This window comes from Centroberyx gerrardi, chromosome 19, assembly GCF_048128805.1.
Source record: "Centroberyx gerrardi isolate f3 chromosome 19, fCenGer3.hap1.cur.20231027, whole genome shotgun sequence".
NCBI classification, from domain to species: Eukaryota; Metazoa; Chordata; class Actinopteri; order Beryciformes; family Berycidae; genus Centroberyx; species Centroberyx gerrardi.
Genome location: NC_136015.1, coordinates 10105895 through 10247792, shown reverse-complemented (window position 1 = coordinate 10247792; position 141898 = coordinate 10105895). Strand labels below are relative to the sequence as shown.

The 141898-nt window shown below is 43.8% G+C and overlaps 10 protein-coding genes across 17 annotated transcripts; 6 read left to right on the top strand and 4 right to left on the bottom strand.

The window, feature by feature from the left end:
* Positions 1–869: 869 nt before the first annotated feature.
* LOC144542953 (uncharacterized) lies at positions 870–16103 on the top strand. The gene is made up of 19 exons (XM_078290608.1): positions 870–884; positions 1387–1582; positions 1693–1885; positions 3193–3361; positions 4677–4767; positions 4944–4964; positions 6595–6621; positions 6986–7123; positions 7421–7447; positions 7828–7848; positions 7964–8005; positions 9191–9217; positions 9409–9429; positions 9600–9644; positions 10586–10669; positions 13302–13429; positions 13581–13746; positions 13840–13910; positions 15375–16103. The coding sequence occupies exons 2-19, from the start codon at positions 1387–1389 to the stop codon at positions 15591–15593; spliced, it is 1686 nt and encodes a 561-aa protein (XP_078146734.1). The 5' UTR covers positions 870–884; the 3' UTR covers positions 15594–16103.
* A 6853-nt stretch (positions 16104–22956) lies between these two features.
* On the top strand, positions 22957–25625 carry LOC144542951 (uncharacterized). 2 transcript variants are annotated; one of them, XM_078290590.1, is made up of 2 exons: positions 22957–23320; positions 24025–25625. In XM_078290590.1, the coding sequence occupies exon 2, from the start codon at positions 24049–24051 to the stop codon at positions 24451–24453; it is 405 nt and encodes a 134-aa protein (XP_078146716.1). In that variant the 5' UTR covers positions 22957–23320; positions 24025–24048; the 3' UTR covers positions 24454–25625. The 2 variants fall into 2 exon arrangements, with proteins under 2 accessions (XP_078146716.1, XP_078146715.1); XM_078290589.1 differs by having other exon boundaries at positions 22957–23326.
* Positions 25626–26659: 1034 nt separating this feature from the next.
* On the top strand, positions 26660–35085 carry LOC139927206 (uncharacterized). Its single transcript, XM_071919261.2, is given in 10 exon segments — positions 26660–27031; positions 29057–29151; positions 30641–30776; positions 31527–31688; positions 31818–32077; positions 32126–32173; positions 32175–32574; positions 32863–32997; positions 33520–33621; positions 33709–35085. Coding segments are annotated over 9 exon segments (1362 nt in total). The 5' UTR covers positions 26660–27031; positions 29057–29073; the 3' UTR covers positions 33750–35085.
* Positions 35086–35092: 7 nt separating this feature from the next.
* On the bottom strand, positions 35093–38830 carry LOC139927205 (peptidyl-prolyl cis-trans isomerase FKBP14-like). 2 transcript variants are annotated; one of them, XM_071919259.2, is made up of 4 exons: positions 38550–38830; positions 37655–37806; positions 36975–37102; positions 35093–36439 (listed from the first exon to the last, which is right to left on the bottom strand). In XM_071919259.2, the coding sequence occupies exons 1-4, from the start codon at positions 38741–38743 to the stop codon at positions 36281–36283; spliced, it is 633 nt and encodes a 210-aa protein (XP_071775360.1). In that variant the 5' UTR covers positions 38744–38830; the 3' UTR covers positions 35093–36280. The 2 variants fall into 2 exon arrangements, with proteins under 2 accessions (XP_071775360.1, XP_071775361.2); XM_071919260.2 differs by having other exon boundaries at positions 36396–36507.
* A 1011-nt stretch (positions 38831–39841) lies between these two features.
* LOC139927202 (uncharacterized) lies at positions 39842–47153 on the bottom strand. The gene is made up of 18 exons (XM_071919255.2): positions 46037–47153; positions 45833–46000; positions 45545–45654; positions 45227–45346; positions 44911–44955; positions 44718–44744; positions 43352–43423; positions 43174–43236; positions 43028–43054; positions 42891–42935; positions 42565–42600; positions 42407–42487; positions 41705–41801; positions 41444–41583; positions 41190–41309; positions 40901–41030; positions 40076–40178; positions 39842–39959 (listed from the first exon to the last, which is right to left on the bottom strand). Exons 2-18 carry the CDS (start codon positions 45933–45935, stop codon positions 39890–39892), a joined length of 1389 nt encoding a protein of 462 aa, XP_071775356.1. The 5' UTR covers positions 45936–46000; positions 46037–47153; the 3' UTR covers positions 39842–39889.
* Positions 47154–48012: 859 nt separating this feature from the next.
* Positions 48013–51062, bottom strand: LOC139927210 (cytochrome c). Of its 4 annotated transcripts, none has more exons than XM_078290309.1 (4): positions 50864–51062; positions 50298–50339; positions 49693–49870; positions 48013–48563 (listed from the first exon to the last, which is right to left on the bottom strand). In XM_078290309.1, exons 3-4 carry the CDS (start codon positions 49859–49861, stop codon positions 48418–48420), a joined length of 315 nt encoding a protein of 104 aa, XP_078146435.1. In that variant the 5' UTR covers positions 49862–49870; positions 50298–50339; positions 50864–51062; the 3' UTR covers positions 48013–48417. The 4 variants fall into 4 exon arrangements, with proteins under 4 accessions (XP_078146435.1, XP_078146436.1, XP_071775366.1 ...); XM_078290310.1 differs by having other exon boundaries at positions 50902–51040; XM_071919265.2 differs by lacking the exon at positions 50298–50339.
* A 6778-nt stretch (positions 51063–57840) lies between these two features.
* Positions 57841–69073, bottom strand: npvf (neuropeptide VF precursor). The gene is made up of 4 exons (XM_078290557.1): positions 69051–69073; positions 59496–59664; positions 58274–58650; positions 57841–57976 (listed from the first exon to the last, which is right to left on the bottom strand). The coding sequence occupies exons 1-4, from the start codon at positions 69071–69073 to the stop codon at positions 57916–57918; spliced, it is 630 nt and encodes a 209-aa protein (XP_078146683.1). The 3' UTR covers positions 57841–57915.
* A 35089-nt stretch (positions 69074–104162) lies between these two features.
* Positions 104163–111059, top strand: nfe2l3 (nfe2 like bZIP transcription factor 3). The gene is made up of 5 exons (XM_071919258.2): positions 104163–105034; positions 107059–107136; positions 107581–107694; positions 108073–108550; positions 108679–111059. Exons 1-5 carry the CDS (start codon positions 104513–104515, stop codon positions 109449–109451), a joined length of 1965 nt encoding a protein of 654 aa, XP_071775359.1. The 5' UTR covers positions 104163–104512; the 3' UTR covers positions 109452–111059.
* Positions 111060–111484: 425 nt separating this feature from the next.
* Positions 111485–119736, top strand: cbx3a (chromobox homolog 3a (HP1 gamma homolog, Drosophila)). Of its 3 annotated transcripts, none has more exons than XM_071919253.2 (6): positions 111498–111607; positions 112136–112203; positions 117691–117830; positions 118067–118223; positions 118613–118707; positions 119030–119736. In XM_071919253.2, the coding sequence occupies exons 2-6, from the start codon at positions 112162–112164 to the stop codon at positions 119154–119156; spliced, it is 561 nt and encodes a 186-aa protein (XP_071775354.1). In that variant the 5' UTR covers positions 111498–111607; positions 112136–112161; the 3' UTR covers positions 119157–119736. The 3 variants fall into 3 exon arrangements, with proteins under 3 accessions (XP_071775355.1, XP_071775354.1, XP_071775353.1); XM_071919252.2 differs by having other exon boundaries at positions 117688–117830; XM_071919254.2 differs by lacking the exon at positions 112136–112203 and having other exon boundaries at positions 111485–111607; positions 117688–117830.
* Positions 119737–126197: 6461 nt separating this feature from the next.
* On the top strand, positions 126198–128096 carry snx10a (sorting nexin 10a). Its single transcript, XM_071919289.2, has 6 exons — positions 126198–126230; positions 126433–126519; positions 126814–126914; positions 127242–127340; positions 127653–127859; positions 127952–128096. The coding sequence occupies exons 1-6, from the start codon at positions 126198–126200 to the stop codon at positions 128094–128096; spliced, it is 672 nt and encodes a 223-aa protein (XP_071775390.1).
* Positions 128097–141898: the final 13802 nt, after the last annotated feature.

Sequence of the window (141898 nt, the reverse complement as noted above, 5' to 3'; positions counted from 1 at the left end):
TCGCAACAACATTGACAGGTCTCTGGTACAGCTTATGTTGGCCTGTGATGGACAGAAATATAAAAGTCACATTTTCACAGTAGAATGAGTAAGCTAGCTATAGAGCAGAGATCCAACCGAAACGTCCCATGAAGAGGTTTTATCATGATGCAGAATAAGATTGCTTTGTCACTTACTTGTTCGGCTTGAGAACAAACTGTGTTGTGATGCCAACAGCACCTGGCAAAAATAATTGCTGAATCACCAACAACTTTATCAGCACCCCTGCAGATATATAATGGTCCTTTGTTCTGTGGGGGCAGTAAAAAATCTTTTCTCATTTGATCTGTGATACCCCCCCCATTCCCTTCCTCCACACCCACCTACGCACACACTCTCACACACACAAAACAAACACACTTTTAAGGGGCGGTTCTGTTTATCCTACTAAAATCCTACTACTATAAATGAGGAAATCTCTGTCCGTCTGTCTGTCTGCATCCATTTTGCTCCTCAACGGGTTGGCCGATCAATCTGAAACTGCACATGGCCATTGATCATTGGCATAGGCAGGGACTGACGGAGCTCATTTTTCCATTTTCACAAATTTACGCTGTTTATGCGCCTTTTTGGCAAGTCTGCGCGGAGTTGTGGCGCGCGCATCCCCGGAAGTCTGCACGTAGTTGTGGCGCGCGCATCCCCGCGCGCGCATCCCCGGGTAGGGACCAAGGACCAAGTTCTAGTAGAATTAGATTTAGGGACAGTTGTGCAGCTCTAACAGTTCATGTACAGACAAAAAAGTGGTGCATGCCAGAACACACACACTGGATATACTGGATATTAACACATCTTCGACTGCAAGCTTTTCATTTTAAAACTTTGGTTTGACTTCAACATTCAACAAGGTGAGGCATGATACCCATACTATAACTCTATGCTTTAGATAATCTAAATATCACAATGGTATTTTATCTTTGTGATACAATGCATTTGAATTAATGATATGCAGACATAAAGGCATGTTTGTAATAACAATGTCTGTAGACAGTTTGAGGACACTGACTTTAAATTAAGACAACTTCCAACAATCCAACTTTTTGCCTATAACTTTTCTTTGATGCTGGCATAATCTGTGCATCATCTCCACATAAGAGGAGTTTCCGTATCAGTAGAGTTTAGTAACAGTCAAGAGAGAAATCATGATATGAAAAGTTGATGAATTAATTTAATAGGATCAAGGGCAGGTTAGAATAGAGCCATGTTGGTCTACAGCCATGTACACATGCAACTGTTAAACATGTATCTGTAAACATTGTGAAATCATGCTAAATGGGCTGTGTGTGTGTGGCAAGAGGGAAAGGTATCGGTGTGTTTCACTCTCTTTGAATTGTGTTTTGTCACCTGGAGATGTTTGCTAAAGCAACAAGGAAGTTGGTGAATCAAGTGGACCCAAATCTTATCAGTGTTAAAAGTGTAATCGACAGCACGACACTGGCGCCCCTGACACTGGTCATAAAAAAGGAAAATAATTTTTTTTCCACTAAATACACGGTCATGGACTACACCCTTCTTGACCTCCTGGATATCCCAATCCTCCCTGAAGGTACTCAGACACACACACACACACACACACACACACTACACACACATAATGCAAACTGTGTATAAAAATGTAACCTCCACCCCTCTCTCTTCCCTTTTCTCTCTGCCCAGATGTCAAATGTGGCCCAGTAATAATGGATTATAGTCAAACTTCACTGACAGAGCTGGGTGCTGGTACAGCAGTAAACATTGCTGCCGGGTCAGTAGGCAGCAAGGCAGAGGGAACAGTGACAAAAAGACAATCGTTCACACTGAAGATAGACACGGTAGACATCAAAAATGTGATGAAACGCTGTAGTGACAGGTATCTATTTATCTATCTATCTATCTGACTCCAGACATTGTAACATCCATACATTTTCTGTACCCGCTTATTCAGGATCACGGGAGGCTGGAGCCTATCCCAGCATGCATTGAGCAAATGACAGGGCAACACCCTGGACAGATTGCCAGTCCATCAAAGGGCTACACTGTAACATAGTTGAGAATATTTGTTTGAAGTGAGTAACCCTGTCATAATTTGAGGAAGCTAAATTCTGGGGCCACACTTTAAAGGGTCTCAATTAATCTAGAATAGTAACAGTAATAGAGTAGAACACAACAGAGTTAGGTGTTTGGTCTCTATTATACTAAATACTAAACAGGGAAAAACACATAATGGTGCTTACAAAATGATCACAGATTTTATTATAACTACATTTAAATGTCATCTCTTGCCCTTCCCCTGCTCAGGCTGAAACTGATTATAGAAATCAAACTCATGATGCTCTTACCAAGTTTTTATCCTATTAAAACCATATTGCATTGAAAAGTCCTAGATATTTAGTTTTCTTTAAGATATTAAATTGATTCTGGACATTTAGACTTGAGCCTTGACATTAATGACATGGACTTGACTTGGACTTGACTTGGTAATCTACATTTAGACTTGGGACTTGACTTGAGACTTACTAAAGAATATTAGAGAGGCGGGCTCTGTAAGCATTTTCAAACGACTGCTAAAAACGTATCTTTTCAGCTTAGCTTTTAAATAGCCTTCATTTTAACTGTTTCTGTTCAGGATCCCAACAGAGCTGACACGGGCAAGTACGAATTTCCATTCGTCTTGTCCGGGTAATGCTTGACGGGATCCAAAAGAACTTGCACATGAGTGAACACTATATGTGGGGGGGACAGAGCTTTACCCTATATGATTCTCATCTGTGGATGGTGAGGTTTTTGACCAAGAGGAGAATCTATGATTCTGGTCTGCCTGAGGCAGTGAGATCTGACGTAAATATCAGATCAAGAGTAGAATCAGGAAGGACAGGGGAAAAGAAAATTAAAGAAAAACATATGGGTTCACTCACAATGTGCATCTAAAAGTGGGAGTATTTGTTGTGTTCTTTTATCTTTCTATTTTACTTGATTTGATTCTTTTAATGCAATGCATTTTGCTTGTTCTCTTATATGAATTTTATCATTTTATCTGTCTTTTAGCTGCCTTCTAATGATGTAAAGCACTTTGAGCTGCATGTTGTGTATGAAAAGTGCTATACAAATAAAGGTTATTATTACTTGGGACTCGAGCAAAGTTGACTTGGTCACACCTCTGGTGCTTTCTCTTCCCAGGAAGAAAAACGATATAAACGAGATGTTACTGCCCAAACTGGAAGAGGGGGAGGTGCTGGCTGCTGTCAATAAAATCATCTACACTTCCAGCCCTGTCACGCTTTCAGGATCCACAGAGATGGAAGGCAGCTTAGGGGGAACACTGAAGAAAATTGTAGGAGTTTTCCTGGTAAGTGTTTGTGTGTGGGTCAGAGAGAGATAACCTACTGTACATAAAGAGAGAGTGAAATACATAGATAGAGAGAAATAGAGGAGAACTTTTCAATAGAAATATATTTTTGAGAGGACTGGGGGTGAGCGAGCACAGGCATGTTGGGATTATCCCATCACAGATGTTTCATTGAATTAGGTGCACAACACCTGCAGCAGGCTCAACTGCAAGATATGGCATCACAAAACTGTTCCTCTCCAGATTCACTGTCAGCACTGATCAGACCTGCCTTTGCACTAAATAAACTGCAACTACAACACCGCCATGACACATCTTAAAGGTGCTATGTGTCATATTTTAACATCAACAAATCATTGCCACATTCATTTTGAGACATTAGTATAATCACCGTAAATGACGTTGACGTTGAATCTATTACTAAGCATATCTGAAATTGTAACAACTTTATATATCATTTCCATGAAACATGGTCCTCATCCACAACAATACCAAACAGTCGTCTCCCATAGACGACTGTGGCGTGACCTCTCCGCTGCTGATCAGCCTGTGGAGAAGTTGGCGCAGATGTCATGTACAAACGGTTTCTAGCCTCCGCTTCACAGTTAAGCGCTCGCCCTCTCATAGGAGTGGCGGAGCCGATGTGTTTTAACAGAATGGATGTACTGAACGCTTCGACTGGGTTATGTACTCCAGTTTGGTTGTGTTCCACCTCCACTCAACAGAATGAGAGAGTCGTTCATGACCTCGCAAGAGAGCATAACCGCTCTTTCACAGGTAATTACAGAAAGAGGCTATAGTTCGTCCTGAGGACAGAGACAGAGGTCTATATTCCAGTTATTTCTTTGTACCCAAGAAAACAGAAGATATGTGACTATTGCACATGCTTACACTAAAAAAAAAGAAAAAAAAAAAACCTTTTGGAATCAGCCTGGTGACTGGTTCACCACGATAAGATGCTTATCGTCCCAGTGGAAACAGGAAATTCCTGCTTTGCTTTTCAAGTGAGGGTCTACGAATAGGATTCCGTTTGGCTATCCCCCCCCGCTTTTCCAAAGTGTGCGGACACAGCTCTTGCTTGACCCGCTGTGTCATCGGGCAATTCGGGTCTTTTTCTATTTAGATGACCTGACTAAGTAGCACATTGCCTCATAATATCATTATGTTGTTAGCCATGCTTAGTATCCTCAGAGAAAGAGAGAGAGAGAGTAACAGGGATAAAGAAGAGAGAGAGAAAGATAGAAGGGTTAAACATAACAGGTTGGGCACAATGATGGTTTGGTTATGCTGTTCATTTCCATTATATTTGTTTCAGAAAGGCAAAATTAAGAAAGACGAGTCCTGTACGGTCCCAGAAAGAGCTGTTGTTGCTTACAGCCTCACGAATGTAGCAGTTGAAGAGACAAGTAAGGGGAGAAAAGTTTATGCGTGTGTGTGTGTGTGTGTGTGTGCATGTACTGGTGCCTGTGTTTGATCAGAGCTGTATGTACAATCTAACACTTGTAGCTCTTGTTGGTTGGGGTTACATCATTCATTTCATTGACTCCTTCTCTTCTTCTTGTGTGTGTGTGTGTGTGTTCAGGAATCATCATATCACCTCGGCGTAAGTCATTCTTTACACATATTAGGCAAATGATAAGTATGTCTCAAGTGTGTACTGAAAGCTGGAAAACTCCATGCCACTTTATACTGCCTGCATTGTGTTTATAGTTACCTGGACAGGGGTTATGTTTTCGGCCCGTTCCGTCTGTCTGTCTGTTTGCCTGCAGGATAACTCCAAAAGCTATGAATGAATTTGCATGAAACTTTGTGGAAAGTTTGGTCATGGGGCAAGGCAAAACTGATGAACTTTTCACACTGATTGGTCAAAGGGAGGCGTGACGGTGGGCATGGCTTCTCATTAAAAGGCATATAAGTTCCGAACGGATTCACGCAGGAAGAAATTATTAACTTTTGGTGAAAATCTGACATGTGGAACTGGCATATATTGACAAATGCATAGCGTTGGCGGAGGTATGTGCTCTACTGAGTGTCTAGTTTGTCTGCTGAGATCATCGCCCTCCATCAAAAGCTGTTGTTGTTGTCTTCATCAGAATATATTAGAAACTTGAAGGAGAGCCTAAACCACCACCAATGCTGAACAATTTGAAGTCAAACAACAACCTGCAACACTTACACTGAGTTCACACTGCCATCAGCGTGGTTGATGGGTTGACCAGTTTTGATACATTGTGCGTGGTGCTCGAGTTCCCGACTTTGGTCTGTGCAGCAACAAACTTTTGATTAGGATAACATCCCACAGAGAAATATAATTATTATTAATTCTATATAGTCTCATGAAAATGTAATTCATAAGTGTATTTTGTTTTGCTATCAAAGAATAACTTGTGCATCTTGATGTTAGCTCACAGACTGTAATGTTATATAATCACATAGTAAAATGTCATATTTCAGCTCTAATTACATTTTTCCCTCCTAAAGTTAGCACACAAAAACTTACCACACCAACAATGGAGCCCACTGATCTCCACGCATTGTTTTAAGTGTTTTATTCCTGTAGCCTACTCTTTTACTGTAAGTAATGATTATATAGTGCAGGAAAACTCCGGATCACGGTGATCAACTTCTCATCATCCATTTTTTCTTATGAGGCGGAAGGTTTATTTATGAAATTGTCGTCATGTTGGTAGGAAAGAGTAGGCACAGAAATCTGATTGGCTGTAGATGGTCAATAACCATCGAAAGTTCAGCTTTGATCAGGTTTTCCCAGCCGACCAGACGGTTGACGGCTGGAATGGAATGTTGGCCGAGTCTGTCAGGTTGATTGGCTGAATGGACTTCCGGTGAGTTGTTGATCGAGTTGACGGCGGTCTGAACGCACTCTTAGTCTCCATCACTATTAGTTTCATTTCAATTGTGTCATGGCGGAAATGCCAGATCTGGATCACCACAAAAATCTAATCTTGTCCCAAGGCCTATCTACCAAATTTCATGGAAATCCTTTCAAAAGTTTATCCTGCTGACAGACAGACAAAATAACAGGAGCGAAAGCATAACCTCCTTGGCAAAGGTAATAAATTCACAATTTCAATTTTGTTGTTTGTTGTTTGACTTCATTAAAACTGATCAATTAACAAGTGAGATTAGCAATTAATTCACAATTTCAATGTTATCTTCTCTCTCTCTCTCTCTCTCTCTCTCTCTCTCTCTCTCTCTCTGCGTGTGTGTAATAGCATCCAGCAGGTCTTTGGTAGAAACAAGTAAGTACAGCATCTATAATCAACAAAATTGTGTGTGTGTGTGTGTGTGAGGAGGAGGGGGAGGGGCAGAAAGTGGGACAGAAAAGGTATACAAAAACAGGTATACAATAAAAACAGGGAGGGTGTGGGACACAGGCAACAAAAGGATGATGAAGAAAGAAGAAAGCAGAGAGGGAGAGAGTGTGTGTGAGTGAGAAAGAAAGAGAGAGAGAGATGAATCACACAATCACATGATAGAGAAGAAAAGAGCGCTTGAAAGAGGAAGAGATGTGTGGACAACCCCCTATCAGAGCGGCCCCTGCATGCGTCTCCAGTTATGTATGCTTTATGTTGTTTTTTTTACACTCTGCACTGTGAGAAACAGAGGAGTGGTACAGCATGAGGTATGATGAAACCTCCGGCCAGGCCCTGGGGAGAAGCTCTCCTCCATCTAGCACCACCCCACATCCCACCTATGGAGCGGGCGAGCGAGCCGCGTCACATCCCATTCTCCACCGGCAGCGTAAGCAGTAAAGGCATCATAAATTTAAAGTGTGTGTGTGTGTGTGTGTGCGCGCGGCTGCGTGCATGCATGTGTGTGGAGGGAGGGGAGTGGGGGGGTTGTGTGAGTATGAATACTATGAATAGAAATACAAATCTCCATTCTCCGTCTTCCATTGTTGTTTGACTTCATTAAAACTGGTCAATTAACAAGTGAGATTAGCAATTAATTCACAATTTCAATGTTATCTTCTCTCTCTCTCTCTCTCTCTCTCTCTCTCTCTCTGTGTCTCTCTCTCTCTGTCTCTCTGTGTAACAGTGCACAAAGGCTACATGCTAATGGAAAGTAAGTACAGAGAAACAGCAGAACACAACACACAAACTATTCAACATCTGTAAGTAAATATTTATAAAACACTGAGAATTCCTTGGGAAGTGTGTGTGTGTGTGTGTGTGTGAGTGAGAGAGAGAGAGAGAGAGAGAGAGAGAGGATGAGTGTGTTTAAAGCTTGGTATACTGCCAGGCATTTTCGCTTAATTTGTGACAGACTATAAATAGAAATACAAATCTCCCTTTCCATCAAGTCTTCCATTGTTGTTTGACTTCATAAAACTGATTGATATGAAATTCACAATTGCAATGTTATCCTCTCTCTCTCTCTCTCTCTCTCTCTCTCTCTCTCTCTCTCTCTCTCTCTCTCTCTCTCTCTCTATCTCTGTGTAACAGTGTGTGGTATGCCAATGACAAGTAAGTACAGTGGAACACAGCAGAACACATAACACACACTAAGTATTCAACATCTATAAGTAAATACCTTAAAACATTGAGAAATCTTAGAAATTGTGTGTGTGTGTGTGTATAGCAGAACAGGTGCTACATCCATCTGGTGTTCCTCACAAGATAAGTATGTACTCAGTCACTGATGTTTTTTTTTTTATGCATACAGTAAAACATCTATTTTATCACAAGATTAAAAGATAATTCCAGTTATTTCAACCTGGGCCTTATTTTCCTAGTTTTTATCATCATGATGATTGATTTCATCATTTACTTCACTATAGAGAGTTCATACTGGTCACTGGGAGCGCGATTATCCATTATGTGAAACTTGCATATGTTGCAGTAGCCTATTAGGCATGTTATTTTAACTAGTGAGCTCATTGGCAAGTAGACCGTTGATGCTGCCTTCATCGGATGTTCAGTAAATAGGAAGTATCAACTGAAAAAGACATCACATCAACCTTCTAGTGTTAATTACAAGTAGGATAAGTGGTCATTTTGGTAGGCTCTGATATCTCCCACCTGGCATCACAAATTGTGTAAGTGTGTCAACACAAGTGGTAAAAAATAGCAGCAAATCCACTGATGTTGGAAAAATGACAAAAAAACACAAAGTTGTATTCACATTAATGGAATCAATCACACTCACAAAAAGTGAGAAATATCTGCTGTAGTTCATTAATGTCTGATTTTTAAATTCATAAATACAAATGATTTTGGAAGTGGGCGTTCCAACAAGTAAAATGCGTAAAGAATGCTTCCAAACTGAAGCAACAAAATCCTGTTCTTCCGCTTCTTCCAACATGACTTGAACACAGCAGAAAACTGGCAGCAAGCGATCTGGAGGTATGAAATCTCTACAGTGAAGTAAGTGGTGAAATTTTGAACACAATCAATCATCATGATGGCAAAAATGAGGAAAATAAGGCCCAGATTGAAAATAACCACAATTATCCTTTAATAATCACCAGTACATGTTGTTGTTGACTGATTCATCATTAACAAATCCAGTTTATGTTTTCTTTTCTGTGTGCGTGTGTGTGTGCGTGTGTGTGTGTGTGTGTGTGTGTGTCTATGTGTGTGTATATTTAAAGCTTGGTGCCCTGCCAGGGTTAGACAGATTCAAAGCTAAATCTTCCTTTCCATCAAGTCTTCCATTCTTGCTTGACTTCATTACAACTGATAAGGAGTAAGATTAGCCATTAATTCACAATTTCCACTTTACCATCTCCCTCCCTCTCTCTCTCTCTTTCGCTCTCTCTCTCTCTCTCTCTCTCTCTCTCTCTCTCTCTGTCTCTCTGTGTAACAGTGCACAAAGGCTACATGCTAATGGAAAGTAAGTACAGAGAAACACAACAACACACAAATAAAATTCTCCCTTTTTATCAAGTCATTGTTGTTTGACTTCATTAAAACTGATTGATAACAAGTGAGATTAGCAATTAAACCCTAACCCTAACCCTAACTTACATTATCTTCTTTCACAATTTCAATGTTATCCTCTCTCTCTCTGTGTGTGTGTAACAGTGTGTGGTATGCCAATGACAAGTAAGTAGAGTGGAACACAGCAGAACACATAACACACACTAAGTATTCAACATCTATAGGTAAATATCTTAAAACATTGAGAAATCCTGGAAATTGTGTGTGTGTGTGTGTGTGTGTGTGTGCATGTGTGCATGTGTGCGTGCGTGCGTGTTCTGTATATGTTATTGTAGTGGAGCTGGAGCTACAGCCAGACATTACTGAGGATAGAGAGATAAGTATGGATTCAGTTACTGCTTTTGATTTTTTGTGTGGAATGCATGCAGTAAAATCTAATTAATCAGTAATATCTATTTTATCATCACTAAAAGAGATTCATCATTCATCATTTGTGCTTGTTGTACTGCCATGTTTTTTTTTTCTGGTTATTTGTGACACATTAAAGTCTAGATATACAAATCTATTCAAACCTTTCCATCAAGTCTTCCATTCTTGTTTGACATTAAAATTCATATATAACCCGTAATTCCAGTAATTATCTAGTTTTCTTCTCCTAAACACAAACAATGGTAATCATAGTCTGTAGGCCAGAGTGTATTGGTGCACATACAGGCAGGATCCTGACCTTGGGGGATGTTTTCTTCATTTTTGACTCAGTGGTTTGTAGGGCTGCCCCCGACCAAAGATTTTCCTCGTCGACTAGTAGTCGTTAGTTCAAGCCATTAGTCGACTAGTCGTTGCACGTTTATTATATTAATTTAATTATTTAAATATATATTTTTTTTAAAAACACACCCAAGTGGCGGCTACTTGCGGTCAGAAACACCGGTGAAATACACCCGCCAAGTGTGAAGTAGATCGGACGAACGGTTGTCGAGATATGTGAAGGACACGCAAACACACACACACACACACACACACACACACCTACACACACACACACACACACACACACACACACATACATACATACAGACAGACAGAGATTCCTTGCTTTGTAGTTTGATGGCATCAAAATCTCACTCCAGCCAGGTACCCAAAGTTGGCAACCCTGGAGTTTGAGGTTGTTTTTTGTTTTTTTTTCCTGTGACTAACTGACCAATGAAAACTTGGTCGACTAAGACTCTTCTCATCGACTAATGTTTAGTCGACTATTAGGGGGCAGCCCTAGTGGTTTGTTAGTTTTCAGTCGTTTGCTCAAGTTCTTCTCCTCTTATAGGAACACTGACGTTGAAAATTGAACCAGAAATATTGGACAACACATCCCAGAATTCCTTAAAAACTCTGCGTCAAGTGCAAGATGGTGAGTGTGTGTGTGTGTGTGGGTGCGTGCGCACGCGGGCACACATTTAGACGGACAGGGGCTCAAGCAATACGGGTACCCTTTCCATCCGTTTTGCCCTGACCTCCTAAACTACATCCTTCTGAAATGATGAAAATCGTTTTTTACCATGACATGCAGGGAGGGAATCACTATGCTTCTTCCAATCCACATCCTTGTACATGCAGCTTCACTGCATTTACAAGCTTCACTTTTGATACAATTGATCATACCATCTTGATTGACTGGCTTTGGGACTGGATTGGCAAATCTGGGTCTGCTCTTATTTGATTTTCATCATGTCTAACTAATAGAAAATTTCTTGTTTCTATTGGTGAGTTTGTGTCATCGTCAGCCTCTCTAACATGTGGGGTGCCCCAGGGGTCGATTCTTGGTCCAAACTCTGAAAAATTCTGAAAAAAACAGAAGTTCTTGATATAGGCCCAGACCAGTAACATCTGTCAGTCTATTGGGCTAAAAAGGTCAAATCCACTTCCAAGAATCATGGTGCTATCTTTGACCAATACATGAATTTTGATCAATATGTGAGCAAACTTAGGAATATCGCTAGAATTAGACCAGTCCTGTCAGACACTGTGAATGAGAAAATGATCCACACCTTTGTGTCGTCACGCCTGGACTACTGCGACGCCCTGTTCTCATGCCTCAGTCAAGCCGCTGACTGCAGCTGGTGCAGAATGCTGCGGCTAGACTTCTGACAAAGTCTTGTTGCAGGTAGTGATGAAAGGTTCGGCTCTTTTACAAGAGTCAGATCTTTATGAGTGACTCAGTGAAAAGATTTGTTCAACTGAGTCTTTCGATCATTTGATTCAGTTGGCCATTATGCGTAGGTGAGAGGGAAGACTGAACAATGACCGAGGGTCACAAGAGTGGGTTGGCTCCACATGATTCTCATTCATTAATGATGTAGTGTCTATCCAGTACCGCTAGAGGGCAGCCTATTCATAAAAGTGGAAACACAGAGTGTCTTTGAATCAATGAGAAATGTGTTGATTCAATCAATAAAACCGTGTGGAATAGAAGAAACAAATTCCCTTATTGCTTCAGCTCTACTGGCAAACAGACATTTTAGCATTTGAATGGTAAGGCTGTCTGACTGTAGCCTACTCAAAAGCAGTAAAACACAATAAGTAAAAGAAATAAAAGTGTTTATTTTCAAAACTATGCAAACAAAATAGATTATGATAATTGATAATGGCACAGAGATGATTAGGATACACACAGTAGTTTAGTTTAGGATGTAGCCAAAATGACTGGACTGAATTTTCTCTAACATGACTGAGTTTGTGAAAAACGAATGCAAAGTGAATTAGTCAGTCAGTCAATTAGTTAGTAAAATTACATATATAATTTCTCTGACTGCTTATTTGGTTGTAGTGTAAACCTCATTCTCAAAACTCGTTCACAAATCACAACTGAGCTGCACTGCACACTACAGGGTTAGCCCGGACCTGCCATGCCACCACTCACTCATTCAGTAGTTCATCGTTCACGACTCGCGAGTTGAGAGGAAGAGCCTGTTTGCCTCTGCTGCTTAATGCTTTTGGCGCATGCGTGACTCGCAGCTGAATTTCTCCAACCAGCTCTCACTCACACAGCTCTCGTTCGCGACTCGTGAACCCACTGGTGTATTTGCTACAGTCAGAAGCTACTACTGTCTGTTCTACTGCAGGTTTGCCTTACCTCCTGGAGTCATGGCGGCCATTGTAATTAATTAAAAACACTTGCAGAGACATACTTCTGCACTGACTGTATTAACACAATCCAGCATTTTAAATTAGATGGGTATTGTAATTTTTCCTAATATGGCTTTACCACGCAGCTAATTATGCATTCACTGGGACTGTCTTCTCTTTTTCCATTACTGTGCACTGTTACTTCTCTCTGGTGGCAGTGAAGAGGCAAAACGAAACACAAAACTTAAGGCAGAGTGGGAGAGTCTATCTGGAGACGTGCAGTGATCTCTTCACATTCAATTCTGGAAGAATGGAACTACTTTTGACAGGATTGCAACTGCGATGATTGTGGTGTTATAAAGTTTTTATTGTTGAGGTCACATTGTGAGGAAGACAATGGAACAGCACCGTAAACTATATATCCATATATCCAAAAGTGAAGCACAAATAATATTTCTTTGAACACATGTAGACCAATTCAAAGGTGACATAAGCCTTGCATGTACACTATATTCACTTACTTATTGACTCAAACTTCATGACAGACACAGACACACAGAATTGAGATGTTAAATCTGTCAAAGAATCCTTGAAACGAACAAAAAATAAAATTCTCTATCAATGCTATGGGCAACCATTGGCAACGTTTGCTTGTGTGATAGTTTCTGCTGCTTTCTCAGTTGAGTTTCTTCAGCTGATGGTGGAGTGCGCTCTGAGGGCACTGTGCTTTCTGAGAGGGTGAAAAGGTAAAGTGACGTCGTTTCACTACTCTCCAGATGAAAACTGACCAGGCAGACACAACAAGCAACCAAAGCAGATCCATTGAAGCCCCCTTTGGACCCTGCCTATACATATGCTTTCATACCAAATTCATACTCAGTACTAAAAAGGTGGCTACATCTCTCTGCCACCTTTAGAGTTACAGAAGAAAGAGGAAATCCTCCAACCTCTGGCTGAGCTGCCACAGTCAAGCCGGTCTGCTTTGGTTCAGGCACTCTGTGAGCTTCTGGACAACCGAGATGATCTAACAGACCTAGAGAACACAGTAAGAATGAAATTCACCTAGAATAGCTCTCTATCATGTATACGACTGTGGTGAAGGATATAAATCTTGGGCTAATGGTCTTTGTGTTTTCTCTCTGTTCTCCAAACTCCCAATCCTTCCTCCCTGCAACCCCCTCATCACTGTCTCTCAGCTGGAGAAGTGGTGTAATGGTGACACTTCTGACTACCCAAAGGCACAGTTGGCCTGTGATATAGTAAAACTGCTCAGGCCTGTCACACCCAATCAGACTGAGGCGAGCTCAACCGACCCGCCCTCTCTCCTGAAAGCTGCTCACCTACTGGTCAGCGCAATGGACAGTGAGTCAACTCCAATATGTGTATATGTGTGTCTGTGTCTTTTTGAGCAAATCAATTGCAAATGTACAAAACAACTTGTGTTTTCTTGTGCAGCACTGCCAGACCTAATCCCATCAGAGCTGACCAAGTGCAGTCCTGACATCCTGAGAAGCCTCAACACACTGGTTTGTCTATTCTCTTACCAACATCAGTATTCTCTTTGTTGATTTGATTTGCGAAATAGAAAAATACATGAAAAAAATTAATGGAAGTGTTACTTCACAATCAAAAGATCATTTGATATACACAGTGCAGGTTAAACTGTCTTAACACTGGCTTCTGCTCAGTTTGTTCCAAAGTAATGTTCTCAGGTCCTTTTTAAACATAGCCTTGGTAGGACAGTTCTTGATTTGTAGGGAGAGGCAGTTCCACAAATTGATGGCTACCAGAGAAGCAAAATGAGCTTTGAGCTGAAGAGGCTTTTCACATTGGAGATTATGCAGGACTTAAAGGAAAAATCCACCCCAAAACACTTTAACCCCTTGTACCCTGACTTTAGCTGATTTTACCCTTAAATTTCCCCTTAAGTAGCTTCAAAGTTAGAAAAATGTCCTAACTGTACAACAATGTCACATCCATATTCTGTATCTGCTGTTCCAACACTTTCTTGAAGCTCTAGCTGCTTATATTGAATGAAATATTCAAATACAAGACGCCATGTTTTTATGGCTGCACCATTACATCAAATGGAAAAAATCTAGATGTTTGTACATCATTATACACACATTTCCCTGTATGTAGCATGACATATTTGGTGTCTTTGGAAAACTTGTTATCTTGACTAGAATTTAAAATAAAGTTCTGTGGGTTTGAACAAAGCTTGGCCGTGCAACCTGCATTTGTGCGGGGCCGGCAGGGAAGAACAGGTTAACACTGTTGAAACAACAGCTATTGGCGATGTACCTTGCATTTCTGGGTGCATTTTGTTGTTCGGCGGTGTATTTTTCTTATTTCCGTGGATAACTGGCAAACGTGGATGACGTGAGGTAACTTCAAGATATTTCCAGCGCAGCTACAGTGGAGTTTAATAGAAAATTTGAATCAAGAGTAAACGTCAGGTGTCAGTCCCTCAGAATCAAAGAGTAAGGGCTTCTTTCTAGACTCGCCATTTTGCACCGACATTCAACAATCATACAGGGAGAAATCCATCGTAGAAGAGGCAAAGATAGCAATTTCTCCACTGACAGTAGCCTCAATAGACCATAATGCAATGCAGCCGATATGTTGGGATTTGAGTAAGGGGTGTGGCAACATTCTGGGAAACTTAGGAAATCACTAACTGAAGCAGAAGAAGATGAGGCATGTTTAGGAAAAGTGGATACAACAAAAAAGTAAATTACACTTCATCACAAAATAAGGTGTAGAATGCATTCAACATCATCAATTCAACTGTGTCAGAGTGTCCAAGGGTGGATTGTTCCTTTAAAGTTTGCACAGGTATTGTTGACTATTAACCATAGTAATATGACATTTGAGATATCCAGGGACAGTGCCATTCATGACTTTATACATATGAGTAAGTAAATACTTGCTTCTTACACTGTATTGCACTGGACAATAACTGCATTATTTTCTCTCTTGTCTATCAGGTGAGCAACCTGAAGGAGAACGGTCAGTCTCCTCCTGGCTCACTGCCCCTCTCCCTTCAAGATGGCGGAGAGTTCAGCTGGGCGGCTGAGATCCTCTGCTCAGCCAGTGAGACGCTGGAAGAGCTGACTGAGCTGTGGGTGGAAACAGGAGTCGAACCAGGATCGTTCCTGCTGGCTCTGTGCATCACTGTGCAAGGCCTCAGCATGCTGCATGCGTAACTGTGGAGGGTGACATTCACCTGAAACCACCTTTTAGCTATAATAATCACATAGGGCTGCAAAGAAAGGTTACATAGATTTTATGAACTCTCTACCACTATGATTTTGATGCTGATATTATACTTTCATATACTTCTTTCAAAAGCTTATGTTGAATTTTTTAATTCATTTTGGTGTTTTTCAAATTAGCTTGCTGTACAACATTTGCCAGTAATCACTCTCACAATGTAAAAGGTACAGACTCTTACACACTGCTCACAGAAAGGACTGCAGTTTGTTTGATTCACTGATATTTTATTCATTGTAATCTACAGTTTTGCTGATAAAAATGTAACAACACAAATCTGTTGACATTGGTGGATGTGAAAACATTATGATAGATGAGTGGTGGCTGACTTGTGTAAAAGACAGAAAGAAATGAATGAAATCTTCTGTTTTAAGAATAATCAATGGTATACTTCATACACACATTGCTTTTGAGATAAAAATCAAATAAAGGTGAAATTGTAATGATTTTTACACTTGTATTTTCTTGGTGTATTAGACAACTTGTAATATATACAGTATAAATATTCTATATTATATATATATATATATATATATATATATATATATATATATATCAAATGAAAGAGGAACGCAATATTACTCTATTTAGAGAACTTACTGTAAACCTGGAAGTGTTATAAAATTAGAACACTTATTTATAGTCACATTTCTAATGATGCAACCCAAAGTGCTTTGCAAACATGATTTAAAAAACATCAGAAGGCGACATAAAGTTGAACGCAGTTGAACACCTTCATCTAGTTTCAGCATTTCTGCCTCTCCTGCCATGTTGGGTTAGGGTTAGAATGGTTGAATGACCAGAACCAGATGGTCTAACACCTCTATTTGGCTCATATGGAACAAGCATATCAGACAAATAGATTACATATTACTGTCCATCCAGAGAAGTCCATTTCATATATCTTACATATATTTTGTATCTTAACACATTTATCCACTTGGGAAATCGCTGATCCTGCTTCTTTGCTCTGCCTTGCTGCCTCTGAGCTGTGTTGGCATGAAATAACTAATCATTTGGCATCAGTCCAGACATGACTTCAACACAAAGGATTTCTACCATGCAGGATCCTGTTGCTTGTTTGCAGATAGAGGTTTATGCATGAACTACCTTAACCAAAAGACTACTCCAATATGACTTGACTTCTTTGGTCAGGTTGCTCAGTATGGAGAATAACATGAATAACTTTCATCTCTCAACTTGACTATTTGCAGCTACGTGGTGAAGTTTAGGACCTTAGATGCACTCATCCATCTTGGTGATCAGTTTCTGGGATAGAAGTGGTAGTTCCTTATCCATATAGCATGATGACTGTGGTATAATACTGAATCAAACCCTTCCTAAGATACACCACAAAGTAGCACAAACTGGTTCTCAAAGTACATTCTAGACATTTACCCAAGGTTATTAAAAATCAAAGCAGCAGTGTGTGTGTGACAAACACAATAAAATCTTGAAACTAAAATCATAAGTCATGTTACCATAACTCACAACACATTTCTGTGGAGAGAAGACAGCTCTAGTCAAAGCTCACTGAGAAAAGTTGCGCTGTAGGCAATTATTTTCTCTTATGATGACAGAGGGAGAGACTGAGAAGATAGTGGATGATGCCAAAGGTTAACAAAAGAAGAAAAGGAGCGCTGCTTGGGTGTCTCTAGTACCTTCCACTGGTGCTCTTTGGTAACAGGGATCAGAGTCTTCAATGGTAAAAAAGGAGGTCCAAGGCACTCAAGTGGATTTGGTTATTAAAAAAGCCTTTATTAAGTTGGGCTAAAGCATTAAAATAGCTTGTGACCTGCGCGCTGCAGCTGCAAAGGTCTTCATCAGGATGTCACACCCAGCAAACAAACAGGTCTACTTAAGTTAAGTGATAACCATCTGTCTAAACCTAATTGGCTGAAGAGACAATCACAGGTATAATAGGAGGGTCCAAAATACTAAACCTATTAAACATGGTAGATGTCATTGTTATAGAAGTAATGCAATTAAAAACAAATAGATGATCACAAACCAATACACTAAACATTAAAATTCACCTAACTAATTACAAAAAGAAACTTCAAGAATATATTGTATACTCTATAGTTATGAAGTAATAACAGGCATGGAAAATGTATCATATTTAGAATCCCATCAGGTATATTTTTATACAAATAAAATAACAGTTCAAGTATCTCACTTAGTTTCATAGATCCCAGATCTGGATTACCAAAATCTAATCAGTTGATCCTTGGTGCAAGGCATATCTGTCCACCAAATTCCATGAAAATCTGTCCATATTTCTTTAAGATATCCTGCTGACAGACAGACAGACAGACAGACAGACAGACAGACAGACAGACAGGGATTAAACATCCTTGGCAGAGGTAAATAACAGGAGATACCGTCCAAGAAATTAGTATATATACCGGTATAGTATATATTTGGCTCCATCTAGTGGTCATGAGTTGAATTACGGGAGGACATGATCACTTTCAGTGGTAACAAGACCTCTGCCACAGTTCATTTGCTTCGTGTCTACGACTGATATAGGACTAAATAACGAATACAGCCTCTGCTGTTTTTCCCAAGACGCTGCCTGAAGCCAATACTACTTCCACCAGAGAGTAGAAAAAACAAAGAGCTCTCACTCCCACAAATGTTATCTCAACACGGCAGGTCAGAGTCTGCGCTCAGTGTGCAGGTGTTAATGGAAAAGCAGCAAGATCTACTGGTGCAGATACTGTATGTTCCATTAAAAACATGTAAGGTTTATTTTGACCAAATTATGAACAAGCCAAAAGTATTATCTAGCACTAGAGCTTGTACATTTTATAATTTTGTGCTTGTGCATTTTGTAATGAGTAGGCCTAGTTTTGAGAAGACACAAACATAATCAGAAACAATCTATTAGCCTACCAGTCACATCATCGCTCCCATGTGTTTGTTTGCTTGTTTTCACAGCAAACATTCCAGAAAGTTTGTTAAAATTCAGGGTCTTTTTTGCTTCCGTCAAAGCTGGCTTTGGTGTGAATAATTTGGTTTACTTTGATTTGTTCATGAATTTAAGATGTCACTCACAAAATGAAAACAGTCAGGCCTCTCTATTATCACCAACACAAAGGCAGTGTCAAAAACAACAGCAACAGCGCCCCCAAGTGGTTTGTTTTGGACTAGTGCTTCCAATATTGCCCAGCATTGAGATGTGTTAATGTATGGGGTGTCCATAAATATGGTCAGAGAGAAGCACTCGGTTGGAGGCTGGACTTCTATCCTCAAATGTTCATTTAATATTCTCTACAAAGACTTTGTTTAGGGTTAAGACTTGGGTTTATGGTTAAGGTTAGGGTTAGGATTACGATTACGATTGGCCTAGGTTAGTGTTGTGAGGGTTAAGATTAAGGTTAGGGCTATGTAGTCAATGGAAGGTCCTCATAAGTATAATAAACCAAATGTGTGTGTCTGTGTGTATGCATGGCTGCATCTTTTTTTCTGTGTTGTTAAGTCTATTTGTCTCTGTTTTAAAATGATCACTCAAAAGACACGGAAGACAAAAGGAAGAAAACGGTGAGTTTCTTTTGGATTCCTCTCCACGTCATCTCTGCATTCCAGAGTATTTCAGCTCGAGAGTCTGCAGCGTTGATAGAAAATCACACTGAGTTTCACCTGAAGGGCCTTGCTGTGCTCGCTGTTTAATAACCGCGCAAGCGCACAGGAAAACCAGCCAAACAATACAGTCCTCAAATCAAACACGACTGCACAATGCCACACATCGAAACTCATTCCATTCACAAGAGCAGAACTATAGGCCTGCTCCACCCAAACGCACTGCAGGACACTACAGTTTATTTGTTGTTTTTTAATATAATCCCTTGTTCTTCTATTTTTTTCTGACCCATAAAAACCTCAATAGTGAGCTAAAGGGCACATGTTTGTTTGTCTGTGAGGGCCCAAGTGTTCGGGGGCCTGAAAGGCTTGTGTTGTCTGAGAAGGACCGAAAACCGTGCGTGTGTGTGTGTCTGTGTGTGTGTCGTCATTGTCCTTAGATACAGTAGCCCGCTGACTTCCTCTGAGAAGCTTTTGCTAGCTGACTCTACCAGTCCAACTGGCTGCCTCCCTGCTCTCTTTCCCATGGCTAGCACACCTTGGTTCAACCTGTTGTTCAATGCTGTAGAAAGACAAAGAGAGCTTTTCAGGTTTATCATTTCACAATGACTTACTGGGCTCATACGCACATGGCACATGCGTGATGCCAACACGTTTCCATCATCACACACCAAAACACAAGCGTGGACACACTAACATATACAGGCGTTTTGAACTGCATGCATGTCAGTCACCATCAACATTTATGCATAGTTGAATGAGTCACTTTGTGGTTGCTCAGTTTGTGTCTGCTTGCAATTTTGTCTCAACCTGTGACATAGTAGAGTTGGCAATATATTACATTTAACAAGATTGGTGACAAGGCCTTGTTTGATTGAGGTTTGAAGGGAAAAAAGCAATTTGATTATGAGATTATAGACACCAAAAGCATTCTATATGTTTTTACACAACTGATAGTGATAGTATATGCTGATAGTAATGGCATTCAAATTACAGACAGTACATTTTAAATTGATTTACTTAATCTTAAATGTATTTTGGATGAAAAGGAATCACAAGGTAATTGACACTAATCAGATTAATCAGACTAATCAGAGTTTGACAGTCCAATATTTTGTTATTGATTACAACAATTCAGAGCAGGTAATCAGTATTTTAATGTAACTGATCACGGGTTGAGTAACTCTCCATCTCTGCACATGGCTGATGTCCATCCCTTATGATTGTGTGTGGTTGTTAGGATACAGTGTTTAGTCATGTGGTTTGTAATGGCATAATGTCAACCAGTGCCAAGACAGAAACAGATAGAGGTGGAGGGGCATATATGCAACTCCAGTCACTGTTTCAGTATCTCTCTGCAATATTCCTTAGCTTTCTACACACATTCTCCACATAACTCTCTGGCTCAACAGTTTAGATTTCACCTGGGGAAACCCTTCAGTCAAAACTGGAACATGCTTCAATGGAAGACGTGCTCAAGGGTGGAGGGACTAACATGAATGTTTATAGCATGACTATCTGCAAATCTCAGATTTCTGATTCTTTTTTTCTAGTCTGGTTAATGATCAACTCTCAGTGAGACTGCCTGAGACTATCTGTGGTTTATAGAGTGGAAAGCAGATTGGGAAATATAGGACAGGGAGAAGGAGAGGCAGAGGGAGGCTCAGAGGTGACACAGAATAGGATAATAGGATAATATCCCATAAATATGAGAAGCGTGATACCGTTTAGACCAGAAAGGGTCGCATCCAATCATTCCTAAGTGATTATGAAAGGAGAGAAAAGAGGTGAGGAATGGTCAGGCAGAGAAGAGGAGGGTCAACTGTAAAGAATGATGTGAGTGCATCTGTTTATGCATTTGTGTGCGTACAAGTGTATCCACATGCGTTCATGCTTATATGTGTGTGTGTGTGTGTGTGTGTGTGTGTGTGTGTGTGTGTGTGTGTGTGTGTGTGTTCGGAGATGACACAATAAAGGACACCATGCTGTGCTGTGTGTGGCGGAGTGAGGAGTTGACTCTACGGAGTTTCGACTGGGGTGGGAGCTGGGAGGAGAGGGAGTCCCCCAGGTATGCAGACCGCTGACTGGAGCAGAGAGAGAGAGCGAGAGAGAGAGAGATGGAGAGAGATAGAGAAATGGCACACATTCCTGCTGCCACGCGAACTCTCACTCTACCCCTGGAGGAGGGAAACCACTCAGGCATTCCCTGAATCCACCCTCCTTCTCCTTTCCCTCCTCTATCTCTCTCTCTCTCTCTCTCTTTCTCTTTCTGTGTCTTTCTGTCTTTCCTGCCCTCTCTCTCTCTGTTTCGGAATGGATCTTCCTTGTTGGCACCGACACACACAGAAACCATTTGGGCAGGCATTCCCAAGGCTTACCGAGAGAAACCCCTTTTTTTCTTAGCCTAACGTCATGTCTGTGAGATTTGATTACCCTATCACAAGGATCCAATAACACGTTCGACCTGGCTGTTATAGAAGATAAAGGACATTAAAAAAAAGGAAAAGATTGTCCCATTTGTGATTAATTTTAATTCATTCATTCAATTTTACTCTTCTATGAATAACATACATGTATATAGGGATAGCAAACCAGCCCCTTATAACTCCTCTCTGTCTAAATCATTCACCATGACACATTCACTAATTCACTCACTCAAACTCAAACACTCATTTACACAATATACCTCAAAGCTACTCACCGTAACATCACTTGTAATATAAAGTCTATGTCTTGCTGTTTTGAAGGGCATGCATTCTCTAATTGTGTCCAAATGTCATCTACCACGTTCATATAATCACTTATAGACTAGTGTCCATTAAATAAGTCCAAAAGGATGCCATCCATGTGGCAATATACTGGAGGACTTGCTTGCAGATGCTGTAGCATGCATTGAACCACGATTCATCTGGGCCACGGACAAGTGAATCTGTGCTGGTTTTGTGCGTGCGTGCGTGCGTGCGTGCGTGCGTGCGTGCGTGCGTGCGTGCGTGTGTGGATGTCATTCTGAAAGACAGGCAGGCAGGCAGGCAGACAGACAGACAAACTAAAATAAACTGATACTATGGCCCTTAGGTGCACTTGAATGTACAGTATGTGGGCAAGCAGAAGCATCCGGAAGGAACACATCTGACAAGCACCCCAGCAGGTGAAACTGGCGCCAGGCCGGACTGCTTCCCCCCAGTTATGTGAACTTGCAACAACTCCAACTGCACACCTAAGCATTTCAGAAGACTCATGAATTCTTCCTCTCAAATGATTAGTAATTTCAGCACTGGGTCTAATTGCAAACCATGTAGGCTAGACCTACCTGCATGCTGCTGGGCACAACCTGTTTTTGGTAGAATGTGACAGTAAAACCAAGTCAGTGTGGTTATTATTGTCATTAACATAGCTGAATAAACATCTCACGATTCCATTCCATTCCTTTGCATGACAATGTCCAATTCCCAGTAGCCTAACCTATTGGGCCTGAACATAATTTGATCCTTGGGTTGGGTTGGGTTGGGTTCTACAATGATACAATGGGCTCTTTTTTTTTTTTTTTTTTTAATCTGTCGGTGAAGAAGTGCACGCTCCCATGGGGTATGTTGCCAAGCAACCACAAGCCCCACCCACCTTTGTAGTAGATTTACCTGAGCGATGCTCACGTGAGAGACTCGGAGATTTCATCCAATCAGAAGCGCGGACAGGTGCTTCGAGATGAGAGTTTCGGAGGCGGAAACCTGCAGGTTGAGTAGACGAAAGACGCTCCTTATAAATGTGTCAATTCATTCGTACATTTCTCAAAGAATTACTGAAGCAGAGTAAAGATATTCGACAACAGCAACAGAAACGAAATTAAACTGATTGAAAGTAGGAGATGCGAGGCGACTGAGCCGCCTGTCTGTGCGTAAAATGGATACTATTCAGACCTTCTGAGGGATTGCAGTCACAGTTGTTCCAAGGGCTCCACCACTGAAGAAGACACTAAACAGGCCTATGGATATATACCTCAGCACAATCTACAGTGTGATATTTACACGTTGCTTTGGGCCGTTTTAAGTGTCTTTGCACCCCAGTGCTGATAACACAGGTAAGTGTTCCGGTGATGAGTGGGGCTTTTGCGCATTGTTCACCCGTGAATCACGGCTTGGGTTTGCTCTTCTATTCTCACGACTCATTAAACCAGTTTTACAGAGGAGTTAAACATGGTTACACTGGTTATTCATAGGATTAGTGGGAAAGAAGTTGCCTTACCAGTGGATAATAGTTATCAAAATGGTGAATCTCAATCTGAATAGGCTTATTGACATATTACCTTTTTAACAGGCCTAAATGTATATTATTCAAACATAAAGTTGGCTGATGATTATGACGATGATGATGAGGATGAGGATAAGGATGAAGATGTGAAGGATGATGAGTGCTAGGAGGATGAATGAAAATGATCATGCATGTTCCAGGGTAGTATTTACAACCAAGATGTAGCAGTAGTGCACAAATAGATTTCAGAGGAGTAATTGTATGCTGTTTTGCTTGACCATACATTAGAGAGAGAGAGTGACAGGAAAGACAGGAGAAAGCGGATGAGATGAGATACAAATCAGGAGCCAGATCAGATCAGAGCACGTGGCAGATGCCCCTGGCCACTGAGCTACCAGGATGCTCCGCCAGGAGATAAAAAGTTTTGACTGAATTACAGGCCTCACAGAGGAAATGACACCAGTAACAGTGATATTGATGACGAGAACATCTTAACCACAGCTGAATTAATGATGACCTTTGTTGTTGTTTTAGCTCCAGTTCCCTCCCCAGTGAAAGATGGCGGAGAGGACCCCATGGTGGAGGGCATTTCTGGGGAAGAGGAAGAGCGGAGGTTCCAAGGACACTGGCGTGTCCCAGACTCTTGACCCTGACTTTGACCCTTTTGCACCACAGCCCGAAAAGCCAAAAGACCCCGTCGCCGCCTCCAAGACTCCCAGCGACCAGTCCCTGTCTCAGACCCAACCGGGACAGTCCGAGTCCAGCAAGAACACCAGTCTCGTCAGCGACGACACCTACGATGACTCCCACCTGGAGTCGGTCTTCAATGAGCAGACATGTCGCAGAAACATGAGGGTGTCACGCTCAGGTCGCTTCAAGGAGAAGCGCAGGGTGCGCTCTAGCCTTCCTATAGAGGAGAAAGAGACAGACAAGGTGACATCCGGGAAAGAGGACCTACGGTGACGGGGAGGAGGAGGACGAGGAGGTGATGGAAGATGATGATGAAGATCAAAGACTGCTTTATGATAATGCTTGAAGAGTGAGAGTTTAATATATGAAGACTGCTTCATACAGCCTAGGCATACACAAAGGTCTATGTTGGTTATGATGGTGATGATGAAGACAGCAAACACCATTCTAACTTAATAGCCTAAAATTGTATGAAGAAGGTCATCTGACAGATGATTAAATAACACAAGAAGTATCTTTAGGACATTTGGACACCCATATGCAGCTGTTTTGCACGTTGCATGGACTTGTGCAAGAGGGCCACAGTAACAAATTTGAAGTGACTTGATAATGAATTAGATTTTTGTTCTACATGATGGTAATGGTTACTGAACCATTGGGCAAACAATATCCCATAATTAAAGCTCAGAACTAGAGATAGGAATGCAGTCAGCACCTCAGAGCCCAACATGTAGTTTATGTCCCACAGTGCCTCTGTTTCGGTCATGGACAGTGTCATCATCATTGGACAACTGATTTACTGACCTAACAGCCTTCTCATGAGAGAACAACTATCAACTAATCCTAGGATGCCATTTTCTGTCAGTTCACAAGACAAAGTGAGCTACACTTCAGGAAGTTATTGTTCATAAGATGTTTACATTATTTGTGTAATGACATTAATATATGTTTAATAATGAAGGATGAGTATATAATGTTTATTTTACAATACTTTTACAAAAAAATGTTGATTATAAAGGGTTAGAAGGATGCTTATGAAGGTGTAAATGATTTCATTATTGTGTGTAGAAAAATCAGTCAGTGGGGGAAATTACAGAAAGCTTTGAGCTTTTAGTCACATGCACACGTTTACTAAGGATGAGAAGGAGTGAATTCTTGCTAGCTAAATGCCTACATGGCACCATATATGCCATTAATGAAGGATGATATACAGGCATGTATTACAACGTGACCTCCTAAACAAAGCTACTGACATTGAACTGAATGTTGTAATATTCAACTGGACATTGAGTCAAGAGAGATGTGGCCAAGTAGCTAAGGAAGTATGGATCCAGCCACTGATGTGGTTTGCTTTGTAGTACATGACACTGCTATATTTTGGATCATCTGTGAATACTTTAATGAAGGCAAAACATGATAGATAAATAAATACTACAAATGCCACATTTGAGTGTTTGTGTGTGTATGTGCATGTGTAGCCTTGTCTAATCTAATGTTTCTTCCAGTGCAATAACATGGAGGCCCCAACCTGGACTGGGCAAGGAGAAACACATAGGCCTAGTGCATGATTGTCACATTGTTTGAGAAAAGCAATTACAACAAATTAGTGCCATTTATACAACCTCTGCACTGTCAAACCCAGGCCTGAGTTATGCTGTTCTGACTGTCATTTAAAGGGAGGAGCATCCCTGTGTCACTGCATTCCTTTGTCGCTGTTGAGGTTTGATGGGTGTGTGTGTGTGTGCGTATGTGTGTGTGTGTGTGTGTGTGTGTGTGTGTGTGTGTGTGTGTGTGTGTGTGTGTGTTCACTGTATTTGCTCTTTATGTAACAGGTTAATGACTGATGCAAACATTATAATTGCAAGAAATTCATTTACAACAGCTCTTAAAACTTCAAATCAAATGTGATGCAGCAAGTATAGTGTATTAAGATTAGTCATGCAATGAAACACATACACACTAGACTACGTGTTGCGCAGAGGCTGATGACCTGTAGATGTTTTATTCTTTTATATTGAACTCACACATTTGGGTGAGAGGAGGACTTGTAATGGCATATTTTCAACACAGGGGGGCGAAGATGCGCTTACCATACTGGTGAAGAATAGAATAGAATAGAATAGAATAGAATAGAATAGAATAGAATAGAATAGACAACTTCCACTGAGTAAGACCTTCAGGTGCTGGGCACAGTTATAGAGAAGCCACCTGTGCTGGCTTGCAAAAAATAGCTCTGCACCTGCCCAAACCAGTTCTCATGCATGCATAATGCTTATTTTATTCCGCAGGTGTAACTTAAGTTTAGGGAAAGTTCCTTGGCAACTGCAAAACGAAGGAAGCCGATAAAACCGAGCAAGTGCACTGCCTCTCCATCTCCATTGGTCAGGGTCAGAGTGTGGAGCGGTAAGGTGTGGCCTTGCGCTGTCCGCCTCCTGCAGTGCGCTCGCAGGAGGGCAGCGCGTAAACAACAAGGACCCGAACACACATGAAAGAGAGCATTGTGCCAGACCAGTTTTGCATGTTTTAGGGTTTCCTATTTGGATTTGCAACTATTAAGCGAAATGAAAACTTTCTAACAACTTTCTGGAACTTCACAAGGGCTTTGGAATATTTTTTTCCTGGGCGAGGTTTACTGTTGAAGACGCTCCTGCGGGTTTAATTATTGACAAACCAAATGCCAACATTGCTGTAGGATAACTGTAACGGCGTCCTCGTTTGACTAAAAATAACTTGTGGAACTTTGCCGCTGCCCACTCTCCGGTCCGAGGAGCGCACTATGAGGCCAGTCCGCTGCGCTCCAGCTCACTGACGCTTTCGTTGCATACAGGTGGATTTCTGCTATTATCTGAAGGTAAGCCAGACTGAACTGTAGGCTATATAGTCCTTTACGTGTTGTTGACTTAAATGTACATTTGACGGGTGGTTAGCCTCCTTTCTTACGCCTGTAATTTGTCCAGATCTGGCCCTGAAATGTTTGGAAATAACGGACAGACAGATAGAGAGTTCAACGACAACCGCTTGGCAACAGCTGATTTGTTGTTTCTGTCCGAGCAACAGGGCACCTTGTCTCTTGTCTATTCATTAGGCATCAAATGCACCTGGCTCTTGTTTCACGGCGCTTTTCTCTTACAGTTGACAAAGGGATCCAGGATGCAGTTTTGTCCTACCTGTTCTACTTTTTTCACTATTTGCTCTTACAGGTAAAACATTGAACAGAAAGAGTAGGCTGTGCATTGACAGTTGTAAATTCCGCTCTCATAATTGGAGTTTCAGTTGAAGCTGGTGCAAGCAAAAGCAGAGGAAATATGCGTCCTCTGCTCTGGATCGGATCAGCGGTTCCCAAAGTTGGGTCCTGGGAGGAATGAGGAATGAATACATTTCACTATTATTTCACTCTGTAGAAGTTTGCACAATGATAGAATATAAGGATGATTGTTTGGATCATAGGTTGCTCTCTCCCCAGTGTTACCTCCTCACTTACAATAGGACATTCATTCAATTCTGTACCAAATCATAAGTAACAACAACAATCCTGTCAGGTGGGGTTCCTTGGGACACAGTCTTATCAAATTGGGGTCTAATGTGTCTAATCTATTTGGGGGTTCTTGACATGAAAAAGCTTGGGAACCCCTGGTCTAGGCTATAGCAGTTGGCGGTGTCAGCTGCTGGGCTGTGTCACATCAGGGCTTCTTCGCTTTAGGAAGAGAACAAGGACTATTACAGGTCAAAGGGCAACACGGGAACTGTTGTGAGGGTCAAATTTACTCACGGTCCCCCACCTGTTCCGCTAGAGCTCAGCCAACTGTTGGCCAGCACTGCCCTCTTTCAAGATCAACATTGGCTGTGCCACAGAAGCTGCCTGACACAGATATGAAGATAGAAATAGCAACGGAGGATAGCCTGCCAGTTGCATACAGGACAAGCACAGCACATGTACACACAGAAAGAAGAGCGGCAGATATAGAGATCCACATCAGTTAACACAAGAGCAAGACCTCAGGCCAGGGACACTGAAAACAAAAACAGGTTCTGTTCTGCATTTCATTAAATTGCTAAGGAGTCTGGCATCGGCAAATTCCACAGAGTATATTGAATGTGAACAGACCTTGGACTCTTTTCACTCCTTCACTCCCATGGAAGACAGCTCCGCAAGAATTTATGATGTCATGAACTTGGGTGGAGGGTTTGAAGATTGTCAGTATCATGGCTCAAGGGCTTAGCCGAGTTGCTAGAAACGTATTGATGCTGTGATAAGCATGAACTACTTTCACCTTGTTTTTATAGGACATTGGACTTTGAGTTATACATGCTTATCACTTTGTATCAACCTTTTAATTACCTAATCTCTTGCCACTGATGATGTTTATATCCACAAGACATCCTCTACAAAGTTACATCACCAAGCAATGCGCCTGCACTCTGTAGCATGTTCCTGAAGAGTTTCCTCAATGTGTTTTCCACTCAGTTATCACAAAACTGCAGTGAAGGCATTTGGCTGGTGAGGGACTGAAGGTTAGGGGTCCATTACTTTCCACACAACACGCACCATTGTTCCTCTCCTCAGCCCCGCCACCGGGCATTGTGGGAAGAAGAGGAGGGGGGGGGTCTCAGATTTCCCCAGAGAGGAAGAAGCACTCGCTGTTTCCTGTTTTGCGCCGCCGGGTGGTGAAAGCTCTTCCTGTTCAGGGAAGAGGGGAAGAGGTCACCGAATTTGCACCTCTTCACAGTAGCGGCTTCTGTCGCGTAAAAAAAACAGAATTCCTCAGTCGCAGACGTTGCTGTTCCTGGTCAATGGCTGCGGTGCATGAATGGGATGGGGACTGTGTTTGTCTCCAGTTGCCATGGGTATTTATAGGGTGTGCATTGTCCTCCGCAGGTATCTGAGGCCTAGGCATGCCTGCGCCCCCTCCTCCCCCTCCGCCTCCCCCCGCACCCCCTCCACCACCCCCGCCAAGTGCTGCCCTGCCACAGGTAAGATTGTGTTCACACAGGGTTCACATACACTTTGAAAATAATTCTTTTGATGCAGTAAAACCCCACCTGTCTGGTACGCCAAGTGGCTTATGACAAAAGATGAAAATAATTTGCAAATACATCTGTCTCAAGTCTGACATGGTTACACACACAGTTACATCACTGCCCTACAATGGAAAAAAAGGGAATAACTTGGTAGAAAATTAGATTTTGTCAGTTTTGTATGTTGGCGTTAGATAAGAGGAGGAGCTGAGGAGTAGCAACTTCCTCAGTCAACAAGTCCGCCCATTTTCAAAGATCCTCTTACAAGTCATTTGTTTGGACAGAAATAAAACTTTAAAGCCAAGATTTTTCAGTTTCACTCTGAGCAGTTGCTGCCTTTTGCCTTTGTAGGGCAGATAAATACTACCTCTCTCTCTCTCTCTCTCTCTCTCTCTCTGTCTCTCTCTCTCCCTCTCCCTCTCCCTCTCTCTAACTCTTTCCCTAACTCTCTCTCCCTCTCTCACACACACACATACCCACTCTCTCTCATGCCATTGTAAACACTCACTCATGTCCTTCTCACTGACCGTCAACCAAACACCTGGAGGTTATTTGCATTATTGATTAGAGGTACAGTTACACACACACACAGAGTGGGGCAGACAGCAGACACTCAGTAGCAGCCTGGTGTTGTGTTTCCATCGCTGGCTCACAGTGTCCTCATGTTAAATGAGTTGCCTCGGCTGGCAAACGCAGCACGTGTCAGAGGGCCACACTGCTGAGACAGGGCTGAGTGGCTTCTGGACACACCAACAGTCTGAAGTCTGGTAATGCAATGGTTCTAAAAGCGGGGTCTTGGGACCTCCAGAGGTCTTTGAGAGGGTCCTAGGGAGTCCCCGGCAAAATGAGGGATAATTTAATTTCAGTATAATTTAATTCACTAGAAATTGTGGTGATAGGAAGTGCAAAGCATATGATGTACAGGGGTATGGGGGCAGAACATGAAAAAAGAGAGAGAGATTTCACCTCAAAACCAGTGTTGTTAAGTCAGAAAATTACTGACTCAGATTCAGGAAACATTTAAGATTAAGTCGACTTTACCACCATGTGAAAAATAAATATGATCAAAACACAATTGATAACTTAAGTGACGTTACAGCAGAGTTGTCGCTGGGAGATAAATTTCTATTTGACTGGTAATACAAATCTGTTTCCACAGCTCCAGCCAAGCGATTTCCCCTTGTTACACTTAACGTTATTCATCATCTTGACTTGTTTTAGAGTCTAGACTGAAGTGCTGAGGTGAATTTGAGGAGATGATGCCTGTGTTTACCATGCCACTGTATCTCACCTGCCTCTTTGCTGAAGGAGACCATTTAGAGAAAAAATGTAATTACTTCGCAACTATTTTTAGCATGGTGGGTTATGATTTTGCCACGGTGGTCCGAAACACTGGTCCCACTTTTAGCTATAACAGCTCTCTTTTTCTCTCTCTGTGTGACAGCCTCGGTTGGATCCTCCTAAACTACAGTCCAGTGGAGGAGGAGGTGGCAGGAATGCCCTGCTGGCCGACATCCAGTTGGGAGCCAAGCTCAAGAAAGTCACGCAGGTCAACGACCGCAGTGCCCCCATCGTCGACAGTAAGAGCAACTCACTTACACACTCGCACACATAGATACACACACAGTCTCAGTTTAGATACTAAATGATACTCACATGCGGCTAGTGTCACTGACTGTGAGTCATTCTCACATGGGACAAGGAGGGAGGGGAAGGGAGACAGAGTATAATAGTGTGTGTTTGTATGTTGAGATGCAAAAAAAACTGGTGTGTCAGGAGATGCAGTGGAAGTAAAGATAAAGGATAAGAGATGAAGAGAGAGAGAAAGTGAGGAAAGAAGGACAGAAGGAGAATAAACAGGAGGGGAGAAGATAGTTTTCAGTTGTGTAGATAAGTTCATAGGGAGCTGGGCTGTATTTGAGCTCAAGGTTGCTCTGGGTGACACACAAACACCCACATCCACACACACAAAACCAAGTGCACACTTCAGGAAGGAATGCCCAATAGCAGATAAGAATGTAGGCAGAGTAGGAAACTGTAAACGGTGGCAAAGACAATAGACAGGCCGTACATCACCACTACACCATATGCTGGTTATCGTAGTTGATGAAAATGTTCCAGTTTTTCAGGATGAAAAACTCCCTTATTTTCCAGATCAACAACATGGTGTGTTTTGAAAATTACATCTACCAAACCTATGAAACCTACCATGTATAAAAAATGAAAAAAAGTTTTGTGGTTTTGACATGACAGCATGGCACAAGCTCATAATCTTATTTCAGTCAGCATTATTAATATTAACTTGTAATGTACGTGTGTTGTTTTCCCAGAGCCCAAGCCTAGTGCTGGAGATCTATCCAGCAGTATTGGGTCTTCTCAGGGCTCATCAGGAGGGGTGGCACCCATGGGACCCTCTCTAGGAGGGCTCTTCGCTGGGGGGTTTCCTACCCTCAGGCCCATAGGACAGAGAGATGCAGCGGGCAAGACCCCAGGTTGGTAGAATATTTTTTTCCCAGTCTTGCTATGCCTCTACATTTTCTGTCTGTGTTTTGTCGTCCCACTGACCCTTCTGTTTTATTGGTGTGTGTGTGTGTGTGTGTGTGTGTGTGTGTGTGCTGCAGTCTCTCGCTCGAGCTCATCGGCAGCACTCAAGCCCCTGTGGAACCCGCCCGCCTCAGCAGACACCGGCGGCGTCCCGGAGCCCCACAGGCCGGCGGAGAGAGGAAGCGCCGCCCACCGTCCCGTCGCCCCCTCGTCCTCTGCCCCTCCCTCCCCCTCTCACAGCAGCAAGCACCTCCCTCCTGCCCCGGCCTCCTCTCCCCCTCCGCCTCCCCCCGCCCCTTCCTCCGCTCCCCCTCCGCCCCCCCCCGCCCCTACCTCCGCTCCTCCACCTCCTCCACCTCCTCCTCCCCCGCCTCCGGCCTTCCAGGACCGGCCGGCCAGCAGGCCTCCGCCTCTCCCCACCTGCCCTCCCCCTCCCCCCCCCCTCCCAGATCACCAAGCCCACCTGGCTCCCCATCCAGCACTCCCACCTCGCCGCCGCCGTGTCCCAGCCCTCCACGCCTCCTCCTCCTCCCCCTCCCCTGCCCTCCGTACTTTCCTCCTCCGTCCCGGACCGCTCCCCGGGGTACTTCTACCCTCCGCCCCCCTCCCCCGTGCTCTCCGAACCCTCCAGGTTCCCCATCCTGCGGGACAGTCCGCTGGGGCCGCCTCCGCCTCCTCCCCTCCCCGCTTCCTTCACCCCCAGCTGTCCATCCACCCTGCCCCCTCCCCCGCCCAAGGTGTCCCCCGTGCCGTCCCCGGCCATGCGCTCCCTGCCGCCCTCGTACCCCTGCACCGCTCCCACCCGACGGCCGCCCGCTGTGCCCAGAAGTGCAGGTGGGTGGGCAGCAGGACGAGGAAAGGAATCACAAATATATTCATTTCTCAGATGTATTTACTTAGGCTGTGTTCACACTTCTCCCCTTCTTTCAAAGTGCCAGCAACTGATGCATTGCTTTTTCTCACGAAAAAAAAAGGAATAGTGTGAACACGCCTTTACTGTAGATGATTTCCTTTTGTCAGTTAGCATGCCAGAGCAGCATATTGAATTATGTTCTTTAATGTAGAACCTTACTGATGATGCCTGACACTCCTCTGATGTGGTCTTGTCCCCCACGGTGACAGGTGTGGGTCGGCTGGCTCCTCCTCCCGCTCCACCGGCCCGCTCCCCCTCCACTGAGCTGTCCAGCCGCATTCCTCCCCCTCCACCCCCTCCCCTGCCCCCGTCCAGCCTCAGGAATGGACACCTGCACAGCCTGGGTGAGACTGTGTGTGTGTGTGTGTCTCATTAACTTACAATGGTAACACAGAATACGTTTTCCATTGCATTTACATTTTAGGCATTTAGTGGATGCTCTTATCCGGAGTGACTTAAAATAAGAGCAACAGTAGAATGAGCTTCAATTCCTACATCAACATTACAAGCAACCAAAACTAAGTAGTGCAAAAGTCAGGGCGTTAGTGCCATTACAACATTCCTGTGACCACAGAACAATCATGATCACAATCACAAAGTGCTAGGAAGCAAATGGAATAAGAGCTAAGGAGAGAGATAGAAGGGAATAGAGAGGGTGTGTCATTCAATGGGAAGAAGGTGACATGAGGCATTTCTTAAAGAGATGAGTTTTCAGCCTACGATGGAAGATTGCTGTCCTGACTGGAGTGGGAAGGTCGTTCCACCATTGTGGGACCAAGAGGGAATAGTAGTCTCTTGTGTTTGTCTGAAAATGAGTGTAAGACAAAATGGCGACCTCTAATTGCATCTACGCTCTACGCCTGTAGATGACTTTGAGTCCAAGTTCCAGTTCCACCCTGTAGAGGATTTACCCCCTCCCGATGAGTTCAAGTCCTTCCCTCGGATCTACCCCAGCAAAGAAAACAGAGGTAGCAGCACAGTATTCTCACCACTACTTACATTTTGCCTCCCACCAGAGTCATCTATTGAGTTGCCTTTTTCTTCTTCTCTTACAGTGAACCCCAAACCACCTGGGATTAGGACACACCTCCGATGAGTCACGGCCTCACCCTGTTCCTCATCCCCCACACACAGCAAGCAGCTAGACTCAAACCTCCTCTACTCCTCCACTCTGGGCATGAAGATGGGAAGCTAATGAGAAAAACACTGAAGAGCAAGGCCATGGGCTTTGTTTGGTTTGGATGCAGGCTCTGTGCCTATTGTGTGTGCTGAGCGTACCACAAATTGGGCCACTTACAGAGCGTGTTTGTGTGTGTGTGTGTGTGTGTGTGTTTGTGTGTGTGTATATTTGTGTATGTGAGTGTCAAACTGGGTCCCGCCTTATACTGACTATGTGACCTCTAACCTTTTCCAGTGTGGAATGTTTTGAATGTGTGTGAGAGGAGGGCTCTCCCTACAGTGCTCTCTCTCGTTAACTCACACGCATAGGCTACACACTCACACACACACACACACACTCACACACACACATGCACACACACACACACACTATCCAAGGACAGTGTCTTCCAGTAGCTAAATGTAACTTGACTCTAGAAACAGAATTTAGAGATACATTTTTAGGCATTGAAATATATCATGATATTATGAGACTTTTGTCATGATGCACTGCTCTGTCCTGCGATATTGTAGCACTTCTGTTGTCCAGACCAGACACACTCTTACACATGCAGTTTGAAGCTAGTAAATCTCCTTCCCAGAGGGACATGTGTAATTGTGGTCCCTCAGCTTCTACAGTGTTTAGCCATAAGATGCTCATTAAGTGGCAAACAGAAATGTTTGACAACATGCTCAAACAAGCGTCCACAAGATGCAATGCTTTCCCAAAACCTCACAGTGTCTTTAAATGGATCCTCCACTCCTCCAGCAAGACAATCCTCTTGAGAAGTTATTAATTTGCTGTGGGAATTCACTGATCTACTGCATGTGGCCAATAGCAGTAGACTATGAACCTGCTCAGTTCAACACTTGTGTGAAAATCAAATTGCAAGTGAACACTTTGTAACTATTCACTTGTTCAGCAGGTTTTGCTAACCTCAAGGGTTCATTAATAATTGTACATATAGTGGTGCTCTACATGTGTTTGTCTGACCTTTTTTTTATAAGCAACAAATGAGTCCATAAAAGTGTAAAAGAAAATGTAACATGTTACGACTAGTGACATTTTGAGGACTCTGACAGTATATTTGTATTATGTCATATTGAAGAATTACCTTTTGTCTGTTAATTGAGTGAGGTTTACTCGCGGTTTCGTTTCCCTCAATGTATTAACAAACACTAACACTTGTTAAGACAGTGCCACCTGCTGGTTCAATGTGCAAAGTATTATAAGGTGCAGCCACAAAATAAACCACTGTATTTTGTGTTTGTTTAAAAAGTTTTATTGATTGCAAAATTCATATTAAATCCATGCATTCAAAGATGGACACCTGATATGACAACCTGCCCTAACACAGAACATTCATATGCTAATCCTATGGCCTTGGAGAGTTTAGTCTTGATTAGTTCACATGAATTAAGTCCGCTCCAAAGCTACAAACAAGAGAGCCAAGACTTTAGTCAGTGTTGCTCCGCTGAAAATAGGAGACTGACTACCCAAGATCATTTTCAAAGGGAATGGTTCCATTTTCTGGTTTAAGACTAATCTGTGTAAACTCTCAAAAAGCCTCCATTACATTGTTGCAGCTACAGATAATGACTCTGGGTAACATCAGTCTTGCTTCTATCTCGCAGAGGCAATTATTCGTGATCACAAATAATTTAACTGTCCAAGATGTAGGAATACCAAATTTTAAATTCAATTTTGGGGTGTTTGTTTTCCCTTTAAGTGTGTTTGAGAAATTGGAATGAAGGCGCACTCAACTCTGCAAAATAAACTAAACTTAATGAATCATGTGTGCAATTTACAGAGTGCAAGCTCATTTTGTTCTCTCCAAACACCACATAACCACACAAACATTCTCTCATGCATTTTAAATGATATTTCACTTAAGGGGATTTTCACTTCCAGTTCAGTCAAGTCAACGTCCAACATTAGCTGCCTAGGGGATCTACTGCCACCACAAGCATCCGGGACTTTTTGTTCCCTGCAGCCTCAGAAATTTAGTGATGTTGACAATTGCAAACAGTCAAAAACTGCTTCTTGAAAAGTTAGGACAGAGAATTAAATAATAATAACTGGATCTAATTTTCTTTCTTCTTTCTTTGTAAACGTTTTTAAAATGTAAATAAGAAAATGGAGCTGACCGTGGTCCCAAGAGGAGCAAATATTGGTGGCTTACCATTCATGAGCTCCTATAGAGGTAAGCAACACAAAAATGCAATGATCTACCAAACTGAAATATCACTGAAAGCACTACATTAATGAATTCATGGCCTTAAAGAATTCCACCACACACAGCTTCACACAGGAGGAGGTTTCACACACCACACAAATACAATGCTTGTATAAAACTTTCATGTAACCTGAGGACATCCTGGCAATTAAACATTTGTTACTCTGCACCACGAATGAATGAAAACTGGAGAAGGACGCTGAGTGAGTGAGCTGTGGGACAGGGAGAGACTTTAAAGTTCATCGTGTTTGTAAGTGAACTCCCTGGAGGATATGAAGCCATCTTTGTTCTCATCCTCTTTGGCAAAGATATCCTCCACCATGCTCTCGTGGTGAGTGTCGTTGGGAGGGTAGCCGTGACGCTCAAACTCCTTCCTCAGGTATTCTTTCACCTGGCAGATGGCGGGAGAGAGCAGGACACAAGGGAGTGAGACAGGCTGTTTGAGAGGGAACAGACAGACTGAAGCAACAGAAATATGAAGAGAAATATAACAAAAAAGAGAAAATGTGGACTGTGTCCAGACTAACAGAGACAGAAAGAGAAAAATCCATCCCTAGTTTCATTCCTACAATACAGGATAACATGATGTTATGACAACTTTATACAAAGAGAAAGGGTAAAATGAGATACCCAGCAAGCATTTGACAGAAGTTCAACATCAACCCAAACAAGCACAACATTTACATAGTATTCTATAATGGCTCAGGGGAAAAAAATCGCATGAAAACATTTTTAGAAACCGTTTTGAACTGTTATCAGAAATATATGTACGTCCTGATTTCACAAAATGATGCAAACAGCCGCTATAGACGACTATAGAATTGCCTCATCTTTCATTTTGGCACTATAATTACACAGATTTGGTGCAGGCTGATGTATCAACATGCTGGGACAAAAGATAAAAACACAATCCCTCTTGTCCTCACCTCTTGCTTGGAGAGCTTCCAGTCGTCGTTGAGGTCCATCTCCTGGAAGGACTCATGCGACCTGGGCCCATTTCTGATCTCCATCACCTCGATGATGAAGGTCAAGGTGCTCTCAGGTGGGATCTTACCTGACAGACCACACCACAGGGCAGAGGTCAAGTAAAACAGAGTGGATATTACCTGAGGCATGGCTCAGTACTGAAATACATTTTGTTTGGTTAGTGCTGCACAAATCCCATTCACTGTGAGTGGAGGTGACAAGACATTCTGAATCAAATATACTGGAGAGCAGAAAAGCTAGAACAATAAGTTGTAAGTGCTAAAGAGAAGCAAACCTGCACTGTATTGTTGGTTATTCAGGTTTTCGTTGTTATGGCAAAGGTTAGTTCTGCATACAAGGGGTAGATGTTAGAGGTTAGGGTGGTGTGTGCTTACCAGGGCAAAGCATAGCATTGGTCACATGCTCCATGCTGAGAGAAGATGGACTGATATTAGTGTTTGAAACCTTCATTCAGCATGGCAGTCCTAGAATGCCATTCAAAACAAGGCAGTGTTTGAACAGTTTTATTAGAGGTATACAATCATGCGTAATGTGGATAATATTACACATTTTAGGCAGTGCAATTTATGTTCATAACAACACGCTGCTGGGAAACTTGTGTGCATATGGATGAAGCTACCTCTCCCTTCCTTCCCATAGGCCAGGGCTGGAGGTACGACCAGTGTCCTCTTCTCTCCGGCGCACATGTCCTGCAGGCCTTTATCCCAGCCCTTGATCACTTCCCTGATGCCCAGTGTAAACCACACTGGCTGCTTGTCACCATCAGTACGACTGTGTGGACCACAGACAGACAGACAGACATAGACATGGGGGGAGTAGGGGTCACATTTTTGCAAAAGTCTTGCAGCAAAAAGTCAAAAGTCATTTAAAGGACAATACCTGTGCCATTTAGAGTTACAGCCCATTTACTACTGTTTACATCTGGCTTACATTCCACCTCCTCATTTTGCAATGCATGCCACATGTGAAAATTGATCAAATCTAACTTGAAATTAACGGCTATCCCGCCTTACAAAGACGCCCTGTAAATCCCTAATTAAAAAGACAAGGATGTGGCAGTAAAGTTTGTAAGGCGACATGTTTTTGGGGGACTATTTCCTGGCGGGGACTTCATTTTTTCTTGTGGGTGATTGAGGTGAATTCAGGTGATTGACAGTAACGTATAATGCGCGCACTGATATGAAAACATTCAACGTTGCACAATTAAATAACACAGAAACTTTGACAAAACCAAACTGAGGCTTCATCATGTTTACCGTGATGTATTATCTAGCGTGGGCAATTTTCAAGTCTGTGGAAGTTGTTTTTCATACTGTACAAGAGTGAGTGGCATCGAACAGCTTCTTCTGAAGGTAGGAAAACGAAGAACGAGCCCTGACATGCTGACTGTACAGTCACCACCAGGAATAATGGGAAGTAGTGGGACAACTTAGACAACTGGCACAAACTTAAAAATAAAGCACCAGTATTATCCTTCCAGCCTTACAGTAGCTGTCATTCACCTACCAACTCACCTGGAGTGGAACATTGTACCGTTCTGGAAATACCCCTCATGATGCACGAGCAGAATGTCTCCATACTTGGATTTTCGATGACAGAGGAAAGGTCTGTGCAGAACTTCTATTTTCACCTCAGCCTCAGGCAGTTTCCCCCCGCAGACGAACACCAGGAGAGAGGAGCACAGCCAGCTCAGCACGGCCAGCAGCATTCTGCAAAAGGAAACTTTATGGATAAATAGACACAAAGTTGCAAACAAATAATGCAGCTTTTAGGAACAAGCAGGCGTGCAGTCGGCCCTCCTCTACGTGGCAGTGACGTTTCATCATCAAGTTGTTGCAGGAAGTGTTCACATGATTGGCTGTTTTCCCCCTGTAAGCCCCGCCCCCAACCGCCCCCCCCCCCTTCTCAAATCCCCTTCGGCATCCACTGAATGAAGACAAGAAAGGGATTCTGTAATCTTTATTAGTTGATCAGTCAGCTGACAATGTTTTATGTAATTTACGGACATACAGATTGTCACCTAATCAATTCTATAGAGTCAGTTTTGATGTCCTTTTGATGGAAGGAAATACAACAGTTTCTTCATGCTGCTGCAACAATCACAGGTATTATTCTCTTTTTTTGCTATTGTTATCAATACAACATTCATTTTCATCCTGTCGGGTATTGCGGATATGACATTCACTTCAACAGGTCCACACTTTTGGTAAGTACAATTACAGCATTAGTTAAAGGCAAAACCTACAGCATACAATTGAAAGCAATCTGCTGTGCACCGAAACACATTCACATGCAATAACACAGCATTGCAGTCACTTCATAAATATATTATATGTTTTATAATACATCACACAGAAATATAAACATTTACACACCCCTGATTTGCATACTATGTATATACTATAATTGCTTATATCATTGCCTCTTTGGAAATGCCACCTTTTATAAGTCCCTCTCACTACAAAATAAGTTTTTAAGAACACAGCTTATTTCTGCATTAACAGTCAGCAAGTCATTGACATTACAACTACATTATATGGTACAATCATAGTTAAAATGTATTGCCCACGGCCACCAGTGCCCATAACAGTGCTGCAGCCGATGGTGTGACACAGTAGCGTGGAGCCATTTCCTGAGGCCAATAAAGGAATTAAAACTCCACAGGGGTCAATCAATTTTGACTCCCGTGACTTTTCATGGCTCAGAACACAAGAGCTTCCCCTTCGTACTCTTTCAGTCCGCCAGCTATCTTCAGTACAAAATCTGAAGTATGATCCCCAAAAGCAGAAAGAGGAATTGGAAACGCAGCCGGTATAGCTGCCTTTTTTCTTTCTTTTTTTTTGGTGGGGGGGGTTCAGGTGAAGTACTTGCAGCCGGTGGAGTCAATGAGGCAAGAGTCGGTGCATCTGAGCTGCCCAAAGGATCTGCAGAAGACACACAGTGATTTATAACATATGTCCTAGCTAGGTGTACCTAATAAAGTGGATACTGAGTGTATGTGTGTGGATTCACTCTGAATAGATGTTGTCAGTGAACGTACCCAGGAAGATAGGATTTGCAGGTCTGGTAACCGAAGTCCTTTCCGTCACACTCTTCCATGCCTTCGTGTCGGTAGCCGTCTCCGCAGAACGCCCACTTACAGTCTGAAGGGATGAAGGGAAGGAGATAAAGAGAGCGGAGAGATGGGAGTAAGAGAAAGCAAGGGAGGGAAGGAACAGAGGGGAGAAAGAGAAAGAGAGAGAGAGGAGAAAAGACATTACTAATTGCTTTGGCACTCCTGTGTGTTGCAGTGATGCCAATACAGCATTTTTCTGCTAATTTAATTGAACCGAGAAGTAGAGAGTAAGACAGGTTGACAGAAAGAGAGAGGGTGAGATTAATGAAGCTCCAGTAAGGGCTTTACTATGCTTACTCCTTTTACCCTCTGCCATGTGGCATCAGACTCTAAATGGATATTCTGTAGTTATGCTCTGCAGGGCATCTTGTGTGTGTGTGTGTGTGTGTGAAGGGATGTAGTGGAGGGTAAACTCACCTAAACTCAGTTAATCCACCTCTTTATTTGCAGAATAGAGTTTACCCACCTTTTTAGGCTGACATGAGATGAATTCATACTGTACATCATAGAAAGTAGTATCAAACTGATGCAAGTTATATGATAATAGGGTCTTTTAAGGGGAAAAAGCATAAATTAAATTTTCTGAAAATCTAATTTAATTTTGTTCATAATGATAGTTGTTTGCATTATGAAGATCACTGACTGGAGGTTATAATTTACCCACCTTTTTATTTACCACTACATCACTAAGTGTGTGTGTGTGTGTGTGTGTGTGTGTGTGTGAGTGAGCAAGAGCGACGTGTAACTCACTGAGACAAGCGTCAGTGACGATCTTGTTGCCATCATCACACTCCTCTCCGTGCTGCGCCTGCACCTTCCCGTCCCCACAAGCACCGACTCTCTCCGGCACTTTCTCTGTGGACTGGAACGGCTGGAAGGGCTAGATAAGTTACAAGTAAACAAGCATCGACTCCGCACTTCAGGCACTGAGAAATATCATAGCTTGATAAATTACAGCCTTCAGCACTGGGGTTGTTTGAAAAGCTACAGTGTTACACAGCAAACAGGCTCTGTATTTCACTACTACTGGTTCCAGTACCTGTATGGGCTTCCATCCATCTTTATCTTTGAAGTAGAGGGACCTCTGATCCTTCCTGAATGCTATGGCGTTGTCCATTTGTAGCCGGCTCAGCTCCTCCTCATTGTTTACCACAAATATCTACAAACACACACATACACACACACACACAAAGGTGAAAGTTGATGACTAACGTTTAACAGGTGATCCAGCATTGCCATGCCATGCGGATCAAATATTCAGAGTGAAGCAGTCTTGTGTGAATGCGGTCTTACTGCAGGGACTTTGTTGTAGCTGCCCCGTTGTGTGTAGCTTCCGAAAGGGGTGCTACTTGCCCCTAGAGGGGGATCACACTCACAGTGACCTGGCGGCCCCGGGAGACCCTTCTCTCCCTTCTCCCCTACTAGATAGAGACCTGCAAGACACACACATCAACACACACACGTCTGTATGATGCCTTTATATTACATTATAATAGTATCAGGCTGTGTGTATGTATGTGTGTGTGTGTGTGTGTGTGTGTGTGTGTGTGTTACCTGAAGCAGGTAGACCAGGGGGTCCCGGGTGGCCGTTAGGACCTGGAGGTCCACTGGGGCCCATGACTCCTGGGGATCCACTATGGCCCTTCGTACCCTGCACAAACAAAACAGCATCACAATATTAGAAAATACACACACACACACACACACACACACACACAGACACTGAAGGTGACCTAGATGGCATTGCCACTTGTGCATAGCTGGGATAATCTAGTCCATGGGAAGTGTGTGTGTGTGTGTGTGTGTGTGTGTGTATGTGTGCACGCGCGTTCAAGCATGCATGTGTATATATATATGTGTAGACTCAGAAGATCTAAGACGCCAAAGACCCCTCCGCCCCTACGGAAGTCTATACTTAGAGCTGGAAGTGAGGCTGAGTGACTGAATTAGCCAGAGAGAGGACATAGCTGTCAGTTGTCAGAATGAGGAGCAGCCGAGTGTCAGCGCTCCCCACCGGGGTCAAGTGATGTTGGTGTGTAAAAGTGGGCCGTGCCAGGATGTGTGTGTGAAACGTGTGGAAAATCTGCTGCCAACTGGCTGACCCCTCCTCCACACAGACCCAGGCCTACTACAAGTCAAACACACACACACACACACACATACAATATACTATAAATGCATCCAAACACCCTGTGCACTTGTGCATCCCTCTTCTGTTTCTCTCTTCAACACCTCCTTCAATCCCCCTCTCCTCACCTGTTTGCCCCTCTTCCCCGGTCGTCCGGTGGGTCCTCTCTTCCCTGAGACTCCTGGCTCTCCCTTGGGTCCCAGCTCGCCCTGGGAGAGGAGCAGCGTTGAGAAATACTCAATTTAACGCTAATTTTAGACTTTACTCAGTATTTAATTCTGCTTACCTTCTGTCCGAGCATCCCGGGCAAACCGATGGACCCCTAAATAGAGACAAAATGAGAACAGAAAGTCATTACCTCTATAGAGCAGGGGTTCAGGAGACTCAAATTGGGTAAATTTAATCTCGCTCTAAAGCCAAGCGCTTGTTAAAACATAATAGAAATCTTGCCATGTTGGGTGTGAAAGAAACTTGCTTGTGAACCATTTTGGGTCCCAACCAATAGTTCAACAAACACCAAACATAACTAGGCTGTTAGGGGTTAAATAATACAATGCTTTCCAAAAGAGTTTCTGCAATTGCATCAGTAGAAAAATACATTTCTCTACTAACCTTATCTCCCTTCGGTCCTGTTACTCCGGGGTCGCCACGAGCCCCCTTCCAAGAAAGAGGAGAGAAAGAGCAAATAAAGGATGAAGAAGGTGATTACTGACATACAAGTATGATGGAACATATAAGTCTGGGCTTACCTTCTCTCCTTTGTAGCCGGGCAAACCCTGAGGAGAGGAGTACAAAAGCAGATAAGACAGGAGGAAATCCAATAATCTACATAATAATAATCTAATTAGTACAAAGTAAATGACTGTGTGTATAATGTTGTTAATGTGTGTCCAACCTTTGTCCCTGGTGGTCCCCTCAGTCCTGGTAACCCCATGAGTCCTGGATCCCCTTTCTCGCCCTGAATAAAAACAAATCATATCAAATAAGTCAGTGTTTCCCAACCTTTATGGTGCTGAGGGAGACCAAACTGTTGATTACTTAGACATGTCTAGAGGGAATAGCATGAGACTCACCATGGGTCCCTCAGGACCAGGCCATCCTTGTAGTCCTTGTTTCCCTGGGAGGCCTGGGGCTCCGGTACGACCCTACGGCGACATAACAGTCAGACAGAAGCCAGAGTGCCAGTACTCAGTAAACAATTAGTCAAAAGTGCCTTTGTGTATTTTCTGCTCCCTCTTCATGGAACTCACTGCAAAATGATTTAAAGCTGAAAGAGCCGGTCCCTCACTGAGTTTAAACTGATAATGAAGGATCATGCTGACTCAGTAAGGAGTCGTCTTTGCTTTGTTTAGTCCAGATTTAAGAAGCTGACTCCATGAACCAGCTGGTTTGATATTAGACTAATGTTTTTTGGGGTGCTTATACAGAAAATTGTATCTTGTTTTCTCTTATATGCAATTTTGATTGTATTTTGATCTTATACATTTTGTTTTACTTTGCTCTGTCTTTTATTTGAGTTTGGCTGTATTCTGACTTCATACATTCTTATTGGTTGTTGGTCTGCAACCAATGAGATCCTTAATCTCACTGGGACTAACATGGTTAAATCAAGATTAAATACAAATACATAAAACAATGTCTAATCAATATCAATATCACCTCTTGTGATTTCCTAATCTGACATGGCCGAGGACAAAATTTAGGGTGCAGAGCTTAGAGAATGCCACCGAGAATTTGTTAATTAGAGGACGGGAATAAAACCTCAATTGATCTTGCTCTATCGCCAATTCCCTCCTAGCAGAAGAGCCAAATACATTACGCAATAACCTCACATCTCGGCGACACCTGCACGAGTATCCCGGAGCTGCCTCTCTAGCAGTGTGCTCTCATTTAGCCGCCTGCCATTAAAACTGCAGCCTGTAGAGACGCGGTGGACCTGCTGCTGTGTGGAGTGATTTATCATAGAGAGCGCAGGCACTTAGGGAGATTAGAGTGCAGAAGCGCAGCGCTGGATAGCCTGGATCAGCAGGACCGGACTCCAGTACAAGGGCTAATGGAGCTAGGCCAAGGAAAGGGGGAGAGAGAGGAGGGAGAGGCAGAGGAGAAGGAAAGAAGAGGGGGATGATAGAGAGGAGAGGAGCGGGAGGATGACGGGAGACAGCCGAGGAGGTGATCAGGCTTTGCTATGTGGTTAGAGTGGCTGGTGGGACTAATGTAGCATGACCCATTTAGCGGCTACAGAGGATATTCTGAGCACATCAATAGACAAACCACATCACAGAGATTGAGGATGCGTAGAGGAGACAACAGAGGGAGAGACGGAGAGAGAGAGAGAGAGAGTCCAGATCCCATTATTCCAAGGACGTGCTATATGAAGCAGGGGAACGGGAGAGGGACGAGCGAGGGAACGAGACAGGCAGGAGGGGAGGAGCGGCTCACCTTTGACCCTGGACGTCCAATTTCTCCCTGGAGGAGGACAAATGAGGGGAGAGGAGACGTGGCGCTCATTAGACCGGAGACACACAAGGACACATGCACAAATACTTCTAATAGCAAATGACATTAGAGGTACAGTTCAAGACAGTAGCCTACAAAACAAAACACACACACAAACACACACACAAGCACAAACCTTCTCCCCTTTTGGTCCTCGAATGCCAGGCAATCCACCATGACCCTGAAAAATGAGACCACATTTATATACAGCTCACATAACCCCACTGAGCGCAGGACATTTCTAGAAAGATCAATACTAAAACAGTAATTTTGTTTCATTTCCACGCTTGCTTAACAATATTCCCATCTATTGTCTTAAAATGGTTACAGCAGGCTGACTACACTATCTGATACATGTATGATTTAATCAGACTGGAGAGCAGTGCAGCCACTGTCTTCCTGTCTGAGGCTTCCATCACTGTGTAGCATTTCACTTTTGAACCGGGCCTTACCTCTGGACCGGGGGGTCCTGCAGGTCCTGGAGGTCCAGGGGCGCACCCCGGTACCCCCTCTTTATGTGTTTTCTGCTCCTCTCCTCCATCAACACTTGGCTCTAACATGCCAATGTCACCCTTCAAACACACACACACACACCAAATCCAAGACTTGAGTGTCTTCACAAGAGAGAGTAGGCTTCCAACAAGTGGCCCACTGTGGGCATATACTGTATGTGCTTAATCATATGTGTTTGTGCATTTGTGTATGCACATGTGTATGTGTGTATGTGTGTATGTGTGTGTGTGTGTGTGTGTGTGTGTGTGAACACCTACAGGGCTCCCACGCTTCCACAGCTGAGGCGGCGGAGGGAACAGCGGTGGTGGAGGCGGTGACATGAGACAACAGGGGTCAAACCTCACCGGCTCACCCAGCAACCTGAGAGCTGACAGGCGGACAGATAGTAGTGTGCATCATTGACAATCTATCATGATAAATCACAGTGGTGAAAGGTGTGTGTGCATACAACATGTGCTAGTCCTGATGATCGTTTACACAAAACCAACACACACACCCACACACCCACACACACACACACACACACACACAGCTGCATAACGTACCTGAGCGGGCTGAGAGGATGCTGTCCATGTAAGTGTGATGGGACAGGGCCCATGCAGAACACAGAAGGATGTGGAGGGACACTGCAGTCTTGACCGGGTCCATTCTGCCGGATCACTTTCCCTAAAACACACAACACAAGCTGACACTCATCCACTCACTCCCTGTTGCTGCCTGCTCTCCCTGTGGTTACTGGTAGCTGTCACTTTTCTTTATTCCCTCTTGAGGGTGTCACTATTAATCTCTCCCTCTCCTCTATTCCCCTAAAGCGTCTCTCTCTCTCTCTCTCTCTCTCTCTCTCTCTCTCTCTCTCTCTCTGTCAGCATAAACAGCATAAAACTTGTTGGCGCTCCACACTGCAGCAGATGCAGCCACCGCTGTAATTCCAGCCGTGCACCAACACCCCTCAGCCCCGTGCCAGAATTAGACTGGAGGCCTTTGACTGGCAGGAGTCATAACAACATAGTAAAGCTGTAACAGGTTCATTCACACAGCCATTTACTGATATATTCGCACGCGCAAATGTAGTCTAATGAATCACGATGTATGGTCAGAGACAGTGAATATTTGTGTTTGCAAGAATCATCATGGAATGGAATGGGACCCGAAATACACAGTTTGCATACCCTGAAAAATGAAACACACCAGTCCCGTGTTAAACCACGTGTATTTTTGCAGAAAGCTGCGGCACCGGTTCAGACTGCTACATTCACAGATATGATTTAATATGTCTCCTTGCTCCCGGTCCTCTCACTGTCCAATGAAATATGCCAGCCTTAATTTCATTCCCTACAGATTTAGCAGTGCGCGTCAAGTGGAAACGCAATGTCCACGCACAAGATCTCCCTTACCTTCCACTTGAAATTGTCCCGCACTTCTAGACGCGCTGTCTGGCGCTCCTCTGACCTAAATGAAATGCGTGGCGTGTAGTCCTTCCAACTGTGGCTCCTCTGCCATTTGGCGTGCTCTATCTGGACCGCTAATCAATCTGATCCACTTATCGACCCGTTTCTTTCCTCACTGGTCAATAACAACACAATTGTGGAGGGAGGACCTTTTTCTCCCGGCGCTCCAACGGTGCCCAACAGAAGCCGCTGAGCGGAGCCGACACAGCAGGAGCAGCTTTCCCGGGGCTTGTCTGGATCAATAGGCTATATTTGTTATGTAATCTCTGTGCGGGACGTTTTAAATAAAGCTGATTGAACAACTGGGATGACATTGATACTGTATATCTAGGCTCGTTTGGCACGTTTTTTCTTTCATACCGGTGTTTATGCTCTCTTCTGCAGTGTAATGGCGCCCTCTGCTGGATCTTTCGGTCCATGCACAAGATCATTTGATCATTGCGTCGCATACAGTTAGTGGTGAATAAAAAGGATGGTAAACTAGGATTATCATTATTAGGCCAGGCCAATATAAACAAAAATAAATTACAACATCAATATCAATAAAAATAATAATTTATAATAGGCTATACAATATCCTCATATCACTTTGATAGGCCTACTTACTATTTTGTGTCAGGCTACAAAGTTGAGATTTTTTTTCACAAATAAAACGGTGAGTAAACTGACTTCAGGTGAGTTTACCCTCCACTACATCTCTGATACAATGTCTTGATTTCTGGTGTGCAACATAATTTTGTGCCCCTTCATATTATTTACAAGAAACAAATGAAGAAAGAACAGCGAATACAATATCCAATGAATGTGTCATTTCACAGTTTGAAGTAAAAAAACAACAACAGTCAAGCAGAAGAATAGGTCCACTGAAATATTTTACTCAAGTCAAGGTAAGAGTAGCCTAATTGTCTGACTGGGTCCCTAAGGTCATTTGACAGGTCACTTTCAGTCCAGGGTGTGGGGATGGCTGCTTTTAGCTCACATCAACTCAGGATTGACCGTTTTACTGTAAATGGCAGATCTCACTGTCCTCACTATTATATCTAAAAATAAAAAGTAAAAGTATGGGTAAACATTAAAAACATACTCAAGCTGATGTAAAAGTACAGCCATTTAAAACTATTCAGAAAAGTAACAGTATAAAAAATCTGTCATTGTAACACTCAGTGGTTAAAACAGTGCCAGACTATCCATGCAGCACCAATTAACTCAAACACTTTTTCAATGTCTACCCAACTATAGACTTCATAAAAAAAAACTCAACAAGTAAACACATAGACAGTAGCTTAGCAAGCAGTAGACATGCAATGTAGAAAAATGCACTTTAAAAAGCATATAAAAATGATCAATAGTCATTCCCACAGTAAGAATCAAAGTGGTGAAAATAAGTGCATATAGTTGTGTGCAAGCTGGAAGAAAAGTAGTTTGTTTTTAGATAAAACCCTGAGAAGGCTGCAGCATTTTAAGAGGCCTTGACTGAGAAGTCTCCAGAAAATCCACAAGTTGCAGTAAGGCTGTGACTCATACCATAATTAAAAGCAGTCTCCTACTCACAAAAACATGGCAGCCATGTGGCAGCAATGCAACTATACATGTATAAATCAGACAAAATAAATACAAGACAGCCACCCTCTGTGTTTTCTTTTCTAAATGTATGATGCTTCTGTGTTGTGTGTGTATTCCCACTAGGAGGTAGCGTCCTTTAAATAGGCTATGATATCCTGTCTCTCCCTTTTCTTTCTGATCCCAGCAAAGATCATCTTGGTACCCGGGATGTACTTCTTAGGGTTTTGCAGGTAGATCATCAGAGTATCTTCTCCCCACACTATACCTGGAAAACACACACATGATTTTAAGAATAAAACATCTTATTTTGTGGTGGCAGTGCAATTCATTTGCCTTCTTATGCATCTGCTAACTGTGTTTAGGTGAATGTGGGCCATTTAGGTTTGATCAGCCCATGTTACAGCCAAGCTCAGACTCAGAGAAGGAATTTTGTCAGCGTTATCCTGCCTGTCCAGACCTGCTGCTGTGACTGTTAGACATAAAGATATACAAGTACCAAGCACTCTTCCCAGTTCTATAGCAATGGCCATACATTTATTGCACACACACCTACACAATGCCTCAAAACTGCATTTAGATGAAGGGATGCTAAAACTCTCCATTACATTGTTTATGGTGGTTTACCAGCTAATTTAGAAAGGGTGTCCAACCCCACCCATTCAGTGGTAAGGGAAACTCTCTCTGTCTCTCATTCTCTCTCTCTCTCTCTCTCAGCACTAGTTTATCTTAAATGCATAAACTGCATCTCCTCCTCCACCTCCATCTCCATGCTCTCTTTCTTCTAATTTGCATCAAATTTTTATTGTTGCTTCTCAACCAGTTAGCTATTTTGCGTAGGGCCTATACAAACAAAAACAATCAAGAAATTACAACAAATCAAAAAGCAGAATCAACATAAACCAAGAGTGGACTCTGTTCAGTTTGGACTCCCTGTGGAATAGAGAGCCATACTATTCAGCAATCCTCCACCTACTCCCATGGCGTGGATCTACCCATTCTCACCTGAGCTCACTCCTTATGATTGCCTACCCACCCATTTCCTTTGTTCTGGCTGGCAGCAACAATAACACTCTGTACCTGTGCTTCAGATACACACCTATGATTGTGCGTGATTAAAATTAAACCCATAACCGTCCCACGCCTCATCATCTTCCATTGCTCTACATGTGTGCATGGTGGCAACAAATGGCTTAAACAGATACGGCAGTTGTCCTCCTTACATTCTTACCGATGTACCCATGGTGATGCTCAAACCCCTGTGAACTAATCCCAGAGACTCTACACTCCCAGAGTCATTGGCCGAGAGCCGACCCCAACCTGCAAGCTTGTTGGAGTGAAGGAATCAACTCTTTTGGGGTTGAACCTCCACCACTAGCCTCTGCAGTGATGCATACCCTTGTCGATGTTGGCCTGTGTGTAGGAGTAGCCGGGGGACTGGCCCGTCTTCCTGCCAAACAGGCCCCACAGGTTGGGTCCCACCTTGTGGCGCCCCCCCTCGTCCACTGTGTGACACTGGGAACATTTCTGGACAAACGACTTCTTCCCTTTCTTGATGTCCCCCATGACCAGCAGCTAGGAGGGAAGAGGAAGAAATAACAGTCGGTACAAATGTATTACAGTTACAGAACACACAACATTCATTCATGTACTACAGAACTGATAGAAAGACTGCCTACTAGACAGACATGGGAGTGGCGTAGGCCTAAGTTTGAAACTCTTTTAGGCAGCCTTGCCAATGAGCAATAACTATGTAGCCCATTACTCAGTCAGGGCAACAGATATATACGATAATGTTATTCACTCACAGGAAGAAAAGGTGAATTTAGCAAGTTGCTGTAGGGAAATGTAGTCTACAATGAAACACTTAAAAAATGCCGGTAGGCTACATAAGATAATGCACTTCCGGATTGATTTGAAATAAGTCATGATACATAGGCTATAGTTTGATTGCCTTCTTATGTCCAGAGCTTAAAAGAAAAACACATAGTCCTAAACTTGCCTGCTAGGAAGAAGTAGCCGAACCGGCCAGTGTTTACAGTAGCTACAGCAGAAAGGAAAGAAGACGTTGTTTGTTTACTAGTTCTGGCGCCCGTAGTTTTCCTATAGGCTACATTTTGGAAACACAGCAAAACTAGAAGGGCACTCAGAGAGCGCAGACCTCCGCCAAGGTTCGTGCTATTATTGCCTGTTCGTGAGTCGGATCCGGATCCGCTCCAAAAATTTAATGGGTTCTTCCTTGGCCCATGCTACACCCTTCCACGAAGTTTCATGAAAATCGGGCCAGTAGTTTTTCCATAATCCTGCTAACAGACAAACAAACAAACGGCACCGAAAACATAACCTCCTTGGCGGAGGTAACTAGTGGCTACAGGAATGTTACGGTGATACCACAGGAGTTACAAAATAGCATAAAGTAGCCTAAGATAAGGTCTCTATAACTTTTACCACAGATCAACAAACTACTTTTCCACAGCAATATTAAAGTGACTTTTCGTTTAGGCTTTTGGAATTAGGCTACAACAACCAATAGTAGCCTACTCATAACTCACAACATTAAAAGCTTACCTGAGTCAGGATAGTAGTTCAGGTAGAAATTAACTTACTTCTGTGGTTGTAAATTAGTAGTTTGAAAAGAGTAAATTATTGCACCGACGTTTCAAGAACAAGAACACTACCGGACTCGACCCACAAGAAAAACTTCTCAGATTTCAGAAGAGAAATAGGCGGCGATTAACTGTGTGTGTGTGGGGAAAAAGCAACATAATAGTGCGTGAATTACGCAACACAGTGAAGAAGATGCCAGCTATGCAGGTCACACCCAGTTTGTTTCCAAAGGTAGGAAAAGCATGTTTGAAATCACCAGGAAGTATAACAGGGATGCAGCTGGAGGGAAACAAGCAGATGTTTTATTTCAAAGCAAATTAAAACATGCCAGCTTTTGCTTCTTGCACTTTCCGATGCGTTTTTTTTTTTTTTTTGCCATGGATCATAAAGAGGTGCGCCTGCGTGTCCGTGACTCAGTGAAAGTACTGGTGGTTGAGGCTGTAGAACAAGTGTTTCCTCCCGGTTTGCTTACTGTCACGGAGATCTGGCACCCCGCCTTTCACAGCGTCGCGGAATTGCTTGTGGGTGTCACTCAAGGTGAAGGAGTCCTGGAGGCCCCGTAGAGCTGACCGGGCCCTCCTGTACCCTGGAGCCCCCAACCCACCTCCTGTCTGACGCCCCTCCATGCAGTCAGGCTGAGAGCGGATGTAGGGAAACTTCAGCTGGCTCCCTCCATCTCCATAATAACCCAACTGGACCTCCATACCGTCTGGTTCTGGTGGGCGGGATGGGTCAGTTCTCAGATTTTGGCATTCACATGTTCCTTCTTCAGAATTGCAGGTGGCACACCAGAGCTGAGCAGAGTGGTTGCTGTCAGGATGTGACAGGTTGCCAGGTTGGTGGGAGTTAAGATGGTATTTGCTCTCCAGGGGCCTTTGTCCCTGCAGGAGCCTCGCATTACGTCCATGTGTTGGGTGTGCAGGGACCAGGACGGGATGGGAGCGAACCCTCTGAAAGATCACAGCAAGAACACACACTGGTTGGGTGTTTGAGGGCGAAGCGAGCCCAGAAAAAAATTCATGTGGAGAAGAATGTCTGCCAAGGTGAATAAATGTTCAGTATCATACCAGATAGGGACTGGGCTTTCCAAGAGCTGCTTCAGTTAGTCTCTCATGCAGGTCATCCAGTTGTACAGGGTTAGCAGGCCCATTACCTACCATACACACACATACACACCAAGACAAGAGGTATATTACATGTGTGTGTTTGTCAGTGAGTGTGTAGGGGCCAGGTGGCTACAGTACAGGTGTATGTGTGCGTATGTGAACTATAGTTTGGCGAACACCAATACAAATATTTTTGGATTGAATATTGGATATTTAAACTTGGAGAGGTGGAAAATCCTGTAAAGCAGCTTTTAGACCATGGGACACTAAAACTGTCCACTGAAACCCAGAATAATAACAATAAGAGAGTAAAACCTTATACATACTTGATACTTGTGTGGAATCTGATCAAAATGTCGTATTAGAATCATAAATTATGTTAAGAGCTTCCAGTGAATTGATCAATTCTACAATAAATATGTAATCAAACTGCATCATATCCATCATATCAGACACACAGATATATCAGTGTAACCCCAGTATGAACATGGGTGTTGTCCTTGTACCTGTGTAGTGGAGCTGGTAGGAGCTGAGCATGTGTGTCCTCTCCAGGTTGTGGAGCATGTTAGCTGTGCGGTGGCTCAACGTTAAGTCCCAGTCTCTCCGAGTTGGGTTGGGGAACATCGTTTTAGGTGGAGACGGGTAGAACACCTCCCTCTCTTTGCTCACACACTTTGGGAACTACAGAAGATTTTGATCATGAAGAAAATGTAAGACCCAGAACATTGCAGTCACACTGGTAAAACAATTAGATGACAGTGAGGGGTATTTGGGGGTATTTGGACACCTGAGGAAAAGAAGTCCTCCTTAAAACAAACACTTAGCTACTGTGGAGGAATACTGTCAGTTATCTGTCTCTTTATGTTCTATGCTCAATCATCAACTGGACTGGATATGAAGAGTTTTATTCAAAAATGAGATATCCACCATTTGAAACCAGTGAAATGCATTACAAAATGATTCATAGCACAAAATTGAAACTTAAGACTGTTGTGTACAAACAGACATAGGAAGAGTTGTGTTTTTCATACAAAGTGGAACTAAAATGCCACTGTACATTTGTTACTCCCCCGTGCCCCACCACATTGTCGATGCCAATATCCAATGTCCCATGGTTATTCATCATAGCTCCCCACATCTCCTCTCACCTCATAGAAACCATGCTGACCTGGCCAGCACACTGCCTGCTTCTTAGTTTGCATCGTCCGATCGATCACCTCATGACGGAAAGGCTTCTCACCTGCTGATCAACAAGGTACCTTTGTAGTGATTTAGAAACTTACTCAGCCATTTTCCCCCTTTTCACCATCTGTGTATGTTTGTCTACTTGTCTCTCTATCTGCTTTTTTGTCCCTCTCCCCGTGTGTATGTTCACATGCCCACAATAATCTAATTATTCACCTTCCTTTGATTAAAAGCATAATTTGATTTGGCTGTTTGCACGCAAAGATTCCTACGGCGTCCAATCTTGCATCCTGCAATTACTGATGGAATGGATCGTTGTATACTATTGGCAACAGGCAACATCAATCAAGTCCTTCCTGTCATTAACTGCAGTTGAATTGCTCTCTTGGTATTTCTGTTGGTGCCACATTACCCAGTGCTGAGAATCAAGTGTTGGATGTAAACAAAGACAGTAGCTGTAAAAGGTAACAGCTTGAATGTGCAGGCAAGTGTTGCAACGTATGAAAACACCTTCATACAGGCTTTTCTATGAGGTTTACATGTCCAAACAACTCTCCAGTAATATGAGTAATATCACTAGGCCTACTCCCCATGTCTTAATCACAGTATTCATACTTTGTGTGTGACTGTTAACTGCTAGATAATAGGATCTCAACGTTGGTGTGTATGTAAAAGTAGCCTGTCAGTCTGCTGTTGGTCTTTTTGTGAACAATATCTTTCATGTTTCAACGTGTCTCCCTCACCCCCACCCCCTCTTCATACACACCTTTCCCTTTGGACAGGACGATGATGTGGTCAGTGCCAGGTGGTTTCTTTCTTGCCTTCAGTCCAGACTCGGGCTCATCTGGACAGCAGAAAGACGGGAACATGGCACAGCGGGAGATGTGGGACTGATAGGGGTGTTCCCTGGGCACTGGCACCTTTATCTGCCTCTCACTGGGAGAAAGGTATGCAGTTAGATACACAGAGAGATGTGTAGGGAGCTAAATACTTGGTACTTTATTGATCACATTCAAGGGAAATTTTATTGTTGCAGCAGCAACGCACACTTGAGAAATAAGATAAGATAAGATATCACTTTATTAATCCCCTTGGGGAAATTTGGGAATAGTACACAACATAACAAAGCGCTGTAAGTAACAGAAAGCAATACATAAGAAACAATAGGAATTTTACTCAACAACATTTTCCATAAAATATTATCCTAAAATCTAAAATTCAATTCCACTAAATCCTAAAAAAATAATTAAAAAAATAAAAAAATAAAACATTCTAATAAACAGTATTCTGTGCTCTGCCTTTCATTCATCATCATCATTTGTATTGCCATGAAATGAAAAAAAAAACAAACACTATAAAATGTACTGAGTCCTCCTGATTTGTACCCCCTCTGCTCTGAAAACAAGTGGCAGCTCACCTGAGGTTGACCTCTGATGGTTTGGGAACTCTGTGAAAGGAAAGGAAAATGCCTCAGTGAAGACTTAGACTTGGTTTCTGTCTCCATCTAGTGGTCAGTTACTGTACTGAATGGCTCAATCAAATCCTAATGTCAGCTGGATCTGCTGTATTTGGTGCACTGCTACTTACAATTGGTCATTGATGCGGACACGGCTTTTCCTCAAGGTGGTTATGTCATAGAGCTGTGGTAGCACTACATCCCTTTGAGAACGCATGCACACACACACACACGTACACACACACACACACACACACACACACACACACACGCATACACAGGCACACATAGCACACACAGGATTTTGATCAGATTTTCTTCTTTGTGCGTGATTGTACCTTCTGATGTTTGTTAATTGATTTTGAAGGATGTAATGGTTATCATTAGAAAGGTAATAAGAGGATTCTCTTAGTACTCAGGTAAAGTGCTTCCTCTGTAGTCATGGTGTTGATGTCCTTTTATCATGGCTGGTTGCTTCTCTGTGTTTCTGTACTGGCTGCTTCTCTGTGTTTGAGTACTGTTCCTTGTAGGGAGAGAGAGCCTAGAGACAACACACTGCATTATACACTTCTGTTGTTATGAAGGAGAGAGAGAGAAAGACAGAGAGAAAGTGAGAGAGATGACTATGTGTGTTTGACTTAGTATGTTTGGTTAGTGAATCCTAGTTTGATAGTTTAATAGTCAATCAATTAAAGGAACATTAAGTAATCTATGACTTTTATCGACCTCTATCTGCGACTAACAACACTGGCTTACAGTGGCCTGTACTGGACACAAATATAAAAGTCACATTTTCACAATAGAACAAGTTAGTCTGCTAATTAGAGCAGAGATCCAACAAAGATGTCTAGTGAAGAGGTTGTTTATTGTGTTCTTTGTGTTATTTATTGTGTGGTCAGAAAGTGAGGTTTGAAAGCCAGAAATCTCAGCATTTTGGCAAAGTAATTGTTGAATAATTGGTATTGATCAACAACCATATCGAACCCCTGCAGATATATTATGGTTATTTTGTGCTATGGGACAGTGAAAATCTTCCTTAATGCATCCTCAATCAATCAATCATTCATTCAATCAATCAATCAATCAATCAATCAACCAGCCAATCAATCAATCAATCAATCAATCAATCAATCAATCAATCAATCAGTTAAAATAACATTTGCTCATTCGGTGGTCTTATGGAAACTGTCTTCCTGATACCTGGGCAGTGCTGTGTGCAGGTCCAGGTGGCTCTCTGTGGTGGTCAGGCAGGTCAGAGTCACAGCAGCTGTCCCATGTGGAGAGGAGGAGGATCTGGGAGCCGGGGCAGACCCTACCTGTAGGAAGGGCATGTAGTCATCCTCAGATAAGTTCCCAGTGAAGGGGAGGTGGTAGGGAGCTGGACTTAAAGGAGCTGGATGAAAGGTGGAAGCTTCCTTGTGCTTCAGGCTGGTAACGGTGTCCTGGGTCGTTGTGCAGGCCATGGCAATGGTCCTTCAAGGAAAACATCAGTTTTGTTCACTTTTTAGCTTATTTTCTTCATTGCATTTCTATTTTATATTATCTGTGGGCCATTTACAATCGCATGGGTATGTTGCTATAATTTGGGGCAAAGTCACTTTATTTCACATAATGTAGAAAGGCATTTCTTGTGTAGGACAAGGTTCGTAACAACAAAGGTAAGCTCTGACTTGTGTTACAGAGTTTGGTTGATATCTAACAGCTATCAACAAGTTTACACCTCTCATTTCCAACACTATCTATATTATCTCTATTTGATTCCAATGCTACTTGACCTGAAACTCACTGGAAGTGGTCAAAGTAATTGCCTGAAAGGAACAATGAAGCTATTTCTACAACTAATGTAGCATTTCAGATCACACTGATGTATTTGAGCCTCAAGTAGACAAAGATGTGTCAGCATTAAATTTGAGGGAGGTTCAGACAAAGTGGATTCTTATTAGCGGTGGAAGGTAATGTTCGCAACACAGGCATACAGTGTGCATTGAACAATCAAGGTGGGTTAATAAGAAACTGATAGAGATGAGTGAAAACCTCAATAACACCAGTATGATTCCTTTAAACGGCATTTCACTGATAATTCACATTAATGCTTTATTTTGCCCTTACCCTGGGTGTAATCTATTCCTCCACACAGATTTACACCCTATAAACTACTGTATATTAAGCTTTAACTAACTTTAAAAGTGTATTTTCTCTTTTTAGTCATGCTCGTTCTTCATCTACATCTTCATCTTGCTTGATGGACACTGTCACGCTCAAAAATCTCAGAAACGATTAAACCAAACAAAGTCATCCAAGACTAGATCATTTTATAGAATGTAGAATATCAACACATATATCAACTTTACAGAAAAAAGCAGCTTTGTTTTTTGGTGAAGTGTCCTTTTAAAAGTAAATGAAAAACATCTTAGTTTTAAGTCTCTCTTATTTAGACATTTGACATTATCAAAGCAATTAGCTGAGGAATACTTGTTTCACTCCAGATGGCTAGGAAATGTCAAGAAGATGTTTATTCTGCATTCAATTTATCCGCTGGAATTAGATCCTGGTCTTATGACAAGACACCCACAAACAGGATAAGGATTCTTTTGTCAGATTCACAGGAAAATAAAATAGATTCAGTTTCACTCACACACTCACTCACATAGATAAGGACAGGCATACATATAATTGGACTGAGACTACCTGCTGCTTTCCTGCGTCAGCACCGGATGGAAAGACAATCTGTGGTCGATGGTGGTTCAACTAAATTCTACTATTTAGTGAAACCCTCAAAACCTCATTTGTTGCTTCCACTACCAGCCCCGTGCACCCTGGGAGCTTGGTCTCCGGTCTCTGCCGCTCTGATGAACTCACAATAAAGACAAGACTCTTAGAATTAGAACGGATTCTCAGTTTCAGTTCTGTGGGAGATGTGATGCATTTGAAGTCCCATGATGTGCTCAGGCCACAGGCGGATCTGGGTGTAGTCCGGTCCTGAGCGGAGCCACAAAGGGCGCCACATGCACCCATATGGGGCCCAAGTAGGAGTGGGGAAAAAGTTGATTCATGTAAAAAAAAAAGGGATTTCATGGTAGGAATCAGTAGAAATCAAGAACAGTGCAAAATAAACACAAACCACTCACCACTCACAAACTCAATGTGTTTACTTTATTTATAGGGCCTCGTAAAAATCAAATCAGTCCATTCTCTAGGCTATTTTCATACATTTGTCTTTATAGTAGAAACACTGTACTAATATCAACCCATAGGCCCCGTCCCCTTCATCCTGTCAAAGGCAGGTCCTCTTCTTCTGAGCTGCTTGTAAAGTCAAACTCTCTCGGCCTGTGGAAAGGGAATATAAAGTCTAATGTATTGTTCATATATAACAAAACTTAACACATTAATTTCATAGATAAATGTTCAAACAGCACTTCTCTGGCTGTTACACTGAATCGATACTGGGATAGAACTGTATTTCAAAAGATGGATACCAATGTACTTTGACTTGTAGATGAAAACAGAATTGTATTGAGGCAGTGCTTCAATAAATGGCTGTTTTACCTGCAAGTTGAAGTGCTGTGGCATCCTTCTGTTGAAATACATATTAATGTCACTATCATTAGGTGAAGAAATGCCTACCAGTGCCAGTCAACATTCAGCGATCGTGTGCTGACCAGAGTCCAGAACAGGCTCCGGTACAGGCTGTTTCTCCCAAAACTCTGAGGCAGGGTGGAGCTGGGTGCTTCTCCCACATCGGGGCACTCGGCGCACATTCGAATCACCTCCCAAGACCTTCCAAACCTTTGTGGTAGGTTGGGGGTGGACTTTGGTGACCTGTCGTCGCCGGCGTCACTCTCTCTGCCAAAGCGCATGGGCAAGTTGGCGTGCAGGTGCAGAGGTTTGGCAGTGGGCGGGTAGAGCTTGATCATGGTCGGGAGGCTGATTTTGCTGCCGGTAGGAGTCACGTGTATGTTCAGGGTTTCCAAATCCAAACTCCTGCGTATGTTGTTGCTCGTCTGGAAACAGAAATGTTGTAAATTCAGGTCAGTATATTTTAGATTGTTGATGTGCTGTTACATTTAGTAGTATTACCCTCTAAATTCAGTCACATGATTTACTTTAAAGAAGAAGAACAGGAAGGAGCGACCTTTATCAATAAGGCTCTACCCAAGATTGGGTTCACCTTCAGTGGCTGCTGCTGTTTAAAAGCTCACAGACCTGCCTTTCAACAGACCACTCTTCCATATGTTTGTCTGTATTCAAAAAATCAAATTTCCTCTGCAGTTTAAGTTATAGTTCCATGTTTTGCTATCAATGCATGCCTAATTGCCTAATGCCTAATTGCATTAGCTTCTAAACCCCTTCAAGAAGACTTAATATGGTTTAATTTGACTATCTGCAGACACATACATATCTACTATAATTTGATGTGGCAGAAACTCCAAAGACTAGTGGAAAACTTGAAAAAACATAGTCAAATAGGTACGAAAAATGAGTAAATTTGATATCACTGGATGGCAAATTAGTTGTCATGTGTTGTGTGCTGTACTAACTTATTCTAACACAAACAGTGACAGAGATGCTGATGTTAAAATAACCGGGCAATTTGTGAGCAGTCGAACAGCCCCCCCCCCAGAGCCTCGTATGTGCACATGACTGGCCTTTACTATCTATTTCCCGGACAGGCTAATGCTCTTTCTAGTAAAAATAGATGTGGGGCATAATAACAATTTAACATGCTTTGATGTCCTTGACTTTCCTTGTCTGGCATTTACAGAACACAAGAAACACCTAAGAAGACAAATCACAGCCTGATAGAAGAAATAGCCCGGTCTGGCTCATCAAATATCTTTATTCTTACCTGTAGGTGCGGCTGTTTTCTGACAGTGTGTCTGCCATCCTCACTGCTCAGCAGAGTTTTCTCGTTACGGATGGGCTTCCCGTGGACCCGGAGGTCAGAAGCCGCTGCCTCTCCAAGACATCCCAGCGTCAAGAGTGCTAACAGTAACATTGTGGGTAACATGTCAGCTCTGCACAGCGCTGGGACACATGCCTTACCTCCTGTAGACCAGACTGTCCCCTGTTATTAAACACCACTGAAAACGTCACCTGTGGCGTGTGTTGGAGACACCCACCTATACACATGCACATGTGCACATCGATACACACCCCATAATGATCTGTCTTGACCCATCCTCAAGCCATGCACACACACACACACACACATGCACGCACACACACACACACACACACACACACACACACACACACACACACATATATATCTAAATGGACTTTGTTCCTGTGCCTTAGACTCATTCAAGTTTCACAAATTCCTGACTCAATAATCACCCGGCTCAGAAGAATATATTTGAAATATGTATGTCCTAATTGGATCACTAAATGAACCAGTTCCCAATCTCGTAGAAGCAGGAACTGAGAGCTGGTGCTCTATAGGAAACATGAATGGCAACAGCAGCGGAAACATCAAAGATGCATCAAAGGAAGCATGATTATTGATGAGCTTTTGTGTTAAGAGTCGATGAAAGGCGAAGGGTTAAAAGGGCTAATCAACAACACATACCGTTCCTAAAGAGCACCACATCGAATTCACAATAGTTAAGGGAGCAGCGTAGATCTCAGGATTCAGAGGCCTTTATAAGACCGTGATGTCACCATGTGACACTGAAGAAAAACTAAATTAAATATGTCAGGAATGACATATGACCTTCATCTTTTTTCTCTTTTTTTGTCTATGAAACACAACAACAAACATCTAATGGTGTAGATTGTAGATAGTGTAGATTTTTATTTCCCTTGGTGTCTACTGAGCCTTGTTTTCTCAGGATTGTTCAAGACAAACTGCACTCAGTTTTTGTAAAACACAAAAACATAATTAGAAATTCCAAAAGCATTCATCATTCAGGTTCTCTAAAATCTCTAAAATTTAGAGAATCCAGTCTGTATAATTGTTGTCATTTTGCAAAGAAAGGACTTGAATTACCCACTAAGCTTTAAAAAGTACAATAATTTGTGCAAAAGTTCTGCTGGTTCTGCTGTTAACATGTTTTTCATATCTATCTATCTATCTATCTATCTATCTATCTATCTATCTATCTATTTATTCTTGGACAGACAAAATGTCTCACTGGCGAACAAAATGGGAGCCGTTCGTTTTCTCTCTCCGTCTCTCATGACAACTGCTATTCATTTACCCAGAGTACTGTATCTAGCAACCGTTGCTGGTCTGGGTCATATCTAATACAGAAAATCCAACCTGGACAAGAATTTGCAACACTGGAGTGCGAATGACGTCGCGCGTCATTCTGGCTCTGAATGCATTGATATCAGATTTAAATGACTGAATGATTCACTGGTGCTGGATTTGCATCCGGAGCAGGCAGAATGTGAGGAATGCTTGATGCGAGACAGAGGGTTATAATGACAAGCCACAGGGAACTTTCATTTGATCCATGCATCATGGCCCTGACATTGTTGCCATTTGCCACTGTTGCCATGTCCAGTGCTATAGCTTTGAGCTTGGTAGCGTTTGAAGTATCTCACTGGAAAAGTATCTAAACAGCATCTGGTTTTGGTAAATGAAGTAACAACCTTAAGATGTTTTTTTTATTTTTTTTTATGGCTATGCTTTCTGTCTATCTTTCTGTATTATCATTTACCTCCCGCCTCTCCTCAACCCTCCTCTTTGTGCTCTCTCTCTCTCTGTCATTCTCTCTGGAGCTCGCTCGCCCGCTCGCTCCCTCTGACCCCGGCTGCAGCGTGCAGACTATGGGGTCGGGATTTACGATCCTGTCTCCAACACTTATCCAGAGACTTATCCGCAGAGGGCCTCCCTACCTCGAGCTCTCCCTTTGTTCTTTCACCCAGCTATCCGAGCACTCCCTCAAAGACCTTGCTCTCCGCCACTGTAATTCTCTCTTCTTAATGTTTTTAATGTGCATCCCTCTCAGCCCCGGCGGCCTTTTCATCTTTCCATTTTCTTGCTTTCACTTCCCTCTCCCTCCCCTCCTCTCTGCCTCTCCCTGTCTGTCCGCCTTGCTTGAAGACAGACAGCGCCTCCTGGTTGGATATACAGGCGAGATTTGATTTACACAGGCCTCGCCTCTCCCATACCTAATATCTTTTTTGACTAATCTTGCATCCTCCGTGCTGCATGTTAATCAATTGTAGATCACTTTTATGAGACCTGTCGGATTTCCTGAAATGTTATGCTGTAATATCTACGTCTAGTAATGTCTATTGTGTTGTACTGTCTATCCGTCTTGTGATGCCAGGCTTTGTTGTGGACCGCAGGAAGACTAGCAGGCCGCTGAGGCGTCAGCTAATGAAGAATAAAGAATAAAGAGAGGAGCTCACTGACAGAGAGGCAGAGATAGATAGAGATAGACTCAGAGACGCAGAGATAAGAGAAAGATGGAGAGACAGGAAGAGACAGAGACAGCGAGAGGAAGCGGAGCAGCAGAGGCCACGGAGAGAACGTTGATCCTCGCCTGTCTCCCTCCGTCTGGGATCTGGCAGCGTTCCCAGAATTCCGGCCCAGGACTGGGACACCCTCGGATTCCCGGGATGATTTGTGGGAATGCGCTGTTATCCCCCTGTTGAGCTGATTTATGCGGAGTTTTATCTTCCCCCTCACTTAGACATCAGCCGGGTCATCATCACAACACTCTACATGCCCGTACACTCAGCTAGGAGACACATTCATCAAGCGCCTCTGACGGGTTATAGTTTTATCAATGATCAAATCCATTTCTGTGTGATCACTGCATTATGATGTATGGGAAGTGGAGCTGACGCCGGGCAGACAGACACACAGGCTCGTACTACAGTGTGTGTGGCCGGTGTAGTTCTCTGTTGTGTTGTTGTGGTTGTGGTGGGTAATGATGATGCAGGATCCAAATCGCTCACGAACGACCGCATCCGTAACCTCCACTCAGGAGAAGTTAGAGTGCCAAAGTACAAACCGAGGCATACATACAGGAGGTTTCAGCTTTCTGTTAGTTTTCCTCAGGTAATAACACTATAAATTAAGTTTTTGTAGAATTATATATAAGTGTTTAATCTGTTACATATGGATAAACATGCACAGACACAGACCACACACACTCACTCACTTACACACACACACACACACACACACACACTTTAAATTTATGATGCCCTTAGTAGATTCCACATAATTAAGTCTGTGACTGTCTCACCATCCACATATAACTGAAAATATTATTTCTCTGTGACCTTGATTCCCTGGCTTAGTTATAAATTAATGTAAGTTTTGTACAATTTCTGTGCTTTGATCTCTGCCAGAATTGTGTAGTTTGATTGTAAAGCCAGTAGATGGCACACTAGGTTTAGATTAGCTAAACCAGAGCTTGCAGATCTCTTTGTATGTACCTCCTGGACCAATTCTACTTCTTTAACTGCTGATTGTAATGTTGCAGACATTCAGTGTTTTGGCCTTTGGGTGAGTAGATGAATTTTGTGTTGCGTTCTGTGCAGAGTAACGCTGGTCTCTAAATAACATGCTGTGTAATGTCAGAGGCGTAAACCACCAGGTGGCACTCTAACACACTTCTTCTCTCCAGTGTAAAGGAGGAGGAGCACCTACGAGGAGGCGGAGTGTCAGAGGAGAAGAAGAGGGAGTGTCCTGGTGAAAGGGGAGGCGCTTCGATGTCTGTCAAAGACGGGAGGAGCTATAAGCACCGGCCAATCAGAGGCTTGTAGAATTTCACCAATCAGAGACGGAGAGCGAAAGCCAGGGGAGGCGGGCAGGAAACTGAGCAAATGACCCTTGATGAGAGAGAGGAGGAGGAGGAGGAGGATGGGAAGGATGAGGGAAGGAAAAGGGGCCCTGGGAGAGGGGTGTGTGTAAGAAGTGTAGGGTTGGTTGAAAAATCTGCCAAAGCATGTGTTTTGGCGTATGTTTTTATAATAAGATATATTCCTTTTCCCAAACATAAATGTAAAAGGTCCGTTCAAGTGTGAAGAGATAAATATCATATGGATGGCGGAGAAGCTGAGCGATTGAGATGCAGCAATAAAGTACAGAGAGAGCCAAAAATACTGTGATGAGAGAAATAGAGAGGCAAGAAAGAGAATATATGTATAATATAAAGGGGAAGGAAATTGCATAGGAAAAAAAATAAAAATAAAAAAAGTGCTGGAGAGTGTGACAAAACTTTACAAACAATAAGGAGTCACTGAGTAGCAAGAGAGCAGACAAAAAAATGAAAGAGATAAATAGATTTTTAAAAAAAACAGAAAAAAAAAAAAAACATGCCCCGGCCTTTTTGGTGTTTTTCTTCCTCCTGCTTGATTTGAATGTTTACACCGTTATTTATGTGGTGAGTGAGTTTCATGATCCTTGGGCCCTGGACACCATTTAAAACCCCAGTGCATAATTTTCAGTGACATTGATGTCAGTAAGAAAATTAGCATTCTTTTCTTCATATTATTTTGCAGAATGAAGAGGTTAAATTTTGCAGATATAGCATTTGTGCAGCAACAGTGATGTGAGGATGAAGCGAGAAAGAGGGAGAGAACGACGGCACAAAGAAACGGTTTGGGGAGAGAGAGAGAGAGAGAGAGGCAGAGAAAGCAGTCTTTCCCTCAGTGTCTCTCCTGACCTCTGAGCCTTCACTCTGCTCCCAGTTGGACGGGCAGTTTGGCTGCTGGTCAGCGGGTCACCGGAGGTCAGAGGTCACCTTGACACCCACACGCAGAGCTACACTGTGACCTCCAACCCCCCCACACAGCTGAACCCTGCACAGCGCCTAAAGCAAAGACACACAAACAGGAAAGAGAAAGAGAGGGAAAGAGAGAAAGAGAGGGAGAGAGAGGGAGAAGGGAACTTTGTGTTTTTGAACACTCGAATATCACATTTATTTGACTCCAAAACACATATTTTTACACTCTTGCCCAAACCACTCATTGTTGCATTGCTATGTGGCACATGGACATGTAGGACTCAAATTCAATTCTTTGGATTTTCCTATCAATAATTTAAAAAAAAAAGTGTGTCTCCTCTCAAGCCATATTGATGGAGATGTGTGCCTCTTCAACATAATCACTAAGTAGAGGCATGAGACTTTGATTTAGCAAGTCACACTGGATATTCAGAGACGGGAAGCATGCTCTGCCTTGATTAGTTTACTGGTCGTTTTATGTTGCGTGTTGGAGGGGTGGGAGACATAGCGAAAGCATGAGGGGGAAAAATGTCAACAAGTTTTTGATTCCAAAGGAACATTACTTTTTTATGTGAATAGCTGTTTTGCTCATTTTTCAGCATGTCTTTCTGCTCTGTTTTTAGTCCATTTATCTGCAGAAATGCAGAGTGAGTTGTGGAGGTCAGACACATGAGGTCAAAGACCAAGACTCTGAGCTCTTTTGAGATGCTTGGTTGAAAATAACTAAACATGAGGAGCCTAATAAAATGCAGGGTAACACTTCACCATCGCCCAGTCTTTAGTATACTACTTTAATTCAGAGTAAGTGTTGTAAGTACACACTAATACTGTGTAAGTACATTATGCAAATCTCCCTCATACAAAGTGTGCTGACAAAGAACTAACTTTGTACTTACTAAGTACTTACAACAGTATTGTGTACTTTTTCTTGGTTTTCAAAAGGTTAATATACTGAAATAAGGTCATTGTTATGCAAAGTGTTTTCAAATGCAAAACCTGTGTGATTCACATTGTGCTACTTGCATTATACGTCTCTTTCTGTGTGTGTGTGTGTGTGTGTGTGTGTGTGTGTGTGTGTACTAGTGGTGAAAAGAGTACACAAATCCCTTAATTAAATCAAAGCAGATATAACACAATAGAATAGCGCTCTGGTAAAAGTCCATTCAAAAATCTACTTAAATACAAGAATTGAAGTGCTTGCTATTAAATGCACCTAAGTGCCTACAGTGCAGCTACACTATCGGCATAATGCACTCATGTTTCACTTCCAGGAAGCTTTCAACCTTCGATGTGTTAACCTCCATAAATTAAGTGTCTAGTTATGCTCATCTCCTCCTCTTTGCGCTGGCTTGTTTGGAGTTTAGAACATTTATATGAATTTATTTTCCTTAGTTTTCTTTGCAAAATTGTTTTCTTCAAAAATATTAAAATAGTTGTAAGAATGAAGGGATTCATTCCCAAATGCTATGAATCCATTTTGAGAAATTAATGTTAGCTGAAATTCATCACTTAATATTTGAAAATATAGATAATTTCATCTTCAGTAATGTTGCTATTTTGGAGGCAAAGGTCTTGGAATAGTTAATAAGTTAAATGGGTTTTTCCATCGTGATTTATTATTCATTATGTGATTTAGTTTGAGTAGTTGGCACTTGTTTTAATGAAACTCCTTTGGAATTAAACTCCTCGGATGTAGTTAAGGGAAAAGTCATTTATTTCCTTCGAAATAGAGGAGAAAAGGTGTTAAGTTCCACAAAACAGAAATACTTAAGTAAAGCACACGTACCTCAAAACTGCACTCAAGTACGATACTATCCGTATTGAGTTTCTTTCTATTCCTAGTGTATATGCACATACACAGTATCCGCTTGTGTGTGTGTGGCCAGTTACGTGTGAATAAAACGCTCTTATCCTCTGATGGTTTGTGATGGTTCTGCTGTAAAAGCATCCCCACTTTTCCCTCATTTCCCCTCCCTTTCCCACTCTCTCCCCGTGTCGTTCCCGGCAGCTAGCATTTGAGTGTGTTGGTGTGTGTGTGTGTATGTGTGTGTGTGTGTGTGTGTGCTCCTGTCTCGCAGTCTCTCTCGCATATACACAGAGGAACTTGATCCGGACCATAGCTTTCAGCACGGCCTGTGTGATCCCCCAGAGTTTTGAGGGGAGACAGAATTAAAGAGAGAGAGAGAGAGAGAGACTGAAAGGGAGAGAGGGAGAGAGTCCAATTTGACCTCAGTACAACTTCTCACAAACACACACACACACACCCACAGTGCAGCGCAGTACTGAGTGGTAGGGACAGCTGTGGGATAGTGACATCATCTTTAGTTGCCGGCTGGTGTATTTGATCTGGGCTGAGGAGGAAGATTGGGACTGAAACACCAGACTGCTCTCTGGACCCACATCCCCTGCCAGAAAAACCCTGTATATATATGTGTGTGTGTGTGTGTGTGTGTGCTTGTATCCATGTGTGTGTGTCTGTGTGTGTGAAGCTTTCAGAGGACCAATAAAACCACAAGATTGAACCAGATACTCCTCTCTCTCTCTCTCTCTCTCCGTCTCTCTTTGTCTCTCTCCCTCCATGCCTCCCTGCTGATTGATGCGTTGTATATATTCCTGGTGGTAATCAGATCCCTTTCTTCCAGCGGTTGCAGTAAATACAGACTGGTGAAGTGCCAGGCTGCCAGGCAGACAGGCCGACTGTCTCTGGGCTGGATTTAACCACGCTCTGAAGACTGGCACCGTGCTGTGGTGACGATCAGAGGCAGAACACATGATGTCCTGCCATGGCAAGATTAGTCCAATCTGATGATGATTTGTGTGTGTGTATGTGAGTCAGAGAGAGAGAGAGAGAGAGAGAGAGGGGTCACCCAGGGTCGGTGTTAGCATAGATGTGTAGATTCATTAGACGCCGGACTTGATTTCAGCAGTAAATTAGCTGCTGCATGGAAATGAGCGGAGCGGCGAGGTGGTGCAGGGATGTGACTTTTTGCGGTTCGGTGAATATGACACAGGAGGGAGTACAGCGCGCGCACACACACACACATACATGTGTCATAAGATTTGAATGGCATCTCTCTCTCTCTCCCTCTCCCTCTCTCTCTCTCGCTCAGTTAGCAGATACCTACACAGTGAGATCACCGCTCTAATCTCCCAGAGCCTTCACCACCTAAACCATCCGCTGTTACTCTCAGCATATCACAATACACAGCCAAACCAGTTAACAACAGATCAGTGTGTGTGTGTGTGTGTGTGTGTGTGTGTGTGTGTGTGTGTGTGTGAGAGAGAGAGAGTTTGTTTGTGTGTGTGTGTGCGTGTGTGGTTTTATACATTTAAGCCTGTTCTGTGGAAGAGAGAGCATGGGAAAAGTGCAGCTTTAAACAGAGAAGTAGCGAGCGCCACCACAAATACCAACTCCCACAAGACCCCCAAACAAAACAACATGTTTGGGTGGTCACGCACACACGCACACACACGCACACACACACACACACACACACACACACAAACAGGCTCAGACAGTGTGTGACTACGAGCCATCTGTTAATGTTTATTATATTACCTGGGCTTTGGAAACATATAGGTTTCTTTCCTGTTTCATAGGGAGGACAGCATTATAATTAATACAGTGGAACAGTTGAATAAAATTTAATTTAATTGTTATTGAATGTTTTACATTATCAGGGATGTAATGGAGGCTAAACCCACCTGAACTCGCAGTGTACCCACCTTTATAGGCTGACATAAACATTTATAACATACACGCATAGCTTACATGATGGAAAGTAGCATCAAACTCATGCAAGTCACATAGAGAAGGATTTTTAAGGAAAAAACAAAACAAATTAATAGATTTTTGTTTCTATTGGTTGTTGTTTGCCTTATGATGATGACCAACTGGACGTCATAGTTTACCCATCTTTTAATTTACCATCACTGTTCATTATATTATTGGTGATAACACTCATATTTATTGATTTGTATTTAGTTACTACTAGTCATCTGATAATGTTTATAATATTACCTGAGCTGATATACTATATTGCTTTGGCAACATAGTGTTTCTTTACTGTCATGCCAATAAAGCACGTTTGAATTGGACTGAATTGACAGAGTGAGAAACAAGAGAGAGCGAGAGACAAAGAGACAGAGAGAGAGAGGGGCTAATGAAAGAGAGCAGAGGGCTACCACCCACTGGAGCAGACAACACACAGTGTCTCACTCTGCAGAAAGTCAGCATAGACACAAAAGGTACAAAAGCCATCTGGGCTAGGCGGCTACGCTACATCCAGAGACAATAGGGGCTCATTCACGCCACCCGGCCCAGCCAGGGCCATCTGCTCTTGGTGAGAGTGAGTGGGAGAGGGGACCCCCGTACCTCCAGGACCCCCACAGCCACAGAAAATACAGTGGGAAGAAGTTAGCCTCCCATCTAAGATAACATTATGAATATTTCCAACAGGGTATGAAAAACTGAATGAAGATAAGCCACTTCACCACTTGAGCCAGCACAAAAGACTTAGTGACTGAATCGGGCGTGTGAGCCAGTGTAAGCCTCCTACATTGGGAACGTGAACACGTGTTGTATTTTTCTGACCAACAATGGTGAATGGTGAGCAACTGTTACAACAGCGGGGGAGAGGACGGCAGAAAGGGAGAGTGGATGCATGCAAACATCCATACATACAGCACGCAAGCACAGATGCACACACACTAGAATAGACCCATGCGACATAGCGACGGTAATTCATCACTCGGTGGATGAGGAAAAAAACACAAAGAGAGGCGTGAGAGAAAAATAAAGAGGCACTGAAGAGAGATATGCCCGCTTAGAGGGCCGGGGCGACTTTTGTTTCATCTTATGTGTAACTGCTTTGCAAACTTTATCAAACCTGGTATTCTTTGCCCATAATTAAACTCAGAGCATGTTGTAGTTTTATGGCGATAAAATTCTCTCTCTAATTGGCAAGAGAGAGAGAAAGCATGTCAGGAATTCGAGCATGGGACGTGCACCCAGAGCATGGGACCCACATGGAAACACACCCACACCAAACGGCACACATATGCATGCAAGCAAGCACACAGCACACACACACACACACACACACACACACACACACACACAGAAGCACGCAATAAAGCAATCTATACACACACACACAGGCCTACTCTCCATTTCTTGAATTCTCTTAGCATCAAACCGGGGGATTTTCCATGGGAGTCAATGAAAAGCGGACCACCCATTCATCTTATCTCCCACTTATTACTCAGTGGTTCTCTCTGAAAGAAAGCCACTGTGAGAGTTTACTGCCATGCTTATGAACACAGATGTTTAAGCCTACAGCTCAACATCACAGCAGGATGGGTATTCCCGTCACAAAGCGGTTTGCTGTTGAAAAACGTTCAGTGTTGATGCATGGGCACTCAAGTCACGCAAGTGCTTGATTTATCTACATTTCTCACACCATCCCCTGGTTGATCACTCTTATTACATTACCTAATTATGTTTATTACCTATCTCGCCTCTGTAATAGTCCCAAATAGTTATCATCACAGAAAAATGTGATAATTTTCTACATTCGTGTCTTTTTCACTCTCTATTTCCATACACTTCACCATCAAAGACAACAGATGCAGCAATCCAGCGCTAGTTAAACTCATAGACTTAGACATAGACAGCATTTCCCTGTCATCAGCAGCTATTGTTTAACCGGTGCAGGCACAATGGCAAGATGTCAGCAGTCACTCTTTACCGACTCTTTTTTTTTTGCAATGTCAGCACCATCGGCTCAAAGCTTTTGTGTGTTCACCCTTTGCTGTCATGGATTGTTTACACTTGGTGTGTTGTTGAGGTTTGCGGATTATTTAGACCCGAGTTCCAAGTGATTTAGTGTAGATCGTATACTTTCTCTGGTGTGTGTATGTGTGTGTGCACGATCGGGTACGTCTTTAATTCACGAGTGTGCAGTACAAACAGACGGGGATGCACCTGAGTTTGCGCGGCGCCAAAGTCGCTGATGAGAGATCCCACGTCAAAATGTATCCCTCCCGCTAATGAACGGTTTCGTTCCGAAACACAACCAACGACAGAACGTGTGGAAATCCCCACTAAGCTGCTGACAGACAGTTGTCAGGGCCCTCAGATTAATGAAGGAGCCTCTCAGTCAGCCGATTCCCGAGGCAGACGGAGTCTAAGAGCCCTCGCCCTCGGGGCTTCGGTGGCCTTTAAGTGGTTAGAGGTTATATGTGAACACAGGAACTGTTAAAGGGGGTAACAGCATCTAAGACATTACCTTGATTGGGCTGAGAAATACATGTATTGTTACCGCTAACCGCTAACCGCTTTTTGTCTAAGGTGTTCTTTGTGCAGTAAATTATTCTGCAAAGAGGGAATTTGTGACTATGTAGTATATTACATCTTGGGAGGATTGTTTGTTGTACTAATTATTTTAGGCATCATATTTTTACCTGTTTCAGCAGCGTGATGTGGTGAAGAGCAGCACAGCTCAGTGGAGACCAGAGAGAAGGAAGGATGAGTGTCTCATTTCATTTCATTTCATTTCATTGGAGGCATTATTTAGCTGACACCCCTATCTGGAGCGACTTACAATGAGGGCAATAGCATAGAGTAAGCTTATACTCCTAGCAAGTTAATGGAGAATTCAATAAGTCTTTTTTGATTTGTACATATGTGACTGGAAACCACACTGAGTTCGGATGGGATTGGTTTCTCCAGGGTAAGTAGTGTAATTATTACTTGTGCTATTCTTCAATTTCAATCCCATATCAGTGATTTCCCCCCTCAACCCCAGTATTAATTTAGGGCTCAAATACCTAGTATACTTAGGAGAGACACCTCTGTGTTTCAAATCATTTGGACATGGTGTGGGTGCCTGTTTGGCTTGACATGGAAGCATTTGAGGAGGCCTTTTCCAATTTAACCAGTGCAAACCCACCTACAGTATATCACACAGTCCTTCTTGGGAGCCAATGGGAGTCAAAGTCCATCAGGGGAGCTGTAGATCCTGCACGCTGCTACTGTTGGCCCTTGTAATGACAGCTATGGGTAAGTATTCAATCTGTGGGCTAACCAGGGTTTCATTTGTGGAGCCCATTTAATTTGTACTGGAATCAAGCATGTGCGCAGTGACGTTTGCATCTGGGAAGGTCTGACCATACCGCACACATCCGCCTGTAACTCAACATTGGCTAAAAACTGTCCGCAGCGATGAGTGAAATAACAGAGGAGCATGGCTAACGATTTATTACCCTTAATCCTGTCTGAAAAGAGCCTTTAGAATGTTTAAAAGTATATGGTATTTGTTAATCCTTTTTATATTTAAACAACTCTCTCTCTCATTCTCCTGTGTGTGTGTGTGTGTGTGTGTGTGTGTGTGTGTGTGTGTGTGTGTGTGTGTGTGTGTGTGTACCCGCAGGGCAGAAAGGAGTTTGTGACAGGCTTTGACAGGTCCGGCATGGTGGCGGGCCTCCCAGCTGTCAAACAAACAGACAAGCCAAGGAAACTAGAGATAAAGAGAGGAGAGGACAGTTACTGAGTCACTGCTTACCAGACTGGGATGTGTACAAATCAATGAGAGATAAAACATTAGAATTATGAATTATGTCCAGTCACTGCCCATATCCCTCTCTCTTTTACCTTTATGATTACTTTTCTCCATCCTAGCTCTCATTTCTTAACCTCCCTCCCTCGTATGTTTTCTGTCTCAATTACTGCAATGCTTAGCTCTCTCATCTCTCAACACCATGCCCCCATCTGGACGAACGGTAAAATTACACTACCCGGCTACTTCGCACAAGCAAATCCAAATCCAACTGAAGTGCCTGAGTGTTGCAAACTTGCCTGGGCATGAGGCAAGGTGAGCTGTGTGCGCAAGTACGAACCTGCAGTCAGAGGGAGATATATAGAGTCAGAGGCAGACAGAAAGAGAAGTTGGGAATGAACAATTTGAAAACAAGAAATGTGGAAAAGGAAGATAGAGAGAGAGAGATGTGAAGGAGGGGAAATGTAGGGAATAAGCGTGTGTATGTGTGTGTGTGTGTGTGTGTGTGTGTGTGTCCTCAGTGAAAGGCTGTTGACGGTTTACTTGGGAGTGTGAGGGAACGCAGTCAGGGCCCGTCACCGTGACAACCAGCCCTGTATTTCACTCACTTGCTAAAGAGAGAGCGAGAGAGGCCCCTAGCTTCTAACCCCCTGTCAAACTCAGGGACACACACACACTCTCTCTCTCTCTCTCTCTCTCTCTCACACACACACACACACACATTCTCACACACACACACACACACACACAGAGCAAATTCATCCTCCCTATTCATTTAACTGGCCCAGCTAGCAATTGAGCACTCTCATTTCACAGAAGTTACACAACCTGTTTACAAGTCAGACTGAAACCCTTGACTGTGTGTGAGTGTGTGTGAGGGGCGTTCAGGAATGGCTCACCTGGCACGTAAGGTGAAAACAACACCTATGTAAGGTCATGGGAACGAGTGTATTTGTGTGTGTACGCATCTGTGTGTGTTTGTGTGTGTGTGTGATGCTGTCTACACAGGTGTGTTTGGGCTTATCTGTGTGAATGCATGTGAGCGCGTTGCCGGCCGGAGCTCTTTTCTACTTCAGATCTGTCACCATAACTCAGAGGCGAGCAGATGAGATCACAGCGGCAGCCGCAACAGCGTCACCGCGCACAAAAGGCGGCACGGACAGATGAATGAATAAGGGATGGACTGAAAAATAGACGAGTGCATCGCTTGAAAGATAGATGGCCTAATGGACGGATGATTTAAGTGACAAGAGAAATGACAGACACCGGCGGATAAATGGACGGATTGACAGATGGATGGACGGGCAGACAGATGAATAGAGAGACAAAATGACCAAACAAAAAAAGGGAAGAAACGCGCGTGAAAAATGAAAGCAACAGACAGATTATCTCTCGGCCAATCGCAGACGCTGCTGAAAGAGGACATCGACGTGGCTTCCTCGCGGTTAGCCAATGAGTGACGAAAGCAGTGGCCAGCTAACCTGACAAATGGCTCGGAAAGTCATTTATTTTTACATCAGCTCATCAACTGCGGCCCAACCTGTAGCCAATGTTGACAGCTTCTCAATGTGAACTAGCGTCTAAAAACACCGCTAGTCCAGAACCCCGGTCTCTCAGTTGGAGAGTGGACTTCCGATTTCTTCCGCTTGACTGGATGGGCAGAAAGGAGGGATGGGGTGGAGGGGTGTGCAAGAGTGTGTGTGTGTGTGTGTGGGAGGGGGGTGGGGGGGTGGGGGGGTGGCTGGCTGGCATTCCCCTGCTTCCTCTCAATGGAGCCATCCGACGCTGAAAAGAGTGGATTCCCTCTCTCTCCCTGCCTCTCCCTGTCACATCCATCAACGCCGGGGCTGAAAGGCGGGATGAGAGAGCAAACGCAGAGCTCTCAGAGGCACACACACTTTTCATCAAACACACACACACGCACGCACACACACACAAACAGGAGAGGAGGGGTGGGGGCAGAGTGACTAATACATCTGTACTTGATAATTATATTGCATGGTTACAAACCTCATACGGCTTTTGTCAAAGTCTTGCTGTGCGTGTTGACGTCTTGCTATTTATGTCCTTGTGTTGCCCGTTTGTTTTGCTGTTGTTTCGGCTCACTGTCTTTTGTCTTTTGAGACAAACTCTTTGCATAGAGGGAGCCCTCATGCAGAGGCAGTAATATTCATTATTTTCCAGATTTATTGTGGAGCAACAATTGAATCAAATCTGCCCAACAAAGGCGAAAGGCAGTAACTCATTTTTGTGTATTTTCAATGTCACAGATTTCATATCCACAGAAAATACACCCATAAGTGATATTAATTAACATATAAGTTGATGACTCATGCTATTTAAATGATATGCTGTATATAGTATACAGTACACATTTACACACAGAGGCAGCACTGATATAGAGGCAGTAATGCAAATCCATTATAGTCCATCAATTACATAAAATTTGCCTAATAAAGGAAAACAGCAGTAACAACTTTTGTGTTTTAAAGGTCAAAGGTTATGACAAGGGTTTAATCAGGTGGTTTCATATCCACAAAAACTATGGCAGTAAATGCTATTAAATTATATGCATCCCACTTATGTACCAACAACACTTTTGTTGGGGAGATAAAGTTTTACTGCTCACACACTTCCAGTTAATGCTCTTTGGCTTTGTAAAGCAGCTATGTTTTGTCTTCCTCATGGGTGTGTTGAGCATATTTGTGATTTGCTGCTTGTTTGTGGACTTCAACCGCTAACATCCACATATAAGACCGGCCTGCCGATCACTTTCCTTTGATGCAAGGCCTTTATCTATCGGACAAACTCTTTGCAAAAGGTACGTCACAGGAGTTCTCTTAATATGAGGAGAGGGAGAAACATATTTCCTCTCTCTGGTTGTTGATAGATGTGGAGCGGCAGGACGTTTCACTTGTCAGTCCGTGAGTTTGATGTTGTAATTGTTACAAATGTACACATGTAAATGATCACATCCTCCTCTTTCTTCCTCTCTCGCACGCAAGCAAGCCTGTGCACGCAAAAACAGACAAACACACACACACACACACACACACACACCACACCCAGAGGAAAGGGAGACGCTTTGGACTTGTTAAAATGTGTGGTAATGGTGAAACAGTGGGAGTTTCTCTCATGTCACTCTGCACCTCACAGCTGTGGGACAAGGGGCGATGAAAACTTAAAAGATATAACCTGACACACACACACGCACACAAACCAACCTATACACATAGGTACACACACGCACTCACATGTGCACTCTTTGGACACACGTCCACTGACCCTCCAGTCTCTTACACACACACACACTTTCAGATCTCTTATTCATTAATCTTCATTTCAACACACTCTGGCCGCCATCAGCACATATGCTCTCAACAATCACTTGGCACTGTGCAGTCTCTCTCTCTCTCTCTCTCTCTCTCTCTCTCTCCTTCTCTCTCTCTCTCACACACACACACACACACACACACACACACACACACACACACATAACCACACTCACAGAGGGTGAGATCTGATTGCTGACACTGATATCAGGTCCCCCCCTGCTGCTGAGCTGTCCATCTGGCTGCCCGATCAGAAGACAGAGTGGGGTCCTCGCAGTGGGGCTCCTGTCACTGTGCATTAGCAGAGGACTGACGGCAGATCCAGTCTGACATTGAGGATAACATTGGCATCAACAGAATCCTTTGGTGTTGGTATCACATCGGGATTACAGTGGAACATGATGACATCTGAGGTGGCCAGGTCGAGTCATTTCGAGGACACGGCGTTCCGACAGATCTTTTCCTGGATTCTGCAGGAGTTTGGTCCGTGACCAGGGTGCAAGCCCACGTGGTGCCGGAGCTGGACTGTGTGAGCTATTAGTGGATAAACTTTGAGAAGCTGGGTCGTCCTACTTCCAGCCTTTCTGTCCAAAACTAGGTTTGACAACCACTGCTAGTTTATTCTGTTCCTTTGCGGCTCAGAATGGGACTGGCACCATCTCAGCCCTGTGGTCTGATCAGTGAGGGTGCTGAATCCAATCCAAACCTCATGAAACATGTCATATTGGTAGAAAATCACGTAGCTACACACAACCAAAGTGTCAATCCACTAAATTTATACAACATTGTTTACAAAGATCCCCGCATAGTGGGAGTCCTGAGTTTGTTTGAGTCCTGTTCCTAATAGGGTTGACTGAAGCCAGTCCTCTCCCAGGCTCTGATTCACTACAACAGAGACAAATAAACTCCAACCACTCGTTTGGCTGAGCAAATCAGCACTGTTGAATGATTCAATCCCACCGTTTATTATGGTTTTTACGCCACGCATTCCAAATGAAGCCCTGAGCACGAACAGGCATGTAGGAAAAACCAGGCACTTATGCTTTGTATATTTCTCTCTCTCCCACTTTATGTCTGTCGTTCCCTGAATAAGTCTCTTGTTCTTACAGATAAATTTATCGCAGTTTTCTTTATTGGCGTACAGTAATAAACAAAAACAATACCTGACACGGTTCTAAAAATTGTAGCCGCTCTTTTTTTTTTTCACCGTTGCTGTCTGACTGTCCATTCACAAACTGTATGGGAACAGAGAGCGCTGTGTGCACTGCATTATTTTATGCCGGTGTCCCAGGTCCCCAGCTGTGACTTGGCTGTCAGTGAGACATTTGGGGTGCTGGCTGGGGGCGACAGGAAGGTTTAGGTGTTGTAATCAAACTCCCCCTATTCCCCCCAGGCTCGTTACAACGCTCACATTCTGCACTAATTGGCCGGCAAGTCACACGGCAGCCAGGGACACTGTCTGCCTAGTAACCCCCAGAGAGAGAGACAGAGAGAGAGAGAGAGAGAGAGAGAGAGAGAGAGAGGGTGTTTTATGGTCTTCAATTTGTAACAATATATGCCCCTTAAGTTGATTTTCTGGGCTACTTCAAAAGCATGCATTGCGTGCATAGGAGAATGCAGTTGTGGAAGCAGCAAACACAACAGACTCCCATTATTGTGGTTCAAGTGTAAATGCAAGACATTGATTTGAAAATCCATTCCCATGAAATGCGCTGCTTCCAGTCAACAAAACTATAACTTGGTTATTACACTGAAAAAAACAACAACACTTACTGGCAAAACATTTGCCTGGATGTCATGTTCACGGTAATGGATAATGCGCATTTTCATGGAGATTTCTCAAGGATGCCGCAGATGCATTATGAAACGAAATGGATTCCAACGTGACCGTGCACACAAGGTACTAAAGATAATGAAGTGTAAAAAATAAAATTAGGTGATGTAACCTGGGTTTTTCAATGATTGAAATTGAAAAAATTCCTTTATCTGCTTTTCTATTTCCATAACCGCTCCTCCCTTGTCTTTCCCCCCTCTTGTCTCTCCATCTTCCCTGTTCCCCGTGTGCCTCCCTTTTTGAGGTTTATGGCTCCCAGTTCTTTGACCGGTGAACCATTACCCCAAAGAGCAACAAAGTGATCCACGGTCACACTTTATAAGCTGTCAGCTGAACCGTGCTCCTCCGCCGACAGGTGAGGAATGTTTTCATTCACCTCTCTGCCTCTCCGTGGGTGTCTCACACACACACACACACGCACACACACACACATGCGCACATACACACACGTAAACGCATCTTTTTCTCTGCACCTGGGCTCAGCACTTTAAAGATGAAAGGAAAGAGACGGCAGAAGACAGAAGATGAGAGGTGGAGGAGAGAGGGAAATGCGATCCATCATCAGACAAGTCTTCCCTTTCAGCTCCTGCGCCACAATCCCCCCTGGTTCCTGTGGGGTGTCTCTGAATCAAAGCAGACTGTAGGCCTACTACATGTCAGTGCCTTTTACCAGGGATACAGCGGCTCTGGAAGCACTTTCACTGTTAATCACAGGAGAGCAGTTTGAAACTCAAACAGCGGCCAAAATTGATTTTGCTCTTGTAATTTCGGCTTGTCTGACTTCTATCGGTTGCTTGCTCTTTGTGCTGAACCATACATTAGCTGTGAGTTTGTCAGTCTGCGTGTGTGTGTGTGTGTGTCTTTGTGTGTGAGAACTCTGCTGATTAGTATGTGTTTGATGAAGGCTTGGATTTCTTGCTCTGACTTGTGCCCACCCAGCAGGCATCATGGGTAGCTGCTAACGGAAGAGAGGGATTCTGGGAAAACATGGGGGCCTGGGGTCAGCACGTCACCATCGCTCAGTGTCCTTTGGCCCTGTTGACACTATGCACACACACACATACGCACACGCACACAAGCACGCACACACACACACAGCCAAATGTCCTAGCCATCAGCTTCTATGTGACATCAGAGTTCTGACAAAGACAAGCCGGCCCAGCAGTCTCTGCTTTAACAAGCTCCAGCTGAGGGTGGACATAGGCCACTGTGTGTGTCCCTGTGTGTGAGTGTGTGTGTGTGTGTGTGTGTGTGTGTGTGTAGGCTGGCACGGTGACACAAGGCAGCCTGTATATGTGTCTACTCCTTCATTTCCTGTTCCTGTGAGGCAGACTTTCCTCTCACAGAACATGGCAGCTCACCGTTGGGGGGCAAATGGGGCAGTTGGGAGTGTGTGTGTGTGCGTGTGCGTGCGTGTGTGTGTGTGTGTGTGTGCGCTCTATGGCAACCTACCACTGGGAATGAAAAGTCCCGCGCATGCATGCGAACGGAATCAATCGCACTTGTTGCTGATTGAGCCACCACCAACCCACACACCCCCTGCTCTCCTCCCTTGCCTCTCTTCCCTCCTCCTCCTCCTCCTCCTCCTCCCCTTCCCTCGCGCTCCTCAGCTGTGAGTGATTAAGTTGAGCCGGAGGGGCGGGTAGGGAGAGGGGGAGGCTGGGAGGCTGGGGGGGTGGGGGGGGTTAAGAGGAGGGGACAGGGTACTCACTCACTGGCTGAGTAATGGCTTCCAGAGACCCCCGACTCCCCGGCTCTGTGCAGGACGAGGGCTAATCAGGAGTGACGGCCCGGCCCGTTTGGACAGTGTAAAGGCAGCCCCGCTCCTGTCAGGCACAGACATGGACAGCCCAACCCCCCCACCCCCTCCTCCCCTTCACCAGAGGACCCCCACCGCTAGGCCGCTAGTCCCTGCCACATCCATCTGACAGGGAAATGTTGGGAAAGAAGGAGGAGGGGAAAGAGGGGAGAAGGGAGAATAATTCTAGTGGATTTGAGGTTGAGAAAAGAGTGTAAGAGAACAAGAGGGGAGCCAGGGAGAGGCAGAAGAATAGCACACAGGGAGGTGTACAGTGTATACAGTGGTGGGTTGTTGCGGTGTGTTGGTTATGTGTTTGTGTTGTCAGATTGACTGTGTGTGTTTAATGGAATCTCTGAGCAACTGGGGAAACCCATCGTGTTCATTTAACGGGACAGACCTCAGGCACAAGCAATACTGAGGTTACTGTGCGTATATGTGTGTGTGTGTGTGTGTGTGTGTGTGTGTGTGTGTGTGTGTGTGCGTACTGTATGAGGGTTAGGATGCGGTCTGCTGATTCGTGCTGTTTCCACGGTGATTGGTTTCCATCACGCGTCCGAGGGCTAAACCATCGACAGTGCTCCCTCCTTTCCCCGCGACCCGACTCCTTTTCATTTTTCAATTTCACTTTCATCAAGCGCCGCCGCCTGTTTTTTCATTTTTCTATTTCCAACCGATGACAGAAAGCGTGTGAAGTGTGAAATTAGAAAGAGCGTGTGTAAATAATGGCGTGTAACACTGAGAGCACACACGTGAACGCACGCATGTGTACACACACACTATTCGCGCAAGCCATGCGACATAACTCATTACCTTCAAACTGAACTGAGAAAAACTGAGCTGAATGGAGAGACACACCTCCAAATGAAATAATTATGAAGTGAGGATGATATTGGGAATTCCTCTTCCTCTTAAAATTGTGTCAACTGGGCATTCACAATAGTGTGTGTGTGTGTGTGTGTGTGTACCATGTGAGCTGAAGCCTGTGTTCCTGTATGGCATTGAGGGAGACATTTTGAGTAGAGTTTAAGTGTGTTATTTCGTCCTTTTGGGGTCTCTCTGTGAGGGAGCCCCTGTTCTATGTCTATGCCCTTTGGCTCACACACACACACTCTCACACACACATACACACACCCTGTGTCCCCCCCACCTGGGTTTAACTGTCTGACAGAGTGAGATGTTGGGGGGGTGGAGGGGTAGAGAAGGAGGTCAGGGGTACAAGGGCAGTCAGGTCCCTCAGACGTCCATCAAAATGACAGGTACCCCAGCCTTAAAACTCCCCGACCCACCCCAAAACCCTGTTTCCCTCACACAGACACACACACACACACATACCAGGCCCAAAAAGTAGCCCCGCAGCGAAGGAGACCAGCTCTCCGCAATTAGGACATTCTGCGGCCATGAAATCATTCTGAAAATTAGGTCCAGGAAGCGAGAGGAGGGAGACAGAGTCCTAAAGAGAGAGAAAAAGAAAGAAAAAAAATGAGAGTGAAAGAAAAAGGGTGAAGTTTAGGGGGGAAAAAAGTGTTCTGGATCTCCTCAGCAGTCAAACCGACTGGCCACATGTGCTGGCAAGGCGAGAATGAGAGAATTTAGAATTATCCCAGATAATGACGGCTGTTAAGATTAACAATTAATCCTCCGGCCTCATGACATGTTAGATTTGCATCTGGGGAAACGGCTCCAAGAGGTGTGAAAGGGCTCCGAGAAGGATACACTCGGCTAAAGTACATTCTGTGTGTGTGCGAGCGTGTGTATATGTGTGTGTGTGTGTGTGTCAGCAGGCCCGTCCGGTGGCTGACAGTGTCCAGGCCCCAGGTCCTGACAGGAGAAGGAACCAGGGTTCGGATCTCAGCTCACGACCAAGGAGACCTGCTCTATGTTCTCTGTTCGTCCCGGACTTGGCTTCAACGACGTCTGTTCTATTTTCTGCAGATCTGCAGCGCTCCTGTCGCCCCCCCACCTCCCCCTAGTTTACCCCGCTGTGACCTTCTGCCATTACACAAACAGCATCTGCCAGCGATCAGCCCCCGACAAGCCCTAACTAACGCTGGGACAACATTACCCTGTGCCACCCCAACCCTCGGGCCACGCTGTCTCGTAAGCAAGCGCTTGAGAGATAGACACGGGATGGCTTGTGAGTGCTGGAGATCACTTGCTGCTGGCTATTTCTCTAAACTTTCGGCTAGATGGATTAGAGCCGGGGAGCGTGTGTGAGCGTGTGTGTGTGTGTGTGTGTGCGAGCCCAGCTGTGGGTTGTTAGTAGCGAGCTCGGCTCAGTGGGGTAGGTGCACCAGATGGTTGGCGGGATAGAACGATGGAGGGATGAAAGGAAAAGGTGTAAATCGCAATTAGAAAAGAAGAAAAGCAACGGAGATGGGGAGAAATAGCAGTGTGTGTAGCGCAGACACAGACCGACGCTGAACTTTTCCATCCCCTTAATCCAATAGCGCCCCGCAGAGAGACGCGAACGCTCTCGCCAAAATACAGACGCACGTTGCTAGGTAATCAATACACAGCAACTCCATAAACTGAGGTAGCGTCTGTGCCTGCATGTGGGCACGTGTGTGAGTGCGTGTGCGAGGGCTCATGCGTGTTCGGGCAGCACTATGATCATGACTGCAAACGCGCATTTCAGCGTTCAGTTCTACCCCAACATGTTCTTCACTCTTAGTAATTCCAGATCTGTCCCAAGTAGTTTTTGCTCAGCTGCGAAGAAAAAAGGGGTGGACATGTTGTTCCAATGTTCTGCAACTCGGATCTCGTGTCGTCATAGCAACGCGTGTTTTCGTCGGCATGGGGAAACTTTGACAGGCCGACGATCACGCGATCAGGCGAGCTGCTAATCAGGCGGTGGGAGAGGTTGGGAATTCCTTGGGAGGGAGACAATGGAGGCAGCAGTGTGTTTGTGTGGTATCCGGAACAGCAGGCATTGGGAAATCAAGTTCAGTTGGACAGACACACACACACACACACACACACACACACACACACATGCCCTTGTTTGACAAACACTTGGCAAGAGAGCGTACGCATCTTGATTAAAGGCTGTGTGCTTGTGTGATGTATGTTTCTGCTGATGACATGTTTCTTTCCCTGTGTCAGCTTGTATGGACATGCTAACTTTTCTTCTGTGTGAGCTTGTGTGTGTGTGTGTGTGTGTGTGTGTCTCCTGTCTGATTAGCTGCTGTTTCTTTCAGGTGTCCCTCATTCCCCTGCTCTTTAATCAGAGCTGAGGCCCCTGCTGCGGCCGGAAGGAAACCCTGTTGCAGGAAGTGCCTGTCTGATACAGTGCAGCTGGCCTCGCAGGCCTCCATGCCCACAGCGAAATGGACGTTTATTCCTCTGAGGAAAAGGAAAACCGCCATTCCCATCCGCGATCATTCCCAAATCCAGCTACAGAATCCTGTCCTGAATAGGGGGTGTGGTCTTCTGTGGGGTGTTTGCTTTGAGCTCAGTGATTGACATCTTATTGATGGATGTGACAGAAATACACACTAGCTACAGTCAATGGCTCAACACCGCTGCATAAAATTTTCGAAGTCAAACTCGGGTTGCATTCAAAGTGCACCACGGGTCGCCGAGCCCTCACTCAGGCGCTGAGTGATGATGTCATACTTAGGAAACCACCACTGGGACAGCGGGAGGGAAAATAAGAGCTGGAGTATGAAAAGAGCGGAAAAGAGAGATATTGGAGGCGACGGTTCTGATGGGAGAGAGTGTTTCTGGGCGCCGTGGCTGAGAGTGTGCGGTGCGGTTGCTGGCCAGCTGAGGGTTTTTAATAAACAGCCTGTTGAAACATGACAGGAATATTGGGTGAAATCATGGTTGTTTTACTGTGATGACTGCAGCGACTCGCTGGACCTGGGAGACAGAGCGGATCACAACAGAGTAAGAACACGAACGTCTGCTTTTGTGATCGCCATCGGTGATAGATTGGGCTACGCTCCATTTAGACACACTCGTGCATCCATTTCTGAGACAGAAGACACACACGAATGCCATATATCTCCCCTTCCAACTCTCATACCAACAAATAAGAGCTCCTTCTTGTTTACCGTTACTGATCCTCAGCGAGTTGCTGTTGAATAGCCACGTTGGCCGAGGCTCTCGGTACAATTACACAACAGATTCCACAATTCATGTGTTCTCTGTGGGTGTCTGGAGCATGCTAACGCTGCAACCATAGAAAACAGAACAAAACAGGGTATACCACCCCCCACCCCCCCACCCCCCGCCCCCCCGCGGCGCTGTGCGCTTTCAAAGGCAATTTGGAGGACAGAGAGGATGCTGATGCGAGCAGAAAGCAACCTTGCCCACCCCGATCCCTCAACAGACTTATTATACTGCTGTTGGGGTGAAGGGTGAGAGGTTAGAGGAGAGGGGGGAGGGGGGGGGGTGTTGGGTATGGGGGGTGGCTTGCCTCTGGATGGCGGCTCTCTCCCTCATCCACAGACCAGCTGCCTATGGCACACACACACAAGCACTGACATTCATGCGTAAGCACACTCTACACATTAACCCGCTCAACCTCTGTCCCCCCAAGCTCCAATCACTTCTCCCTATTTTCAACAACGCTTTTTCACCATGTGATGCCAGCATTACTCTCTCTTTTTCATGCAGGTGCTTCACGTCTTTCCTGCGGTCATGGTTTGACATTTACCCAGTCTCCTGCTCCGTCTCCACAACGGCTGACGGGGCTGTATAGTAAACGAGCACTGCTGTCTGTTTGACAGTGATGCCACGCTGCGCCGGGATGGCTTTGAATTGCGTTGCATTGGGTGGTGAGGTGGTTTTAGGAGTTCTTTCTGAGCCACAATGTCTATAGCGGGCTGCAGTGGGTGCTGAAAGGCTGTGAGAGGTGCAGGCCTACAGGGCAGATGTTAAACACACTGTGATTGAGGGGAGACAGAGCGAGAGACAGGGCTACTGTCAGAGTCCGACCGCAGCACAAAACTGAGAAAAACACGGAGCACCTGCCACGGAGAAGGGAGGAAAAAGAGGGAGGAGAAATTATTTCTTTGTTTTAATGAAGGCTTGAGTTCATCTTTCAAGACCAGGCCTCAAAGTGTGAAACGATTGCGTGCCGAATCAGATCTAATCAAGCCGTGATCAAAGACTTCACATCAGACTTTGGGAACCGAGTCCCATTTCTGGGGCGAAGAGGCAGCGTTCCCGGTTTCCTTTCCCGGCGGTCCCGTGTAGGTCCGAGCCGTCAGGGTGATGGAAACGAGCGCAGGCGCTGATCCGTGGGCCCGATCGACACGTGTGCTGGCCCGTGAGCGCTCTGAAGATCTCCCTTCTCCTTCTCCTTCTCCCTCTCTGTCATCTCTCCCTCTCTCCCATGGCTTCCTCCCATGGTTTATTATTACGGCATAATCGCTTCCATCTGCCTGTCAAGCCACCGGGTAGACCGAGCTCAGGAACAAAAGACAGTGAGGCAGGGAGAGAGAGAGAGAGAGAGAGAGGGAGAGAGAGAGAGAGAGAGAGCGGGAGAGATTTTCTTCTCCAATACAAACACATCTCCTCCCTCCCCTCTCAAAGTCCCTCGTCAGACCAAATCAAAACGTGCTGCAGAGTCACTTTTCTCTTTCTGTCCAGGATATTATAATTCAGCATGACTTCTGGACAGCTTCACGCACAATTAGGAATTCAGCGGCTCTGGGCAAGAAAATGTGATTCAAATTAGTGCTGTATTACATTACTGTTTACTTATGATCTCTCCTGCCATCTCACACCCTCTCAGTTTCTCTTTGAGGCTGTCTTGTGTGTGCGCGTGCGTGCGTGTGTGTGTGCGTGTGTGTGTGTGTGTGTGTGTGTCTTCGCGTGCATGAATGCGTTCATGCATACACCGTATACACATACACAGCGGGAATTTATTTATATAAGACAATAAAGGATTTCCCCTCTGGATTTCTGTCATTGAACTCGCTGTGCATTGTCAATGAGTTTGTAGCTAACTACATAAACACATAAAAAAAGTTCTACTCCCAAAACACACGGCAACCCCGGTAGCAATCAGCTGTGATTCAAACGCATACGTTTGATGTGCACATCTTGGGTCAGTGGGAGGGCGAGGGAATACTCACTCACAAACCACACAGGACCCCCAGTCCTCTGATCTCGAATCAGATTAGCCCATCGCCCCAATTACAGCCAATCAAAGGCAATTAAATCCAATTATGACCAATTATGGCCAATTAGAATGCCCCGGAGATTGATAGCTGAGAGAGATGGGGCAGCGGCCTGTCACATTCAAGAAACCGTGACACTCATCGTTTTTTTTTTTTTTGCTTCGTTCACTCACTCCATCTCTATCCATGACATTGTGTTGGATCATTTCAAAGGATGCCTGCTGACTTCAAAAAGACTTAACGATAACAAGCCGACCTAAAAATACAAATTACATGGGACTACATCTCTCTCTGTCTGGCCTGTCTGCGCTCTCTCCTCCCTGACTTCCATATGATGGAGGTTCCCTCTGAACACTGGAAGGCTGAAATGAATGACCACCAGTCTGCTGCGTGCTTTCTTACCGCTGCCAGTTCAAGACGGTTTCCCTTGCTGCTTTTCTAAGACGCATGACCACTTTGATTGTCAGCCATTTACCACAATACAATCTACTCTTTCGACAGCTGGGTATTTTGGTAATGTGGTTTGCTGACTTCAAATGAAAGGAGGCAAAGACCTGCTGTTATTCCCAATTCAAGATCATTTCAAGAGCAATGTTCTTTAAAATATCAGATGCCGTACCCATGTATTTTCTGGGGTTTTCCTATATGGTGACTGTTTTTTCAACAGTTCAAGCCCTCTCACTGGGTGCTATGGAATGTCTATTGCTTGTGTTATTGTATGGCTTTGAGTTTCGGACTGCCAGTGTGTTGATGTTTGACTTGGGTTGATACGGGGTTTACAGACACATATTTCCATCTTTTAGACACTGCACAGACACAGAGAAATGTGGAAAATGAAACAGGTTTTCAGTTTAAATTCGAGCCGACATTCTTGAGTTCCACAGGTCCATGGTGCTTGTCCATCGAGCCGGGGGGCTCCTGTCAGTCAAAAGGTCAACCTCTGACCACGTCCTGTCCCGCCTCTTATCATTCAGTCCAGTTAAGGTACTTATAGCATAGCCTTCAATTTCGACAATCCTGTTTTCCATTCCGCAGAGCGACTGATGTTATCGTTCTGATTAAAATCACTGCTCAGATACTCGGCTCTTAAATGGCTGACAGAGAATAATGAGGCCCGTTCCAGAAAAAGTCCAGCCAAGATAAAGTGCATAAAGTGCGTAGCGTAGTCTTTTGCACTTTTGCGCATTTTGAAGATTGAAATAATTACGACAAAATACTCGCATAAAAGCTTCCTTCTGTTTCACTTCAACAGTCAGATTTCCAAGATAGTCAGTGGAGGGTTTCTCTTTGGACGGGAGCTGACCAGGACTGAAATAACTGCAGCCACAAGCAAACTAAAAGCTACCGTAACGGTGACCTAACTTTGGACAATCCCCCTCATTTGTCAAAGAACTAGTTTTTCCATATTTAAAAAAAAAACTGACAAAGGTGGGTATATTTTTTCCAGCGGTTCGACTTTGATTGTGCCGTTACATTAGGCAAACCCTCTCTAGATGTCTATCTTTTTCTCTTGAACTCAATCATTTTTGGCCTCTCTCTGCATCTCTCTCTCTCACACACACACTTAACTCTCTCTTGGGTTATATAAGTGTGTGTGTGTGTGTGTGTGTAGGGGTCGGGGGTGTGGGGTTCAAAGGAAACATAGAGGATAAACAAACAGACTTGCAGGACCGTAGAAGGCTCGGCTCTGATTGCCCGGTTTAGATTGACTCTGCCCTGGTTTATTTGTCTATGTCACTGAGATAAACATCACAGTAACCCCACGACAAGAAAAATGAACCCGCCGGAGGATGAACGCTCACATTGGCGAGCAGACACCACACACACACACACACACACACACACACATAAGTATACATATACATGTTCCGATGTAAAATGCACCCACAAACACACACATTCCTCCATGCCATCCGTAGCCCCGGCCGTCGCGATGAAGAGACCTCTTTCAGAGCTGTCAGTCACCGCCGGTCGCCATGGAAGTGACTCGAGCTGGTAACAAAGACCCCTTAAGAGTTTCTCACAAGGCAGAGGAAAGGCACACAGAGAAAAAACGACGGAGAGAAAGACAGGAACAGACAGCGAGAGACTTCCCGGGAGACAGCTCAGCGCTCGCGGGAGCAGGGAGATTGACTGGCCGAGCGAGCGAGACACCGCTCAGACGAAGATGGATTGAAAGAGTGTGATGGACAAATGAGACAGAAACATATTGAGATAAAGAGGAAGGCAGGCAGAGTGCAAGTGGAGTTGACATGGAGGGGAGAGAAGGACAGCGAGAGAGAGGGAGAGAGAGAGAGAGAGAGAGAGAGAGAGAGAGAGACAAACCACAGGGGTAAATAAAGCAGATTATATGAACCTTCCATAGCCAGACCCCCACCACCCCCCACCCCCAAACACACACACACACACACACACACACACACACATACCCAGAATACCAAGCCCATCAACATACACAAATAGTTACATTGCACATGTGCACCTCCCTTCCTAAACACCTTTGCAAGACAAACTTTCCAAGCTTTTTCTGTACATTTTAGGGTGGCGGGAGACGGGGGGGGATTGGGCAACAGGGGTAAGTGTGGGCGGTTGGGGCGAGAGTCAGAGAGTTGCATGGCGAGAAAGCCCGAGGGAGCGTGGGACAGTGGGTCAGGGGGTGAGGGGGTCAGCGGGCGTAAAGGGAGCCGGGGGCGGCGGGCCTGCGGCAGCAGGGTCAGACGGGTGTGTGGGCCTCGGGCGGAGTGCCAGGCTGAAAGGCACTTGGGTGGGCCGTGAGGGTCTGAGGAGAGGGGAGAGACGCATGGAGTGGAGGGTGGAAATCCACAGGGTGGGTGAGGGCGGGGATGCAAACTAAAAGATTTCCCTTAAAAAACGAGCTGAACAACGTCAAAATAACCCGCCCGTGTAATGTTTCCAGGATGGGATGCTCCGAAAAAAGCCTCAGAGAAAGGCCTCACACTCGTGCGGCCCGCACTCTGTCTTCCAAATTTGGGTGGGACGGCGCAATGTTGAGCTAAAACTGTTTAATAGTTTGAAGAGTGTGTCAACGCTAAAGGGTAGGTGGCAAAGAGGAGAGGAGATGAGAGGAGAGGAGAGGAGAGGAGAGGAGAGGAGAGGAACTTGGCAACAGAGAAGGGCACAGAGGGATTTATGCCCAGAGTAAACAGCTTGACGTGAGGAATACCACCCCTGTAGCTCAACTCTCTCACTTTCTCACCCACACACACACACACACACTCTCTCTCTCTCTCACACACACACACACACACAAACACACTGAACTCCTTCTCTCCCAGAACACACAACCCTCTCCCTATTTTGACTCGGTTTAAAACACTTCTCATCCAATTTTGACTGAGAGGCAGAACTGAGAGGCAGTCAAGCTGCTCCTTAAGACTCGGTGACACAGTGATAGAAAACAGCACAGAGCGGTGACAGACAGAGTGAAAGGGAGCAAGAGAGGGGCGGAGGAGAGACAGTGAAAAAAGACAGAGGCCTTCAGTGAAAAGGGAAAATACCCATGGAGAAAGCGCTCTCTCTCTCTTTTCGGTTGAAAAGAGAGAGAGCGAGAGAAGCTAGGAAAGACAGAGAGAAAGAGAGGCAGAGGAAGGGGAAGCCCAGAGAGAGGAAGGAGAGAGAGAGTGAAGAGAGATGGAGAGAGAGAGTTAAATAGATTACTTTCAGGTTCAGAGACGCTCTTTCTGGCTGCTTACTGGCTGTCACTCAGTCCCTGGCTCCTAGGGGGGAGGGACGGCTGGCTCTCATTGGTGTCATTCACCTGTCAATCGGCCTGACAGGCGAACCATAGGGCCCCATGTTGTGGTGCGGAAACTGTCTGTCAGCCGCGCAGCAGCTGCATATGACATCATCCAAGATCAGGTTTGGAACGCATATACCCAAACTGTGTGTGTGTGTGTGTGTGTGTGTGTGTGTGTGTGTGTGTGTGTGCTGACATAGACGCATACTCGTTGAATTTGGAAATTTGGAACGCACTCGACCGATCCTGGACTCCCAAAGACCCCCAAAAATCCCGTCGACACCTTTTGGCGCTCGAACACACACACACACACACACACACACACACACACGTACACACACACATGCGCACATTCGTACACGCAACTTGACTCCCTGTGGATTGCACCTCATGGCCTTGCCAATCCCTTGGCTGTCCTCCCCTCCACTTTGCTCCCCAAAAGCCCTTGTTACTGGCAGGACAACAAGCCCAGGACATCTGCACAACAGAACCGTCAGATGCACACACACACACTCACACACACACAAATACACTCACACACATACATCTGCACACACGACAGCTGGACAGTTAGACAGCCAAAGAGGAAAGGCAGATTTGTGCATACATCTCAGTTGTAATGGGGGACCCAAACACACTTTCACACACAAACAAACACAGACACACGCACGCACACACACACACATAGAGGCCGTACATGAATAATTTCTGTCTCGCTTGCTTTCTTCCTCTCACACACACACACACACACATTCACAGGACACACACATAGCGCTCATATAGAGACGGGTTGGCAGCAAGACAGCACCCATCTGTTTTGAGCTAATTTAACATGGTCACTAAAACAAAGGGGACAAAGGCCCATCTTGTGAATAATGATGAAGTGACTGTCAACTGAAAAACACTTCTGGCTCTTGTGTGTGTGATGTACTTTGTTCCTCTCTATTGGTTCACGCAGCACAAGCGAGCTTTTTGGTCGGAACATCACACCCATACAAACCGGTGAGATGTAAACTCCTGTTGTGTGCTTGTGTTGCATGGGAGGATTCGGGGTCCCATTTGGAAATGTGTCTGAGCACATACACATACAGGCAGGCTCGCATATGTGTGCACGCAGGCGCACACTACAGACACACACACACACACACACACACACACACACACACAAACACACAGCAGATGGGGAAATGGGAACTGTTGATCCATATCGCTGTGACAACTATTATGACAGATGACTGTATCATCTTAGAGAGGAACCCCTCTCCTCTCTCCCCTCTCTCTCCCTCTTCGCTCGTGTCTCCTGAGAGTCTGACTTCTTTCTCTCTCTCTTGCTCTCTCTCTCTCTCTCTCTCTCTCTCTCTCTCTCTCTCTCACTCTCTCTCTCTCTCTCAATCTCTCCCTCTCTCTGACCCACTGCATCAGGGTCAGAAGGCAAGATGTCAGAGTTCAGGGAGGTTGCGGGAGAAAGCTTGGACCACGTGTGCGCAGAAACAAAACCATTAACCACAGAGATACGCTTGCATTATCATCCACAGTTTCATCATCTTTCTTGGCGTCATCTTCAACAACAACAAAATTATCAACAACAAAAACAGGGGCCTGAAAGCGCCTGATATTGCAGGGATGTAGTGGAGGGTAAACCCACTTAAACTCAGTTTACCTACCTTTAAACTTGTGGATTAGATTTTATCCACTTTTTTAAACTGACAAAAGTCTTTATGATGTAATCTTAAGTAATATCTCATATGAAGATTGGTTCTGTTAAAGAAAAAAACCTAAATGGATGCTTTACTGAGGATATAATCAATTTTTGTTGTTTGTCTTGTGCTTCCAGGTCACAGTTAACCCACTTATTTATTTACCATCATATCACTGGTGATATTTAGAGGAAAAATTATGTTTTATTTTTTTCTCGATGTATTGATATTGCAGTTTACGCCAATCAAAGACCAACTGACACAGGCAGGCAGAGGCCAAACATTTTTCCTAGTGAAAAGGCCGGCCTGCTGAATGTCTCTGCCTCTGTCTGTGCTGTGTTGCCTGTTGACAGTTTTGTCCATTGGTGGAAGCAGCCAGGAGGCTGTTCATACAACATGGCAGTCTTCAGATTCTCTGAATGCCTCGCTTGGATACTCAGAAGGTTTAGGATGGTTGCCCGGACACTGTTGCTCACAGTTACATCCCATACAGATCACACAAGGTTGTGTTTGATCGTCTCTGTCGGTTCAGTAACTTTTGAAGGGGGAGAGAAGGAGATACTGCTGCTCATATGCCTGGAATATCTATGATATTTATGCATTTTCTGCCTGGATGGATCAGTTAAAAGTGAACAAGCTAATGACTATAGTTTCACATATTTATGGCACTTTCATAGTAGTAAATGATGTGGACTGAACTGATTTTACCTTATACTGAACTGCTGACAGGGAATGCTCCACCCCAAACCCCATGGAGAGAGCAGCAGGCCTTGTATACAGCTTTCTCCCTTCCTTTCTTCTTCTCTTTTATTCTTCTCTTTCTTTCATCTGTTTCTCCTCCCTGGTTCTGCAGCTTAGAGTGATGTTGTTTTTCCAGACGGCAGGGTGCTATATGGAGAACAGACAGGAGGAATACCTTATTGAAAATATGAAAATATGTCAGCATGCGGACATCATTATGGCAGCCTAGATCATTTAAGCACCCCTGAAAATTACCTCCAGGCCTCCTGATAAAAAGGATGAATGCGTGTGTATGTGTGTGCGTGTGTGTGCGTGTGTGTGCGAAGGCACGCGTGTATTCATGTGCATCTGCACCGAACTCAGATGTGCACAAGATTTCTAACACATGCCTGCCTGTTTCTCAGAAACCTTGATAGCAAATCATATCTAGCGCTAACCCAATTAGCTTTACATCTGGCTTAGAACTCCAAACCCTGTAACAACACAGAAATGAATTAAAAAAAACACAAGACAAACTGAGACACAAAGTCTCTAAGGCAGAAATGGCCGGGAACTGCTAGAGCATGATATACGCTTTACATTCCTCCTCCACTCGCTGTTTTATATCATTCAGATTGGCGCGGGGGAGTGAGTCTGCATGTGGGGCTCTGGCTCTCCCTAAATCTGCCTCCGGTGGGTCCTGAAAGCGCCCCTGTGCCAAATGAGCAGCGTAAAGCATGCCCCAAGGCATGGCCCAAAATGACGCCCAAACAGCAAAGCTGTCAGCCCGTGAGCCAATGCACTAAAACATGAGTGCAGCCGAACCGTTTGGTTTTATAGCCTACAACTCCCAGTCACAAGCCCTCTAATGCCCCGTTTAACAAGCTGAAAATCCTCCATTTATTCCCCCTCCATCTCCCTTTAGGAGCTCCTGCGTCGCCATTCACAAACAAAGACGGGCTGGAACACGCTCCATGTAGTGTGTGTATGTCGGTGGAAATGGTGGGTGATGGAGAGAGGCAATGCATGAGTGAGATGGTGGGATGGATGGTGTTTTTTTGTGTGTGTGTGTTTGCGTGCATACAGGCATGCATCAGTGTTTCCCCCAGAATTTGACTCTTGGCAGGGAGAAAAAGCCTCTGAAACAGCATTTAGACCATCATGGGACGCTAAAACTAGTCGGGGAAACTCTGGCATGCATGTGTGTTCGTATGTGTGTGTGTGCGCATGCATGCGTGTGTGCTTGTGTGTATGCAAGAGCACACGCGCAATCTCCTACGTAGGCCGTGTGCATACAGCTATACGTATATCCGTGGATTCATGGGCTGCAGGGGAAGGTGGTGAAGTGAGGGAGAAGAAGAGAGAGGGGAAACAGATACAGAATGAGTTGTGGGGGGGGGGGAGGTCAGGAGAGGATAGGGGTCGCCCTCCCTGCTCTCCCATCATGAACACAGCAGATTGGATGAAGTCTTCATCAGCGTTACACTCCACCAGTCACAGCCCCGTGAAACCAGCACCGTGTCCGCGGCACACACCCCTCCTCCCCCCGATCCAACAACAGTGTCACTCATGGAGGCCAGAGAAACACAGGGACTGCTCCATCATGGGTATTAGCTATGGGGATCAGCCGCTTTAAACAAGAGAGGCGGGGTGTGCCTTCGCAGCTTATCATGTAACAACTGCAGCGGAATAGCTTTGAAGTTTCGCCGCTATTTATTAGTTGTATTTCTGTTACAAAGTGTGGAACCTATAGATTTTGAGCATTAGTTTGTCTATTTGATTGCTGTGCCAATGCCAGCTCCATTGCTTCCCTTGTAAAATGGTTTGTAAGGACAATTATGTACTAGCACAGACAGGATGAATACTTGGGATTGGGTGGACTTGTAAAACTTCCATCCCTGTCTTTACATTATTTATATTAGCACCAGGTGTGCATTATAATTTTTCTTCATTTTCATCATAGCTTTCACCACAAGCCTTCTTTCCACTTCATTTCATTTTACAGTGCATACTGTAGGGTCTTGTTTTTTTACCATCTCTGGGAGAACAAATTAAATCAATTTTGAATGCAGGACACAAAATTGCACTGAAATCTCTGTGCTAAGCAGATCTGGCTGACTGGCAACATTTTCCAGTGAGGTTTTGTTTGCTTGTTTGTTTTGCTGTTTTTCCACACTGAAATACAGGGATTGGAAACATGCAAACTAAACTCTCTCAGTGGCCTAACTAACCCGTGGTCTTGGAGTGGGGAACATGTTCTGCGGGCCAAATCGTTTTCCCTCATAACACTGTCTGTTTTCTCCTAGTCAAGCATGGCGAATCAAGGGCCATCATCATTAATATGCGTGTTTGCTAAATCCCGCTCCACAATTTCCACGCAAACCCTCGGTCAATTTAAGTTTACACGGAGAAAATGGCAAGAAGCCGCTGTGAATTTTTCAACGCGTGGGTTTCCAACCCCTCCCTTTGAATACATGAGAAAATGTTTCATTGGAGGTGAAGGGGTATAGAGTGAAAGAATTGAAATATTGCCCAAATGTGACCTGTAAAAATTTCAATCCCCAGTAGTGTGTGGGAATTAGGAATTCCTTCACAAGCTTTTAAAGAGAACTTGAAATACAGAATGATACTGCATTGGCTACATTCTCAACATACTGTGTGTCAGCATACACACAGAGAAGGGTAATGAATCCGTGATCACCAATATCACCATTCAATCTATTTTCTTTGAGCGTGTTTGGATAGCTTGGGGAGGACATGTTTATGTTCGACGTTGTGACAGCGCTCGAATCCTCAGGAGCGCTGTGATGCGGACAGGAAACTCTGAATCTCTCTGCCTCGCTCGCTCTCTCCCTCACACACACCACCGTACACATTTTTTCCCCTCTCCTCACCCAGTTCTCTAAAATAACAGCTTTGACACGATCCGCGCCGGGTTGCCGGTAACTCGAGAGCGGCCTGCGAGAACACGGCGCGCTGAGGAATCCCGTGGCTGTGAATGAGGGGCAGTCAGTGCGCCGGTCCAGACCGGAGCGGGCGGGATAGGCGGGATGGATGGGATAGGAGGCCCACAGAGAGCCCACCGGGCCTGGGCCCCTGGTGAGACAGACCCAGGCCATCTGGTTAGGGTAGGGGCCAGGGCGGCTGACAGGGGAACCCAGTGTTTGGGTGTTTGGGCCACAGCAAAGAGGGGTATTCACCGCATGTCCCATAGGCTGGAGCTGGAGTGGGCTAGAGTGGGGATTTTTGGTGCGGAGGGGGGGTCGTGATTAGGCTTTACGCAGTGATGCACACATGCACGTACACACACGCTCTCTTTCCTACACACACACACACACACTCCTATCCCCTTCTCATGATCACAGAGGTGCAGTCAGGCCTCTGTAAACATCTGTCAGCCATTGCCTCCCTCGCCCCCCCCCCCCCCCCCTCCCCAGACCCCAGCAATTCAGTCTGCCCTTTGACCTGCAGCTGAAAAAAAGAACAACTGTGACTTTCTGCCAAAAACTAGCAAAGGGTTCACTTTACTGACAAGTACCTCAAAAGGGAATATTTTATAGCGCAGGGAGACACATTTAGCTGCCTGTCTGTATATGGATAAATCGGTGTTATCATAACAACAAAGACTTGCGTGGCTCATGGTTCAACGTCTCGGCAATTAGACTTTAAGTACAGCAGAACTTGGCTAATTGCAGCCCCTTGGAAACAGCGGCCGTTTAAACTATTGAAAAGTTCAGATACTTGACATACGTGGAAAAAAACAGGCCAAAAATTGTTCAATGTAAAAACTATGCATTCATGTGACTGTGTCAATTTGCAGCTGAAATGCTTTTAATTGCATATGCCAACAAGGAAACTCAAGCTGTTGCATATAATTGATAGAATGTTATTTTTGAATCCTAGCATATTTTGTTCTTCATTCCTGTTTAGTTAACCAGTCAGTTTAACTAATAAGATTTGTCTGTGGTTTGGACAGCTGAGGTTCTAATCTACCATCGCCCCGGCACATCGGATCCAGACCGGCACCGTGGACCCGGGCGCACAGACCGGGGCCCTCGTCAGCTCTCCCACTCCCGCCTCTGGGGCCTCGGGTTTCCCCTCCATCCCTCCCACCCTCTCTCCTTCCAATAGACGCCGCGGGCCTCCCTCGCCACATCAATTACAGCCTATCCCCCGTAGCGCCGGCCCCTCCCTCCGTGACCCCGGGGGTCGCCGAGTCAGGGGGGTCAGAGGTCGTCCTCCCCGCAGCCACCCCAGGCATCTCTCAGAAGTTTCCGGCTCTGTGTCTGAAGCCCCGCGGCCCTGCAGAGCGACACCCACACGACCCTCGGGCAGCCAGGAGAGACAGGCACCCCCCCACCCCCACCTCCACCCCCGTCCTATAGTCAGCAATGGTCTGTTCCAGTCAGCCAGTGTCTAGGAGGCCACCACCATGCCTACAACCATACCTAACAGCATTTCTCTGGGTTATTTTCATTAACTGCACCTTCAATAATCCACTCTCAAATATCCCTGAATGCATGTACCCATCAATAAACAGAATTTATGCCTCTCTGTGTTTGCCCGCCAATGACTTTGCTAATGAAGTAAGTGAGTTACAACTTCACTGAAAGATGCTGGGCCCATAATATGATCTCTGTAGAACTTTCCACTGCGACCTGACTACGACCAGCGACTTGCATTTTTCCACAACTACCTTAAATAAATTGCTATTTCGATGCAGTCTGCCATCCAAAAACCATGAATATTGACATATTTCATGACTGAAAGACACATTTCAGTGTCATCTTCATACCAAAATGAGAGGACCTGGACTTACCAAAGCTAACTGCTATATTTTCACCAAATGGCCATGATAATATGCTAAATTGAGCTTGCGCAGAGATAACAAGTTTACACACATCAGTATCCCGGATAATACTGTGAACAGGATAATGACTTTACATGCACCAGTTCACAGATGAAATATTGACTATCCTGCATACTGAGTGCATGTAAATGTATTGTTATATACTCAACATCGATACCATCATATTTATCATTCAGTTTACCAAGGACCAACACAGGAATTGTTTTCAATATCCATTGTACCACCTCTAATTCAATGGTGACTCTTTAGCGAATGGCCAACAATGAAGAGACGCTACATGCAGTCAACCGGGTTAAACAGAGAGTCGATGACTCAGGACGTTTTTTCAACCACAGAGTTTTGACGCGTAACTCGGCCTCACAGAGCAGCACCGTATTTCTGTCATATTGCCCGGAGACCAGACCTCGCAGTGTCAATACCAGACACATTATCTCTAATGGGAGAGTCTGGGGTGGAGGGGAGAGGAGACAGAGAGAGAGAGAGAGAGAATGAGAGAGAGAGAGAGAGAGAGGGACGGTATCTCTATTGATTAACTGGAAGAGGACCTCCACTCCATCCTCCTCTGTCCAGACATATGGGGTAATAAGGACCACTCTTCGCCACTGCCACCCCCTCCCTCCTCTTCTCTCCTCTCTTCTCCCCTCACCCCGCTAGAAAGCCTTTTAATCAGACCCCGGGGGAATACATGGATATGATATGGGAGAAAAGGGAGGGGAAGAAAGAAGGGAGGAAAAGGAGACAGGGTGAGAGGAGTCCATTAGTGAAGCAGACACAATAGCTACAGGAACAGAGTGGACACATGGAGATTTCCTTCAAGACCAGAAAAAGGCACTATAGGCCTGAAGACACACGACACACACACACACACACACACCGCCTCTCTTTTACATAATATGCACAAAAATCCATATGCAGGTTCAGAGGTCTGACAGTCCTAATAATAATAAGTCCCCATAATAATAATTTTTAGAAGAAGAAATTGAATGGCTCTCCAAGATCAGGACAGCGCTGTAGTTGGCATACGTGTGTGTGCGTGTCTATGTGTGTGTGTGTGTGTGTGTGTGTGTCTACAGTACACGCCTGAGCTGATATCATTCCAAAGCTACCAGTTCACATCACACAGGGCTGTTTTTCTGCTCGGCCGGGGCCATTTTCTTCTGTTTATGTAGGGCCTTTCTGTTTTCTTTTCCAGGCAGAAGGCTGCCAATCTCTGCGAGCCAGACCAGCTTTATCAAGGCAGCCATCTCACACTCTGACATCAAATCCACAACTGCTGCTCGCGCTGAGAAACGTCCTGTCAACGCCTCGCCCCACTGTTGGCCCCCTCAACCTCTGCACTCCTGAGACACGGAGAGAGGGAGGGAGAGAGAGAGAGAGAGAGATAGTTTGAATCCAAAATCTAGATGAGATTATGTGAGGCTAAAGCAGTTTGGATTCTTTAAATCAAATAGAGATGTTATTGATCATAATTATGGCTCTGTTCAGTTAAAAAGCATGGGGCCATGTGGGACAGTAACATTTCAATCAGTGAACACAGGTTTCAGTTGTGAGAACCTGATATAGGTCAAAGCCCAACATGGGTCTTGTTGTGATCCATTCTTATAGTTGGACAGTAGCGCCCCCACGTGGTTAAATCTGCAATAGCAGTTGTTGAGCAAAACAGCAGCTGTGCATAATAGCATCACATGTTGAATGCAAAGGGGCATAAAATGTCTATCTGTTCGTTACATATTCTTGTCTATTACATGGCTTTGCGTGATAATAAAAACAGCAGTCCTATGTTTGTGTCTATTATAGATTTACTGTAGCACTGCTGATGAAAGAAAGCAGGAACACCACTGACTGAAACAAACGCTCAGAACATGTCTAATCAATTTACCGCAGAGCAGCGGGACACATAATGTAGAGAAGGTCTGCTTAGTCCATCAGCATTAAAACAAAGACTTGTATTGAAAAGGAGGAGAAATAAAGTAATGAAAAGTGCAGGGCATTTTTCATTCTTACAACTCAATTTGCAGAACCGAGCTCGATGTAAAATTATTTCCATATGCCTCCGCTGCGGGGCGCCACGGAGCCTGCCAGAGAGGCAGCCTTAACTGTATGGTAATCTGCGCTCTGTGATTGGCTGAGGCAGTGCGTTGTAGCTGCCGCGGTAGACCAATAGAAAGGCAGTGTTTTGTTTCGTTCGTTTGATTGGCCACATGCGGGTGTCAATCACGCAGCAGCGGGGTCTGGAGGAGGAGAGCAGCCAGTCGGTTGTTTTGCTGTCTGGAGGACGGAGCTCTGCAGCCTGAAGCCGCTCAGCCTCACAGCTGCATGGGACAGAAACTACACAAGCCTGCCTCCTCAAATTCACTCTAGATTTACACTAGAATGATGAACTTAAACAAATTATTTTTAGATGCTGAAATTTGCTATATTTCAATACACATTTATAGAATAATTCACTTTTAGGGGATGAGTAATTAGAAGGCCATTATTATGGTGTAGCAATTAGCCTAATAAAAAAAAATGTCTTAGTAGTCTATTGACAGGGAATTGAAGATGTCCAAAAAATTATTCGAAATAGGCTAATAGGCACGGGATAGAAAATATCATAAATATTTCCCTCTGAATAAACGTTATCATAGTTGACAGAATTTTATTTGAATTTACCATAAATTAATGAAAGAATTGTTTTGACCTAAAATAATGATTAATTAAAAGTGGTAAATATACTGAAATCGGGTCAAATAAAAAAAAATCTGTTATTGACATATAATTAAATGAATAGATTTTTATTGGCTTGTCATTTAGAATAGACCTATAATAACCAAATTATGTATTTATGTTGTACAATTATCTGAAAAAAATATTATTTTAAATAATTACAGGTTTCAAAAATATTTTCAAAAGCCTACACTGTCACTCCTGCAAACCTAGTAATTAAATACGTTTAGAGTATTGAATGGATTAATTTGCTAAACTTAATGATTTCACTTATTTAATACAACTGATGCTTTATAATGTAATGTATTAAATGAGGTAGGCAACTAATCAATAAGTCCATGCTCAAATTTAATGTTTCTCATCCTGTTTCAATGAAGGGTGGGCCTACAAAGTCTCTCTGCCTCATCAAATATTTGTCAAATAACATAAAATAAAATAAGCAATGGTGCATGAAAGTACAGAAAAGTTAGGCTACTTTTGACAGGCAGATTCTGCATTTGCCTTGCACTCAAAATCCAAAATCGGCCTCAAACTGATCCAAGGCCAGTTTGTGAGAATAACTGTGTAATTGTAAAACAATAAAAATAGCCTATAATAAAAGTCTATAATGTATAGGCTAATATCAGAACGTGCGGACAAGCTCTTAACTCCACTTCCTCCCTACGACTTCCCTCGGGTTGCCCATGAGTCCTTGCGGCAACGAAGCCACTGCGCATGCGTCTCGGCCTCCCACACATCATCTGTTATCCCACCAATCAGCTTCATCCTCAGAGGAGTCCGTGCGGTGATTTAAGAGCTCTCCCCCCAATAAATCTGTCAGAACTTCACAAAGTTGATTTAAATGTGTTTCCCATCGTTATGAAAATACTTGTGGATTAATCAAGTGACTGCACGCTGGCGTCAGATCAATCGGAGTAGATCACTCTTCACAGCTTTTCAAAGCGACGCATTTTGGAGCTTAAGTCGCTTGTAGCATTAGACACTGTGGACTTGTCGGGCCACCAAGTCGATTTGTAAAGCTTGCATGATGCGGACCTCTAATGACACTTTGTTTTCAGGCTGTTTGCCAGACCGTGACTGGGAGCATGAATAGTTATATAATTACATTACTGTGTAGCTACATGAATTGTTACATTATTGTAGAACATGTCTTATGCTTTTATAGACTGATTTCAATATCTGCAAATGTTACCGTGTGAATGTTATGCGTGTCATTACTAACGTAACGTAACTGTAGCCAAACCATATTAGCCTACAGGTATGCCCTACTCAATGACGTGTCATGCATGTCTCTATTCAGATAAGACACGTTTAACTTGTATGCACTTCATAGTTTAGACTTAGCCTATATTCATCCTATTATACTTTTGAAGTTAGGCTCGGACTGACAATGTTTTGAACTTCTTGGGAAACAGACGTGATTTAGCCCCAGCTCCATATGTTCCTATATCATTTTCTAGACTTCTGTAGAATGCTATGGCACATAAAAAGTCCGTAGGCTGCTTCCCATTCCAGACTTTGGCAGACTTTCATAGGACAGAAATACGCTCCAACTCAGCGCCCGCACTGAGCTGGTTAAATAGGTCATGCAATATTCAACAATGGGCTGTGAACCAATCAGACACCTGGTGGGAGTGGTGTTTCTCATACGCTGTATATTATCATCCACTCATGAGGTCAAAATGCTATACTGCACCAATGAAAAATCGAAAAACTTTACTGTGAGCACACCCATATTAATGCCAGTTTGCCATTTGACCCACCGTTTAGCAGTAATGGACTTGAGTCACAAAGGTATTGGGCCCAAATGCATAGACCGTATTTTGAGTCATTGCCTGTAGTAATATCAATATTATGATATTATCAATATTATTTTCTTCTTGGCCTCACATAAACCGTATTATGTCTATAGAGAGATAAGAAAAGGATATAAATTCACCCCTATTAATAAAACACAATCCACTGAAATGTAGCCTGCAAATTCTAATATATACATATATATATATATATACATATATATATACATATATATGTATATATATATATATATATATATATATATATATATATATATATATATATATATATATAAATTATCACTGTTGTAACACTGTAAATTTATCAAATAGCGTAGGGTAATGAGATAGCCTATTATTGCACGCAACAACAAAAATATATTTTAGTCTGCATAACCTGACAAAAAACACAGCAAAACAAGACACTGATAATAAATGAGAAACTTTGGTCTTCTTATGGCAAATAGACCTAGCTTACAATCAAAAATGAAGTAGATTGTACAAATACATTCTTTAACACACTGTTATATTGTAGCATACGAGTCTACAAAGCAACAGTTTACAGTATAGGAATCATGTCAGTTCAACTAAAAATGGTCGTCGATTCATATTACCATTGTTCACCAGCAGGAGGCGCAATTAAACCAGATCCCAGATTAAGACTCTTATGCATTGTCAGCTCTGTTAAACATAACAGGACACCCTGAACTAGTAACTTGCTTCTTGTTATGACACTTTTTCATTAAAATATTAAATTTTCTGTAGTTTTACTATGTATGTTGTACTTTATGTTACCTAGTATATAATTAATTTAAATTGGATATATATTCATCTTGATGAGGCCTTGCCTATGTTTTGTCTTTTAAAGATAAAGTCAACTTCTGTTTATTTAATCTGTCTGTCTGTATTGTTTCTTTTAATTTAGCTCAGGGCTCGACCTTGCCGCACTGACTCAGGTAAAGCCTGTGTATTGGTTAACCACATATCAGCAAACACATGTTTATTCTGGCCAGAGACAGACAAATCACATGCACACATGCTCTCACACAAACACTTTCTCTTTCAGAATGTCTGTAGCAGAGGGAATCAGTCATCAAGCTCGTGATATAAACTCACTAGATCATGCCTTGGTCTTGGAGAAGGACTGGAGATCATTTAAGGAGACTGTATGTAGTGGACTATAATGCTTCTCCAAAACAAGTCTGACTTTGTCTCCCCATTATCTATTTTTTATTTATGCATGTAGAGGCCTTAGCATACCATGTGCATTATGTTTGTGTAATTCTGGAATGCAAACATTAAGAGACAAAGAGATAAATGATGTAGGGGTTTTCTTCCCTTGTAAATTCAGCATATGAAAAGTGAGTAACTCAGTTTTTAATCGTTTGCGTTTCCATTTGACTTCTATATAATTCTACTGCAGTAGAAACTGACTGCCCAGTCACATACCTAAAGGCACCAAGCTTTCCCAGCTGGGGGAGATTACCTCCATAAACCAATAAGGGGCCAAGCCACAAAACAACAACAACAACAACAACAACAACAACAACAACAGAAGCATTCAGCCTCGAACTTTCCTCAACAGCAAAAAGAGTCCAGGTTGGTGATGCTAGTTTTCAGGATGAAGGAAAAGGCATAGAGATTAAACAGTAAACACTGTTTAATTTCTATGGGAAAAGGTTTGTGTACAAATAATGGGACTAGAGGTGTTATTTTAACCCTCCTGTTGTCCTTGGGTCAAAAATGACCCATTTCTGAGTTTAACAGCAGTGAAAACCTCCTAAATTATTTTTTTTCTGCAAAAAACTTGATGACTTCTCCTGGAGTGATCTTACAATTAGAAAAAGTGAAACATTTACTTTTTAATATTTTTTTTTATAAGAGCTGTACACCATCAGGGTACAAAGATAGTCTTCGGGTCATTTTTGACCCTACAGTTGGTAAATCAATTACAGACTAATTAAAATGTTATAAAAAATTGATAAATGATTTGTAGTAACTATGAAGCACTCTTTTTCTCGTGAGAAAATTTGTTTTATAGACTCAGGGGTGGGATCATAATGTTATAAAGGTGCTTCAGTACTAGTCCACTTATGATGTATATTTTACAATAAAACCATACAGCACTGTACAGTGTACAGGGGTGTACACTGAATAAATACAGAATACTTGGACTTTGAGGTAGGAAAACACAGACCCCTAGTTGGGATCCACCAATGGCTGCTTCATTGGCACAGGATCAACCAATATCTGTCTTTTTGGCCTGAGGCCCACCCATTGTCTAACTGGTGTGCAATCAACCAATAGGTTTCTTATTGACCTTGGATGCAACAGTGGCTGTCTTACTGACCTGGGAGCAAGCAATGGAATCAAAGCACAAGCTTGGTATCATCCATCACCACTTTGGGATCCAGCAACTTCTCTCCTCACCTGGGACCAACCAGTGTCTGTCTCAATTCTTCTAAGTTCCCTTTCCCAGGCATTTAGGTGGGTGATAATGACATTGTCCCAGTCAAAAGAAGAAAAATCACCTCTAAGAAAAAGGCCTCTGGAAGTAGCTGGTGATGATGCTGCCCCAAAGTGGAACCAAATCTGTTAAAGTTTGCTCAGAATTTGCTCTGTCACAATACTAAACATTTAGTTAATTCGCCAACACAATCAGAGTACACTGAAATGGAACCAGATTCCATCATCAGGCTGAATTACGAAATATTTATTGATTTGAGGGGCTTAATGTTCACGTTTTAAACAACATTAACTGTGTAGTGTGTCTTTTATTCACACTTATAGACAGTGGTGTAGCTGGGACAGCAATTCATTCTAATAAAACCACTGCTACAATAAGTCTGAGTAGACAGTGTAAGCACATTTTCATTCATAATAACATTTCATGACATAATGATAAGTATAGCTCTCTCTCTAGCATTGCCTAGTGTCATTCACAGAATATGAATACAGTACAAGAGTAGGCTTGTTTTATATGTCCATTTTATCAATTGTTTTTTGGACCCCAGGAATACCTGCGGTCTGAATTCAACCATTGCAGTTCCGTTGTAAATGCTTCAAATTATATATTCAAACAATGAATATTAAGCTAGGCCTTAATAAACTTGCCCAACCCCTTTTTCCATTCATCTAGAGCTAACGTTAGCCAAGAAGGTCGCTTATATATAGGCTATAAGAGATATTTGGGCCTATACGGAGTTGAACAAGTTCAAACTGTAATTCATCCATTTACCAGTAGGCCAGGCACCGTGCAAATGCAGGTCAGTGGGACAAACCTCCCCGGAACTGCAGGCACAAGTTAAGTAATCCCTCTTGAGATTAATACACTGTTGAATATGACAAGTTAACACGATAATAGTGTTCAGTGTACATTTCAGAAGTTACATCGGTTTAAATTCTTCCTTATAAATGTAAATAATTTGTGTTGTTATGACTGGGGGTGGCGACTGGTGGTGGTTAACACTAATGCTTTGCTTTCATTGGTCAAAAATATAACGGGCATTGTTGTTGTCCAATCAAACTCTGTTGCGGTGGAAGCTTTTGGGCCCAGTCTGCGTGAGTTATGCAAATCCTGAACTGAAGTCCCCTCCTCAGTGAGCACACTACGGTGAGAATATTTAGCTTGATTGACATTTCATCCGCTGGGAAATGTTAAGCTAGCAACGTTAGCAAGGTTTTGATAGACAGCACTGTCTAAAATAGTTGATCCGCTGTAAGTGATTGAAGAACAACTGTGTACGCTATGTTTCTGTCAGGAAGTTGACGTTAACTGTTAGCTGAAACTGATAGCTAACAGCTAGTAGCTAGCTAACCAACGTTTTCGCCGGTACGGGCGGACCTCTTTGTCTGACAGGAGAAGGCGTGCTCTTTTGTTAGGCTTTTCTCTTTGTTCACTCGGGAAAGGGGAACTGTTGGGTCAGGATTTCACCATTATTCGCAATTCTCCAAGTATTTAGAAAATGCAAATCGCGAAAAAATACTTCACAGAAGGCCTGATCCAGTTTACGATCTTACTGAGTTTGATTGGAGTTCGTGTGGATGTCGACAGCTACTTGAATGGCTATTTTACGCCTCTGCTAGAGATTAACTTGGGACCCAGCTCAGCCTACATCCAGACACCATTTCACAGTTTGAGAGACACTCTAGATGGATACAGCGTGCACCCCAAATGTCCCGAGTTGGACTATTTTTTCGCCAGTCGCCGGCTGCTAGACGAGGTGCGGACTCTGGGCTCTCCGCGGTTCCCCACACAGTTGAACGCATGGCTGGTGCACCAAGTGTCTGCCACTGACAAGACTGACTCTGGACAGCCTTCAAACAGCAACAGCATTGACACCAGCTCGGGGTTGGAGAGCCCCGGGGACGATGCCAGCGATGACGGTGAACACCTGCCTGACAGTGGCCAAGAGGAGTGCCAAACAGCCCAGCATCTCGGTGGACAAGGGCCTTGTAGCTCTGGAGCCTGCGGGGTTCTTAAAGAGGCAAGTGTGGGCAGTAATCAACCTAAAGTTTAGCAGAGTTGATTGGTAGCTATACGTCAAGGAAAGTTGGTTGGCTAAGTTACAGTACGGGGTTAAATTAAGTCAGTGAACTGGAGTTAAAAGTTGTCAATTGGCTAACGTTAGTTAAAACACAGCTAACGTTGTAGCTAGCTAACGGTTAGCAAGCTAACGTTAATCCATAGTTATGCAATGATGGGTTTCCATTCCACAAGTACAAGGACAACATAATATAATAACTTATAACTTATCTCTGCAACTTTGGCGATGTGCATTCACATTCACTTTCACTTTGCAAAAGCCCAATCCTCTGTCACATGGCTTGTCCAGTTGGATTTTGGGACAAACGTTCATCTATGGCAATATGGGTACTTTAAACAAGACTTAACTGGTCCAGCTATGTAAGTAGCTGGCTAAAGTTAGCTAGATTGACTGGTTTGGTGCACAACTTAACAAGTATCCAGCTAACTGTCCAGTGCACCTGTCACCTTTCATTGTGGAACAACTCATGGTAAGCCCTCTCTGAAAAGTCAGGCCAACTCTTTACAGTAAGATTAAGTGTATTAGATTAATTTAATTGATAAAGCCATTGTATTGGATGGCCATTTCGTTATTAGACCACTATCTGCCAAGAGGTAGGGCTTGCGTTCCTTAATAGCTGCAGTGTACTCAGATTACTGTTGAATGTTATAATTGGAAGTGTGTGTAGTTTCTTACTGAAATGTGGCAGTGATTGTCATTATCTATCTATAGATTGTAATCATATTCAGGCCTCTATTTGAGCCCCCTCGTGATCCAGTTTTTCTGGTTCAGGGTAGAAACAGCTGCTTGGTGGATGTGATCCCCTGAGGCCAGTCGATGTAGCCGATTTTGTAATTGTATCCCCCGTCTTCAGGCTCAACCACCAGCTGTGGGCCTTGAGAGAGGTGGAGAAGTGAGGCTTAGACCCACACCCTGTTTGCTTACACAAAAGCGGTGGTCCATACTCGAGTACTGCCCCCTCCCAGGGCAAGTCTTGGTCACAAGGATCATGTTGACACATCTTTTATTATTTACCTTCTCTTTGTGTAAAATACTTGATAGTTAAGCTGCTTATAGGCCGAGATGTTGTGGTTTGTTTAGATATACTCTTTCAAATAAGAAGACTACAGCTGTGCCATTTTACAGTAAGCCAGTAGGCCTGTGTCTAGAGAGCCATTTCAGGGTGGGAAAGCCTCTTCAACAGAAGTGTACAAGCCCAAACAGAGTCTGAGTAGAACTTGATTGGGTTGGGTACACTTTGTCATATTTTTGCCTCTAGCATCAGCAAGTGAAACCCCTCCTATATAAAAGGGGTTTCAACCCCTTTATATTATTTAGGCATGGAAAATAATTTTCTGTCTGTGTAGAGATATAGGCCTAAAGAGCATTCTGTCTCTGGTAGACAGGTGGTAACCTACATTTACTGCTCCACTTGGTCTATCTGGAGGGTCTTACAATAGCTAGCAGGGTTAGGTCATCCCCTGTGGTTATTAGCCTAACTGGTGGGATATTAAGAGGCCCTAAGCCCCAGTTTTATACACGCATGTGTCTACACACACCTGCTCACACATTCCTAATGCATAGTCCTTTTGTTGTTGTTGGAGACACACTACTTGAGATCATGTAACCGTACTGAATGGCCATGAGCACAGTTGACAGGAGGATGATGACAGTTGTGGTTAACTGTAGTCCAGAGTCAGTTAAGCTGGGTTCAGTCCCTTCAGGAGTTACGACCCTTGCTCATTACAACAAATATTTTCCTCTGCCAGAACAGAACAATAATCATTGTTTAAGATATCCAATTAGCAGTAATGGTTGGATTGGGGTCACCGAGCCAGAAATGTAACATTCTTTAAGATCTTTGTATGCCAGCTAATAAATAGGCTGCCCCCTCCTCTTCTATGCTCATCCCTGTTTTCTTTATCCTCCTGTTTTCCACTTCTGTCTTTCCCTTTCTCTCCGTCTGTCTTTCTTTTCCCCACCAGGAGGATGATGCTCATGTTAAAGAAGAGGAACCTGCCTCACTCAGTCAGCTGGCACACAGTTCCACACTGGAGCAAGAGGTACGGTCCTGGCTGATTATGATACTTGCTGTATACAGTAGAAAGTGTTGCACAGTGCATCAATACTGAAAAATGTGTCTTATTACCTGATTTTAGAAATGTTGCTATGCTAGAATTTTTCTTGAACTGGTTCTCTATTTTGTAGTGTTTCACATCTAATTTGCTATAGTTTCAGTTCCTCCTCTTCAAAGGCCCCAATCAATGGCTTTTTGATGGAAAACAAAATAAAACAAAATTTAATATGATTATTGCATTTTAGCAGCTTTACATGTTTTCATGTTAAATTGATGTTTCTGTGTGAATGTTTTATTTTCACCATGGTATTGTTTTAGGATTGAAACTGTGACACTTGAACTAGAATTGGCACTGGAGTCAAAACTTGGGCATCAAGCTAACACAAAGTATTACTGTGTAAATGCTGTATTCCTATGAATTCTATTTCAGGGTCTGCTCAATGGCAACGCTGCCCCTTCTGATCCAGCGCGGCACCATCCTCCTACCATCGACATTGACCAGCATTGGAGCCATTTCCTCTCTCTGCCTGTCACTGACCTAGATGTAAGTTGTCCCCCTATGATGATGAACTTAAGATAAGATAAGATGCACTTTATTGATCCCCTAGGGGAAATTCAGGTGTCTTCTTCTTTACATTAGGGTAAATATCTGTTTGATTTCATAATTCCTGTAATCGGTACTTTTTTTTTTTTTTTTTTAAGATGTGTATGAATACAATGGTACAAGTGTACCAGACTTTCTTCTACCACTGAATAGGTGCGGTGGGACAACCTGCTTTAAGGAGTTAACCCACCTAAAAGAATTTCATCAGTATGAGTTTTACTGTCACATGATGGTCTAAATGCTGTTTGACAGGCTTTTCCACATTGCCAAGAATACAGTTCTGGAGGAACTACTAAAGTGTACATATCTCATGTTTAGGACTTGGACACCTTGGTTACTGAGCGTCTTTTAGACATCGACTCGGACATCACCAGTGCCATCAGCCAGGATGTCAGTCTGCGTGACGCCATGGTAACCAGGGCTGGAGCCTATGGTGTGACGCCGGAGAGAGCAGAGGCCAGACCAGTCGTCCAGCAACAAGCACCCCTCTTCCGACTGGAATCCATAAACTCCTCCCACTCAGACTCATCACCAGGGATGACCCTGGGTTCGGCTGCACTCCCCTTTGCTTCAGTATGTAATGTAACCAGGAACGTGTCATCACATGGCACACTGGGTGGTTGTCTGGACGAGGCAGTGTTTGACCAGATAAATCTGCTGGGTTTGGAAGGCCTGGACACCATTGATACTCAGCTGCTGGGTGGTCTGGGGAGCATAGAACCACGAGTCCTGGAGGACCCGGACTCAGACTCCGGTCTCTCCTTGGAGAGCAGCTCTGGAGGTCCAGCCTCCCCAGGTTGGTTAAAATCTCTACAGTAATTCCTAGATGAAAAGTCTTTGCGTCCCAACCCTGTTTTGTGGAGGCACAAGCTTGTTGGCATTCATACTTAATGTCTCCTATGTGTTAATTCTTCACTCATCCAGGCACATCCGAGGTGTCGTCGTCATCCAGCTCATACTGTGAGGACGAGTGTGGGGCTACAGGCTACAGCAGTGAGGTGGACTCCATCCCCTCCAAAGGCATCCCTGACTACACCACAACATGGTCACCTGTGGATCTGAGTGAGAGCGTGTGGCATGACCACAGCTACTCCTCTCCTGCTTTCTTCCACCAGCCATCAGTAGCAACGCTCCCCCACAAAGGCATCAAAGAGGAGCCTCTCAGCGATGAAGAGGAGGAGAGGGCGGAAGACAGGGAGCTAAGTCGTGATGAGATGCGAGCCCGCGCCATGTACATCCCGTTCTCTGCCCTGCAGATTGTCAACATGCCCGTGGAAGAGTTTCTGGAGGTCCTCGAGGGCCATGGCTTCTCACCCGAACAGGTGACGCTTCTGAGGGACATCCGTAGGCGGGGGAAGAACAAGCTGGCAGCGCAAAACTGCCGCAAGCGCAAACTAGATGCCATCACAGGGCTTCAGGAGGAGGTGGCAAGGCTGCATGCTCAGAGAGACAGGCTGCTCAGGGAGAAACAGCTGACAGCCAAGACAATGGGCGCTGTGGGCCAGCAGATTGAGCAGCTCACCAGGGACGTCCTAGCCAGGCTGAGGGATGATTCAGGACAACCCCTGAGCCCTGAAAGATTCACCCTGCAGTGCGGGGCTAACGGGAGGGTTGCAGTTCAGCCTGTAAGAAGGCCCGCTGTCTCCACAACAGCTGGAAGTAAAACAGACAAGAGGAAGAAGGACAAAAAGCAATGACGCAGCATTGCGAGCTGGGACTTGAGGCTTTAGGTTTTTGCATATTTCTGAACTCTCTTGCCTGACTTTGGGATGTCCTTTTCTCTGAGTGTGGATTCACCTCTGTTGGGAGCCTAAAATGGCAAAAGCTGCAACAATGAAAAGAAACTCAAAACATCTGTAAATAAAAATTCTCATGGGAAAAATGTAGCTTACACACTGGACAATATTTTGCTTATTATAGACACAGGCAATCCGGGTAGTTGCGAGGTACAGCTAACTCGCTAGCGATGCTACCAGTCTCTCTTTGTGCCTGTTAGTATTATAAAGTCACCGATTCTTACCATTTTTACAGACTGATGAAAGCATAGACAACCAGATATAAAAGTCAACATGGCCAGCATTGTGACAGTCTAACAGAGTTATGTGGATTGGATGGGAATCTATGAAGGGGAAGAGTGTGTCCGTTTTATTCCCCACTTAGCCTTGCCTCTTTGTATATCTATACAATATAAGCAAGAGGTTGTAGATTGTATCCATTAAGAGGTTTCTGAAAGGTTAATATGCTGTTCTCTCATCTAGAGACTGCCAAGGGCAGTATCAGTTTTTTTGTTCATAATGGTAACTTTATTTTGTAATGTGGTAAAAGAAGTGAGACAGCATTATTGATCTAAAAGTTACAGATTTGTGTCAGAAGTTGTATGAGGGCATGTACTGTTTATTAGACATTTCAACTTAAAAGCTAAAATACTGGAAAACATTTCACTTATATCATATGTCATGGTGACATACTGTATACCAATGACTAAAATGAAAAGGCCTTAATTTAAATTTGATAAGTGTTTTGTGTATCCATGATACACAGCTGTACATTGCCATATCAAATTGTTTTTAAGAGGCTAGGTTTGTATGATTTAAATTCGGAATAATTGATTTCAAGCACAATTTTGCTTAGCCCTTTAATTTAAAGTACTTAGTTTTTGGTCAGATTATATTCTACCTCGCACCTTATTTTATGTTATGGATTTGGGCAAAATTAAAAACAAAACAAAAAACCTTTTTTAAGGGAACTTAAGGGCACTCTGTCACTAGAAATCCTTCATTGTTGAAATGGCCCTAAAATGGACCTAAACCACCTGATTTCCAAAATAATACAATCACCAACTGGTAAAAGGATCGAATGTTGTTTGGATGTTGTTTTTATATACTTCAGATTACCTGAAAAAGAAGTTGAACAAAGTATTTAGTAAACGTTGACATCTTATTCATGGGTACACCCTTATGCAGTTAATACAAAGTGTGTGTGTATGTGTGTGTGTGAGAGAGAGAGAGAGAGAGAGACGGAGTGAGTGAGTAATTGGAGAAAGGTGCACTAAATATACTAATAGTTTTAGTGTGACTCATGAGGTATTGTTTTTTCTTTGTTCCTCAAATTCTTATTTAATTTTTGGTTTGACCAAGACTTTATGTTTTTGTATACATTTCGGATTTTTTTGTTTTTGTTTGTTTTTTGAGGTGGGAACGAGTGTTTTTGATTGCATGGTGATTGTTGAATGTCGGTATGAGGTCGCTTAGAAAACCTAAAATGATGTTCTTGCAGACATTGTTCTTTCTGATTTAAAAAAATAAAGAAAAACAAACAAACATTGTCTCTTCGTTGTGCCACTGTTTTCGGACAGTAGCTACTTGTCTGTATTAATGTGTATCAGTATTGATGACAGCTGATACAATGTGATGATATAATATAAGACCGTTTTCATGGCAGAATAAACTTTACGACTGTCACAGCAAAAAAAAGATGAAAAGGAATACAAACACTAGCTCTGTCAGACTATAAACCTGCATAACTAAATCATTTTCTCATTAGAAACCTTAAAAGGCTACAATTACCTGTGTTTGAATTTGATTATAGAACATTCACTAACACAGTTTACGTTATTTAAAGGATCTGTACCCTATATAAGATGTGCAAGGAAGCACAACAGTATTATAGAAAACCAGGATAGTCGTATGAGAGAGAAAGCGAAGCGCGTTTGCCTTACCGGCACCCGTAGAAACACTAGAGGAAATTTTTGGCGCCTGCTGCAGCACCGCAGATGACAAGAGGTTAGGAGGCTGACCGCGTGGTAGGAAGCATCACTGCGGCATATTCCATTGTTTTTTATCAAGATAATAAGGTATGTATGCAGAAATAGCTTGTAATTTTAAACGTTGCTGCTTCACAATGCACTTACGCGACTTAATCACCGAACCCAGGCTCGTTAACGTTGTCCTACAAGCTAGAACCTGAAGCAGACCACAGTTTCTGCAGAGTTCACTAACGTTATACCGTTACAATGATTGAAAGCCTGCTAAAATATGAGTGCAATATAACCGTCGTCTAATTAATTCGCATGTGTATTGTATATTTTTTGGCTCCATTAACGTTAGCTAACCGTTGAATATTGTGTTCCAGCATTTAGTCTTGTTCCCATCTAACGCTAAGTGTTCATTGTTGGCACAATGTTTGTATGGGGCCCAGCTAACGTTGCGATGTGAGCGTTTCGGCATTAGCCAACCTACTAACTTGTACTTCGGGTAACGTTAGCTTGCCTACAATTGGGTTTAAACTTTTAAGATGGGTTTGAGTTTGTTATTCACATCGCTCATAAGTAAAACACGAAGCAGTAATTGAAGTAAAGCAAAGGATTGTTTCTCCCACCCAGGCCGAAATAAGCTAGCTAAAGTTAGCATGCTGGCTAACCTAACTTACCCGAAGTTACATTCGGCTAGGGTAAGTACTCTATTTGCACAACACTTACAATATCATCAAGGTTATTGATATGCACCTATGGCGTTGATCAGCGTAAATAAGTTAACGTTAAACATTAACGTCACTTAACACAATAAGCTACTAACGTTAGCCAGTGTTAGCTGCCATGTGAAAAGGACCTTAAGGCCATTCAATTGGTGATAAAAGGCAGCAAGAAGAGGTCGGTAGGACATGTGTGTTCGGAACCGCATACTAACGTACTGCCTACTACATACTCAATGAGTAGCCTATGTACTGCATACTGCCTACTAAATGATTGAAATTAAGTATGCCATTACCAGCAGACTGTTCACACTGAAGTATACAGCCAAGTATACCAGAATGCATTTCGCACCAGTCGGCAGCGATAGCGGGGATTTTAAAGCAGGCTAAAAGCTGTTTTGGCTCTTAATATGTCACTGTTAATGTCACTTTATTAAGTTTTAATATTTTTTCAGTAAGTAACCATGTAGATTCCCAATATGTTGTCAGTTTATCCAAATAACGCCTGTTTGTAAATCTGCTGCAACGTTTTCGGAGATTTGGGACCAGGACCGTCTGCCTCGCAGTCCGCCATTCCGCAGTCTGAAGAGACGCAATGCATTTTGGGGCAGTTGAGTATGTCCAGTAAGCCCACGCCATACTCAGAAATTCTCGCTAATCTAGTATACATCCGTATGTCGAAACTGGCCCGGGTGGGCGGAGTCAGCACTTGATAATAAAACGGGCTACGCCGCGGCGTGCATAACAAGTGCAGATATGTATATGCAAATTACAGCAAATGGACAGCGCTTAGAAATGCGGCGCCAAAGCTCATTTATCTACTAAAGCAAGGAATCTCTGTCTGTCTGTGAGTCTGAGTGAGTGTGTATGTCCTTCGCATATCTTGAGAACCGTTCGTCCGATCTACTTCACACTGTGGCGTGTGTTTTGCTGGGGACCAAGGACGTGCAGTGTCGGATTTTGTGCAATTTGGACACGAGACACGTAAGGCTGGGTATTGGCAAGGACCTCACGATACGTATCACGATACATTGCGATATGATACATATTGCGATACATTGCAATACTCTATATAATTTACTGAAAATTTAAAAATAGAGCTGAAAAGGCCTGGAATTAAGTCATTTTTAGGGCAAGGCCACTTTGGCCTTTGATAAATACAAATTTATTGGGACATCACGGCCAAAATGTAGGGCACCAAGGCCAAAACCAATGGTTATTAAAATCCTTTTTTCCGTCCTTTTTCCTCAACAAAATAAATATCCTAATAGAAAAATTAAGTGCTGCAGTGTGATACAGCACATAATAAGATGGCTCAGACTGCAAAGTTAGTTACATGTCCAGTAACACACGATAACGTAAGTGTAACCCAGGTTATTTTCTGTAGCTACAAATTACAGATGTTCCCTAAACGCCTCATGCAAGCTACCGCTACTGATAGCGTTTTTGCTGCTCTCAACCCAGTTAATTTTGCTATATTCTTCATTACAGCGGCTAATTACCCGCTGTACATTTAAACTTACTAGGGCTGGGTTTAAAAAATCGATTTTCCGATTCAAATCGATCTTCATTTGAATGATCCGATATCGATTCATAAAATCCCGAGATCGATCTTTTAATATATGCCCAATATATGCCTGTAGAGTCTGTAGAGTTGCACAACTTGCTAGCGCTGGCTACCGGCTATTTAGCCATCTACTCACATCTGTCTGGCCGGCTGCTTTTATAACTGAATGTCACTAAATGTTCACACTACCAGAATTTGGTGGGGACAACAGAATTTTTGAATGAGAGTGACTGCGCATGTCTGTTAGCCTACATACTGGAGCAGACTGAAGTAAAATAACTAGACTCAGACTGTCTGTACGGGTAACAGGAGTCACTCCACTCCTCCGATCTCACGATGGCTGGAAATAATGTCTGTAACCACAGTAACGTTTACTTCAGACCAATATGGCGGCTACCATCGCCTGTATTTTCAGTTTATTTGACACCAGTAACACCAGTAACCAGAGGCGTCAGTTTATCCATAAGATCTTAATAAACCGCCATTGACAGCGGCGTCATATTCTCTTTTTCCATCGCAGGAACTTCATACTTTTAACGGCAACATTTGGGCTGAAGGCCGCAGAACTGGAACAACCGCAATGTTGAGGAAACAGACTGGATCGAAAAATTGAGAATATCTCACAACACTTACCTCCGTCTCTTTCAAATTAAGGATGATAATGTTACGTAACATAACGAGTGTTGAGCCTTAACGTCACGTAACAACGAGCTGTCCAGTCCCGTTCTGGTTCACACTACTCGGACTAACCGAATCCGCTCTCAAATTCAGTATCAGTACCTGAATTTTTCAGGTAGTGAGTTTGGTTATAGAATGCGGTTGTCACTCTCCTTAATAACTGAACTGTGCGTGAAATTGCAAGGGGAGTTGTGCGTTTTTTTAGATGTTTCAAAATAATAGCGATCTCTGCCGAGCTTCTGCGCAACGCGCAGCGAACGGTTGCCATGGTAACGACGGACTCAACTGAAGTGTTACAGCTGAAACTACTGTATAACGCTAAATACAAGGCCTTAGCTGAGGAGATCATTTTAGGGGCTTCATTACCATGACCATGTAAAATCATTATTTAAACTGATTTATGTTTCCATCATTATTGGATCTCAGTTCTGTGAGTGCAGTAGTACTCAGGAGAGAGATCCAGTCTTGCTCTGAGAAGACTATAATATGCACTTTGGTATTATATTTATTACTATTTGTAATAATATTTTTGTTTTAGACTACTTATTTCTTCTGCACTGACTGAAGAAAGTACATTAAACATTCACAATTAAAAAACATAATCAGTTTATTTTTCAATTGAGCATTGATCCTGTAATAAAAATGTTTGTTATTTTAAGTCATGTTTTCATAAACATATTTAAGGTTTGTTTATTAATTCGGTAAAAATGCATCACCGGAAAAATGTATCTTGCCATCGCAAACATCCCTTAGCCGGCTACTTTTCCCATCTGGCTGGCTACTCAAAAATTTGGGGAACCCCCTGCTTGCACTATATTGTGTTGACTGCTGTAGTGTGTTGGTCATGTTAAATAAAAAGTACATTAATGTAACTGCTTTGGGGTCAATTCTTAATGTAAACATTGATATTTTTAATAATGCACCAGGTTAGAGGGTTCCTTGTACAATTTACAGCATTAGTTCTCTGAGAATCTCTTTCATATCCAAGCAAAATTGATATTGTAACTGAAATATCCCTAACCGAATCGATATTGAATCGAATCGAATCGAATCGGGACCTTGTGAATCGGAATCGAATCGATTCAGGAAATCATTGGCGATACCCAGCCCTAAAACTTACACTAGTTCTGCTTAAGCACTCATAGCTCTCTCCTTCTTTTAGCGACTTTCTCGCTAATCTCACAGTTGTTTACACGCTTTTCAGATCTGCTAGTTACTTAGCTTAGCAGTTAGCGATGGCTTCTCTCTCTCCCTCTCAGTTTAATTAATAATTAGCTGTTAATGTTTACGTTAATGTTACATATATTTGCGGGAGTGGGAGAAATCTCGCGCAACTGTTGATGTCCAGCGTGATGACGGAGACTCTGGGAAACGTGAGTTTGTTTATTTGCTGCATCAGGGCCTTAAACTTTCTTTTAAGGCCCTGACACACCAAACCGACGTCAAAGAACCAGCGGCGACGAAGGCCGACTGTTGCGTTGCCACACGTGGCCTGCGTCTGGTCCAAAAAGTTGCACTTGAACACACCGCAAAGACTACACCCGACGGCCAACTAGTACGTACGTTCTGCGCCTGCGTGAGGGGAAATCTGTATTCGTCATTCAAAAAGGGAAACCGGAAGACCTAGGACTGCAGATATACAAACCATAAACAAAGCAGCGTTTGCTTAACATTTTCACACCACTCTCGCTCATCACACACGGTTTCGCTACTTCTAATCGAGAATATGTCTGATAAGAAGTTGCAAATGGCACTGGCGTTGTCAGCCCTTGGTCTTTTGGTTGTGGCTTGTGACTTCGTCGTTTGTTTTTGCTTTCGTCACTTCCGCTTCTCTTCTGGTGTCAATCAGAGTGATCTCTCTCACCGACGGGCTCCGACGCCGATTCAACATGCTCAATTGGCCGAAAAGCCACCGACAGGGTCCGACTAGTGCCGACGGTGCGGGACACACCGCAAAAACTAGGGACACCGACGCTTACCGACGGCCCGACATTGGCTGGCGGCCGACCGTCAGCCTGGTGTGTCAGGGCTTTTAAGGGCACAACCTGGGCACAACGGCCAGTTGAAAACAGGGCATGCCAAACTGGCCGTGTGGATAGTTAATTTTAGAAGGGGCATTACGGCCACACTCTGGGGCATCCACGGCACTGGCCGTTTGGCCGTGGTATAATTCCTGCCCTGCGTACATCACATTATATTGATAACTCAGCGGACAAAGTGAGTCAAAACCATTTAATTCAAAGGGGTTTGAGGGAAATTTAAGGACATTTTAAATCCGTTTAAAACATGAATAATTTTTTTTTAATGTATCGATACAAGGGGCTGGAAAATCGATACAGTATCGTGGAAAAAAATATTGCAATACTCAGCTGTATCGATTTTTTTGCACAGCCCTAGCGACACGTTCATTATTAACAAATGTTGAATAAACAAGCGAACAGCGCTCTGTGCAGCAGCGGGGCGAACGGGCACTGCACTAGTTGAGTCAATGGAACGCCGGACTAAAAGGAAAGCGCCACTTTCTTGTATTTCACGTCATTTTGCGTTTTTTCTTAAAAATTAACCGGTTAGTTACCGGTTAATGGGTGTCGGCCTATCGAAAGCAAAATTAACCGAAACTGACATCCCTAATCCGGGCATTTCTCGCGTACACAAAATTCACATGCTATGCAGTTGGAACGCACTACATACTCAATTTCACGTCATACTTAAGGCTCCTTTATGCTCCCTTTACGTACGAAAATAAATACGTCCATTTCAAACGATGTAACCGTCACTGCCCACATACTTCCATGCGTCCTTTACGTTGGCATCATGTTAAGCAGTACATTCACTAGAGGGCAGAAGAGAGTCAAAAGTGTGTGTGGTACTGCTCCGTTTCGTCTGTATCCGTAAGCTTTCAGAAAACGTGCACAAATATGGACGACATGAACGCAGAGTACGGGCAGAAGGCTCCGTCCGTATACGTATTTAATGTTGAGCATAATTGAGCCTTTAGTATGAATAGTACGTTAGTATGCGGTTCCGAACACAATAATACACTCACCTTAGCTAGGGTTAGGTATGGTGTCACCAAACTAAGTGCTCGGGCCTCTCATCTGAAACATGTACCCTTTATGGCATAGGCTACTGATTTCATTCCATTGCAACATGAAAAACTAAATCTGGATAAGAGCATCAGTTGACGCCCTCAGACCTTTTTTCTCTTGTTTTTATAGCAGAACATGGGCAAGAAGCAGAACCCGAAGAGCAAGAAGGACTTACAGGATGAACCTGAAGAATTTGTTGTGGAAAAAGTATTGGACCAACGTCTTGTCAATGGGAAAGTAGAGTTCTTCCTGAAGTGGAAAGGATTTACAGAGTGAGTTCACTGTGCCTGGGAAACCTGCCCTCCGCTGAGCTGGAAGTGCTTCCCTGGTATGGGGTCGTGCAATGCTTTCGTCCATGGTCATTATGGCTGCATGAAGAAATTGCAATTCTACACACAAAGCCAGTTTTAAAATGTAATCTGTTTGCTGCTTTGTTGATAATGGAATTTGGTGTTGGGCAGTGTTCAACTGTAGACATGCAAACACTGATCCTCTGATTCTCACCCAGTGCTGACAATACGTGGGAGCCAGAAGAGAACCTGGATTGCCCAGAGCTTATTTCAGCATTTCTGGAAGCACAGAAGAATGTGAAGGAGAAGCCTGCACCTGTCAAGAGGAAGTCCTCAACAGATGAGCCAGAGACAGAAGCCAAGAAGAAGGATGTGGTGAGTTCACTTAGGCCTACTTTTGTTTCATAGGCCTCTTCAACCTTTATCGCTTTTCCAGCAAGGTGACCCCAATTTAGTCCTTTACATTGATTTAGCTTGAAATTGCTCCCACAGCCAGAAAAATGTGAATGGTAAAACATCACCTTTCCTTATTGCTCAGCCCACACAAAAATATAAATCACAATTACAGCACAATTGTTCATATATCATGATATAAATATCCAAATAAGAGCTGTTATCAAACTGCAGCACCTACTGAACTGATCCTGGAATGGGCCCAGGAGTGAATTACCCCCATATCTGCAGAAAGGTCTACAGGAAACACTGATCCAATTTGTTGTGTAAGCTCCTTTTGATAAATGTCTTTCGCTGTCACTGTTTTTAAGAGTGAGAAGCCCCGTGGCTTTGCCAGAAACCTAGAACCAGAGAGGATCATCGGGGCAACAGACAGCAGTGGCGAGTTAATGTTCTTGATGAAATGGTGAGTCACGAATAAGAAAGTAACCCCGTTTATCTGCACACAGCTCACACCTGGGCACTTTTGCATGTTTCACACTCGAGACCTTTTATGTAACTATAATTAAATCTGTTGTTGCCACTTGTGATGAAACCATAGCTACATTGTAGGCCTCTGGGATAAATAATAAATGTGCGTTGCTGCTGTGATAACTGAATTTCCCTCCAGGTTAAATAAAGTACCTATCTTATTACATGGGGTGATGAATAACTTTGCAGGCAGATTTGTAATAGAAATGGGTCTACAGTTAACAGTTATTTTTCTCCCTCTTTGCCCTGTGCTACAGGAAAGACTCAGATGAAGCGGATTTAGTCCCAGCCCGCGAGGCCAACACCCGCTGCCCCCAGGTGGTCATTTCCTTTTATGAGGAGAGACTGACATGGCACTCGTGTCCAGAGGATGAAGCTCAGTAGTACCACCTTTAGGTCCCTGCAGTCCTTTGCCTCCCCCCCCCCTCCCCCGTCTTACACCCTTTTCCTCAGGACTGACATTAACACTTATGGCCTGCCTTCTCGTTTTAGCTTTCTTAGTTATTTACAGGATGTTTAAATGTTGTCAGTGTATGGAAGTCAAGAGGACAGCTACATCATTGTACATAATTAGCACAATTGGTTGTGAATGGGGCAGGTTATGATGTTCAGATGGGGATAATGACAGAATGTCTTCTGTTCATATAGTAAGTTTGATTTGAAGGCATTTCACAGTTTGGAAAATATATTCCATGAATTGATTCAAGCTTTATTTTTCCCATATTCATACCTGGTGTAATTTTGTAAGTTGTGAATAGCTACTCATCTGTTTAGCCGTCCTCCAGCTGTATTATGAACATAAACGTATGTAAGAGGCTGGTATGATGTTTATTCGCTTTTTTTTTTTTTTACACTAATGCAGATATTGCCTACTTCAGTATAGACCTTAAAGTGCATTTTGTATTCTCCCTTTGTAAATATTGTTTCAAGTTGTCCAATAAAGGTTTTATGCTACCACCTTTCACTGCTCAGTTTTTATTGCTGTGAGGAAATGCCTGCCGCTCATAAATTTCCGTCTAGTTTCTCCAAATTGAAAGCTTAGATTAATTGTTGAAAGCTGAAAATGTAGACCTACCAGAGCTTTCATTTTGAATGTCCTTTGAGAGCATGTGGAGCCTTTTCCCCCCCAACACTGATCAGCCTTGCTGCTCCTGTCCTTTGTAGGCTACTCTTAATGATGTGACATGCTTGGCTACTTATCAGTACACAAATGGGTTTTAATGCTTAACTGTTTAGAGGAAATCAATGATTTATCTGTCTGGTTGTTTTGTCAAGAAAAAATGTGTTTAGGAAAGGAGTTTCAAGTAGGTTAACTGACGATGTTGATTTCAACGTGGATTTTGTCTGTATCACTGTTCCATGTATAGCCAGATCAAGGGGCTGAAGACCTACTGTTGCTCCAATCAGAATCAGCAGAGGATGTCGCACATCGCTTCTGATCATCTGGGCCCTCTAAACGTTGGGAAAGATGATGTTTCAGATGGCATTCCAGTATCAACTGGGAGTGTTGGTATATTGCTAATATTCTCACCCACTAACCCCCAGCTAAAACCATAAGAACTTTGTGGGAGGGACTTTATATTGCTGTTTTTAATTTTTAACATAGCCAGCTATACCAGGGACATTGTCACTACCATCAAAACTTTCTAAAACTCCCCACTCAGTGCAACTTGGTTTATGACAATTCATTCTTTAGCATAGCAGACAGTGTTTTGGACTGACAGGGTACAATAGATTTTGACATAACCAAGCATGTGGATGGCATGGGGAAGAGATATAATCTATAAAGATTGTCACCCTACTGGATGACAGAATGTCTTTATTCACATCACAAGATTCCAGGGTAGAATGTTTTCAAGGTATACGTTTCTCTGTGTGTGTGTCCCTTATGTATAAGTTACAGCTCAGGTTTATTCTTGTTGGTTCCATGCTGTTCCATGTGCACACAGCCAAACTGAAACCCTTCCTTTGGGCAAGCACGCGCAATGAAGGAAATGATAATAAATAAGCATTAAATGAGCAATGAGATGTCACTCTCTGTTAGTGAATTTATTATCACATTAAAGCAGTGATGTTACCCACATCTAGACAATTTAACGACTGTCCTCTGATGTCTCCAGCTATGACCCCGCCTGTGTAGCCGTATTCTGTGCTGCGACCCTCTAATGTCGTTAAAGCTCAGTACCTGACCTCTAACAAACGGCAGAGATCAGCAGTGATGTTACTTGAGCAAGACCCAAGGCATGGTCACAGCAAGGAGAAGTAATCAAAGTCTGTCTGTTGTGAAAAACTTGAACGACTTCCGTCTCCATGCTGCTGGATCATGGAGGGCCACGTCGCCAGCTGGCATGGCCACCTCCGCAGCCGTGAGGAGAATAGTCTCATGACTGGCATTAGGGTATGGGAGATGGACTTTGGACTTCTGCGCAATTACTGTAGAGGACGTTTCTATGGCAACTCATCAGAGTTTGCCGTTTCCATGGAAAAATCCCTCATGACATGTCCCTAAGCAGCCAAAACGACTAGGACTTCTTCCAAACTGACAGCTTGCAATCAAATTTTTCCAAAATAGTAAAAAAAAAATAATAATCATGCATGCATGGTCCTGTGAGTGGCTCTGTATAAGGTCCCTTTTCTATTGTTATCTCAATGTGGTTTTGTACCTAAAATATGGATAAAGAAAATTAATCAAAGCTATTAATTTCTTTTGGCAGCTAATACCTATAATATATGAATTCCACTAGAAATCAACCATGAGCCACCATTTGTGATTAGACCCTAAAGGTTTACTGGGAAAACTGACATTTTACTAAAAAGGTGTCTCTCTTGTCCATATAACCTAGACCACAATGTAAAGGTCCTGATAATGGGGATAGACTAGCCATCAACATGTAGGCACATGATTTGAACCATAGCTTATTAAGGTGTGAAAGATTTTAAGGAGCACAAAAAGCTAATGAGATCTGAACCTTGTGTGTTTTGAAGTAATCTTTCCTTTTTGCTTGGGGTTATGGTGATATGGTAATGGAGGACTAGTGATACGGTGCACAGGAAGGAAATCCCTCTCTCTTACTTACAAGTGTAACAGAGCTAGTTTCCACTTTCCCCAATGGCCAACCAATTAACGGAGGGGAGGTCATGTCACGGTCAAAGTATGCAGCCGAAATTCTGAGATGGCGCAAACTGAAATGGAAGGGGCATGGAGAGGAAAAGCTGCATGGAACCCTCTTTTATATTAGCTGGAACAAATCAGAAAGAAGAATTGGGGGGAAAAGAGAGCAGACTTCAATATAATGCATCGCAAAACAGCCATTCACACATTTCATAGAAGGATATCTTGCAAAACCAAAATATCTTGATTGAATCAAGACTCAAATCAATGCCACACAGTGATCAATTGTATGCTAATTTGCTGAGACCATCACAACAGTTTACAGTTCACAAACATGCATGGTATCTGTAAAAAGGAAACGGGGTCAAACCATGACTACGACTACATACTATACATATAACTATGACTAAGTAGTATCAAATAAATGTATATTATATGATAATAGGGGAAAAAAACATAAATTAATAAAAAAATGAAAATATATATATATATTTTTTTTATGGCAAACAATATTGGTGGTTGTTTGCCATATGATGATCACTGACTGGAGATCAAAGTTTACAGCCTGGTATAGAAATTCAAAACAACTACTAAAACAAATGTAGAACAACTTTGTTTTTGTTTGAGTATGAGTGAAGAAATGGGGTTTGTGTGTGTGTGTGTGCATGTATGTGTGTGTGTACATCTCTGCCAGCATGTGTGTGATTCATCTGTGGCCTTGTCAGTATGGCACATGATGGGTATCTAATAGTCCAGATCAGAGAGCAGTTTTCTCACTTAAAGGCAATAATCAGCCAATCTAGAGGCCACAAATCAAAGTTAGGATGAAAATGAATATCAAAAGTGAATATCAGCTATTGGAAAACTTTCTATCCCCTGACTTTACCCATGACAAAAGGCCTTTGTATGCAAATAAGCAGACCTTAGCCCTCATGTAGTAGTTGTACCTGAGGGGAGGCTACTAAGATGGCAGTGGAGTATTTAAGAGATACCACTCATGGCTAGACCTCACTCAGTTTGAGTATCTTGACTCCTTGATTGGCCGGGATTGGAATAGACCTTGGTAAGAACCATTTGATTTGACGTATTATCACCTCATGCATTTCCTACCCATTACAATATGTATGTGCATGTGTGTTTAGGTCATGTTCTTTTCCATTGTGTCCAGTCGTTTTGATCCAAGTAGTGTGCAGATTCCTTGCCTTTTCTTATGAAGAGCTACTACATGTAGGCCAGAATTTATCAGGGATTATGCTTCATCGGGACAGTATTGTAACATCTGAGCATCAGGTAGAACAGGTTTATCCTGTGATGATGATACTGGGTGTCACTGGTTTAAATGTGTCATACTGCAGCAGTGATTATGTAAGACATAGAATGTACTTTAACAAGTGATAGGTCCAGACGTGTCATGCCCATTCAAGCTGGGGGGACACGTGCCCCCCCAGCTTGAATTTTATTTTATTACTATTATTTTTTATAATATGCAGTTATGATCATTTTATATTATGAGTCAAACGTATTCTTCTAATTATGTCATAGATCATACCTCAAAAAGTCACACACCCCCTTTCCCTATGGTATTGGTTTCTTCCAAAAGTTGCAGGATGAAATCGGTTCGCATCAGCAGGTACGCGCGCACACAGCACTCTGTTGCGCATCAATGCTGGAGGAAATGTAGGCTACAGTTTAACGGTGTGCTGCTGAAGTGGTTTGTAGAGCATCAATCCCTTTTTCAAACGTGTGAAAATGAAACGCAATTAGTTATACACACTTAATTGCATTTGAGAAATATAGGCATAGTTTGCATAGTAAAATAGTTGGCTAGTACCAGCTAAAGTTAGTAGCCATCCCTCAATCCGGTTGTTTAGCCTTCTGGCTCGCTCGCTAGTCGTGATTTGTGATAGCATAGCATCCTATTTAATATTGGTAAAGGAGAGCTGTGTGAATCTTATGGCAGTGAGGTGATAGTTTTTACCACCACTATCACAGGTTATAGTTAGCAAAACACTGAATTCCATTTGACATCTCCAGGTCAAGATGCAGAGGAAAATCTCGTCATTCTTTAAAAAAACGACAGAAAGCCCCAGCCCTGCCCTCAGTCAGGAGGTTGATAGTATATATTTATATATATAGAGAGAGAGAGGGAGAGAGAGATAGTCTTTTTATGTGAATTTATGCCCCTTAAAATTTTTGGGTGAAGCAGACAAGATTTAGCTCTTTTTCAAGAAAAGTGGCAGCAGTGTAGAAAATTGCATCATTATTATTTTTTTTTTTTCTGGGGAAGGACCCCCATGCCCCCCGCTCTAATTATAGAGCGGGGGGATTGTAGTGGGTGAACCCACCTAAAATCCGTTTAGCCTCATTTTTATTTGATTAAATAGAGCTTACCCAGCCTTTTAGGCGGAAATATTGTAAATGTCTGGTGTAAATTCGTAGCACACATCACACAGTAAGTAGGCTCGTATCAAACTGATGCATGTTATATGAGGATCTCTGAAAGGAAGATAACATTAATTCATGTTTTTCTGAGAGTAGCCTATAATTGATTTTTCTTCATATTGGTAGTTGTATTGCCTTATGATGATCAACGACTGGAGGTCATAGTTCACCCACCCTGATATTTTCCACTACATCACCGCTGCCATTAGCTCGCCTCTTCCCACCAGGTGATACTACTTAGTCCAATCCCACCCATCCAATTAGGGACAGGTGCGTGAGGGCGAACTGAGAAAAGAGCTAACCGTTTCCTAGCGAGGGATAACCAAACGGGGAACTGTGTCTTTCTGTGTATCTCAGTAAAACGGCTTGAGTGTTTTTTTTTTAAAGACTTTTTATTGTGTGGGGTGTGTTTATGTTTTAACGGGCTGGCCTGTCCACGGCAGAAAACCAGCGTGAACGAGCATTGTGAAAGAGGTCACATTCAGTTGGAAGCTGTTCAATCCAGGCAGGACTGAGCCTCGAGCCGGACGCGCGGCAAGATCTGCTCCTAGTTATTCACAACCACAGGGTCACCGGTCGGGAAGTGAAGGGAAAGGTAGGCTGCCTGTTGCATTACAGCTGCTTTACTACTCTGTTTTAAAAAGTTTCTTATTAGTGTGTGCCAGTGTTGGTTTTGCTTTCTCAAAGACTTTCTAAGTTGCATATGTATAACTAGGGTCATAACATTTGTTAGATAAGGTGTGGCTGTTCTGTATCAAGACCCCGCTTATATTGCAGATTAAATGATTTCTATGGAGCCATATTAAACCAGTTTCTTGGCACCAAACCTAAGTGTGGTGACGTCATTATACCCGTAATCGTTCATTCTTCGGCTGACAAATTATGCAGTCCAAGAATGCCCATACTTGTGTCCTTGTGGATAAAGTTATTCTCAAGTTGTTTTGGGGAGAACGATATTCTCATGAATGTAAGCACAGAGAACCTTCTTTCAGGACATATGAACTCTGTTTGTGCTCTGATTAGCGTTTTGCCAGAACTCCATGTTTGCAAATAACATGTGGCTCAGTAAAATGTCAAGAGGCAGATGATCTTCTGGAGGGTTGCTCAAGCCCTGAGGCACATTTTAGTTGTTGAAAGCTGCATTTCATGGAGGATCTGATTGGTTTAATCATTACTTTGATACATCATTACAGTAATCATCATTCACTGAATTATTGGGCTTAGACCCTGTTGACCTACATTCTTGCCTATAGCGTTCAACAAGAGGCTTTCTTGCTGTTTGCAGGCTAGTCTTGGTGTTTGAGTAGCTACATTAGCTAAGATTTTCCTTTCGCATGCCAAATCCACTACCTTTGCCCTTTTGTTCCCTCTTTTTTTGCTACATCAGCCCCAATTTTTTGCACTATTGAGTCTTTATGAAAGTATTGTAACACGTTGCTGCCCCTGCTCTACAAGCAATGGCATCGTGCATCAAACGATGGACTTTGGCTGCCTAACTAGTCTTTGCAGAGTGTTTCTTCTTGGAATCTTTGGGCTGACGTGACATTATTGGATGTGACTGAATGATTGTTTTAAAATGCTCAGTTGACCTGCAGTCATCACATGATGATGGGGGGGGGGGGGCTACCAGTGTCTTCCCTGCAGATGTATTGCACGTTCAAAGTTATGCATTGTTAAGCAAGTGAGAAATTGACTTTTTCCTTTTTTTTTCTTTTTTTTTAAATGCTAAAAGAATAGATTTTAAAGTTGGGATAGATGTCACTAAGTACTGCCATGTTACTGAATGTAACTGTTTTTTAAATTGGTCGTTTTAATTTTGTTTGTTTTTTCTCTCCACCCGTCCCCAGTGTGTTTTCAGGTCTGTGCCCACCATGGACAGTATCTTAGACAGTCTCATGAAAACGGTGAGTGGCCGAGCATGCTCCTTCACACCACAGTTCTCCCTGAGGTTTCTCATGTTAGAATGTGCCACGGTGGAGGTCCAGTGGAAAATGGGTTTTGCTGAGACAGATCCTGTTGTATGCCCTATTGTTCTCAATCAAAATGCATGCATGCTCTTTTACACTTCCCTGAAAGTAACTCATCCCCTGTTTTTGGCTATTGTAGGAGTTCATCAGCATTTGTGTTCGGGATCCAAGGCTCCATAAAGATGACTTCTGGCACACGCACATCGACTATGAGATCTGTTTACATGTGAGTGCAACTTCTTGTTAAGCCTCAGAAGCTCTTATTCAGATGCACATTTTGTCTTGAGGCTAAGGTGATAACCAAGAATGAAGAGTCACCACCTACTTATGAGACTTTGTTTGCTATGATTTGTCAGCTTATTATATTATTTAATGTGGTGGAGAACATTTTGCCTGTTGGTGCAACTTGACAATTGAATTTATTTTTTGTATAAGAAGCATGAAAAATCCATTTGTGTAGGACAGGTAGGCCTATATGGCTTGGCTGTATTAACTGTCTCCTTGTTCCTTTTTTTTGTAGACTAATAGCATGTGTTTTAGGAAGAAGAGTTCCTGTGTGCGGCGGCGGTATAGTGAGTTTGTTTGGCTGCGCCACTGTCTGCAACAGAACGCTCTGATCATGTACGTTAACCAACCCATGGCTTAAACATTAGGAAAAATCCTTTAGGAAAAATATAATGCCACCCTTTCCTTCCTTGAGAGGAGTTAATACCCCAGACCATTCATCTCATTACCTCATCTGTTGAGAGATGTGATTGCTATTTTCCTATTTAACATAAGAAATTGTATTTGAGCTCAAGCTATTAACTCTTAACAAGGCAAGGCAAAATATCACCCTTTTGAAATGTGGAGTCAATCCACATTTCAAAAGGGTGATATTTTCCTTAAAATTGAACATAGGGTGAGTTTTCTTTCAGTTGATTTTGAGTTTTGTCATCCTCTATCCAGAGAGTTGCCCAAGCTGCCCCCCTGGAACCCGTTCTTCAGTCTGAACAACATGGAGCAGGTCAACCAGAGGATGAAGGGCCTGCAGGAGTTTTTAGAAATGTAAGTTTCTGTGCAGCAATGGTAGCTGGCTAAAGCAATTGCAGTTATTTAGATTCTAGCATTGCCATCTAGTGGTGCCCTGCGAAAGCATGGAGCTCTTACTCTCCCCTTCTTCACACCCCCAAAAACCTGAATATGAATTAATATCTGGTGGAAGCAAGTATACTGCTGGTGACTTGAAAGTAGACTTGAACATCTTTCTATTCCCTTGACTCTTGAACTTCATCTTCACCTGTCTAAGTTAATTGATTGGGATCCCCTCTTGGTTTAATACCTTTCTTGCTGTTGGTAATCATTCTTTTTCCTCTGTAGAGTTCTCCAGACGCCCTTGTTGCTGTCGGACAGCCGGCTCCACCTGTTTCTCCAGTCAGAGCTCAGCATGACGAAGATGGAGAAGTGTGCTCTGGGCCAGACCAGGTACACTGTGGCCCATGCCATCCAGCGTGCCAGTAGCAGCTACATCAATAGGTTCCCTCTAGAGGACACCGACAAGGCCTCCTGCGACTCCGACTGTGAAAGGTAGTAGCTAGGACGGTTTGCATTTCAAGAACACTTGAGTTATGAGTTGTCAATCTCGAATTCACCCCCCCCCCCTTTCCCTCCCTCAGCAGCTCTTCATCATCAGGCTTGGGGCTAAATGTGGACACCCCTATGCGAGGTAGCCCCCTCCCCTTCTTTGAGTCCTCCAGCAGAGACCCAGATCTGTTCAGCAGTCTTTCAGAATCGCCCTCTGAACAGCAGCATATTGAGCCCTGACGCACATCTTAGGCAGTTTTACTTAGCCACCTTCCCCTCTGTTTAGCTACGGGTCGTCGGTGTGTCGACCCGTTTGTGCACATTGATACTCAGTGGAGCTCTTGCCTTTCCTAGTTAACTGATTGAGAGCAAAAAGCTTTTTTTCTTTTACTTCTGTTAGCTTCTTGATATCCCCTCTGATCTTTAAAAAAAAAAAAAAAATGGCTAGGTATTTCTTAATGTATTTGTTAAATTGATTGTTACAGTATGCACTGAGGGTTGCATCCCAGTTTCTTTGTCCAACTGAATCTCATTTAAGTTTGTCTTAAAGCAATACCTCAGTCCTTTAACTTGGTGCGAACTTGTAAAATATTGTTTCCCTTTTTTTAAAAAACAAACCTGGATAGCAAACCTGCATCTGTAATGGGAAAGATTCTTAATGTTTTTGTATGTATATTTTTATCTGTGCTATAAAACTGTACTAAGGTTAGCAAAGGAGTTGCTTTGAATTGTAGACAGGCTTTTTAGAATATATTTGAAAAATACTTTTATGATTTAATTGTCAATGGATGAATAAATTGTCTTTTTTGGAAAAACAACAACTCTTGCTTATTTGGATTGAAGTTGACAGTTTCTTCCTCTGCAATATTAATTTGACACAATATTTACAACCAAATTTACTTCAAACCATATATTCTGACTAGATTTGATTTGTGAAATTCCCTCTTGAAGTCGAATGCTATGCACTGTTGCAAGAGCCCAGTAGAGGGAGTGTAGACATCATGGGACACGAGAGTTCAGTAAATCATAGGATGGAGGTTCACAATGCTGCAGATAAGAAACGGGAGTAAACTATTTCTTCATGGGGAGTCTGAACAACAACAAATTCCTATCAGTGGCAATTAATCACCCTATGCATTAGACCCTCTAAGGATATATTGTGTAAAATCTGCCTGGGGCCTCTTGGGATGGGGAACGTGTGTGTGTTTCATATAAAAACAAAATTTCACAGTTTTGTGCTACATGGAGGCTACAGTAATTTACTGAAAATCTCTCAGCTTCCCAAGTTTATGCCCTTCACAGGTCTTTACAAGCTGGAATTCCTGAAGCTCCTTTAGGTGGTTTAAATGTACCACTGAACATGTACTGCACTCCCAGCTCTGGACTCTTGTAATGACACTGTCAACATGCCAATCATCTCTCTAGAGCTACGCCAGGAGTACAGGGTGTCACCTCAAAGAAAGACAGACCTGTTATCCAATTATACCAATACAAGTTATATTTTAAGCATCTTTGGTTTTCTGATCTAGAAGAGATCCAGTGCTGGTCCCATTCAGCCCCTTGTCACAGCTTTCCCAGGTGAGATGGCCTAATTAAAGGAAGACACCAAATTAATTTAACTATTACGGACTACTCAAGGGAATCACCTGCGAGAAACAAGACAGCCTCAAACCCTCTGTGTGTGTTTTTTTTTTTTTTTTGTGGGGGGTTTGGGGCGGTGCAGGGGTGCTGGACAGCCCTGTAAATTGAAAGCTGGTGAAAGGAGTGAAGGCTCATTAAAGGAGACAGCAGCTGCCCCCCCCCCACCCACCCCATCCGACTGACGTGGGCCAGCCCAACAGTAAACCTGGCCTGTCCCACGTCTGTGTCCTCTCCTTCCCTTCCCCTGGATGGTGCTGTCTCCCTGTGCGCCCAGGCCGTAATGAAGCTGTCACCGGCTTCACACACTGGCCGCGGAGCTGTATTCATATGGCCAACACAGAAACGAGACGCATACATACACATACACATACCGACATGTCTGAAAACACATTGACAGGCATGAACACGCACACACACCAACAATCTGTGGTGGGAGAGCTGTGGATGAATGAACATTCTCTCTTTCATCATCTCCTGTCATTCTCTGAGTCCCTCTGGTTTGTGGTTGGAGCTCTCCATCTCTGTGTTTGCTGTTAAGGTTGACCTTATCAACGTACCCCATGACAGCATACAGCGCGACATACACACACACACACACACACAATAACCACAGTCAGGAGCATTGGATCACACACCATCTGCACTGTTCCATTAAATCTGTAGCAGGCACATCAGCAGCAGAGGCACACACACACACACACTGTTTGGCTCCTCCAGGGCCAGTCAATTTTCTGACAAAATGAAATGCAACTGGAAGCGGTGGTATCTTGTATTTATGTGTGTGTGTGTACGCCCACACATCCGCATCTGCCTTTTTGTAGGCGAGAGTATCTAGCATTTGGATATTGAGTATTCACGGTACATGTCTATTTCAGCTCGGTAATTTATAACTCAATTTCGAGTGTGCATTGATGCGCTCCATACCTCCAAAACACCAAACAAAGCCCAAACCCAATTGTATTTCAAAGCAATTAGGGTGTCCACTGAGTTGTGAACGAACCACGTTGCGGCGGCTCTGGGCCCGTGTGATATTTTTAATTGTTAATTTTCTGTCACATTAGTCAACTTCGGCGCCTCTGGACAGGTGACCGAGCTCCTATAGGCAACAGATAAAACGACACCATTCATATTTTCAATTTTCGATGCAACGTAGTGGATGGTATTTTATGTTTAGGGGCAAGGGGTTCCTCCGCTGGCGATGAGTTAAATGATGAGAAGGTATATCATATTTACAGCTGTTTTATGGTAGGAATCTCTCTAATGCTTTTCAATATATGAAGTATCGTATGTAGTGGCCGTCAATATTAGTATTAGTTTTATGAGTCTAAATTATTAGCTCATTTAGACTCTCACCTGAAGCCACCAGAGGGAATGGCTTCACCTCCTTGACCCTACAAAAGCCAACAATGGCAAAATCCATATGAGCAATTAGCCCGCGTAACTCTCACCCTGCCCCTGCGCTTCCTTCACACCCTCAGCGTCTTTCCATCACTCCTCCTCTTCTCTCACTCTTCCGTACTCCTCTGTTTCCCTCCCTCTCTCTTAATCCTCATCCGCTCTCTCTGTAGGGTGCTAAGTTAATTAGCTGTTCTCTTTTGTAGTCGGGTGTTTTTTTTTCGCTGCTGACGCTGCAGGTTGGGCCTCAGCGCGGCTCGGCTGTTTAACCGTTGAGCAAGGGAAGGCCTGGGTCTCGACCTCTCAGCCGCCTTCCCTTCCCTTCCTCTCTCCTTCTCTCTCTCTCTCTCTCTCTCTCTCTCTCTCTCTCTCTCCCTCTCTTTCTTTCTCTCTCTGTCGCTGGCTGAGGGGTCAGAGGTGACGGCTTGCATTGTATTTGTGATTATTACCTCTAAAGTGCTATTGCATAGAGGATCATTAAAAGTCAATGCGTCTCCCTCTCTGTCTACCCCCCTCACCCCCACCCCAAAACACACACACACACACACACACTAATTTCGCACGCACTCCGCACATCGCCACACTCTTACAGCCGTTTAACAGTAAAATACGACCCGTGCGCAGATAAATGTCACAGGCCCATCTATCTGCGAGTGTTAAAGTCGGCTAATGGAGATGACATATTAGAGGCACAAATGACTGCCATAAAAACTCCCACCATGCCTTGCAGCGCCGCCCGGCCACTGTGACTGCGATGGGATACGGCGTTGGCTCTGCAACTAACTATCCGCAGGGAGATGGAGAGGAATGGAGAGTGATGTCATATATATCTGGAGATTGTTTTTTTATTAAATAAATGAAGCGGGTTCGGTCTTCTGTAGCAGTGAGCGAGTGAACGAAGAGGATGAGGTACTGTAGGTGTGGCTTATTTACTGTGGGTCTCATGGAATATGGATACTGGGAACACACACTACATAACACCTCTGTCATTACTTTCATATCGATCAGAGTAGGGAGTGGTGTAATGCTGATGACCTCTCACCTTTGACCTTTAGTAGAGTGGTCAGGTCAGAGATTATGAGCTGGGTCAGCTAAAAAAAAAAGAGAGAAAGTGGATATTGGTGTGTGTGTGTTTGTGTGTGTGTGTGTGTGTGTGTGTGTGTGTGTGTCAATAGCACACGCCACCCATAGCTCCCTCTCCAATCAATACACTGCTATATTCCTACTTGAGGATCGTCTACAGGTAAATTTTCACCTCCGCTCCTCCCCTTCATCCCTTCTACTTTCTATCTCTTTATTAATTACCCTTCTCTATCCATGCGTGTCTCTCCCTCTCTGAGTGAATGGAGCAGTTGTAATTGCTTCTCTCTGGAGCAGTTAGAAGCAGCACAAAGGAACCGTATAGAAACCACATTTGCATTCAAGATGAGCCGAGATGGAGAGAGGGAGGGAAGGAGAGAGAGAGAGAGAGAGAGAGAGAGAGAGAGAGAAAGAGAGCAATGCCCTCCTGCCCTATGCCGAGCGGCTCCGCTTGCTCTCTCTCTCTCTCTCTCTCCCTCTCTCTCCCTCCCCTCCCCTCCCTCCCTCTCCCATCTATTGTCTCCCTCTCTCCATCCCTCCCTCCACCTTATCTACTCCCACCACCCCCACCTCCTCCCTCTCGCAGCATGGCTCCCCTTGCATTGTCTTTCCAGAGAGTTCCAAGGTCGACGGGAGCTTGCTCATCAGAGCAGGGTATTGTACACTTAGCTCTGGTATGGACTAGCTAATTTGTGTGTGTGGTGTGTGTGTGAGTGAGCGTGTGCACATTCCTGCATGTGTGTGTGTGCGTGTGTGTTCATGCTTGCGCGAATTCCTGCATATATGCGTATGTGTAGAAATATGCGTGCATGTGTGTGGGCATGCATGATTTTGTCCATGTGTACATAGATGCGTGTGCGTGCGTGTGTGTGTGTGTGTGTGTGTGTGTGTGTTGCAGCATTTCTAATGGCTGGTAAAAAGGGGTGAAGGAGGGGAGACTGTAATTAATAACTCAAAAGCTCAGAATTGCAATTTTTTATAACCACCAATATCTCACCACCTCCCAGACCTATGCCATCACTCTCGCTCACTCCCGTGGAATATGCACACTTGCACACACATACCCACACACACACACACACACGCACACATACACTCCTGAGGGTTCTTCTTTTCTAGCTTGATAAGCATTTCTCGTTTGTCTTAGCGTTTTGATCAATACAGTTAAAACGCCAAACCAAGCGTAATTAGGTCTAAGCTGGCTCCCACTGTGACTGAATAGGCTTCACCCAGGGAGGTGCTCACCATTATCATCATCACTTTTTGTATGTGTGTGTGTGTGTGTGTGTGTCATACCACACAGCGTGATCTAATAGAATTGACAAAGTGCACATCAGGACATGGATTAAAGGAGTACTCTGAGCTATAGGTTGATTTTAGCAGGTGATGGAGTTGCCCATTCACCGTACCTTCATTCACCTCCATCTTCATTCCCATAATCATTTAGACAACCTTTACAATACATCTCTGCCAGCAGGTTCATTTCAATATGTTATAGGCCACCTCAATCATTTTTTATTGGTTTATTTACTCAGAACGATACATAAATGGAGACTAGAGAGATCATAAATTGTCCACAATTACCATTACACTGGATGTGAAGCAACTCTCCTTTGTGCCATAATCCTGAGTGAAAATGTAAAATCCTGGTTTATAGTAAAGAAAGGGAGGCTATAGTTATGTCATTGGGGTAAAGGACCTGTCTCCCATCACATCCATGTTTTATTGGATTTGCCCCACATCACCTCACAACACCAATCTAAGAAATAAATACTGGAATAAACCTTATTTGAAGAGCTCCTTATATATCCATTTTGTGGAAAAAAAAAATCTTCATTTGATACCTCTAAAGTGTGGAGGATCCTGTCTGTAAAAGGGTTTAATTTTGTCACCCAATGACTTAAAGGTGTTGTAATGTGTTTTAATTTTGCGCTGTCAATCATTTTTTTTATTTTCAAACGGTGGATGTTTTATGGAACAAAACTCTGGGTGCAACATCTGATCCACATTGCTGTAGCAGTTACGTCACCAATAACCGTGCCGGTTAAAAGGAAGAAAAGGAAGAAATGCACTAGTTCAAGTTCTTTTTGGAAAACATCAAAGCTGCTTTTTCATCCTAGTTCTTCTCTTCTGAATCGATTGTAATAGAGTGGCAGCAGGTTGTAGATGACAATCCTATTGTCAGTTATCTTCCCGCTCTTTGAGGAGAAAAAAAAAAAAGAGAGGCCGTTTCTCTCCAGGGTCGCTGCAAATGCTGAGAAAAATGTGAACGGGGGGGCAGACGACAGAGACAAGGTTACGTCAACACAGACTGAGTTTTAGTTGAACTGTCTCTTTAAAGACAGAGCATGGGGAGAAGATGTCTCAATTCTGATCACGGACAACAAAGAGCTTAATATGATGTGTGGCTGTGTGTGCATGTGTGTGTGTGTCTATGTGGGGGCTGCACAGGTGTCTCTGTATGTGTGTGTGTGTGAGAGAGAGAGAGACCCAAACTGGTGTTGTTTGGGTGGATAATTTCAGTAGAGAGTAGAGGCGTGCGTTTGTGTGTGTGTGTGTGTGTGTGTGTGTGTGTGTGTGTGTGTGTGTGTGTGTCGGGGAGGACGCGGGGCGGGAGGAGGATTTAGACCCATCATAAAGGAATTCTCCCCCCCAGCCCGTAGCTCATCCCGACACTTTTATGCCTTTTTATTTTCAGGCCCATTGCAGCCAAGCCCAGAGATGTGATTTATACTGCCTGGCAGCATGGGCACTGCAGCAAGAAAGACAGATGGAAGGAGGGAGAGAGGGAGAGGAGGAGGAGGAGGAGGGGGGGAGGAGGAAGGAGAAGAGGGGTTAGCGGGAGTTGCCGAAGGAGAGAGGGGAAGTGGGGGAGCGGGGGGGTAATAAAAAAGGAGAAGAGGAGGAGGAAGAGGGTGGGGTCAGAAGAAAGAGAGAGAGAGAGAGAGAGAGAGAGAAAGACAGAGAGAAAGAGAGAGAGAGGTGGTTGAGAAAGGCAAAAGGAGAGATGGAGGAAACAGAAAATCTCCTCGCTTTTGTGGCGACGCACTCTCCTCTCATCTCCCTCTCTTCCTTGTTTCCTCTCTACCACGTCTTCACCTCTACATCTCTCTCTCTCTCTCTCTCTCTCTCTCTCTCTCTCTCTAATGAGTTATTGGCCCTGTCTGACTCAGGAAGAGAAGCCCCATCTCTCCACCACACTGGCGCCCTGACAGCCTAAATCACTACCCCCTCCCCCCCCCCCACCCCCCTCCATCCCCCCATCCCTCTATTCCTCCTCCACCGCCCCCCCCACCCCACCCCACCTCCCCCCAGGCGACCGGGACACTCCTTCCCTCCTCCTTCCCTCCTCCTTCCCTCCTCCTCCTGCTTGCCTCTCGCCTGCCTGAGGTGTGTGAAATATTCATGGCGCTCCATTGATTGGGGTGGGAGGCATTAGGAAGTGGGGGGGGGGCGGCATTTGCAGGGCTCAGGTCTCAGCTATGGAGAAGACAAGGAGGCCTCTACGCACCGAGAGACAGCTCACTTACAGCATGCGTGTGTGTGTGTGTGTGTGTGTGTGTGTGAAGGAGACGTGAAGACGGAGGTGGTGGACAGAGGTGGCGGAGGTTGTGAAGTGGGAGGCAGGTGAAAGCCAGGAAGGAGGAGGATGAGGAGGAGGGGGGCAGGGTGTGTGTGTGTGTCTTCATGCTGCATGCAGGTACATGCTTTGGGTGTGTGCATGTGTGTGTGTGTGTGTGTGTGTCTGACACCTGCCTGCCAGTGTGGCGGTTGTGCTGCTGTCTCTGCGCTGTAACATCTCTCTCTGTCACCCAGCCGCCTGAGAGGAGATGAGCTGCCATGCCTACTGTCATTCATCCATCACACCGAGACAGCGTACACACTCGTGCACACACTCGCACGCGCACACACACACACATGCACGCACACACGCACACGCACACACACACACACACCTACACACACACACACACACACACACACACACACGCATATTCTCTACAGAGATACAAAACTAAACGCTTTTTCTGCCTTCATCTTAATTTCCACTTAGATAAAATGCCTTTTCTGGCTCTGACTCTCTACTTCTCTCTCTTTTTCTCTCTCTCTCTCTCTGCCTTTCTTCCAAATCTCAACCATAACTGTCACAAAAGCATTTTAGAGAAGGAATTACCTCCCAAATTCAACTCTAGATGAGACCAGGGACTGCTGAAACGTCTTTGGTTTATTACCCCATTAATCTGCGGTTATTTCGCCCAGAGCCTTCAAAAATTTGATACTGAGTACTGATATCTGTCTGATTCAAAGCATCCTCTGTAATCTCAAAAGAGAAATGCACTGGCATCAGAAACAGAGGCACATTGCTATAATCTTCTCCACAACCAGGGTCAGTTGTAACATTAGTTGGGGTTAATTGTAACAATCATAAAAAGTGCTCAATTCCTAATTATATTCTAATTACTTTTGTCATTAATTTTAATGGGGTCATTTATAACATCTCAACAACAGAACCATGCATGCTGTATGCCTCTGTGTGTTTTGTGAATGCAAATATGCATGCGTGTATATGTCTGCAGAGCTAAAATAGAAACAGCATGGCACCAATCAGCACAAATCAGAATCGAACTCTCCGAATGACTGGTGTTTATCCCAAAATGTGATGAAGGGCACACGTTACTTTATTTATAATGTAAATGGGCATTTGAAACACACATGACAGCAGGAAACAACTCTCCCTTTCATTAGACACGACTTCTTGAAAAATAATTAGATTAGATTTCCAGTGCGATTAGAACAACTGGAATGCTGTTTTCCCACTTACCTCTGCGTTTCACAAACAAGAAAACGTAGGAGATGTAGCTGACAGCATAACAGAAAGCCGCGCATGTCTCCAGCAATCACCGGTGTCTCCAAAATGTGATTCGGAAAATGCAGGTGACATATGAAGAGTTTCATTCCAAAATGACGTCTGCCATTTGGAAAAATTGACACCTACTCTGACAAAATGATTGCTGGCATGAAAGTAAAGCACATTATGGGTTGCTATTAAAGTTAGCAGTCATCTTGAGGCATTTGCTTACAAAATAATTATGTTGCTGAGGATGGAATCAGCTGTGGCTTTGAAAAATTGACTTGGATTTAGATTTCATGTAGCAAAGACTTTTCTGAAATGCAAACACACTGTAGGGTTTTGGAATGAAACCTTTCATATCATATTTTGTAGCTGATATAAGTTTGATGGTTCTGGCTGAAGTTTAGACCACAGTAAATAAACCTACATTACTAAACTAAAAAACTCGGTGTGTGTGTGTGTGGGTGTGTGTGTGTGTGTGCACGTGTGTGTGTGAGCTATACTTGCTCAAACAGCCATGAAACACCTTGGCTCATGTCTAAAATGTGGAAAAGTATAGGTACTGCTGCATGATTCTGGCGCATTCAGCCTTGCAGAATCTCTGGAGGTTTTAAAGTTAACCCCATGTTACATCTGTCTTCCCTGCCGCTCAGAACCCATGCAGCCACACTCACAGCAGCGATCAGGGACGATCAGCGCTGACAAATATTTGCACTTCTTTCCCTCCACCCCTCTGGCGTCAGCAACAGGCGGAGCACTCCTGATCCCAGGAAGGTCAGAAAGGTCTCCTGATGCCATGGGCCCAACACATTAGAGGTGAAGACGGTGCAGGTGATGTCGAGAACCATGGCAAAGGAGGAGATACTGATGATGACTAAGGCGATGACGATGTTTATGACGGCGACGATACTGATAGAAGCGCTTTTCATGACATCATCAGTGGCGGAGCGCTGCGTACCAATGTAACTGCTTTTTAACGACCGCGGCTTTTCCACTCAGTATTCTTTGCCAACAGTTTGAGCAACTCTTTTATAGCTGTTTGTTGTGTTTTTATTTACAGCGGACCAGCCCGTGAGCTGGGTTTTATTTAACCATAACAGTCAGTCGGCGCTGGTGTGTTTTAGCCCGGCAGAATTTATGAGCGTTCTAATTGCTCGTTGCTCCCGTCTCGTCTCGCGGCGCGTATCTTCCGAACGAACGAACATGTGCTGTGCTGTTTCTCCTACCGCTCGTCGTAGGGCTAACAGCCTCGCTGGCACGATGAATTTGATAAATCCCCTTATCGCCCCGGGAGACAATTAAAGCGCATGTGACAGGGGTCCCTATCTCCGCTCTCCTCCTGTAGCGCTTCATTTAGAAGCCATTTGTCTCCGCTATGGATTTCCTATTTTTAATGGCGCGCGTATGCAGGGGTCGGGGCCGTGCTGAATAATAGATGCCTTTCGCTCCCTCTCTTTCCCTTTCATTCGCTCTCTCCCTCATTTCCTCGCCGCGGGCCCCTTGGGGGGTGTCGGTGTCACTCTTGAAAACCAAGGTGCAAAGCTCCTGGTGCTCTCCAGATTCTGGCAGGAGGCTATTCACTGCGGTGGAAGGGCCCTCGGTGAAAGCCGGCGGCAGACAGTTAGCTGATATCAACGGGCACAACGTTAACCCTCCGCCAGCCCCCCCCTCCCCCCAACTCTCCCAGTAAAGGACGTTTATCACAGAAAGCGGGGCCGGTGCGCAGCGAGGTGATATATCGCCCCGGCCGAGCGCGAATGAATAGACTAGTAATTATCCCGTTAAAAGGGTGGCCAGACAAAGAGAGAGCCTCACTATAATTTAAATTGTTTTGTTTCCCCCACAGTCGAAGCCCGGCCCGCTGATTGACACCGCGGAATGGGAAAAGTGAGGCTATTTATAGCTTGAGACGTTCAGCTAATTGTAGAATTTAATAAGGTTTCTGGAAGAGTGGATTCTGTAAAAGCCAAAGGCCCGCACCTCCTCTCCGCTCCACTCTTATATCTCTGTCTCATTCTTCTTTGCCTCTGCGGTTTGCTGGCTTCCATATTTCTCTCAGCATCTTTGACTATATCCTATCCTCCCATCGAGCCATCTTCCATCCCCCCCGCCCCCCCTCCCACCTTATCTCTTTGTGTATCCTGACCTCTCCCCCACTCCTCACCTCCCAACAACCCCTCACCCCCTCGCTTATTTTTCTCCCCCTCCCTCCTCCTGTTATCTTCTATCACACGAAATCTATCTTAGGCTTATGCTCCACGCACTTTGCTTGTGCGAGTCTGATTGTGTGATTCTCTGTGTGTCGGAGTGGCTTAAGGTGTGCATGCATGTGTGTGTGTGTGTACGAGTGCGAGCAACGGTGTGAAGATGTGTCCGTGTGTGTGTGTGTGTGTGTGTGTGTGTGTGTGTGTGTGTGTGTGTGCGCATGTGGTCTTGTCTGTTCTTCCTGTGTGTGAGACAGGGGTAATTGAGCTCAGAGGGTTTTCTGTCTTTGGTGGCAGAGGGGAAATTGGAATCTTCAGAATCCATTAGAGAGACCCTCTCACAGTGGCTCCTCGTGTGTGTGTGTGTGTAGGTGTGTGTGTGTGTGTGTGTGTGTGTGTGTGTCATCTCTGCATGTTTGTATGGTGACAGAGAGAGAGAGAGAGAGAGAGAGGCATGTGTGTTGCAGTAGGTGAGGGGTAAAATAACTGTAATAATGACGCTAAGCATGAAGTGAATGGAGAGTATGGCGTAAAATGAAAAAAAAATTACCACTAACCCAAAAATGAAACAAAACCTTCCTGCTTCCATCCTCCATCACTCTCACTCTCTCTCTCTCTCTCTGTGGCTGTGTATGTTATATACAGTATATCTTTACACCTGCATTTTGTGTGTGTGTGTGTGTGTGTGTGTGTGTGTGTGTGTGTGTGTGTGTGTGGAGTCCCTGATGTGTGCGTCGGCTCTCTGACACTAACTGACTGAGTACCTTCATAGACTGCAGGGAAACGGGGAGAAAGACGAGAGGGAAGGTGAGGGAGGAACAGCAGGTAGCCAGCAGCAGATGGTCTCCCGCTTCCTCCCTGCGGAGCCATCACTCTCTTTCTCTTTCTCTCTCCATCCTTTGCTCTCCTTTCTGCCTCGTGTTCCTTCCTGCATCGCATGTCGTATTTATCATAAATATCTATCACCTCACCTCAGCGTCCTTGGTCATGTATTTACCTTATTTACTGTCACGCACTTTGCAGCACCTTTTGCAGGCAGGGTTTTGTGGTGTGAAATTGATATTTGTCAGTGATGGGGAAATGTTACTCTCTAAAAGGAATGTGTTAAAATGCAAATGATTATAGCTGTTAGAATGAAATCCAGCCCATCCAAATGAAGAATAAATCTGGGGTGAAACCAACCTGACATGGGACTAGTGTTAAAACTGGTTGATCTAGCAGTGCTTCCTTATATTACCAGGTGATGTTGATATATGAAGCCTTCAGTAAATCTTCTTTAAACAGCTTTGTTTTCTCATCAGTAAATCTGGATAAGCATAATGCTTTATTTCAACTTCATAGCTATACATTTCATTAAATGAATGACCTATCTATTCAAAAAAGAAACTAGGTAATGGATTACATGAGTGGAAAAACACTTGATATGTTAAGTTACCCACTTGCCACATAAAGTGATGTGAGTAGGGCTTTGTTTAAGAGCAAAGTGTGTGTTGTCGAGGGAAACGAATTTGGATCAATACAGTCACACTGTTAGCACTTTAGTCACAGCTTCTTTAACAGGACGTGTGTGTGTGTGTGTGTGTGTGTGTGTGTGTGTGTGTGTGTGCGTCTGTGTGTAGGTGGGTGTTTATGTTGGTACCTGTATTCAAGTAAATGTGAAACTGAATACATATAGTATGGATGCATGCAAACATATGTGTATGAATTTGTGTGCCTGTGCAGGATGCACATTTATGAGTGTGCGTATGTGTGTGTGTGTGTGTGTGTGTGTGTGTGTGTGTGTGTGTGTGTGTAATGATTAGCCTTCTCTTAATGGGAAAATAACGTCAGAGCCACTGGGACGTTTAATCCATCTGAGCTGATTCTGTTTCCATCACAGCTATTGATCAAGTCCACTGACAAATCAACAGGGGGGCTACTTGAGTGTGCGTTTGTGTGTGTGTGTGTGTGTGTGTGTGTGTGTTGTGTGTGCGTGTGTGTGGTGGGGGGGAACACCTTACACAGCATTTTAGTATGTCACAAACCTAACACCTAATGCAACAGTAAACCCCAATAAGGTGTTTTCCTTTCTCATTCCTCTCTCCTCTCCTTCCTTTCAATCTTTCTCTTACTCACTCCTTGCTCGTTGTTGTTTCTCCCTTTAACTAACATTTTGCTTTGCTCTGTATTGTCCCTTTTCGTGTTGTTGGTCTCTGTTTCCCAGCTCACACTCACCCCCCCTATCCCCCCTCCCCCTCCCTCCTACCCCCCCTCTCTCCAGTCTCTAAGTGGTATTGGCTTTAAAGGGGCAGCAAATCAGTTGCTGATTAATACTGAATTTTTGGGCCCATTTGTCTGCACCGTTGCCCCTGTCTGTGACACCCTCCCCCTCCCCCCCTTCTCTCTCTCTCCCTCTCCTCCTTCTCTCCCTTTCCCTCTCCTCCTTCTCTCCCTCTCCCTCTCCTCCCTTTCTCCCTCCCTCGGCGGTGATGAATGACCGGCCGGTTGCCGAGGGATTAGAGTCGTCACGGTTACCTGTGCCTTGACAAAGTGGTTCTGATTGGTGACCAAGGCACTTCAGGGTGGGGTCACATCTCAGAACGGACCAGTGTGTGTGTGTGTGTGTGGCTGTGTGTGTGTGTATGGGTGGGTGCACATGTGTGTGTGTTTATCGAGTCCAGGTGAAGTTGTGTGTGGTCTGTGTGTATGTGGGGTTAGTGTACACAGTTTATTATGTTTGTTGCTGTGGGTTGGGGCATATAGGGCTGTGTTGTGGTTGTGTGCATGTGTGTGTGTGTGTGTGTGTGTGTGTGTGCATGCCTACAGCTGTCTTGCATGTGTATGTTTGAACGGGGCAAGGGTGAGGTCCGACCCTCCCCGACGCTGATTCC

Coding starts and splice junctions, on each gene's coding strand:
- LOC144542951 (XM_078290590.1), top strand. CDS start 24,049: ATGGCGGAGAGGACCCCATGGTGGAGGGCATTTCTGGGGAAGAGGAAG.
- LOC139927202 (XM_071919255.2), bottom strand. CDS start 45,935: ATGGACCCGGTCAAGACTGCAGTGTCCCTCCACATCCTTCTGTGTTCT. Junction 44,745..44,910: donor GAGGACCAAAAGGGGAGAAG/GTTTGTGCTTGT, acceptor GTCCTCCTCCAG/GGAGAAATTGGACGTCCAGG. Junction 42,601..42,890: donor CAGGACCGAAGGGAGATAAG/GTTAGTAGAGAA, acceptor GTCTCTATTTAG/GGGTCCATCGGTTTGCCCGG.
- cbx3a (XM_071919252.2), top strand. CDS start 112,162: ATGCTGGCTAACCTAACTTACCCGAAGTTACATTCGGCTAGG. Junction 117,831..118,066: donor AAGTGGAAAGGATTTACAGA/GTGAGTTCACTG, acceptor ATTCTCACCCAG/TGCTGACAATACGTGGGAGC. Junction 118,708..119,029: donor TTAATGTTCTTGATGAAATG/GTGAGTCACGAA, acceptor CCTGTGCTACAG/GAAAGACTCAGATGAAGCGG.
- nfe2l3 (XM_071919258.2), top strand. CDS start 104,513: ATGCAAATCGCGAAAAAATACTTCACAGAAGGCCTGATCCAGTTTACG. Junction 107,695..108,072: donor TGCCTGTCACTGACCTAGAT/GTAAGTTGTCCC, acceptor TCTCATGTTTAG/GACTTGGACACCTTGGTTAC. Junction 108,551..108,678: donor TGGAGGTCCAGCCTCCCCAG/GTTGGTTAAAAT, acceptor TCACTCATCCAG/GCACATCCGAGGTGTCGTCG.
- LOC139927205 (XM_071919259.2), bottom strand. CDS start 38,743: ATGCTGCTGGCCGTGCTGAGCTGGCTGTGCTCCTCTCTCCTGGTGTTC. Junction 37,807..38,549: donor GGTACAATGTTCCACTCCAG/GTGAGTTGGTAG, acceptor TGGTCCACACAG/TCGTACTGATGGTGACAAGC. Junction 36,440..36,974: donor GGAAGCTCTCCAAGCAAGAG/GTGAGGACAAGA, acceptor GCCATCTGCCAG/GTGAAAGAATACCTGAGGAA.
- LOC139927210 (XM_078290309.1), bottom strand. CDS start 49,861: ATGGGGGACATCAAGAAAGGGAAGAAGTCGTTTGTCCAGAAATGTTCC. Junction 48,564..49,692: donor ACAGGCCAACATCGACAAGG/GTATGCATCACT, acceptor TGTGTTTTCCAG/GTATAGTGTGGGGAGAAGAT.
- LOC144542953 (XM_078290608.1), top strand. CDS start 1,387: ATGTTTGCTAAAGCAACAAGGAAGTTGGTGAATCAAGTGGACCCAAAT. Junction 3,362..4,676: donor AAATTGTAGGAGTTTTCCTG/GTAAGTGTTTGT, acceptor TATTTGTTTCAG/AAAGGCAAAATTAAGAAAGA. Junction 9,218..9,408: donor AGGCTACATGCTAATGGAAA/GTAAGTACAGAG, acceptor TGTGTGTAACAG/TGTGTGGTATGCCAATGACA.
- snx10a (XM_071919289.2), top strand. CDS start 126,198: ATGGACAGTATCTTAGACAGTCTCATGAAAACG. Junction 126,520..126,813: donor ACTATGAGATCTGTTTACAT/GTGAGTGCAACT, acceptor TTTTTTTTGTAG/ACTAATAGCATGTGTTTTAG. Junction 127,341..127,652: donor CTGCAGGAGTTTTTAGAAAT/GTAAGTTTCTGT, acceptor TTTCCTCTGTAG/AGTTCTCCAGACGCCCTTGT.
- npvf (XM_078290557.1), bottom strand. CDS start 69,073: ATGTCGCATGGGTCTATTCTAGT. Junction 59,665..69,050: donor TCGCATGGGTCTATTCTAGT/GTGTGTGCATCT, acceptor AGCGCTGTGCAG/AGCTGACATGTTACCCACAA. Junction 58,651..59,495: donor GAAAACAGCCGCACCTACAG/GTAAGAATAAAG, acceptor TTCTGTTTCCAG/ACGAGCAACAACATACGCAG.